The 131,359-nt window shown below is 41.3% G+C and overlaps 1 protein-coding gene across 1 annotated transcript; it reads left to right on the top strand.

Moving 5' to 3' along the window:
- The first annotated feature begins 10,873 nt into the window (after positions 1-10,873).
- MYRFL (myelin regulatory factor like) lies at positions 10,874-124,642 on the top strand. The gene is made up of 26 exons (XM_021678543.1): positions 10,874-10,919; positions 35,809-35,899; positions 54,771-54,838; positions 54,934-55,192; positions 56,038-56,129; positions 62,459-62,609; positions 66,048-66,243; positions 68,277-68,353; positions 69,568-69,678; positions 71,185-71,275; positions 80,667-80,867; positions 89,249-89,357; positions 90,125-90,234; positions 102,775-102,938; positions 103,589-103,650; positions 108,017-108,072; positions 108,395-108,480; positions 111,339-111,413; positions 111,497-111,549; positions 111,679-111,858; positions 118,227-118,289; positions 118,934-119,021; positions 120,976-121,050; positions 123,799-123,919; positions 124,257-124,331; positions 124,494-124,642. The coding sequence occupies exons 1-26, from the start codon at positions 10,874-10,876 to the stop codon at positions 124,578-124,580; spliced, it is 2,787 nt and encodes a 928-aa protein (XP_021534218.1). The 3' UTR covers positions 124,581-124,642.
- Positions 124,643-131,359: the final 6,717 nt, after the last annotated feature.

The following is a 131,359-nucleotide window of genomic DNA, read 5'->3' as shown; positions in this document are numbered from 1 at the left end:
TTAATATAATTTGTTTGGAAATTAGCTTAATTTTTTTTCCTATAATGTTGTGATGAATATCCTTATGCGTACTTCTTTGCACATTGTTGGGTTGTTTACTTCATGTAGACTTGCCTAGAAATAAAATTGTTAGGTCAGGGTATGTGTATCTTAAAATATTTGATCTGCTTTGCCAAATTGTCCTCTACAGAAGTTGAACAAATTTATTTTTACAGCAGCATTGTATGAGAGACCTAGTTTTCTGAAGATGGCATTGTTTTCATTTCTATCCTCAAAGATTTGGTCAGTCTTTCTTGTAGAAGATTCAGTCACCAGGATGGGTGGGAGTCTACAGACAAAAGGATATTTGAGAATGGTATGGTGTGGTAGAAACCATCACTACCAGGCCCAGCTCAGGAATTTGAAATTGAACATGAAAAGAACTTTGAAACTAGAATTTTATGTCCTGATAAATAATTATTCAAATGTGAGGGCATAATAAACATGTTTTCAGACTTCGAAAACTTCAGAAAATTTTCCACACAAAGATGCAAATTAAAAACACTTTTGGAGAAAGTACCTAAGTATGAAGAGAAACAAATCCAAGAGATGCTACAAGAGATTTGGGGGAAAAGAAAAGAGATACATATGGAGTTTGTTGATGACTTTAAAAGAATAAATGAAAGGTAAGGCTAAAAAAAATAAAGTACATAACAATCTAGAATTAAAATTCTCTACAATATCAACACAGTGGCAGTGGGAGGACACCAGAGATTGTGAGGGTAATTAAAGTTCCAGTCTTGTTAGATGGGAGAGAGAGATACCAATTAAATGTGAAGGACCAAAGAAAAAAAGACCCATGTAGAGACATGAATAGTGTGATATGGAGATGATATATTTATACACAAAGCATAAGGACATGGAAAGTTTGAAAGAAAAGCCTGGAAAAAAGATAGGAAAATACCAAAAGAAAGCTAGTGTAGTTACATACACTATTATCTGACAAAACAGACATTAAAACAAAAGCATTATTAGGGATAGAGATGGGTGCTATCTAATGCTAAAAATTGAGTTCACCAGGAAGACTTAGTAAGAAAATAACAGTAATAATTGAAGAAATTTAAAAATACTAGGGCTGACTAATAATACCAAATGTGAAATATATAAGAACTCCTACTACTCAATATTAAAAAACTAATCTCATTAAAAATGGGCAGAGGTCCTGAATAGACACTTTTTTCAAAGAAGACATAGAGATGGTCAACAGACACATGAAAAGATGCTCAAATCACTAATCATCAGGCAAATAGAAAGCAAAACCACAATGAAATGGTACTTTACACCAGTCAGAATGGCTAGTATCAAAAAGACAAAAATTATAATAAGTATTGATGAGGATGTAGAGAAAGGGAACCCTCATGTACTCTTGGTGGGGATGTAAATTGGTGCAGCCACTATGAAAAACAGAATAATTTCTCTACCAGGTATTTACCCAAAATAAATGAAAACGCTACTTCAAAAAGATATATGCACTCCTACACCTCTGTGTTTATTGCCGCATTATTTTACAATACCCAAATTACAGAAGCAGCCCAAGTGTCCATCAATAGATGAATGGATAAGATGTGGCATGTGCGTGCACGTGCACACACGCAGGAATATTACTCAGCCATCAAAAAGAATGAAATCTTGCCACTTGCAGCAACATGGTTGGAGCTAGCAGGTATTATGCTAAGTGAAATAAATCTGAGAAAGACAAATACCATATGATTTCACTTAAATGTGGAATCTAAAAAACAAATGAACAGAAACTGAGTCAAATACAGAGAATAAACTGGTGGTTGCTAGGAGGGGAGTGGGCATCAGACAAAATAGGTGAGGGGGATTATGAGGTACAAACTTCACTTATTAGTCACAGGGATGAAAAGTACAGCATAGAGAATATAGTCAATATTATAACTTTGGTGACAGTGACTATACTTAATATATGGAATTGTCGAATTACTGTGTTGTACATTCATATGTCACCTATACTTCAATTTAAAAAAAAAGCGCAAGTGCTTCAAGGGAAATTTTGTAGCTTTAAGTCTTATTTAAATTCAATTAACCAACATATAGTACATCATTAGTTTCAGATGTAGTGTTCAATAATTTATCAGGTGCATAATTAGGTGATAGGCATTAAGGAGGTCATGTGATGTGATGAGCACTGGGTGTTTTACACAGCTTTAAGTCATATATATATATATTTTAAAGATTTTATTTATTTATTTGAGAGAGAGAATGAGATAGAGCATGAGAGGGGGGAGGGTCAGAGAGAGAGGCAGACTCCCTGCTGAGCAGGGAGCCTGACGTGGGACTCGATCCCGGGACTCCAGGATCATGACCTGAGCCGAAGGCAGTCGCTTAACCAACTGAGCCACCCAGGCGCCCTAAGTCATATATTTTTTAAATGAGCTAAGTGTTCAATTAAGTTACAGAAGGACAAAATAAAAGGAAGAGATTACAGAAGTAGAAAACAAGGATGCAATAGAGGATCAACAAAGTTTTATGTTGACTGAAAAGATGAACAAAGTAGACAAAAATTTCTGTCAATTTTATCATGGAGAAAAAATATACAAATAACCCATACCAGGAGTGAAAAGGGGTATGTCAGTGTAGATACTACAGATATTAAACATGAATATTAAGAACAACATCCCAATATGTTTGAAAATTTAAGGAAAGGGGCAAAATTCCTAGAAAATGTTGTATTTTGATTAAAAAGAAATCAGAAGCCTGAGCAGTACTATTACTATTCAAGGAGAGGAGTAGTTAAAAATCTTCTCACAAATAAAACTCTAGGTGTAGAGTACTTTAACAAACTTTAAAGAATGTGTTATTCTAATCTTATATGTATTCTTCTGGAGAATAGAACTACTATGTTTCATACATCAAAAACCAATATAACCTTGATAGCAAAACCAAATTGGGACAGTTAATACAAGAAAGGAAGATTATAGGTCCATTTTGTCATGAGTAGATATGCAAAAGCAAACAATGTAACACCATAACCAACTAGCATTTATCCCAGGAATGCAAAAATGGTATAATAGAGGGGCATCTTGCTGGCCCATTCAGTAGAGCATGCGATTCTTGCTTGACCTCAGGGTCATGAGTTTGAGCCACAGTGGGTATAGAGATTACTTAAAAATTTTTTAAAATGGTATATTAGAAAATGTATAAATCTAATTCACATTTACAGAATAAAAGTGAAAAACCATCTGATCAATAGATGCAGAAAAAATTCAGTAATCTTTTCAGCTTGATGAAGGGTATCTTTAAAAATCTTACAGTAAACACCATCCTAAGGTGGGAAATGTTAGAAGCATTTTCTTTAAAATCAACAATGGAACAAAGATGATTACTGTACTCGTGTTCAAAATTGTACTGTAAATGTTAGTGCAGCAAGATAAGGAAAATAAAGATACAGTGATTGGGAAGGAAAAAAACTCACAGTATGATTGTCTATATAGAAAATAAAGTATTCCATCAAATTATTAGACATAATTGGAGAGTTTAGTAAGGTGGCTAAATATAGGATCAATATATATTTGTGAATTGTACTTTTTGTATACAGCCACCGTTAGAAAATAAGATTTTTAAAAAGACACCAAACAATTGCAAAAAGAATTCTGAAGTGCGTAGTAATCTAACCAAAGATGTGCCAGATCTGGGGAGAGAAATTTATAAAACTTTACTAAAAAAACATTGAAGAGGACTAGAGTGATCTATGTTCATGAGTAGAAGGACAATAGTTTTTTAAAAAATGAAAGTGTAGATTTAGTGCATCTCCAAACTGAATCCCAAAATTTCTGCTAGAATTGACAAACTGATCAAAATTTATGTGGCAAAGTTAGGGATGAAGAATGACCAAGGCACTTCTGAAGAACAAGAAAGGAGGAAGGGTTCATCCTACCAGAAGGACTTTTTATGAAGCTGAAGTATTTAAGAAAGTGTGACACAATGCAGAAATAGAGAAAATGGCCAATGGATAGAATAGAGAGCTCCAAAGTAGACCCACACATATTTATAAATTTCATGGTGTCAGAGAAGACATGGTAGGTCAATGACAGGACTAATCATTAAATGGAGCTGACAAAGGAATATATGAAACGATCTTTTCCTTACACTATACACAAAAAACAACTCTGTTTAAATGTCCCGAAACTGTAGAACTTCTGATATAGAAAATATAGTTGAAATTATAGGTGAAATATATTTTGAAAATACAGGTGGATACCTTCCTAATCTGCTTCTAAGAACTTCTTAAACTGAAATTGAAAGAAACCATAAAAGGTGACCATGAGAGAAGTAAGTTGTGCTATGTTATAAATTGTTCATTTAGAACTTCTGTCCGTCAAAAGGAATGTTAAAGCCAAACTACAAGCTATGAGAAGATATTTGCAAAACTCAACCAAAGATAGATTAGTATCCATATATACAGAAATTCTACAAATAAAAAGAACAACGGGAAATGGCTGGAACAGGTCTCTACAGAGTTGGAAGTGCATGTGGACTAATAAACTATTAAATGGTCTTCAATTATTAACAGGGAAAGCAAGGACCACAGTGACAGGTTTAAATTCAACTGGCAAAAATTAAGCCCAATGAAGTCAAATGTTGCAGAGAATTTTAATAAGATTACTCATAAATTGCTGGTGGAAGTGTCAATTGGTGACATGTGAAAAAACATTCATTTGAAAAGTTGAACATTCCCCACAGCCTACCAGCTCAGCTTGTAGGTATATACTCAGAGAAATACTTGCACAAAGTGCCCCAGAATGCATCTATAAGAATGTTTTGGAAAAAATCCAAATGTCCAACAGGAGGGTAAAGTGTTGTGTGCTCACATTAGGGACTATCACGTGGTGGGCAAAATGAGTGAACATCAGCTACATGGAGCACAGCACCTTAATATAACATAGATTGGAAAAGCAAAATGCTCAGAAGACTATGACAGAACTTTTCTCGTAAAGTTCAAAAACTAAAACTGAACAATTGTTTAAGCATATATGTGTATATATGTATATAGAACAAAACTATTTTTTAAAAATCCAAATAGTGATAAACCCAAAGTTCAGGATAGGTTACCTCTGGTATGGAGGAGGAAAAGGGAGAGAAGTGGGAGGAACAAATCTAAGAGTAAGTCATTGTTGATGTTCTAGTACCTGGGTTGGATGATGGGTTCACTTGTTATGAAAAGTACATAAATGAATGAGGACAATTATGCACAAACCATTGGTGGTGTGTTATGAACCAAGGATTATGATTAGTCCAGTGCTCCTGCATTCAAAAACAAAAAGTAAAACAAGACCTGCTGATGACTTGGATTTGGGAGAGAGGAAAGGAGAGAAGTTGGGTCTGAATCCTAGGCCTTTGGCTTGAGCTATTACTGCATTTATTGAGATGGGGAAATCTGGGATAGGTTCAAATTATGTATGCATGGAATAAGACAAGAACTCAGTGTTTGACGTGTTAAGTTTGAGATGCCCATTAAGTGTCAAAATGGAGATATTAAGTAGGTATTGATATACAAGTTCAAATTCAATGATAAGGTCAGGCTAGGTGATACATTTGGGAGTAGTTTAGCTGTGGGATCAGATAGGAGTTTAGGGATACTTTAGAGATGGAGAAGTATGGCACTGGGCCCTGCGTTACCATGACAGTGAGAGAAAAAGCCTGCAAAGAAGACTGACTACAGAGGAGCTAGCAGAAATGGCAAAGCAAAGGAGATGGAATAATTAGTGTGCTGATTAATCTCAGCTCAGGAGAGTATTTCTAGACAGAATTTAATTGCCTAGACTACCAATTCTAAAAAAGAAAAGACTTTTTGATGAATTTCTATAAATAAGTTCAGAGCTGAGGAGAGAGCCTGGCCTAATGGAGAGAAGTTGGATTAGGAGTTGCTCAGGAGAACTGCATTCTCCTGGGGTGGTTCCCAAAACTGATCAGTTAGGCAGGTCACCACTCCTCTCCGGCCTCCTCAATGAAGGCCAAATCAAGTGTTCTCTGTCGTCTGTCTCAGCTCTAGAACAATCCACAACCTTTGACTCGGAATTTACACTGGAAGAACAAAGGTTTGGCTTCTGAACATTGGGGCTCAGCCCTTCAGTGGCAGCCCACCTACCCACTTAGCACCAAGACCATGTGAATTCTGTGTGTTTGTGTTTTGTGCAGCCAGAGTCCTACATGGGTCTGCTTTTATTCAGAGACTTGTTTTTAAAGGTTTTCTTTGTTGTGTTTTTCCCTCAGTAATTTTGACACAATGTGTAAGACAAAGAGGTCAAAGAAGAATTTATATTTGTGTCTAACTTTTGTGCTAGAAAAATAGTTCATTTTTTTTTCATGGAATGCAGTACAGTTACCATCTCATCAGACAGCTAAGTTTCTTTGATATAGACACAAATAAGGGCCCAGCAGTGTCTGTTAATTTTTGTACAGAACTTCTAGACAGAATTCCTCATCATTCACACATATTGGGTCTGCTGTAGGTGCTGGAGATACAGCAGTGAGCAAGACAGGTGAGGTCACTTCTCGTGGAGCTCTCAGTTCCGTGAGAAATGGACAAAAGGACTAACATTAAAAGGTAAGTGCTCTAGAGATACTTAAAATGGGGTAATGGGCTAGAAGGGGCACGGATGAATACTCCAGATTGGGTGGTCAGGAAAGGCCACATTAGGAGGTGACATTTGTAAGCTGGGCTCTGACCAGACCCAGGCTTGTGAAGGGAGGCAAGCAGCGAGAGAACTCAAAGCTGGCAGACAGCCCCTAAGGAAGAAACAAACTTGACATATTTGAAAAACAGTAAAAAGACCGAGTGTATAGTTGGTGTTAGGGAGATTGGTAAGAGAAAACTGGAGAAGGAGGCATGAGTCAGACAATGTAGGTCTTAGTAAGCCACGGTGGGGAATTTGAGGTTTTCTGTGACAGCTTTGGTCACAACTCTATCTGGCTCTTTCTTAGCTTTTAAATACTGGAATCCCTAGAGTTTTGCCCTGGGCCCCCTTCTTGTTATCTAAATATTCTTTAGATCATCTCATCTGAGCCCCTGGCTTTGAAAACCACGTATCATTTGCATATAACTCTACATCTCCAACCCTGACATCCCTTGCCTAGCTTTGGGCTCTTGTGTCCATCTACCCATTGGCCCCTCTGCTTGGATTTCTAATGGGCATCTCAAACCCAACATTGACACTTAGCCCAGTTGCTTATGCAATAGTCTAGGGCTTGCTCTTGGTTTCTGTCACCACCACCTCCAATCCAGTCCATCAGAAAGTCACATCAACTCTGCAAAACACCTTGAATCCTTCCACTTCCCTCCATGTCCACTACTACCACTCATCCAAGCCAGCATCTTTTAAAAACTAAAATAAAAAAATTTACAATACCACAAATGAGCAAAGCTGCTGAAATATAGAAGAATAGAAACTCTAAGAGCCGCTCTCCAGGAAGTACAAATCCACATATAATCTAACTTCAAGAGGCGGGACTGTGGTATGGGTACGAGAATTCTGGAGCTATAGATCTCAGGGACAGACTTGAGAGAGACAAAGTCCCCATCATTACATTCCCAATTTGAGACACATCATCAGATTTTACCTATTTATTTTTGGAGTTATCTAGGAAACATCAGTACCCAAATGTCTAAACCACAGCTATATTAGATTACTGCTCAAGAAATGAATCTCCATCAAATCTGTGCAAAATGGGGATGCCCAATAGGATTGGGAGATGTTAGAGATGTAAAGACCATAATCAAGCAAATATGGGTGGTATTTTTTATTCTCTGAGAGGGAGAAACCTTAAACCCCCGTTGCAACCAGCTCATTGTGCCTTCAGCTGTGTGTTCTGGACGCATTAATTAATACAGATATATTTTCCAGCCCTTCCAACAACTTTCTTCTAGATTCTCTTGACCTTCCTCAAACCACGTAGGTGGTCATAGGTTAGACTCTCACCCAGAAGTTGCAAATCTCAGTCCTGCAGGCTGAATCATGTTTTCACCTATGTGCTATTTGTCCTTGACAATGTTTTGGTTTATTTTTACCTTTGATTTGTTTCTGAACGAATTAGTTACATCATTTAAAAATGAGATTTAAAATTAAAATCTGCATTTCTAGCTTCGCTTTTAAAATTGGCCACTTTGACAACACTGAATCCACATTCTTGGAGGAAGTTGAGTGATTCTACTTGTTGGATGGCTCCACCCTTTAGCAGGGCCTGTAGCCTCTGTTTGCTCTATGCCCCACCACCCCTGTCTTCCTGACACCAAGACTAAAGGGTCACTTGTCAGTTATTGATATGCTTACATGCTTGATTTTTGCTTATGTTGACCCATTGTACTCACTTACCTGCCTGGCCCGGGGAAGTATTGGAGCTTGGGACCCTATTTTAACCTTTGCTTCTCAGCCCATTACCTGGAATCTAATTTCTTCCCCTCTTATGTTTCTGCTCACTCATTACTCTGCTGCTGAGAATGTGAGGTATTTGGGTGAACTGTTGGATAGGATCCTCTGTCGCCATTGGGCAGTGAATACAGTGTGATGACTTACTCCCAACGGCCTCCAGAAAACATGGCTCGGAACTTAGAGTCTAGATTTAGCCCTGGGCTACACGTTTTCGGCATCTTAATTCATATTGTACCTAAAGGCATATATTTAAAAATATCATTTGGCCTCTTCCTTGCTCTGCACATCCAATCAGTAGCTAATTTTGGATTCTATACCATCTTCAGGCTTTAATACTGGTCTAACTTTGTTACTGCCCTAACCAACACCTTCCAACACAGCTCTCTTTCAAGTTAGATTTAATTACATTTGTGCATGACCACTACCTAAATAGAAATCATCGACAGAGAGTATAAATATGCCTGGAATCAGATGTAGCCCAGCATTCAAAATCTACCCACTCTACCCTAAGAGCAGCTCTCCAGGAAGTACAAATCCAACCTGTTTGCCACCTTTTCTCTCCACGAGGCCCATACCGCCACAGCTGTTTCTGTGTACACTTACGTTGTTTCAGTCTCTTCCAATTTCAGCTCTTAGTGACACCCCCTAGATTGAATAAATCTATACTTCCTCTGTTCTCTTGAGATGTTTTCCCCAGGCCTTATCAGCGTCTGCCTTGAGTTATAGTTCCTTGTATTTTTCGCACGCCCTACATTTAAACCTGGGGAGGGCAGGGACCATTATTTACTCATTTTTTCTTTCCTGCACCCAGCAGAGAGTTTAACACAGGTTGAACTGAAAAAAAAAAAAAAACAGAATTCATTAAGCAACTTAATGACTTGTCCTTGAAGGTCTGGGGCCCAATATGACCTTCAAAGTAAGATTTTAAGCCTCTCTCTCTTTTCCCCCACCCCAATATAGAATTACCTTGCTTGTTTTCAAGGATCAGTTTATATGTGTGGAGTTTTAAAATACTTCTTAGGACGCATACCACGTCACCTATACTAATTTTAACAATAATGAAGCAATCAGACAAATCCAGACTGTGGGACATTATAAGACAATGGGCCTGGATTGTTAAAAAAGTGTCAATGTCATAAAAAGCCACACAACTAAAAATGACAAGAGTGTTCTATATCTCTAAAAGACATAACCAAAGGCAATGCATGAACATTCACTAGATCCTTGATCAGAAAACAAAAAGTCATAAAAGATATTTTGGGGACAGTGGGATTAACACTAATGAGATATTAGTATTAGATTTATATTACATTTCTTGGGTATAATAATACTGTGATTATGTGGGAGAATGTCCTAATTTGTTAGGAGACACAGAATTATTTCTGGGTAAAATGTCAAGGTGTCAGCAATTTATTTTCAAATGGCTCAGCCGAAAATGTGTATAGCAAAAGAGAAAAAGCGAAAGTGGGAAAATATTGGTAATTAGTAAATCTGGATGAAGAGTAAGTGGGTATTTATTTCATGGTACTATCCTTGCAGCTTTTCTATATGTTAAAAACTTTTTCAAGATAAAATGTTGGGGGAAAAGAGAAAAGGAAGGGACTAAAAGAGACAATTTAATTTCCTAATTGTATTCTTAGGCTATTATTAAGTAAATTAATAGTTGAGCAGGAAAGCAAAACTTTTATATTTAGGAGTGAAACCAGCTCAAAGTGAACTGTATATACTCAGTTGTAAGAGTTACTGAATCAAATGCAGTTTTGTTGCTCATTAGAGGGGCTTCTCATACTTTATACTTTCAAAGAAAATAAAATCTGGAGGAGATAGACTAGATGTGTATCAAAGGAATTTAAGTTTTCACTGTGATTAAATTTGGAAATACTTCACTAATCCTAACTTTTCATTAGCACAAGCCTGTTTAAATTATCTACTATTCAAGATCTCTATAAAAGCGAATATATTGATTTCTCTAGGTAAAACACACACACAAACTCTATATTTGCCTGGTTATGGCTAAATTGATCTGGTTGATAGAGGGGGAGATATAAATATATATTGTTGTAAAAGGACAAATAAGAGATAAGACTATTTATTGCCCATTTATGTAATTACATGTGTCACTAAGGACAAAGGTCCTTAAAACAAAGACGAAAGGCAGAGTAGAAACAGTTCCCTACAGTAAGATAGATGGATTTGTTACCATTTCCCTCTTCATGAATTTTTTTTTTCCTGCATGGTCACATATTCTGGTTTTATAAACATTTTGAGAACCTAACCATCTTTCTGGACACAGTTTGTTGGCAGAAGATAGGCTTCGCTCCAATAAAAAGAAAATGAAGATTTTTTAAGAGCATTCATAGGCTTCAAGTCGAGAGGACAGCACTTACTTCCTGCGCTCTGAGAAACCGTGTTCTGGGAGGAAGTATTACTAGGACCCCAGCACCATGGATATGTTAGGGGAAAATGAGGCCCTGCAGCAGTTCTTCAAAGGTAAGAGGCCAGTTTCCAACATGCACTTCCTGCTTCTGAGAAATGCCTCTGCTCGTGATCACTGTTTCACCTTTTTGGAATTCACTTAAACTTGGCCTTGGAAGAAATGCTATCATACTAACTGGCCTAAAATTGGAAGTGGAGGTTTATTTGCTGTGTTTGTAGCAACAGTCAATGGTAGTGATTTAAAAGAACACAGGATTTCCATCTTTTAGCTTGGTTGTTAAAAGAATCACAGGGTCAGCATATCTATGTTCCTAGTGTTTAGATTATATTTCTTCTAATCCCCTACGTTTCAAAAATTGCAGGTTTGTCTTGTCTCTACAGTTATTGAATATAGCACAAGAAAGATGTAAGATGTTATTAAGACAGTTTTTCTCTGAGTATAGTTAAATATAAAACAGCAAAGGAACACCTCCTCCCCCTTTACATTTTTGTTTTTCACAACACTTTATTTTTTTTTAAGATTTTTTTTTTTTATTTAAGAGAGAGAGAAAGAGCACAAGCTCAAGCAGGGGGAGGCAGAGGGAGAAGCAGACTCCCTGCTGAGCAGGGAGCCTGTTGCAGGGCTTGATCCCAGGACCCTGGGATCAGGACCTGAACACAAGGCAGACCCTTAACTGACTGAGCCACCCAGGCACCCCTCACAACACTTTAAAAATGTGCAACTGAATAATGATTTGTTTTTGAAGGGACAGGCATATTACAGCAATGAGTACTTTTTCCCCAAAGGAGAGGCATACTATAGGACATGGTTACACAGATTTTCTTCCTTCTAAAAATCTGAACTGGTAGTAAAGCTCCTCATATTTAGTGGGGTTGATGTTCTCATGGTGGGTCTGTTGAAAATGTCAGCAAGGACTTGCCATCAGAGACCTCAGTGCGGCTTTGGTGTTTCATCAGCCATGGTCAGACGTCCACGTGAAGGGAACTGTGACCATAGCTTTTACACATTTGAAAGTTATTTCCCAGGAGGAAATAGGAGAATTGAGGGCAGACCTGTTTATTCACAGAATGCAGAGGGCAGTTTGCAGCATATTGAGAAGTGCTTTTGGCATTTCTTGTGATTAGTAGAGTGCCTGACAAATTCTGGATGTTAAAAAGTTGAATGGAATTGACCCAACACCAAATAGTATCAAATGCAGAGTGATCATACCAAAGAAGTAGTGAGATTCTAGGTCACCATCAGAAGGAATCAATACAATATGGTGGTTTCTGTGGCTTGGATTTTGCCAGAAGTGACAAGAAGAAATGTAAGACCAAGAGAATTATCACATTATCTCTGTCGTGACCCATCCCATTGGGTATTTGGTCTCTGACAGCGGCCAAATCAGTGTGCCAACCTGGGCCAGGTTTTGCACACAGTAGGCACACTAATGTAGTTTGATTGTTATTGCCTAATTTTATAGTCTATGAAACTTTCATTCTAGTAGTGGGTAGCAAGCTCTAAGCTACAGTTACATACGCTTTATTTTATAAATTCATTTTATAAAAGCATAAAGTCCACTTGATTTCCTTCTAGAGCAGGAGAAGACCTAAAAAGTTAATCTGGTCTACCTTCTGGTTTTGGGAAGTTCTGTTATACCTATAGGATTCCTAGACTCTCTTTGTCTTATTTTCAGGGTCTCTAGGGATACAGTTTCCACGAGTCTTCTCTGTAGCTTGCTAAAATATCTGATTATTATTTTAATAGTATTTTTCTTAGCTTAAACCAAACTCTGTTGCTCCATTTGAAGCCTTTTTTTTTTTTTAAGATTTCTTTTTTTTTTTTTTTTGGCAGAGAGAGTGATAGTGAGAAAGAGAGCACAAGCAGGGGGAGCGGCAGGCAGAGGGAGAAGCAGGCTCCCTGCCAAGCAAGGAGCCCAATGCAGGACTCGATCCCAGGACCCCGGGATCATGACCTGAGCTGAAGGCAGACGCTCAACCAACTGAGACACCGAGGCGCCCCTGAAGCCTTTCTTTTCATGAGGGATCAGTCATTTCTCCTCATTTTTAGAAATAAAAAAATAAAGGCAGTAGCTTAAGTGATTCCCTTCCCCCTGAAAACTGCACAGCTAGTTGTCAATTTCTTATTACCTCTGCTATTCAGCAAATATTGAGCACCTATCATGTGCCCAGTCCAACGACCACCTCTTCTAAATGGTAGCTTGTAGGGCTTTGAAGTCCTTCCCTTAGATCCTAGTGATTCCTTTCTCAAACATTCCTTAGAATGAGGACAGCAAAAGTAGATCTCAATGAGGAGAGCCAACTGTTGCATGTCATGCTCCTGTTGATGTATCAGCTCTTCTTTTTTTTTTTTTTTTTCCTTAGGGAGAGGGAGGGCAGGGGCCAAGGGAGAGGGAGAGAGAGAATCTTAAGAAGGCTCCATTCCCAGCATGGAGCCTGTCAAGGAGCTCGATCTCACAACCCTGAGATCATGACCTGAGCTGAAATCAGGAGTTGGCCACTTAACCGACTGCGCCACCCAGGCGCCCCTATCAGTTCTAATTAAATGCAATCTTATATAAAAAAAAATCAAGGTCTGAAAAATCAAGAAAAGTTCTGGCTATTTGTTACCTAGCTGAAAGCTATTTTTCTCTGTTTCCTCAGACCCTTCATTCTAAGAAACTAAGCCTTAAATGCATTTTTCCCTATGAACATGTTGGGTTGGGGTGCCTGGCTGACTCAGTTGGTAGAGCATGTACTTTTGATGTCAGGGTTATGACTTTGAGCCACACATTGGGCATAGAGATTACTTAATAAAAAAAATTTTTTTTTAAGTATCTGGATTGGGGCACCTGGGTGGCTCAGTCGGTTAAGCGTCTGCCTTCGGCTCCAGTCATGATCCTGGAGTCCTGGGATGGAGCCCCACGTTGGGCTCCCTGCTCAGCATGGAGTCTGCTTCTTGCTCTGCCTCTGCCCCTCCCCGCTTGTGTTCTCTTTCTCTCTCACTCTCTCTCTCAAATAAATAAGTAAAATCTTTAAAAAATAATAGAATAAAAAAGATCTGGATTGACAATATCATTTTCAATTAAATGGTCTTGAGTGTCAAAGCTCATGATGATCTTAGTTTTTATTTTAAACTTCAGATGTGCCTAAATCTTTATGATGTGTGTCAGGAAAATGGCAAGAACAAAGGGTGGTTTCAGGTAGCTGGCAATTCTAATTCCCGGTCTTCCACGGATGCAATAGGCAGGCCAATTAAAGCAGAGGAAGATCGGATATTCTAGGGATCCCAACATCCTCTGGAAACTGATACCATGTGACATGTTTGGCTTTTTCAAGAAAGCTGGTACCATTGCAAGAGGAAGGTTGTCAGAAGAGAAGCACATTATTTTATTTATAATAACTAAAACTTGGTTACAAGCTAAATTTCTAATAGTGGTGGATTAATTAAATGAATTATGGTTTTTCCATATAACGGAATATTTTATAACTATAAAAATGATGTAGATAAGGAAAAATGTTCACTATATAAAGGGGGAAAGTAGGTTATAAATTGATATATACAATTGAATGTTATATATACATATCTATATATACATATATATATATAACTTGCCAGAACAAAGTTTGTTAAAACCGATTTGAAAACAGTTAATATATATACATACATGCTGGCACATATATATAGAAACAACTGGATGAATACTCTTCAAGTATTAATAGTTGTTATCTCTTAGTGATAGGAATATGGGGATTTTCATTTTCCTCTTTATACTTTATTATCTAAGCGCTTCATAATTGAAATGTATTATGTTATAATCAGGTTATGTTAACTAGAGGAGAATGAGTTTAATTCAGCAAAACTCTTCTGTTTAAGATCCATGTATAAAGAAAAAATTGTAAAAGACTTTGATACAGACGAAAAAGATTATGGACATCTTCCCTAGAAAACCATGCCTAGATCATGTGGGATTTATACCTTTCATTGTCTTAGAGCTATTTTAAAACTCTACACATTGTAGATAACTGATATTCATGTAAATGATTTTGTCTATAGATATGCAAATGAATTTGATTTTAGGGGGAATCAACAGATCTGGTAAAAGCCAGTTTTGCATTTACTTGTAAATTCATTGCATGGCATAGATAGATACATGTGTTGCAGATCTAGATCTAGGTCTGCTGTCGGAATTCTCCTTGAGCCCAGTTGTAACATCTCCTGCTTCCTTCATTAATTCGGTAGTTAAGTGGCCCCTGAGTGGCACAGTCAGTTCAGTGTCGGACTCTTGATTTCGGCTCAGGCTGTGATCTTGGGGTTGTAGGATTGAGCCCCATGTCAGGCTCCACGCACAGCAGGGAATCTGCTTCTTTCCCTCTCTCTCTCCTCCTCTCCCTCGGCCCCTCCCTCTGCTTGTACTCTCTCTCAAACAAATAAATCTTTTTTAAAAAATTAGGTAGTTAAGTAAAATCTTTGATGTGCATTCATCTTATATTTGTATGAAAGTCATGATTTTATCTTTAAAAATAGATATCCTTTAATACTTGAAAAGTTTTAAGTTGGTTAACTTGAACACTTTATCAATTTCACCTTAAGTTTGAACCAGATTAATAACAATATTTATTATACATTTACCATGTGCCCAGCACCATGCTATTCACTTTACGCTCATTATTTCATTTAATTCTTAAAACAACTCTCTGGGTAAAAAGGAATAAGCAAATGAAATGCAGTAAATCTCATTCTTCTGTTTACTTCATTTTTTTTTTTGAAAGCTGTGACTTCACATTCTTTTTTTTTTTTTTTTTAAGATTTTATTTATTTATTTGCGAGAGAGAATGAGAGACAGAGAGCACGAGAGGGAGGAGGGTCAGAGGGAGAAGCAGACTCCCCGCTGAGCAGGGAGCCCGATGCGGGACTCGATCCCGGGACTCCAGGATCATGACCTGAGCTGAAGGCAGTCGCTTAACCGACTGAGCCACCCAGGCACCCCTGTGACTTCACATTCTTAATTTGTTTCCTTATGGGTATTTTTGGGGGGCTACCTTGATATCAGAGGAACTCATCTTTTATTTCCAGGCTTTTAGAACACTTTATAAAAACTGATTTGAGAAGAATATTTAATTGTTCATTGTATTTAATCTTTAAGAAGGAAGTCTCCTGAATTTAGAACCTATTTAGCTCTTCCTCTTGGTCATGTCCTGAAGTAGGTTCTCAAACACTTGTTGGCTTATCACAAAAGCAAAAGAGGAGATTCTTGCCCTGACTGAGTGGAGTGGGAAAAACCACATAGTAAGAGCAGATAACAATGAGAAGCACAAGAAAGGCACGGTCCACTGAAACTCCAGCACACTCATTGAAGTTTGGGGAGCAGGTGGCTTCTAGAACCCGAAGCGGTGGACAGGCAGGAGCCACCCAATGGCTCCTGAGATCTAAGAGGAAGAATGGTCCATTCAGGAAGCAGCTGTCAACAAACTTCCACATAGTTTTTGCCCCCATCTCTCTGCTTAAGATTTAAATTGCTAGGTAGCTGTTATTAAATGAGAGTTGTAGGGATGCAGGGTAGGCAAAAACATCTGCTGCCCATGAATTGTACAGGGATACCATGGAGGGGCCAAGTGTTCAGGAAAATGGGGAAAATGCTGAACTCTGGAACAGTGACTCAAGTGCCCAGCCCCCATGGGATGGATCTAGAAAAGCTTCCAAGGAAGGTAAGCAGAATTGTTGAGAAGAGTTACGTCGCTCAGAAAAGTGCCTATATGCATATAGTAGACACTCAGTAATATTAATAGAATAAATGAATGAAAGAACAGTGCAAAAGACTATTCTAGTCCACAAAGAGTGACTGAACTCTAGGTTTGGAGAACCCAGCAAGTTCAAATATAGGAAGAAGGAAAACTTGCCCAGTAAGTGGAAAGTTCCAGTGAATAGAATAAACAGAAGCAGAGCAAAGTGTTGCCAGTTGATGGAAAGCCTCAGATGAATGGTAAATGTATTCGGTGGTCCTGGCATATTATTTCTCCAAAAGTGAAACCAACTCTAACTGGTGGATGACTCTGACTTCCTGAGAGGCATCAGAAGCTCCGAACAGCTCCCAGCAGTGGAGAAGGCTGAAGCTGCAGTGTCAGGGCTGACCCGGGACAAGGCTGTCTTGTGCAGAAAGGGTATCTTTGGCATCAGGCCAGTCTCTCAGTTCTTTGTTTTTCTTTCACTTTGGGACCACCACTTTCTCACCCTCCCAGCACCCTATGCCCTCTTCTTTCTGTGCCAATAAAACCTGGGCTTGCACGGAAGGTACAAACAGCAAATGATCTGATGTCATCACACATCTCTATAGAGTCTTGCGCACCATGTGCTTTCATAGGACACGAAGATGTTTTGATCAAATGAGTCAAAAAAGGTTACATATCTAAACGTAGGATTGGTTGCTCTCTAATGGTGGAATTTTAGACGTTGTGTCCTGGCAACATCCTGTGGTTATTATTGTAGGACTGTTTTTTATTGAGCATTTACTATGTGCTGGGTATAGAATTTTAGTTAGGAACATGGATTCTGAGTCAGTCATCTTCGATGTGAATCCTGGCTCTGCCATTTATTGCCTCTCAGTTGATGGAGAAGTAAACCTCTTCAGGTCTTAGTTTCCTTATTTATAAAATGCGGATAACTGTATTATTGCAAAATATGGTTGGAAAGGGCTATGCCTGGCACAGAGAGCTCAATTAATGTTAGCTATTACTATTCTTGTTGTTACCTTGTTATTGTTTTCTCTGTGTAAGGTCAGAGCAGCCCTGTGAGGGATTTTTATCCTCCCAGGAGAATCAGAAGGCTGGTGGATGTTAACTTGCTTGAGGGTCATCCAGGTAGGTAGTATGTGGATACGAGTTCCTCATGTGTCCCTTTCCTTTATTTAATCAGCCACTCAAAGTGAGCCAGGTGCTGCGTTCCTGGCTAGGGATTCAGTGGTGAACAAGCAGAGTCCTTGTCCTGAAACAGCTCCTCTTCTGGCTGAAGAAAGAAGACAATGAAGAGATAAGTAAATAAAATGAGAGAGAGAGAGACTTCAGAGAGTCATTAATTATGAAGAAAATAAAACCAGATAGTTGTGTGGAAAGAGACTGAAGGGAGAGTGGGTTACATAAGCTCAGGTAATCAGGAAATCTTCTGAGGAGGTGGCATTCCGGCAAGTCGTCCACCAGGGGTAGGATTGCTGCTCAGTGCTGTGTCCGTGTGAGACTTGTGTTCAATTACTTTAAGTGAGGTCAGTCACTACGTCTGTATGATTTTCTCAGCAGTATTCAGCCACTTAAGTGCAGGCTTGGGGCACGAGAAGAGTTGTATTTTTACAAAGTTGAGGTTTTCCCAGGTGAGTCCCACAGACGGAGAGAAGGGAAGAGAGTGACTAGTCTTTGCAAGGGAGTAATTGGAGTGACAGGCCCTGACATCTAAGCTGGCTAAGAAGGGAAGGGGGAGTCATAGGGGGTGAGGAGGTGAGGAGGTGTGGAAAAGTGGCAGGAAGGTTCATGAAGGGGGGATTCCAGTGGGTGAAATGATTAGAGTAGAGACATAAGTGTCACTGAGCGATAAGCTGGTCAGAGAATACAGCCCTTGGGACTGAGACTTCAGAGGATGGTGCAGTTACTGGCTTGACGCCAGGTTTTCGCAGCGCACCATGACAGGAGGTGTCTGAGAGGAGGTGAAGGAAAGGTAGTAGGAGGTAAGGAGTTTAAGAACCCGAGAGGCTGGCAGAGCGTCGGGGGGATGTGGAGGCCCCCAGCAGTGATGGCGAGAGTGGTGTTGCAGAGAGGAAGAGAGGGAAGCCCATGCCCAATGTCCAGTGAGACGGGAATAGTGAGTGAGCGAGAGTTTGCTAGACGGGACTACCAGGAGGGGGCCTGGTCATCTGGCATGTGCTTCATTTGAAGAAGGGAGGAGGAAAGCTAGTCTGAAAGTAGCAGAAGAGCAAGGAGGACACCTCCCCTCTCAGCCCCCAGGAACATGTGGGAGAACCTTTATTTGAGATGTTCTGTAATTTAACCAGTTCTTATTGCTGGACATTTGGGCTTGTTCTAGTTTTTTTTTTTTTTTTTTTTTTTTTTTTACCTGTTCTGCATATACTGTGATCAAATTTCCCCCCAAACCCTTAGTTATTTACTTTGTGTGAATCTTCTCAAAATAGAGTTACTGGCATATAGAATTTTTTTTTTTAAATTAGCTCTTTGGTAAGTATTGCCGAATTATCTGCTAGGAAGTTTTTTTAAAAATCAATCTGTAGACTTTAAACAGCTTTAAACTTTAAACAGCTATCAGTCTAGGTCTGGAACTTGGCAGTAGAGTCTGGGATATGCTGATCCATGGGAATGCCCACTCAGGGTAAGCTTTGGTGTTCAAATAAGAGAGTTTCTGAAACGGGACTTGTGGGCAGACAAGGAGGGGGGCGAACTACTGAAAGCACCCAAGAGGACAGAGGCTGAAGGAGAACCAGGAAAGAAGATGCCAGTGGATCAAACAGGATAAAGCTTCCACGAGTGAACAATATTCATTTTCATTTTTTTACTAAAAAAGATACTCTATGCCCAGAGTCCTTAACCTGGGATAAGATTCAGGGGGACTCAAAGCCTCTGACACTGAGTGGAAATAGGTGTTTGTGTAGGCTAATACGTCAGCGGAAGCCTCCTTACTTTTCATCAGATGCCTCGTGAGGTCGGTGACTCGGAAGAGCTGAGGGACCCCTGCTCTGGTCTCAGGCTGTTGGCGGCTTCTCTCACCTGCCCCTCCTGAGGGAGCCCGAGCCTGGAGCCTCCCATGATGGAGAGGATGCCCTTCCAACTAGGGAGAAGATCCTAGACTGCGGCATGTTTCAACAATTAGAGTCTAGAAACTTAGAGATTCTACTTAAAACGTTGTGAAGAGATGGGAAAGGGAGATATGATGACACGATTAAGAGCAGTAATGAAAATAGTTAATGGTTTCACCTCTATACTCTGAGTTGTCACCGTATCAGAAAACACTTAGACCAAAGTGATACTGTAACCAAAAAGGGAGGGAATCCTTAAAAGTCTGCTCTCAGTTTTATTGTTGAGTATAGGAAAATCACCAGAAAAAGGTGATTATTTCCTTTGCCCTGGGCTTGCTGTGCCAGAAGTACTTGAAGAAAGGCTTCCAGGGGCCCAGTCTGCTAGGAGGAAGCTCTTGGCAGTGGATCAACGTTTGTTGATTATTTGTGCCTAGCCTACTTCTAAAAAGATTCAGGGAATACTTTACATTACATAATACCTTAAAAGTTGATGTAATAAAGTCAATACAAGGGAGTGGAGAGGGTAGTAAAACATCCTGGGGGTGTGTGAATAATAGCAAAATTCAGGTATCAGTGGGTCAGCGAGGAGATTTAATTCTCTTTTCTCAACTCTAACCCTCCTTCCAGACATTCACTTCTCTTTCATCACCAAACTCTGAAAAACACCCACTCTATTCTTCACGTCCTATTTGCTTTTCAACCCAATTTAATCTGGCTTCTGCTCTGACTTGCTCTTCTGGAATTTCTCCTAATGGCTAGATTGCATTAAAAAACCTTCGGCCCTCATCCTCCTGGCGGTGTCTCTGGGATTTGTCACCATCGCCCATTGTTCACTCGTGGAAGCTTTATCCTGTTTGATCCACTGGCATCTTCTTTCCTGGTTCTCCTTCAGCCTCTGTCCTCTTGGGTGCTTTCAGTAGTTCGCCCCCCCTCCTTGTCTGCCCACAAGTCCCGTTTCAGAAACTCTCTTATTTGAACACCAAAGCTTACCCTGAGTGGGCATTCCCATGGATCAGCATATCCCAGACTCTATTGCCAAGTTCCAGACCTAGACTGATAGCTATTTAAAGTACATATGTATGTGCCGAAGTGTCCCTCAGTTTTCCCAAATCCACCCATTCGGAGTGGAACACATTAATCTTCTCCTCTCTGATTTATCTTCACTGCCTCCTGGGTTCCCTTCACTCTCCAACAAACCCCCCAAACTAGAAACTGGGGTGCCACTCTTGAAGACTCCTTCTATACTCTATAGCTAATCATTTATCAAATTGTTGCTTCCACCTTAGAAATGTCTTTCAGCTGCAACCTCCCCTCTGTTCAAACATTTCATCTCTTACAAGAGTCTCCTAACTTCTGTCCTTGTGCTGACCACCTTCCACTTTGCTGTTGACTCATGTGGATGCCATTGCTTAAACATTTTCTGTTGGATCTCCTTTGCCTGAGCTTAGCATAATTGTCCCAAGATAACATTCCAGGTGTCCTTATTGCAGGGGACTCCTCCATACTCATATCTATTACAGATGGTTTGATGTAAGTGGTTAAGGGCATACTCCAGGGCCAGAGTTCTAATCTTGACTCTGCCCCTTGCTAGCTGTGTGATCTTCGTCGAGTTACTTCATCTCTCAGTGTCTCAGTTATGTATCTATCAAACTGGAACACTACTAGTACCTGTCTAATAGGCTTTGGGAAGGTTACATGATGCGGTATACATGAGGCTCAGAACAGTCCCTGGATTACCATTATGTTTGCTATTACTATTATTATCTTCAGTATTGTTCTTACTATTATCTATACCCCAGCCTCACAGCTTTTCATGGTTTCTTGAATGCATCCTGCCCTTTCATAACACTGGATCTTTGACTGTGCCCTCTACCCACAATGCACTTTCCTACTTCTTTCTCCAGCAAACTTCCCTGGGCTAAGTTAGAAGCAAAATTCTCCATGCTTCTCCAGCACTTTGTGCACATCTTTGGATGCGCGTCCTTTACATTAAAGTTCAATTTCTTGTTTTGCATGTCTTTCTCCCACAGAGGATACTGTAAGCATCTCCGTGTGAGGATTTGCCTTTGTCTAGTTCATCTCTGCAGGTTCACTGTCTTGCATGTTGCAGTTACGTAGATGTTTGTTGAATGTGTGTTAAGTGAGTGAGATTCTTGACCAGAATTTCTGGTGGGGAAACAGGGGCCTTTTTTGCATTATACATACATTTGCATTTTCTCACAGGTATTTTAATATCCAGACCAACTCTGGAGAGGAAATCACAGCTCCTCATCGAAGTTTGTTATGTGGATTACTCTTGGATCTGTGATCTATAGTAGGGATCTTCCTCTAGTGTGGTAACTCTGTTCTCCTTAAAAGGAACTATTAGTGGGAAGGGAATGAAGGTGGTGTGGTGTTCAGTAGAAAACATGGCAGAGATGCTAACTGGGGATGGAGAGATTCAAAATCCAAGTCTCTTTATGATAGGTTCAGCCTTTAACTCAAACTGGGCCATGAACTGTGAATCAGAATCAATACTTAGAAGTCATCAGGAGACTTCTGGAGTCTAACAGAGGAGTGGACGCTGCAGTCCTGAGCAAAAATAAAGGCCCAGGGGCAAAACTGACGTTTTGTGTCTGACTCTTGATCTCAGCTCAGGTCTTGATCTCAGGGTCATGAGTTCAAGTCCCATGTTGGGGTCCATTCTTGGTGTGGAGCCCACTTTAAAAAAAAAAAAGGTCCAGGCACCAGGAAACACAGTCAAGGTAATGGCCCTGGGAGTTTGCAGGAATGATCTTGGGGGATTGTCTGATTACACGTCTTTCCCACGTTTTACAGGCCACCTGTATCACCTCTGGAAATCAGGCACCATTACAAATCACACACATTGACCTTGAGCTCCTTTCTCCAATCTGCATGTGTGGTGATGAGTGACATAGTGGTTAGAGCACAGGCTTTGCATCCAGATTGCCCACCTCTACCATGGACTTATGTTGCAGCCTTGGCAAATGACTGGGTCTCTCTGAGACTGTGTGCTCAGCTATCAAGCGAAGTAGGTATTTCACAGGAGAGGAGTGAGAATTGAGTAAGATGATAGAGGCAGAGGGCTTTGCATGGTGCCTGACGCACAGTTACTGCCCAGTGAAGTAGTATTATCAGTAACCTCTAATTAAGAAAATGTTTATTCTTTTAAAGGAGCTCCCTGAAGCAGCCTGTGATCAGTCAGAAAACCACTACCCTGTAATGAGCCCTTGACTTTATGGGAGACACTGTACTAAACCCTTAGCTGTATTAATTCTTAATTTGCACAACAAAATGGACAAGAAGGTAATGTCATCACCACTTCATAGATGAGGGAAGAGATTCAGAGGTTTGCATCTTGCGCGCAGTCGCACAGCTGTTACGTCTGAGAGCTTGGAGCTAGACAGAAGCCTGTCTTTCTCTGGAGGCTTGTGCCCCAGTCACTCTGCCCAGTGTTTTCTAAGCAGGTTGCAGAGGAACATCTATAGACTTGAGCTGTGGAACTCACGGCTCCTGTTCAGATGACCAGGACGTGTGTGTGTGTGTGTGTGTGTGTGTGTTGTGTGACAGTTTGCCAATTTGCATGTAATTCCATTCCATAGATGAAATTATTCTGGAGCCTGAGTGGTTGGTACATTAGTGCCATCTGGATTTTTTTTTTTTTTGCCAAGCCCAGCTCCAGTGTCATCAGATGTGGTAGAAAGGCAATAGTTTATGTTTGTAGAGCAGGCAGCTACAGATACTCCAATGATAAGGCTACCAATAAGAATGCAAAGATAGAAGAACAGCAACCCTGGCCTGAGGAACTGCTCGGTGCAAGCCAAACATCTATAGAGGGGATTTAGGCAGCGGGGTTGCTCAGAAGTGTAGTAGAAAATGCTAACTCTCCAACGTGGCTTTTTTGGTAACCAGAGTCAGGACAAAAGGTCCAGTGAGGCGATACTCTGATATCTGATATCCTGATGGTAGCAACGTAGAAACAATTGTCATGTATAGCAATGTGAGGTCATGTGTTCTAAGGAGAACGTGAGATGACTTGCTAGCAGAAAAGAGTGTCCCTCCCCTAGGGTGAAAGTGATCAATAGCCTCAAAGATTAGGAGCCGAGAAATATGCTTCCTGTGAATTTATGGCTGTGGGTGGTGGCCTAGGGCTTGGTGAACCAAGGCAGACCTGGGTTTGAATCCTGGTTCCTCTGCTTCTTAGTTGTGTGACCCTGGGCCAATTACTTAACATTTTAAAATTTCAGTTTTCTCCATCTGTAAAATGGGGATAATAACATCTACTTCTTAGGGTTATGGAGATTAATGATGAAATAAATAATAGTTATTGATTTTATGATAACATTTGCAAGTGTGAAGGAACCAAGTTGCTTGCTTGCTTGCTTCCGAAACAAGAATGAGCACAAGCCACACACACACACACACACACACACACACACACATATTTCTTTTTCAAAGAAACACTCCTGTCTCCAGGGAGTTATTACAACTTTTACATGTTCACATTAATTCCAGAGCCTTTATAATCATAAAATCCATTTATAGCCTGTAGTTGCCAAGCAACATAGGACAAAGTACCGAGTATTTCCTTTTATTGCAAAAGGTTCAGCTTTTCCATATTGGTCTTGAAATCAACATTTTTCAGAAAAGACGGAACCATGAAAGTACTATATTTCCAAGGTTTTGTGAGCATTCCTTGTTTGGGGATAAGATCAAAGCTGAAAGGAATATATTGTTATTATTGTCCTGTCCGTGAATAGTCTCAAGCATTTTGTGCTAATTTTACGGTAAATCTGTAAGAAGGTCCAAAGATGGGACACTGCAAATTTAGTTTAAGGAGAGAACTTGCTTCACATAATCTACATTCTGAGGATGCTCTTGCTGTAGGAGAACTAGTTCTTTGATCTGTCAGTGTCTTTCCGGAAAGGCTGGGGTGATACAAAATTCATGTGAAGAATGTTATCTGCTGACCTTGGTAATTGCTGACCTCAAACACGTCATTCAACAAGGCATTGACAGGGTTTGGGGAAGCTGGCTTTGAGGCACATAACTGAATTAATTCTCTTCTTCTTGAAAGGTATTACTGCTTTTAATTATTTTTGTTGTTTTTGCCTGTGGATAATCAGGATGTAAAGGTTGGAAATCCAAAAAGAACTGAATAAATATATTACTGTATAATATCCTATAAAGTACCCCGGTACAACTTATATTTTTAACAGCTCATAAAAGCATGTATAGAAACAGTTTTTAAAATTTGCACAGCTATTTCTCTATGTGTGTGTATTAAAACAGTACGAAAGCAGATTAGAGTATCTCAACTGGAATTCTACTCTCCTTGTCCCATATGCATTCTACACATGCAGTGAGATTCTATAGATGCAAAGGATGGAAGCAATGATCCTCTTTTCTTCCTTCCCTTGTTGGGATATGCAAGCTTGTTGCTTTGAAACAAATCTGTTAAGTCACACAAGATGTTTTATATGCAGGAAGAGGCAGAAAGGACATCTACAAACTATTTCTTATAAATTTTCCAAGGTAGGAGCTGGTCAAAACTTCTGCTAAGAGTAAATGTACTTTGGGATAACTTCTGTGTGTGAATATAAAAGAGTAAGATCTAGCTATTAACATGACTAGGCTAATTCCGATTGATCGGTAGAAGGGCGCTTTAAAATCTATTATCCATGCATCTCAAGAAGTGTTGTGCCTTAAGAAGTATTTGGAGAACTTTTATTTCTTCTTTTTATCTGCATGGGGATAACCCAAAGACAATAGTCTGCTCCTGGGAGAAGCAGGCTCCTGTGTGAAAATCTAAATTGACCTTTCATATTATCCAGAGCTGGAAACCATGCTCAGGACTGGTCCTCCCTTTGCTGGCTGTTTATGGAAATGTTGGAAAAAATGAAAATCCATACCCAGCCACCAATTCTGACATTGTCTTATTTTGCCAGTTCATTCCTTACCCATCTTCAAAGTTTTCTTCTCACTCTTCTAGTTGTGTTATGCTTATTGATGGGAATTTGACATTTTACAAACTCTTTCATTTCTGTCCCTCATTGGTCCCTCTTGCAATCCTGAGAGGAAGGTGTTTTACAGATGAAAGAAATGGAGGCTTAAAGAAGCTGAAAGACATGTCTAAAACCACCCTGGTGAATGCCAGCAGTTGTGGCAAAATCTTAGTCTTCTCGTTCCAAGACCAATGCTCTTTCCATCTGAATACCACTTTGGTTTCCTAAAAGAAAAAGAGGTAGTACTTGCCTTGGCTCCTTGGCTTCCCTATTCTAGGGTAGATGTCAGACTAATACTTCAGTAAACATAGCTGGCCTTTGGAAAAATCTCCTCCCTTTTGTCCTCCTCTCCCTTACCTATCCCCAGTCACTATGTTAATCTCCCACAAACTGGCCACTTGCTACCTCACTGCAACCACTTTCTAGAGCAGGGCTGGCAAGTTCCTATCATTTGGGCCTTCATTTAACCCCCTGCTTTGATAAAGCTGATCTGCCCTGACTTCAGCGATTGGTTTATTGTTCCGAGTCCTGTGTTTGGGGGTGGGGACGAGGAGCAGAGAAGGAATAAAAAGGGAAAGAAAATGCATTATGTGCTGAGCACTAGTAGTAGTAAAGAAGAAATAAAACCCGTGATATTTGTTAAAGCCTAGTAAGGATGACTTTATTCAAGGGAGAGGCTAGCAAACAGGTATAATGACCACTGTGATGGAATTTTGCAATGGGGGAGAGAGACTGGGCTCAAATCTGGAATATGCATGGGCAAGTGGGAATGTATAGCCCAGGAGCAGGCTAAGGGGGGAGGATTCTGGCTAGACCAGCCTAACAGGATTCTTGCTGAGAGAGGGCTAGTGTGACCAGACATCACCTGGGGCAAGGTGGGGGGATGAGAAACCTGACTAGATATCAAGGGTGATCTGATATGGAGGATGGGGGATTCTGGTTAAACTGATTTGTCAGGATTCTTGCTAAAATTGGACAATGCAGACAGAAACATGAAAGTAGGCCTTGTTGAAAAGTTCAGAGGGGCCTGAGTAGAGTTTGATCTAGGAGTGAATCTGTCAGCAGAAGGATTACACATCACATTTAGTCTGTGAGCAATGCTCTAAGGTGGTAAAACCCCCCTCCCCCCAGATAAGGAAACAGGCCCAGAGAAGTTCAGTAGAACTAGGATTATCTCAAGTTGGCCTGATGGCAGTTCTCCAGATCTCATGCTTTTCCTTCCCTTCACAATACATGAGGCTCCCTGCTTCTGGAACACCCTTCTCTGCCCTGTTCACCTGGCTAATTGCTGTTCACTCTTGAGGTCTCCACTTTGGCATCATTCCCTCAGGGCTTCTGTGTCTTCCACAGTACTTTGCACTTCACCTCGAAAAGCATGTATTGCCTTTTTCTGTGTCAGCCTCCTACCGACAACTGGAAGGAAGGGACTATATCTCATTCATTCCTTTAGCCTCAGCAGCCAGGGACCGGCGCATAGGTATCACTCCAACATATTTATCCAATCAATCAATAAAAACCCCAAGCCTAGTCTCCCTCCAAGTCTGCTGGATTTCCCTCCTTTATTTCTCACATCCGAGAAGACATGAGTCTTTGTCCCACACTTGGCTGATGACTCAGGCCTCAGTCAGTGCCCTGCTGGGCTGCCCCCTCCCCATCTGCCTGGCTTGGCGGGATAGGAAGGCATTGCTGAGGCAGGACGGGCTCTCCTGAAAGCCATAGCGTGGGGCAGCTTCCATGTCACATTTTGCTGAATTTGTGCCATGCGGGGTCCACCCACCCACTGGGGGACATTGATTTATTATTCAACACTGTACATTCCAGAGTATCCAAGCCACCTATAAAGCCTGGGGGTGGATATCCCCACATTAGCTGTCCTTCCTCTGGGACACCTTCCTCTTCATCCTTTCCCTTCTTCCTTCTTCCTCTTCCTCTTTTTTGGCCCTTGGCAAAATTAGAGCTTCTAATAGACCAAAGCAGAACAATAATTCTTCAACATCTTGAACATAAAAGAAATGAGATTCCTTGAGGTGTTCCTATACCACTTAAAAGAAAGGTTGTCAGCTTCTGTTTTCCACATTTCTCTTCCACAGTTAAAAATTAATATTGGTTAACATGCAGTTGATTGTGTTTTGTTCATTCCTGTATATATTACCTTTAGTATATGTTATTGAAGAGAAAGGGCACAAGGCATGAGAGTTTAATCCTCATGTTGAAGGGTTGGGAGGAAGCTCGGCTGTAAGGCTCCAGAACTCCTGGAAAACTGGATTCCCAGACTCCCAGAAAGGCCAGAGGATCTTGCTTAACTTATATTTCAAGTCAGGAAAAGAAGTGTGAATCTGACAACCAACTAATGAGACATTGAACTATTTCCATGAAAATCGAGGTTAAATGGTGCAATAGACTGACCATTTTCCCCTCCTACTTTAAATCCTGTGCAAATGTTTAGATTATTCACTGAGAAGCCATGCAAATTGCCACAACGGCAGCTCTCCAAAGGTGTTGAGCCAATCAGCCACATTGAGTGGCTCCTGAGTCTGTGAAAAAGCAAATTGGACACATTCATCTGGAACTGTCATAACGTTAATGTTGAATGATCATAGATCTACTACATTTTTAAGTTGTATACGGCAGACACCATCAGCTGCCTTCCCAGTAGTGGTCCAACCACTTTCTTTTCTGCTGGCGGAAGCTTTATCTATTCAGAGAGAAGAGGAGAGTCCTTGAGCTCAGGAAGGGTAGGCCCTAATGTAATTGACTTAAATCAGGTATCACAATCAAGTATCAAGTTTCTCCTCTCTCTCCCTTTGTCCTCATAATTCAGCAGCTGTAACTCTTCTTTTGCAACCCCTTCCATCATCCTTTTTATAAAGGGTAAATTCCTCTATTTACCAAAACACCTAACAATATTAATAATAATTTAATATGTCCTTTACATTTTTACCAAGAATGTTATTGTTTTTATTAGTTTTTGAGTGTTTTGCCCCAACCCTACTCTCCTTCATTCTTTTGCATGATTTTGCAGAAAGCAAGGTTGTTCAAGAACACATACATTATGGTATAGTAGAAAACACCTGAGCCCCTGCAAGACCAATTGTGTTATTACAACTTGAATAAGTTATTTAAGCAGGCTAAGGATATTTGCTCTTCTGAAAAATGGGGATAATAATAGCACCCATCTGATAGAATAAAATTATTGTGAGGATCAAATGAGAATGAAATGTAAAATCCTTAGCACAATAAAAAGAGTACATAAAAAGTGCTCAACAGATTTACCAAGTATTATTATTATTATTATTATTATTATTATTATCCATTAACCATCTCTCATGTGGCTTGACTAGTGATTCTTTCCCACTCTGTTGGATCTCCCCTGGACACCATATTTGTCAACATTCCTCTGAAGGTGGGGCCCAGGTCATCAAGGTTGCATCTGTGCATAGAGGAACAGGGACCTCAGCACCCTAGTTCTGTACTCAATGATTAGTATAATTCTACATTAGTTCTTTGTCTTCCTGACACTTCCTCATGATGGCCCAACTAAAAGACCTTTGTCTGTAGCACCTATTCACTTATAAGCCAAGTTTCCCCATCTCCTTTTTACATGATTTAAAAAGTCAATGTAGAGCTGAACGCTTAACCTGCTTGTCATCTTGTCAGAGTTAGCCATCAAGCCAGTCAGCCTGAGATTAGACCTGACTCTTTCAAAACATATAGCTCCCTGCCTCCATCATTCGGGCCATCTGCATACTTGGCCAGTGTGCCTTCTTTATACTTCTGAAAATCACAAATAACATTATTGACAAGGAGGAGAGCAGAGTCATTTTATACTGAATTTTAGAATTTTCTCCAGGTTAGCATTTTGGGGTGTAGTTGTTCTCCCAGGTATAAGTTCTCCTAATCCTAATATAATTTCCTCTGCCTTCCGCCAGCTCAGTGACAAATATAACCATCCTTGACTGCCTCCCTCGAATCAGATGGAAGACCCCCAGGTGTCTCCTTGGGCCTAACTTACCACACTATGTTGGGGCTGCCTGTTCTTTTTCTGTGCCCCTCCCCTCCCTTGAGGGTAAGATCGAGTGTTGCTCACTATTGTATCCCCTGGTGGCTAGCACGTATGCACTTCATCAAATATTTATTAAATGTTGAATGAATTAATTAGCAATTTTGTTAAGTGTCTAGTTGAAGTCAAGAGACACATTTCCATGCAGAGCCTCCTAATCTGCTAGCTGGGAACCAGAACAGGCAAGGAAATGAAGTTCATCCACGCGGCTAGTTCCTGGCCTGGTGGGCCCAGGCAGGCTCTTAGATGTCTTCTGCTGTTCTTAAAGAGTCCAACAGCCAAGTTTTTAGTGATCCTTTCTAGAATTTTGCACCTGTGACAGTTCTGGAAAACATACGTGGGCGTTGTCATCCTGTTACACAATGTGCTTGAACTGTTTCTTTACTCAAGTTGAATAAAGGTTAATTTTCATTTTATCTTTTGATTATCAGGCACATAAATTTCAGGTGATTCATATCATGTTAAAGTCCAGAGACAGTCTTTTAATTTGGTCACGATTTCCAACAATGGATCATGTTCACTATGGTTTAAAGAACTGATTAGATTCTTCCTGGACCGACGTAGGACTACCTGTACAGGGAGAACTGGGGAGACTCCCAGGCTTCCAGGTCATTAGGTGGAGTTCCTCTTGGGAGCATTGCCCTGCTGCTCCCTTTTGTCTCAGTGCAAAAACAGGATGACATGACACCGGCCGGAGCAAATGAAATCCCCAAGCTCCTTCTCTGGCTCCTCACCCGACTGTCTCATTTTTCTAAGGCACCAGCACAACCTCCCACCCAATCACCACGCCAAAACAGGGACTAGTGAATTGCCTAGATTCCTTCCATTCAGTCACAGAGTCTAGTAGGCTTCTCCCCTCAAATACCACTCACATCCAGTGGTGTGCTGGTGAATGTTCAATAACCAACTCTTTGGGGGAAAAAATTCCCAATGTGTAGTGTTTGCCAATTTCCATGGTGTATATCCTCCCTCTATGGCCAATTTCAAGCTGTAACATGAAGACACTAAATACGGAGTTGGGAAGAGATGTGCACAAGCTCGTACGAGCTGGCTCCAGGGCACTGTGCTTTCTTCCACCTTCCTGCCCTAGATCAGAGTTTCATGGCCCTTCACGACCCAAGGATCTGTCCCTGCTGACTATTCTAACCTCATGGACCCCTGTTCCTGGAAGCTTTCCTGGTACCCTTTTGCTCCTGTTGGGTCATTTAAGTGACCCATAATGCCCTGTGTACATCTTCGTCGTCATATCACAATGCAATGGTATGTGTTTATGTCAGTCTTTCTCACTGATCTATGAACTCATTGAGCACAGAAACTGGCAGTAATGGTGAAGGGTAGTAGTTATTGAGCTGGGAACTATGCTCAGTATCTTAAATGCATTATCTCATTTCATCTTCACTCTCACTCTATAAGGTTGATGCTCTTATTATACTCATTTTACAGATAAGGAAATTGAGGCACGGAGAGGCTAGATAATCCACCCAAGGTTGCATAGCTGGCGGCACAAATCTAGAGCCAGATTTGATCCCAGGCCTGATTGTAGAACCAAGACCCTTGACTACTAAGGCTTCTTTGTCTTTGTGTGTCTAGCACTTGGCACTCTGCCTGGTCCATAGCAGGTGCCTTTTGCTTGTGTGTTGAGTAATAAGGGAAGGCTAATGTTGGCAGTATCCTTGACTAGTTTCTTTGCTCTTGCTTAGCTTCAGTCTAATCTCTCAACAGCAGGCAGTATGACCTTTCAAAACTATAAACCTGGTCATGTAATCCATCTGATGAAAATGTTTCAATGTCTCCATAACTTTCAAGATGAATTCCTTACCCTGATACCTATGAACCTTCATGATCTGATGTCTGCTTGTTTCTTTAGATACACCGTCCACTATTCATAATCACATTTTTTCATTCAAATTTTATTACTTATCCAACAGATGCAATATTTATTAAATAATTAGACCTAACAAGGTTCCAGGCCTTGTTCTAGGATGTGTACAAAAAGAAGCAATCTCTTCCCTAGAGAAGCTTAGAGTTCAGTGGAGAGAGACAGACACACTTCACATAGCTGCTCAGTAGGTTGAAACAGAATTGCATCCAGCTCTCACTGGGGACCACAACAGGTCTTGCTCTCAGTCTCATGTGTTCTTCACGTGGCTCTTGCCACGCTATTGGCACATTTCCAAAGGAGTCCTGCGGCTGAGTTTTTAAATTCATTTGCACATGCTCTTTTCTGTTCTTAGAAATTTTTCTTGGGTGCCTGGATGGTTCAGTCGTTGAGCGTCTGCCTTCGGCTCAGGTCATGATCCCAGGGTCCTGGGATCGAGCCCTGCATCGGGCTTCCTGCTCCACGGGCAGCGTGCTTCTCCCTCTGCCACTACCCCCTGCTTGTGTTCCCTCTCTCGCTGTGTCTCTCTCTGTTAAATAAATAAAATCTTAAAAAAAGATTTTTTTTCTTAATGACCATCTACTTATCCTTGAAAATTCCTTCTCAAGTGTCGCCTGCAAGGAGTCCTTGCCACCACCACCTAACTGAAAAGTCCCACAGTATTCCTATCTACAACCATCCTAATGCTTAACACCATATACTGCTCTAGCTGATTTTCTTGTCCCTCTCACTGGGTTGTGAACTCATCTCAGATTTTATTCCTGAACACATAGTGGATACTAAGTGCATGTTGAATGAATGAATGAAACAGTCAGTGAAGTAATGATTGGAAATGTCGTCTTTACTCATCTAACTCTGACTTGGTAGTGGCTCTAAACACCACCATTAGATTTAAAATCCAGCTTTATAGAAGTTGGACAGAATATCCTTAGCAAATGAGAAAAGGAGAGCGTTTGGCTTCTCCTCCTCTCCTCTCCCTTCTCTTCTTCTACCCCTCTGTCTCCTTCTTTGGGATATTTATGAACATTTCTGCTCGAATTTCTCATGAACACTGGTGTTTCAGAGGGAAAGTATTTTAATGTTTAAATCCAAACGGCAACCATTGGGGATCCTCACTGCTGCTTTTTAGAATCTTTTAAAAACCTACAGTTATTGAAACAGACAAATTTTGTCATCTTGGCTGTTGTCTGAATACTCTGGGCAGTGATGCTGTGTGACAAAAGATGAGAGTTGATAAAGGAAGGAACAGGGGGCATCTGGGTTGGGGAAAGTGATACGGGAACAGAGCATATCAGATGGTAACAAAAAAGGACTGGTGGGTGGTGGATGGGCAGGTGGGTGGAGGAAGCAAGAGCAATGAAAGGAAGGTCCTCGTGGTATGTACCCTACTCACACCTTTGGGGAGCACTTTTTCCCCAAAGGTCTGTGTATGTCTATTAGTAGGTCCTGTGGATTCAACTTGGACTTGTCTTTGGTCCTCCCTGGTGGATTGATCCTCTAACTATGTGCTTTTTTCTTGTCTGGCCAAGGGCAGCAGGACAGGTTACCATGTGGCAGCTATCCCTGAGCTTAGAAGGGGAGGCAGAGAACTAGGCTGAAGAAGGGCTTTCTCTCTGAGAGTGATTTAAAGGGGTAGTTCTCTGGCACTCCCAGGAGGCCTGGGCAGCTTCTCCTGTTCTGAGCAGGACTCTGACACCCACAAAAGCCAAATGTAGAACAGGATAGGATCAAAGCTTGAAACCAAGCCTCACTGACAGGGGGTGGGATGCTCAACAATGCCATCTCTGCAGGTTTCTGTGTAATAAGTGTTTAAGACATTTATAGCAAAGTGATTATTTTTAAAAGCATGAGATTTATTTTAACAGTCGTTTAAGAGTTTCCCTGTGTGTGCAAAGCCTCCTGAAAACAATTTTATCTGACACTATGGATTTATCTTGTTGAGTAATTTCCTTTGAGTCTGAAAGGCACAGATGTGATTTTGGAGTCCCTGAGAAAGCTGGCTACTGCGGGGATCATCTCTCCTTGTTCATTAAGGTGTTTGGACATGCCACATGGGGCAGGTCCTGAGAGCTGGGGATGGTGGTGGGGGAGGGTGGGTGATGTAAAGCAAGTGATACATTGGTCAGGTTAGCATCTGTGGGCCACCTCCAGGTTTGCCTGGAGCAGTGTGTGTGTGTGTGTGTGTGTGTGTGTGTATGCGCACACACACATGCTGTATAAAGCAGATGGGACACCAGCAGGGGCTTCAGTGGGAAATTAAACAGATTCTTCCCTCCACCTGCTTCTCTTAGCAGTCAGCTTGACCAAAGCCCAAAGAAGCAGTAGAAGCAAGTCAGTCTTGCCTGTTGTTGGAGCATGAAATGGGGCGGTGATGGTGGGGAGGGGAGTGAACACATGCTCAAGAATCAGGGCAGCCTGCTTGGTTTTCCTGCGTATCACTTACTAGCTGTGAGACCCTGGGCAAGCTAGTTAACCTGAGTAATCACTTTGCCTTCTCTGTAAACTGGGGATATTAGTGTCTACTTCCTAGGGCTGTTATGAGGATTAATGAGTCAGGTAAAGTGCCTCTCCTTTGGCTTAGCTCAGAGTAAGAAATCCAAACCACCTCGAATGTCCCTGAACAATTGTTGTGGCGTTCAAAGTCATCTCCCTTCTGTTCTTATCCCACCAAGCAACCAGAACAAACTTCTTCATTTTTTTCTTTTTGTTTGTTTATTCATTTGGGTTATTTTAGGTTCCACACGTGGTGAAACCATATGGTATTTGTCTTTCTCAGTGTGACTTATTTCACTTAGCATAATACCCTCTAGGTCCATCCATGTTGTCACCAGTGGCACGACTGCATCCTTTCTGATGGCTGAGTAATATTCCCTTGTAGATGTATATACCACATCTTCTTTATCCATTCATCTACTGATGGACACTTAGTGGCTTCCGTATCTTGGATATTGTAAATGTTTCTCCTGAGTTTGCTAGGTATAGAATCATGTTATCTACAAACAAATATTGTTTTGTCCTCTTTATTATATATTCCTATGTTTTATATTCTTTTTAAATTTTTTTTTTTTAAAGATTTTATTTATTTATTTGACAGAGAGAGAGAGAGCGAGAGCAGGAACACAAGCAGGGGGAGTGGGAGAGCGAGAAGCAGGCTTCCTGCCGAGCAGGGAGCCCGATGTGGGACTTGATCCCAGGACCCTGGGATCATGACCTGAGCCGAAGGCAGACGCTTAACGACTGAGCTACCCAGGCGCCCTATTCTTTTTAAATTTTAACATCTTTATTATGATCAGAAAGAAACCAGTAAGTGTATTTTCATTTTTTTAAACCAATAAAAAGGACAAAAATATTGTGTTACATTTTGGGAAGTCTAACAAAAACGTGAAGCAAGATACTTCTTGATGAACTTAACTGGAAATAATCTGTCCAACCAACAAACCAACCAACCAAACATCCAGCCAACCGTCCATGCATCCATGCATCCATGCATCCATCCACAAATGTTTATTGCCGCCTTTTTTATACCATAGATTCTTGTGGCTACTATAAGAAGTACATGGTCCCTGCTCTTTAAAGACTTTAGATGGAGAAACAAGCACAAGGGAAAGCAATTATAATAGTGCATAAAGTAAAGCACAGGGTGTTAATGGAAGCACATAAAAAAGGGCACCTAAATCAGCCTTAGACAGTCAGGGAAGGTTGCTGGAGGAGAGTAACCTCTAAGGAGAGTTCTTTTTTTTTAAATTTAAATTCAATTAATTAACATATAATGTATTATTAGTTTCAGAGGTAGAGGTCAGTGATTCATCAGTGTTATATAATACCCAGTGCTCATTACATCATGATCTAAAGAGATTTCTTTTTTTTTTTTTTAATTTTATTTATTTATTTGACAGAGAGAGACATAGTGAGAGAGGGAACACAAGCAGGGGGAGTGGTAGAAGGAGAAGCAGGCTTCCCGCTGAGCAGGGAGCCCGATGTGGGGCTCGATCCCAGGACCCTGGGATCACGACCTGAGCCGAAGGCAGACGCTTAACGACTGAGCCACCCAGGCACCCATCTAAAGAGATTTCTAAAGGAATATTTGAATGGAAGAAAGATCACACTCTCAATAAATGTATACTATTTAGTTGCTTTAAAATTCTTGGGTGCAGGCCTGTCAATGTTTTTAGATGCTAGCCATTCTGAAATCTTCATGAATCTCAAGACTTTTAATTTGCCTTTGCAGCTCAGGGGCCCAGTGACACTCTGGAGAACCCGGTGCTGGATACAAGTCTGCTGGAGGAATTCTTGGGCAGTGATTTCGATCTGGGGGCCTTGTAAGTAATGAAAGCACTGCTCTCCATTTGATGTTTTAAAAGTTATGAAATAATTAAATGAGCTGGAAAGTGTTCCCTCCTCTTCTATTTTCCAAAAGGGCATGGATGGAGTTGGTATTGTTTCTTCTGGCAGTTTTCCTGAGTGAAGTCTGCTGGGCCTGGAATTTTCTTTATAGGAAGGTCCTCCCCTTCCAATTCAATATCTTTAATAGATATTGGGCTATTGAGGTTATCTGTTGGTAGTTATCAGCTTAGGCTGTTAATGTCTTCCGGTGAATTTATTCATCTAAGTTGTCAAATTCACTGGCATGAAGTTGCTCATCATATTCCCTTATTTTATTTTTAATGTCTGTAGAATCTATAGTGATAATCCTTTTGTTGTTCTTGATATCAGTAATTTGTGTCTTTTTATTCTTGATCCATCTGGCAAGAGGTTTATCAGTTTTCTTAACCCTTTGGAAATCCAGCTTTTGGTTAAATGTATATTCCTAATTGTTTTTCTGTTTTGTATTTCATTGATTTCTGCTCTCATATTCTGATATTAACATAGCCACTCCAACTTTCTTTTATTTTTAATTTACATACAGTAACATTCAATTTTTATCCCGTATATAGTTTTGTGAGTTTTGACAAGTTCATAGACTTGTACAACTACCATCATGATCAGCACAAACAATAGTTCCCTCACCTGAAACACTTCCTTTATGCTTCCCCTTTGTGGTCAAACACCCACCCCAGCCCCTAGTGACCACTGGTCTGTTCTCTGTCCCTATGGTTTTGCTTTTCTTGAATGTCACATAAATGAAATCTATGAGATAAAACATTTTTAGTATGGCTTCTTTTACTAAGCATAAAGTCTTTGATCAATAGTTCATTCCTTTTTATTGCTGAGAAAGACTCTGTTGAATGTTTATAATTCAGTTTGTTTATCTAGTTACCCATTCAAGGACATTTGGATTATTTCCAGTTTTTGGCCATTATGAATAGTTTCTATAAATATTAATGCCCAGGTTTTTATGTGATCAAGAGTTTTAATTTCCGAGGGTAATATTTATTTATTTATTCAAATTTTTATTTAAATTCTAGTTGCTTAACATATGGTGTAATATTGGTTTCAGGAGTAGAATTTAGTGATTCATCACTTACATCATAACAAGTGTTCATCATAGGAAGTCCCCTCCTTAATACTTATTACCCATTTAGCTCATCCCTCACCCACCTCCCTCCATCAACGTTCAGCTTTTTTTCTATCTTTTAGAGTCTCTTATGGTTTGCTTCCCTCGCTCTTTTTTCCCCCTTCCCATATGTTCATCTGTTTTGTTTCCTAAATTCCATATATGAGTGAAATCATATGGTATTTGTCTTTCTCTGACTGACTTATTTCACTTAGCATAATATACTCTAGCTTCATCCACATCATTGCAAATGGCAAGATTTCATTCTTTTTGATGGCTGAGTAATATTCCATTATATGTGTCTGTTTTTGTGCCATTACCATACTGTCTTGATGACTACAGCTTTGTCATATAGCTTGAAGTCTAGAATCATGATGTCTCCAGCTTCGCTTTTCTTTTTCAGGATTATATATATATATATGTATTCTTTATCCATTCATCAGTTGATGGACATTTGGGCTCTTTCCATAGTTTGGCTATTGTTGTTAATGCTGCTATAAACATTGGGGTGCATGTGCCCCTTCAAATGTGTATTTTTGTATCCTTTGGGTAAATACCTTGTAGTGCAATTGTTGGGTCGTAGGGTAGTTCTATTTTTAACTTTTTGAGGAACATCCATACTGTTTTCCAGGGTGGCTGCACCAGTTTGCATTCCCACCAACAATGTAAGAGGGTTCCCCTTTCTCTGCATCCTCGCCAACATCTGTTGTTTCCTGTGCTGTTGATTTTAGCCATTCTGACAGGTGTGAGATGGTAACTCATTGTGATTTTGATTTGCATTTCCCCAGTGGTGAGTGATGTTGAGCATCTTTTCATGTGTCTGTTAGCCATCTGGATGTCTTCTTTGGAAGAATGTCTATTCATATCTTTTGCCCATTTCTTCCTTCCTTCCTTCCTTCCTTCCTTTTCTTTCATTCTTTTTTAAAGACTTATTTATTTATTTGAGAGAGAGAGCACATGCATGAGTTGGGGGAGGGGCAGAGGGACAGAATCTTCAAGTAGACTTCCTGGTAAGTGCAGAGCCCCATGCAGGGCTCAGTTCCATGACCCATGAGATCATGACCTGAGCTGAAACCAACAGCCAGAAGCTCAACTGACTGAACCACCCAGACACTCCTCTTCTGCCTATTTTTTAACTGTATTATTTATTTTTGGGGTGCTAAGTTTGATAAGTTCTTTATAGATTTTGGATACCCACCCTTTATCAAATAATGTCATTTGTAAATATCTTCTCCTATTTCATAGGCTGCCTTTAGTTTTGTTGATTGTTTCCTTCACTGTGCAGAAGTTTTTTATCTTGATGAAGTCCCAATGGTTCATTTTTGCTTTTGTTTCCCTTGTCTCCTGAGACATGTCTAGTAAGAAGTTGCTACAGCCGAGGTCAAAGAGGTTGCTGCCTGTGTTCTCTTCTAGGAGTTGGTGGTTTCCTGTCTCACATTTAGGTCTTTCATCCATTTTGAATTTATTTTTGTGTATGGTGTAAGAAAGTGGTCCAGTTTCATTCTTCTGCATGTTGCTGTCCCATTTTCCCAACACCATTTGTTGAAGAGACTGTCTTTTTTCCACTGGGTATTCTTTCCTGCTTTGTTGAAGATTAGTTAATCATATAGTTATGGGTCAATTTCTGGGCTTTTCTCTTCTGTTTCATTAATCTATGTGTCTGTTTTTGTGTCAGTACCATACTGTCTTGATGACTACAGCTTTGTAATAGAGCTTGTAGTCCGGAATCATGATGTCTCCAGCTTTGCTTTTCTTTTTCAGGATTGCTTTGGCTATTTAGGGTCTCTTGTGGTTCCATACAAATTTTAGTATTGTTTGTTCTAGCTCTGTGAAAAATGCTGGTGTTATTTTGATAGGGTTTGCATTAAATGTGTAGATTGTTTTGGGTAGTATAGACATTTTAACAACGTTTGTTTTTCTAATCCATGAGCATGGAATGTTTTTCCATTTCTTTGCGTCCTCTTCAATTTCTTTCATAAGTGGTCTGTAGTTTTCAGAGTACAGATCTTTTACCTCTTTGGTTAGGTTTATTCCTAGGTATCTTATTGTTTCTGGTGAGATTGTAAATGGGATCGATTTCTTGATTTCTTTTTCTGCTGCTTCATTATTTGTATATAGAAATGCAACAGATTTCTCTATGTTGATTTTATATCCTACAACTTTGCTGAATTCATGTATTAGTCCTAGCAATTTTTTGTTGGAGTCTTTCAGGTTTTCTGCATAGAGTATCATATCATCTGCAAATATTGACAGTTTGGCTTCTTCCTTGCCGATTTGGATGCCTTTTATTTCTTTTTGTTGTCTGATTGCTGAGGTTAAGACTTCTAATACTATGTTAAATAGTAATGGTGAGAGTGGGCTTTCCTGTCTTGTTCCTGACCGTAGAGGAAAAGCTCTGTTTTTCCCCATGAGGATCTGAGGGTAATATTTAGAATGAAGTCTGCTGGGTGATATTTTGAGTATAAGCTTAACTTTATAGAAATTGCCAAATTTTCTAGAGCAGCCATACCATTTTCCATTACCATTAGCAGTGTGTAAGACATCCAGTTGCTTCTCTTCATTGCCGGTTCTTGGTATTATTAGTTTAGAAAATTTTTATTATAGCCATTCTATAATAAAAAGCCATTGTATCTCATTATGTTTTAACTTGCATTTTCCTAATGACTAATGATGTTGAGTATCATTTTGTGTGCTTGTTTGCTATTTATACATTTTCTTTGGTATAGGTTCTGTTCAAATTTTTTGCCCATTGTGGAGTTTTCTTACCTTTGAGTTTAGAGAATTGTTTAATATTCTGGATATAAGAACTTTGTTAGATATGTGATTTGTGAATATTTTCTCCCAGTCTGTAACTTAAGTTTTCATTCTTTTAACACTATCTTTCCCAGAACAAAAGTTTAAAATTTTGATGATGTCCAACTTATCTTTTTCCTACATGGTTTATGCTTTATATCTAAGAAATATAGATATTGCCCAATCTAAGCTTCCCAAAATTTTCTTCTGTTTTCTTCTAAAAGTTTTGGAGTCTTGCACTTTACATTTAGGCCTATGATCCATTTTGAATTAATTTTTTTATAAAGTTTGAGATATAGGTTGAGATTAATTTCTTTGTGTATGGATGTCCAATTATTCTGGATTTATTTGTTGAATAGCCTAGAAAGATTATTAAATTAAATTACTTTTACGCTGTAGTAAAAAATCAGTTGACCATATTTGTGTAGATCTATATCTAGACTCTAGACTGTTCCATTGATCTATGTGCCTATCATTTTGCCAATACTACACTATCTTGATTATTGTGCTTTTATTATAAGTCTTGAAATCATATAGTGTAAGTGCTCCAAATTTGTCTTTTTCAAAACTGTTTTGGCTATTCTAGTTCCTTTGATTTCCCATATAAATATTAGAATTAGCTTGTTGATACCTATACAATCATGCTGGGATTTTGATTAGGATTGTGTTAAGTCCAGAGATCTATATGTGGAGAACTGATATCTTAACAAAATTGAATCTTCCAATCCATCAACGTGGTATATCTCTCCATTTGTTTAGGCCTTCTTTGATTTCTTTCATCAGTGTTATATAGATTTCAGCATGTAAATGCTGCACAAATTTTGTTAGACTTATATCTAAATATTTCATGTTTCTCTTTGAGCTATTGTAAATAATAATTTCCCCCCCGAAGTTTTAGGTTCCAATTATTCATTGCCAACATATAAAAACAGTATGATGTTTATAAATTAAGCTTGGGTCCTACAATCTTAATGAAGTCATTTATTAGTTCTGAGAGCTTTTAAAATAGATTTTTGGGGATTTTCTATGTTTACAATGATGTCATCTGCAAATTGAGACTGTTGTATGTCCCAAACTCTATGCCTTTTTTTTTTTTTTAAGATTTTATATGTTTATTTGAGAGAGAGAGATGCATCAGCCAGGGGGCGGGGCAGAGGGGGTGGAAGAGGGACAAGCGGACTCTGCCCTGAGCATGGTGCCCAACTTGGGGCTTGACCCCATGACCCCGAGATCATGACCTGCGCCAAAATCAAGAGTCAGACACCCAACCAACTGAGCCACCCAGGCACCGCTAAGCATAGTTTTCTTTGAGATTATATTGTTTGGGATTATATTGTTTTTGAATTTGTAAATTAAAAATTTTCAGTACATGTGGAAAGTTTTCAGCTATTATTTCTTCACATTTATTTTTCTGTACTAATGTCTTTCTTACCTCTTTTTAGGACTCCAGTGATACAAATGCTAGACCTTTGATACTGTACATGGGTTCCTGAGTCTCAGCTGATTTTTTTCAATTTTTTTTCTCTCTGTTGTTCACATTGGATAATTTCTATTGATCTGTCTTCAAGTTCACTGACCTTTCTCTGTCATCTCCATTTTGTTATTGAGCCTATTTTGGTATACCTGTAAATGCCCTCCCCCCTCCCCCCTCCATGAAAGAGTGAAACCGGACCTGAATCTCAGTAATGAGGAAACCTATCTGTGGATATCTCTGGTATCCTTGCTGCTCTTTGCTGACAAGAACATCCTTGCTGAATGACCACAGGATGAAGGGAAGCTCAACATTTTGAAAGTTAGTTAAACACAAACACACACACAGCTAGTGGGTGGCCAAATGTGTGAGGCCACACTCTGAGCTGGCTCTTCTGCTCTAGGCACTGTGTGGGCTGAACTCAGACACTAATTGCCCCATGCCTTCCCTCACATTCCCCTTCACTCCATCCAAACCATGGGTGTGAATGCCTGAGGAAAGAGTGGGCGGTATGTATCCTTACCATCTCTGGCCTGAAAACAATCTGCCAGAAATTGTCTAGTCTCTCTTCTATGTAACTACTCCTTAAGAGAAGGTATAGCGGATTGTACCAGGGTTCTGCTTAATCATATGGATCACTTTTATAAGTAGAAGAAAGAACTTTAGTTGTTTGGTGGGGAGAAGTGAACAAAAGCCTTATTCAAAGAACTTGTCTTCTTATCTGGGAAGTCTGAAATCTGCCATATGATCGTAGTTTCCATGATAATAATGGTCTTTCCTATAGGACCAGAATTATCTCTTACAGGCTATCACTGTTGGTTTGCCCAACTGGATTCATTCTCTACCTTTAGGGGTGGTTGGGTGTAAGAGAGGTAGAGGAGGGAGTTAATATTGTTGAGCACTTACCAAGGGTTGGGCAATGTTCTTTGCATTTTTTACACGTTCATTTATTTAATTACAGATTTGATTTTACACATTTCATTCTCTGAACAAATTTGCCAAGCAGACACAATATTATCTATATTTTGTAAATATGGAGGTGCAAAGAGAGTAAGTAACTCTCCACAGGTCAATAAGTGGCAAAGCTGGGATCCAAATGTGCCTGGCTCTACACATGACCTTTCTTCTCTATGCAGCTTTTAGATTAATTAGGTGATATTTGGGAGCAATGTGAACCTCAGGGAAATACATTAACTCATCTAAAATTATCTGACAAAAGATGTGACTCAGGATGGGTCTGAGCCATAGTTTGCAAAGATTGTCAGTATTCATGCCCATTCAAGAACAGTCCGGTAATCAGATAACCTGTCATTGCTTGATAAAAACCGCTCAGGTGCATGCAGTTAAGTGAGGCTGAAATAAAAGTCTGGGCAAGAACAAGTGGAAAGAGCTCCGGTCCATCCCCGACCATGAGGCTGTTCAGCTGGTTCAGTGATCATTACATCTGTACAACCTATTCAAAGACTCCAAGTGTTGACTATTTCTAAACACCTGGCTCTTTTTGCAGGTTAGTTGCATTCCTCTTAACAGCACTGAGAAGTAGGTTTTCTTGCCTGGGCTCACAGCTAATAAGTAGCAGAGCTAGGATTCAAACCTAAGTTTATGACCAATCTTGAGTCACTTCCCATCTACTGTATTGCCTATGAATTATGCTTTTTTTTTTTTTTTTTAAAGATTTTATTGATTTATTTGACCGAGAGAGACAGAGCGAGAGAGGGAACACAAGCAGGGGGAGTGGGAGAGGGAGAAGCAGGCTTCCCGCCGAGCAGGGAGCCCGATGCGGGGCTCGATCCCAGGACCCCGGGATCACGACCTGAGCCGAAGGCAGACGCTTAACGACTGAGCCACCCAGGCGCCCCCTTATGAATTATGCTTTTAAAAAATGTCCCTCCTCTACCTCTCTTACACCCAACCACCCCTAAAGGTAGAGAATGAATCCAGTTGGGCAAACCAACAGTGATAGCCTGTAAGAGATAATTCTGGTCCTATAGGAAAGACCATTATTATCATGGAAACTACGATCATATGGCAGATTTCAGACTTCCCAGATAAGAAGACAAGTTTTGAATAAGGCTTTTGTTCACTTCTCCCCACCAAACAACTAAAGTTCTTTCTTCTACTTATAAAAGTGATCCATATGATTAAGCAGAACCCTGGTACAATCCGCTATACCTTCTCTTTGCCAAAACGATCTAAGAGACCACGAGGCTGCAAAAATGATGAGACCCAGTTTGAATCTCATAGGGAGATTTTCAAACATATTAAAAAATGGAATTATTGGCCCTGTAAAACAGATGCCCCTAGATGTTCAATGGAAAATTGGTCCCATGAGATGCCATGGGGGAAAAGAAAAGTTCCATGATGAGTAAATAAGCTTATGAGTCACTGGCTTCAACAAAGCTAAATGAACTTTACTGCAGGACTTTTCAGAGCCTTTGTTATGCTAATATGCAACTGGAGAAGAGAAATGGTATACAGTGTTTCTCAAATTTATTTGGCTTTTGACCCCTTTTGGGAGGCAGGTACCCATGCATGAGCATTGGGATACGCCCCTCAGGACTTTCTCATCTTTCTGTGTGAATCTAATTGGTATGTTGAGCTAAGGGCAGTCGTGTCAGCACGTGAAAATTTCTGAATATTGCCCTTAACCCTTTGTTTCCTTGTGTGGCAGAGTCCAGGGCAGCTGTCTGCCCAGGAGAAGCAGGCTGAAGTCTTCTGATTTCCCTAGGTTAGCCAGCCAGTTACCTACTAGGTACACAGGTAAGCTCTGGTGGACACACTGGGAAATGTCTAGGTATGGAGAGCTGCTTGAAGGGAGGGGCGCTAGATATTTAGGGGATAGCATAGAACCCTGGAGGTTGCAGGGAAAAAGGACAAGAAGAGTGTGTGTGTGTGTGTGTGTGTGTGTGTGTGCGTGTCTATAAAAGGAAGACTCCAGAAAAGAGACTAGTGAATCTTTCTTTTTTTTGAGTACTTCATTTCATTTTTAAAAAAAATTTTTATTGTTATGTTAATCACCATACATTACATCGTTAGTTTTTGATGTAGTGTTCCATGATTCATTGTTTGTGCATAACACCCAGTGTTCCATGCAGAACTTGCCCTCTTTAATACCCATCACCAGGCTAACCCATCCCCCCACCCCCCTCCCCTCTAGAACCCTCAGTTTGTTTTTCAGAGTCCATCGTCTCTCATGGTTCTTCTCCCCCTCCGACTCTCCCCCTTCATTCTTCCCCTCCTGCTATCTTCTTCTTTTTTTTTTCTCTTAACATATATTGCATTACTTGTTTCAGAGGTACAGGTCTGTGATTCAACAGTCTTACACAATTCACAGTGCTCACCATAGCACATACCCTCCCCAATGTCTATCACCCAGCCACCCCATCCCTCCTACCCGCCCCCACTCCAGCAACCCTCAGTTTGTTTCCTGAGATTAAGAATTCCTCATATCAGTGAGGTCATATGATACATATCTTTCTATGATTGACTTATTTCGCTCAGCATAACACCCTCCAGTTCCATCCACGTCATTGCAAATGGCAAGATCTCATTCCTTTTGATGGCTGCATAATATTCCATTGTATATATATACACCACATCTTCTTTATCCACTCATCTGTCGTTGGACATCTTGGCTCTTTCCACAGTTTGGCTATTGTGGACATTGCTGCTATAAACATCGGGGTGCACGTACCCCTTCGGATCCCTACATTTGTATCTTTGGGGTAAATACCCAGTACTGCAATTGCTGGATAGTATGGTAGCTCTATTTTCAACTTTTTGAGGAACCTCCATACTGTTTTCCAGAGTGGTTGCACCAGCTTGCATTCCCACCAACAGTGTAGGAAGGTTCCCCTTTCTCCGCATCCCCGCCAACATCTGTGGTTTCCTGACTTGTTAATTTTAGCCATTCTGACTGGTGTGAGGTGGTATCTCATTGAGGTTTTGATTTGGATTTCCCTGATGCTGAGTGATGTTGAGCACTTTTTCATGTGTCTGTTGGCCATTTGGATGTCTTCTTTGGAAAAATGTCTGTTCATGTCTTCTGCCCATTTCTTGATTGGATTATTTGTTCTTTGGGTGTTGAGTTTGATAAGTTCTTTATAGATTTTGGATACTAGCCCTTTATCTGATATGTCATTTGCAAATATCTTCTCCCATTCTGTCGGTTGTCTTTTGGTTTTGTTGACTGTTTCTTTTGCTGTGCAAAAGCTTTTTATCTTGATGAAGTCCCAATAGTTCATTTTTGCCCTTGCTTCCCTTGCCTTTGGCGATGTTTCTAGGAAGAAGTTGCTGCAGCTGAGGTCAAAGAGGTTGCTGCCTGTGTTCTCCTTTAGGATTTTGATGGACTCCTGTCTCACATTTAGGTCTCTCAACCATTTTGAGTCTATTTTTGTGTGTGGTGTAAGGAAATGGTCCAGTTTCATTCTACTGCATGTGGCTGTCCAATTTGTTGAAGAGACTGTCTTGTTTCCATTGGACATTCTTTCCTGCTTTGTCAAAGATTAGTTGACCATAGAGTTGAGGGTCCATTTCTGGGCTCTCTCTTCTGTTCCATTGATCTATGTGTCTGTTTTTGTGCCAGTACCATACTGTCTTGATGATGACAGCTTTGTAATAGAGCTGGAAGTCCGGAATTGTGATACCACCAGCTTTGCTTTTCTTTTTCAACATTCCTCTGGCTATTCGGGGTCTTTTCTGGTTCCCTACAAATTTTAGGATTATTTGTTCCATTTCTGTGAAAAAAGTTGATGGTATTTTGATGGGGATTGCATTGAATGTGTAGATTGCTCTAGGTAGCATTAACATCTTCACAATATTTGTTCTTCCAATCCATGAGCATGGAACATTTTTCCGTTTCTTTGTGAGACTAGTGAATCTTAAAAACAGGCTTTGTTTCCTTCAAAAATGCCCAGAGGTTCACCTCCTTCCTATTTTTACTCTAAATGTGTGTCAGGGAGCAGCACTCACCTGACTTGGGAGCTAGAAATGTAGCATCTCAGACCTTCCCCCAGAAAAGCTGAATTAGACTCTGCATTTTTAATAAGATCTCCATGGAATGCTCTTGCGCATTATAGATTGAGAAGCCCTGCGTTAGGTCTCACAAACATGCCTCCTTCCCCATCACCTCCTACGTTCCAAACCAAATAATTTGGTTTGGTTTGAGTAAGTGTTCTCAGTGGAGGTCATATCATATTGAGTTTTAGGCTGGCCTTGGGGTCCTACCTATGGAGTAAGAGGGAACTAGATGAGGGCACTGAGGTGACACCTATTCACAGGTCTGAATGGGTGACTTCACAGGAGGCAGACCTTAAAGACACATTAGGTCCATGAGGAATCAACTGCAGGTTTTATTTTATTTCTTTCTAATAGTGGAGCTTATTCTGGGTTTTACTTAGGACTTGGCTTATTGGGGTTGGACATCAAAATGGGCTAGGAGTCAATGACCAGCTGCACGCTTTAGTTCTGCCATCAATGGGGTGGGGCTGATAAGCTCTTTACTGTGGTGTTGTGAAAGGGGTGAGGTAACATGCGTAGTTCTGCGAGAAGAGCTTGTTAAAGGCTGTGTGAGTTCATTGACCAGTTTGGCTTCTGGGTTCAAACTGATGCAGTAGGAGGAAGGCTAAACAGAATCCTGGGCTGAAACATTATCGGCGACATCTTGGTTCTAAAGATATTTGTGGAAAATTACCTATAGTAATTAATTTGATTAGGAGAGTCTGTTTAAATCATCATGTGTTTTAGAGCATTAACTCTGGTGGTAGACCACTTGATTTCAGCTTAACTAGTTGCCAGATGAATAATCTTGGTTAAGTTATATAACCTCCTCAAGCCTTAGTTCCATTGCCTGTGGAATAGGGACAATAGTAGTACCTTTCCCCATGATGGTGGTTGAGATTAGATGAGATAACACATGAAAAGGGTGAGCTCGGTGCTTGGACCAGGGTGGGTTCAAAGGTTTATCTATTTCTAAAGCAACAGAGAGGAGTGGTGGTGGGAAGCTCAGGGTCCTTGCAGTTTGCCAATAAAGGACTGGAGGGGTGGGGTGGCATCTTGCTTCCTCTGCCCTGTCATGAAATTGTTTTCTTGGGCTATGTTATCCACTGACAACGTTTCTGCCAAGGCCCTTTCTCACCCCAACTTCCAGGTGGTGGGTACAAACCCTAACCAAGCTTGATCAAGTATTTATTGTGTGTCTACAACATGCTCACCACTGGGACACTGTGCAGGACACACACAACACAGTATTAAGATATGTTCTTAATGTAAATGTCCATGCAGGAGGGATAAATCACTTACATGAAAAATTGGAGAAATTATTTTCAATAACAACTATGTCTATAATTGGGAGAGGGAGTAAAACAGTGAACAAAACAGATTAAATCCCTGCTATTAGTTTACCAAGGGCAGTGTGGTGGGAAGCAGCCTGCCCTGACCCAAGCATTTTTCTCTGAGTTGGTGGTGCATGGTGAGAATAAAAGCACACTGACTTTTTGTAGGTGTAAGTATTGTTTTTAAATTCCCAACGGACAATGCATTTCCTTATTGCCTGCTGCTGGGGTGAGACGCTCCCATCCCTCTACTCTTGGTACTCCATTGCTGTCATGCCGCTCTAGTGGGAAGAAAAAGACAATGGCATATAGTATAAAGTCATTCAGTAAGATGAAGAAAAATAAAGTAAGGGAGTAGGAAGAGGGGTGGGGGAAGGCTATTATTTTAGATTGGATGGTCAGAAAGCCATCTTTTAATATATGAATTTATATATATAACATACTTATGGCCATATGTAGTATAAAAAAAAGCAGTAATTCATATTTATTAAGTACCAACTCTATACCAAGCACTGTGCTAAGTTGAGCTCACTGTGCAATAGAGCTTTAGAGAAGGCACAATTGGTGTATGAAGGCACTGGGGGAGTCATCAAAGAAAACTCGGGATTGGACTGTTGAATTGTGAGTAGTCGCAGTTGGGTATTCACATGAAGTCCATGTCTTAATACTGTATGTCCTACACAGTGCCTAGTATAGTCATAAGCATGTAGTAGGCACTCAACTACAACTTGGTCAAGCCTGAATACTATCTGAAAGAAATATTGGCTGCTTTGGGCATAGCATGCAGCTGTCATGGATATACATATAACTTAACCAGCTGGAAAGAAGAGTCTATTTGGCATTCCCTCTTTTGGTTGCATGGCATTCAACCCCCAGGAGACCATATTTATCCGTTTATCCTCCCAAACACAGTAACAAGTTATATATCTGAGAGGAGGAGGTTTAGAAGGCAAATTATTCATTTTTTATCAGTAGCTAAGACTCTGTTGATTATTACAACTATTTCCTACAGAAGGGAGAGACAGATGGCCACTCAAGGAGTGACCCATGGTTCTGTTACTTTCCAGGTCTACTTCATGGAAATCCCTTTGGCATAATAGGCAAATTCAGAGCACGAAGACCAAAAACAGTCTAATATGCATGACTGGGATTCCTGATGTGATTGTGAGTAATGAGGAGATTAGCTGCTCATAAACCGTCCCAAACAACAGTGTTTTTCTTAAAGTTAATTATTGCCTTTGTTTTAACAATTTGCTCAGTTTCAAAGGTAGCTCTCACTTATTCTTCCTTCAAATTCTCTGAAAAGAACTGCAAAATTTTTCTCAATACTAGAAAATGCAGTGAGCATGGAATTCAATAAAATAAAGGAATAGGTGTGGTGAGTTTTGCAAAGGAGAGTAAACTGCAAGGAAAGCATTAAAAATTTCAAAATCTTGGGATGCCTGGGTGGTTCAGTCACTTTAGCATCTGACTCCTGATTTTGGCTCAGGTCATGATCTCAGGTCCTGGGATCAAGCCCTGCATTGGGTTCTGTGCTCAGCAGGAAGTGTGCTTGAGGATTTCTCTTCCCCTCCCTTTGCCCTTCCCCCTGCTCATGCACTTTCTCTAAAATAAATAAATCTTTAAAAAAGTTTTCAAAATCGTCATTTTTAAACCATCACTACATGTTGCTGCCACTCCACAAAGGGACCTTTGATTCTCCATGCATGCATTCCTGTATACAATATGCCATGCCATATTTCTCGAGTGAGTTGATAATTTACTTGTGATTTTTAGATTTTAACATTACTGTATTCCAGTGGTGCCACTAATGTAAAGGTAAATAACTGCCTAGAATCTTGAATGTGGAATTGTAAGATCACAGAGTCAATCACAAAATTTAATTTGTAGATCTATAGAAGTGATACTTGTGCAGAATTTAAGAAGTCAAATGGTACTGTGTGTGTATGGCTTATAATGAAAACCAGCAATCCTCTGCCTCAGTCTTCCCCATGTTCCTCAGTTTGCCTCTTCCAGAGGCAGATACTTTTCAACTATTTTAGATATTTCTACCACTTTATATCTAAATGGTGTTTTATGCTCTTCCTACTTTATCTATTTTAAGAACTTAATATCATCTTTAGGGAGGATTTAACTTTCTTAAACTACATCTGACACCCACTTCTAGCACCAGCCTCCCAATATCATAAAGTTCTAGAAAAATTTTTGCTTAGGTCAGTATCCAGGGCTTACATTATTATCATTATGTATTCTCATACAATTTATTATGATTATATTTTCTTTCTTGATCTTACTGTTTTTCTTGAACCATAGCCTTCTTTTCATGATTTTCTTGGCTTTGAATGTAACTGTCATTAATTCTTCCCTCAAATTCTCTGAAGGGAACTGCAAAATTCTTCTCAGTATTAAAACACATCAGTTCCTTTTCTTCTTAATTTCTCAGGTGATCTTTGTCGTTACTGACTTTTTTATTCTGTCAATTTGTACTACCTATTTTGTTCTATCAATTGATGAAAGAGGGATGTTAAAATCTCCAACTAGGACCATACAATTATTTATTTCTCCTTTTAATTCTGTCAGTTCTGCTTCATGTATTTTGAAGTTCTGTTATTTGATATATAAACAATCATGATTGCTATGCCTTCTTAATGAAAGGACTATTACTATGGAATGAGCCTCTTTATTTTTAGTAATACTCTTTATTTTGAAGTCTATTTTACCTATTTTTTTTTTTAAGATTTTATTTATTTATTTGACAGAGAGAGAGAGTGAGAGAGGGAACACAAGCAGGGGGAGTAGGAGAGGGAGAAGCAGGCCTCCCGTGGAGCAGGGAGCCCTATGCGGGGTTCGATCCCAGGACCCTGGGATCATGACCCGAGCCGAAGGCAGACGCTTGATGACTGAGCCACCCAGGCGCCCTATTTTACCTATTATTCATGAAATCACTTCTGCCTGCTAATACCTTTTTTCTCCATTAGTTTTCAACTTATCTGAGTCTTTATATATAAAGTGTTTCTTGCAGGCAATGTATAGTTGGTCTTATTTTTAAAAATCCATTCTTACAATCTCTGCCTTTTATTGGAGTTTTAGTCCATTAACATTTAATGTAATCATTGATAATGTATTTAATTCTGCCATTATATTATTTGTCTTCTTTTTATCCTATTTCTTCTTTGTAACTCCTTTTTACTTTATTTTGAATTATTTGAATAATTTTAGAATTCCATTTTATCTACTGACTTTAGCTGTACCTCTTTGCATCATTTAACTTTTTACAGTCTACTTAGATTTAATGAATTAATATTGTATACTTTATGTAAAATGTAGAAACCTTCAGTTGTATAATTCTATTTTATCCCCCACTCCCTCTGTTCTATAGCTGTCATAAATATTACACCTTCATACATTATAAATGCTACGAGATAATTTCACATTTTTTGCTTTAAACAGTCCTATGTATTTTAAAGAAATTAAGAAAAAAACCCAATTTGCATTCACATATATACAATTTTTTATTCTCTACATTCCTTCCTAAAGTTTCAAGTTTTCCTCTGATATCATTTCCATTTAGCCTAAATAATGTCTTTTAGGCTAAATAATGTCTTTAATATTTCTTATTGTGCATGTCTATTTATGGTTTCACTTAAAATTTTTTTAAATCTGACAATGTCTTTATTTTGCTTTTATTCTTAAAGATATCTTCATCAGATATGAAATTATAAATTGTCAGTTTTGATTTTCACTAGCACTTTAAAGATATTGTTGCACTGTCTTCTTACCTCTGGAGATTTTGATGAGAAGTCATTGGTCATTTGAACCACTATTATCTTACATGCAATATGTTGTTTTTCTTTGGTTAGTTTGAAAATTTTTCTTTATTTTTGCTGATTTGACTCTAATGACTTAGGTGTGATTTTCTCTATATTTATCTTACTTAGGATTTGCTGAGCTTCTTGAACCTATAAATTTATGTCTTTTACTAAATTTGGGAAGGTTTTGGTCATTATATCTTTAATTATTTTTCTGTTACATCCTCTCCACGGTTCACAAATCTCTCTTTCTCTCCCTCTTTTTATATTCATTTTTCCCTCTCTGTTCTTTAGACTGGATTATACCTATTGATTTGTCTTCAAGTTCTGTTACACCACCCAGTGGTTTTTTCATTTTCTATTTTTATTTTCATTTCTAATTTTTTTTTCAGTTCTAGAATTTCCATTAAGTTCTTTTCTAGTTTCTATTTTTTGCTGAGATTTTGTATTTTTTATTCTTTCCAAACACATTATCCTCTACTCCATTAGACTTAGTTACAGCAGCTGTTTTTATAATAGCTGCAGCTAAAATCTAGATTTATCTACTAACCCAATATCTGGATCATCTCTGGGTTGGTGTCCACTAATTGTTCTTTTCCTCAAGGGTAGGCCATATTTTTCTGCTTCTTCATTTGTTGAGTAATCCTTAGTTGTATTCTGGACATTGTGAATGTCTGGATTTTTTTTTACTTTTCTCTGAAGAATATATATACTTCTGTTTTACCAGGCAGTTACTTTCCTTAAACTCAAATTATAAACTCTGTCTCTTGGGCAGTAGCTCAAATTTTATTTCAGTTCTGTTTGTTTGTTCATCTTGCTTTTTTGTTTTTTGGGTTTTGTTTTTTTGGGTTTTTTTTTTGGTTGGACTGTGTGCTGTCAGCCCCATATACATTGATGGCTTGGGAGTCAGACTCTTGGCCCCGAGTTTTTACACAGAATCTAGGGTTCCCCTCTCTGAATATCTTTTTCCCAAGATTCCCCTTTCACTTTAAGCAGCTGTTTGTCCCAAACTCTGTTCTCTGGTTCTTCAGGTCAGAAAGTTAGTGTGTTTCTATTGGAGTTTTAGCTGTTTTGTGGTTCTGCTTTCAACTGGCCCTGAGGCTAAAAGTTGTAAACAGGTAACTCACCTTATGCTAATACCTTCATCCAAGTTTCAGTGTCCCCCCAGAACCTTCTTGCTTTTGTCCACTTTCCAGTATTTTTAGGCAGATTTTATTTTTTTTTAATTTTGCAGAGTTCACAGTATGAAAATGTCAAATCTGGTAGGAGCTTACCAGTGATATCAGAAGCAGAGGAGCTCTTTGTGGGGTTTTTTGGCATCCCTTCTTTATCTAGTTGTTTGTTCTTTGTCTTTAATGTTCAAGGTTTCTGGAAATATCTGGTCCTTCATCTTTTGTTCCTGTTTAAGATGTTCTGTATGCAAACCATTATTCTCAGAGGATGAGTCTCATCATAGAGTGGTTAAGCAAGGATTGGCCATTTTGGGGGGTAACTTCAAAATCTTATTTTTCCCCTTGAGGACATTCAATTTTTCTGGGGAACAATCTTCCAATTTCTTACTGTAGGAAATCTGCTTGGATGCCTGCAAAGTCAAATTGAGGAAGGGCCTCGAGGTTCAGCATTTGGACTTCTAATGAATCCTTCCATTTTTAGCTCAGTAGCTTTACATCTCCCTGGAATCTGTTTCTCCAGAGAGTAAACCTTTCTAACTTCCGTTGGAGTGATGGAGGTAGTTGTAGGGTTGTACAGGTTGAAGAAGCTAATCTAAAGGTCTAACTGTTCCTTAATCAGACTTTCTTTCTTTCTTTTTTTTTTTTTTAAGATTTTATTTATTTATTTGACAGAGAGCATGAGAGGGAACACAAGCAGGGGGAGTGGGAAAGGGAGAAGCGGGCTTCCTGCAGAGCAGGGAGCCCTATGCGGGACTCGATCCCAGGCCCCTGGGATCATGACCTGAGCTGAAGGCAGAAGCTTAACTGACTGAGCCACCCAGGCGCCCCTCCTTAATCAAATCAGTTGAGTCTTTTGTTTTCAGCTCCACCTTACTCCTGGATTCAGAGGTTCCTGGTGACTCCAATGTCTTGGGCTTTTCGGGAGTTGTATTAAAATTGGATAGTTTCTTATTGGCTGTGTCGCTTCTGCCATCTCCAGGCAGTCTTGTTTTTGCTTTTTCCATTCTGTTAATTCAGTTACCATCCATCCTACTTCTGTCTGCCACAGTGTTATTAAAATATAGTCTGTTGTGTGCTCTGCACATGTACTCTATGTCCTTTTATGCCTCTTTATTCCTTTACTTTCATTTTTGGTGGTGTTTTTGGAGGAAGGTGGCATTGTTGGAGGAAGGTTTTCTCTTCCTTTATTCATAAAGAGTGAATGAATTATAAAGGGCCAATTTGAGGAGAAAACCTAACTTTTCTAGTAAACAACAAAAAAAGACTTTTCATTGTATGAGGTTAAAATCATAATCAATCAAGAAAAACATGATCGCTTACTCTCCAGCAGGAGAATCAAGTAGAGGGTGGTAGTGCTAATGAATGCCTTAGAATCATGGAGTTTCCGAGCCATAAGGAGCAGATTTTTTGGAACAGAAAATTTCACACTTTTTTAGTGGTACTCATTTTTTCTTAAATGAAATTTTACTTGCACCTCAATATATAAAACAGGAAAGTTATGAATTTTTTCCCCCAGGCATTTAAATTTTTTCTTTTGTAAAACCACTGAGCTCATTCCAAGAGCTTTGGGATTTCCCAGTGTACAGATGGAAAACCATTGCTTTGGTGGTGACATTTTATAAGGCTTTAGCCCAAACAGTGTGCACAACCATCTCTCTGGTGTAAGTGCTTTGAAAACGTTAAGAAGCAACAATGCTTTTAATTAAACTATAATAAACTATATACATGTTTATGTGTATGTATATAAACTATAACTGAGCTTGCACTCTGCGGGCATTATTTTATGGGTTTTATACACAGTATCTCATTTAATTCTCACAATGATGCTAGGAGGAAGGCATGATGGTTACTCCCATGTTGTAGGTGAGGAAGCGGAGGCCTGGAGAGAGTGAAGTCTTGTTCATGGATACACATCTAGGAAGTGGAAGAGCCAGGCCCCAAACCCAGTTTGGTCTGCCTCAAAGCCTATTTACTTGACACACAACACTAGGCTTGATCTGGTGGTCTTGGCCCCCATGGTGCACTGTGTGTGTTGTACCCACAGCAGTCTCCCATTTGTGACAAAGCTATAATGACGGAACAGGTCACACCAAAAGCAATGTATGTCTCTAATCCTCAGGCAGCAGCAGCTCCCAGATACTCCACCCTACTCGGCATCAGACTCCTGTTCTCCTCCACAGACCAAAGGTGAGTGCACTCTGCCTGCCGCACACCCTGCCGTGCCCCTCTTCTTGGACACTGGCTGGTCAGAAAGAGCCCTTCTCACCTGTGTGTTCCCCCAGGTGCATGCTGCCCGGCCGTGAGACCCGCAGCCGGGAGGACTCCTGCTACTTTTCTCCACTCGGCAGCTGCTCCTGGGACGCTCCCTGCACACCTGCCACAGAGCTCGTGTGAAATGAGGGGCTCTGCCCACAGCCACGGCAGCTTTCGCAACTGCTACCCAGACACCAGGCATCTTACGACCCCCCCGGACCGATGCGTGTCCTCCCATCTGGGGATAAGCCGTCCTTACCAGCAGCAGCCTCTGTGCCACAGCCCTGGGTAAAGGGCAAGATATTTAGTTACGAAAGACCCCAGAGCAGCCAGCACCCCCCGTGGTGCCAGTAAAGCATGAACAGTGGCGTTCTGTCCAGGAGATGGCGGTGTTGAGACATATATCCAACACGGCAAGGCCCCAGTGCTCTCGGCTCTGGACGGTCTTTGAATTAAAAGCTCACTAAACCCAAAGTCCTCATTCAATGGAAAGTTAAAATGTCAGAAATATATGGGGACATTCTGAGTGATGGAGAAAGCACTGTTTGCATTTGCAGCCTCAGCTAGAATACGCAAGTAATTTGTGAATGAGCTCTCAGAAGAATACTTGTTGATTAAGCATTAATATTCTTCTTTTTTTCTGTTTTCCTTCCTCTTCTCCTCTTCTCTTTCATTCCTCCTTCTGAATCTAAAGAATGGCAGAAAGATTAAAGGTCCTCAAAAATTGTGGTAAAATTCCATGTGAAAAAAATTTCAGGGGTAAAATGTATACGTATTTTACATACTTCTATTTTATATATGTATATACTATATTTTAAGTTCGTATCTTCTCTGTCTCAGTGAGTCTTCTGCCTTTGGAAATATTGTCAGTTTATTTTTCAAGTAGGTGAATCTCAGGTCTATTGGATATTGGAAAGCTAAGTTTCAGACCAGTAGGGCTCATGGAATAGGAGCTTGTCCTGTCCGCTCATGTACAACCTAGTAGTATTGCAGACTAGTAGGCCTCAAGGAGTCTCAACCAACAGCAATAAGTCTTAAGAAGGCCGAGAGCAGAGACCTGGGAAACTGAATCTGATTTAATGTAACATGGAGAGCAAAAACATCTAACCTTCATTTTGGGTTCTTGATTCTAGAGCCTCATTGCCACCAACCAAGAAGAGAAAGTGCACACAGACGCTGGAGGACTCTGTGGACTGCCACATGTGGGCCCATCACTCCAGACCAAGTGAGCCAACCTGGGGCCAGTCACTGCTTTCACCATTAAGTCAGGGATTTTGACCAGCCTTGTAGTAGCCCTGCAAAATTATTTTCACTTTCATAGATGGGCAAGGGTAAGCCCTGGGAGTTTATTTCTTTCCTCTTGACATATTGTTTCATGCAGTCTTAGGGAGTCATGCAGATGCTCCTAGGAAGAGACACCATTCTCTCTCTCTCTCTCTCTCTCTCGCTGGTGGAGGTGAAATGCTGGTCCTTTCGATTTTAGGGGCAATGTGTCTCAGAGGACACAGGCTCCAGGCCAGTGGAAGCTTGCAACGTGGCAGCACGTTCAAGAGCCTGCTGTTGTGCTATTGCTTTGTCTGTTGCAATCCTTCTCAACTTGAGGGTGCACACAGATAAAATAGGGATCTAGGTAAAATGCAGGTTCTGATTCAGTAAGCCTGAGATGGGGCCTGCGGTTCTGCGCTGCTAACAAACTCCCAGTGCTACTCAGGCTGCCGGCTCATGGAAGCAGACTTTGGAGGATTTCTCCAGTGGAACAGAAAGGTAGAGAGTTGAGCTCCCCTAGCAGTCGCTTCAAGTTAGCAGGTTCCAAGTAGATCTTTAAGACTTTGTAAGATCAGGGGCGCCTGGGTGGCTCAGTTGGTTAAGCGACTGCCTTCGGCTCGGGTCATGATCCTGGAGTCCCGGGATCGAGTCCCGCATCGGGCTCCCTGCTCGGCGAGGAGCCTGCTTCTCTCTCTGACCCTCCCCCCTCTCATGTACTCTCTCTCATTCTCGCTCTCTCAAATAAATAAATAAAAAATCTTAAAAAAAAAAAAAAAAAAAAAAAAAAAAAAAAAAAGACTTTGTAAGATCATTTTAGAAGTCTTTCAGCAGAATCATATAATGCCCAAGGGGTCAGACTACCTTATTTTTGGTCTTATGTAACAGGTGACACATCATGTTTTGAGCTTAGAGACCTCTTCAAGTTGTGAACAAATTGGGGTTTTGGAGTCTGCAGCCTTGAACTTTCAGAATAAATGCTATGGCACTTACTAGGCAAAAGGATAATACTCCATGCCTCCTCTATTAGCTGCTGTAAATAATCAGATGTAGGCAGTGTGAATAGCAGCCCAGATTCAGGGTACATCTCATTTATTACCCTGCATCAGCTGGCAGGGCGTTCAAGATTTCTGTTTTGGAGCTCCCTTCCCACTATTGTCCCCAAACTCCAGGGCTTTCTACTGCCCTGAAAGGATGCTGGTGGCTTCCTCGCCTGCTTGAGTTGCTGCCTTTGTCTTTCACAGCCTCACGATTAGAGCTGGTCCTCTGTGCTTGCCTGTGGAGCCTGCTGGTCCTTTCAGGGATGTCTGGCCTCAGCTCCAGCATAGGCTGGAAGGTCCTTCAGCCAAGGCCCACACGTGCCGCCCCCTGGGAGTGCTGAGGTGGAACTGCATCCAGGCATCCAGCCCTCGCATGAACCAAACCTCTCACTGCCTCCTTTTCTTTTGCATGGATCCACCCTGGCCAACAGTTGCTTGGTTTTTTTCTTATTCAACCCTTGAAACAGAAAATGCTAATTAAAGTCTCCTTTCTGGATAATGTAGAGCTCACCATCCAGCTTCCTATGTGAGCGTACTCTAATTTCTTCAGGAATCCTTACATCTAGCCCACAGCTTCTATGTGATTCTCAAACACAAAAGGCTGAGTAAATTCCTAGCCAGATGAGGGAACCATCTGTTCCCTCTCCCACAGATGCACCAGCCCACTGAGAGAACTGGGCAAGCCACCCAAACCTTCCAAGCATTTCCTCATCAAACCAGATTGCTGCTCAAATCGTCTTGGCCATTTCAGGGTTAAGCTCCATCCTGTGATGATTTTCTGCTGCCTGTCTCTGGAGAGGACATTGATTTTTCACCATCTCCAGAGAAAGTCATGGTAGAGTAACTGAAATGTCTCAACAGATAGGAAATCTTGAATCCCTTGCTTAAGTCCTATTCGGACAAAGGTCACTAAAAAGCTGACTAAAAATAATTGGCTCCAGACAATGGTTCCAGAATGTAAATGAACACCTTCCCAGGGCTGGGGGGGTGGGGGTGGGGGGTTGGGGAGGCAAAAATCCAAATGCTATGTTTTCATTACAGTTTATATTTTCAGCAGTTTTCTAGTAGAGAAGTCATATTTGATGTGGCAGAGGCCAAGGGTTTTTACAAAGGTCCTGGGGAAATGGTACATGGGAGGAGGAAGGAGCAGCTTATGCTAGTCTTATTGGGCAGGGATTTTGATGGGAGGAGAGGTTCTACATCAATCAGGAAGGCTTTTCTGGTGACCTTCTCCCAAGCAGTTCACTTTGTCCACAGGTTCCAAGATTCCCATTTATAGGCTCACAATGTAGAATCACTGGGTTGCTGTGGGCAGATGTAAAATCTTGCTTAGAGAGAAAATAGCTGGTGGGCAGACTCCTGCTGGCTGTTTCCAGCCCCACATGGTCTAGACCCCATGTATGAGAGCGTTCCTGCTTCCATCTGATCTGAACCCCAAATATAAGAGGGTTCATGGACTCATATGGTTTGAACCTCAAAAATAAAAGGGTTTTTTCAACCCCAGAGTTGTGGTCTTTGGCCCCCGGGAGAGGTGCACTGGCTGAGTTCACACTGTAAAGTCAGAAAAAGTATTTGTCTCATCTCCTCAGCAACTAGGGACTTTCTGGGATTGGCTTTTTTTTTTAAGATTTATTTATTTATATGAGAGAAATTGAGAGAGAGAGAGAGAGAGAGCACGGAGTGGGTGGTGCGCAGAAGGGGAGGGAGGGGGACAAGCAGAAACCATGCTGAGTGGCTGGATCTCAGGACCCTGAGGTCACCACCTGAGCTGAAACCGAGAGTCAGATGCTTAACCAACTGCGTCACCGAGGCACCCCGAGAGTGACTTTTCTTGATTATCAAATGAGAATCATAATTTCTACTTCACCCATTTCTAAGATTTTTTTTAAAAGTAATGTATAAAAGAATATTTTTAAAGACATTAAAATGCAAGCTATGAGTTTTTCCAAAAGGTGGGAACTTGGTCAGTTTCCTGCCTTCACACTTCTATTCCTCTTTTGCTACATGTTCTCAAGACATCCTCAGTGTAGCATGAAGGGAAGAGGATGGTTTGAACCCCGTCTCTTCCACTTAATAGCTATGACACTGGGCAAGTTATTTCAGGTGGTTGAGCCCCAATTTCCACATTTGTTAAATGACATTAGGAATCCTGACCTCATAACCTCTCTATAATCAGTCTGGTTGCATCGACTAATGCATATCCTATAACCCAGTAATTCCACTGCTGGGATTATGCCTAGCAGAAATGTGTACATACACCCACTAAAAGACACACACAGAAATATCCATAGCAGTGTTACTTATAATAACCACAAACTGAAAATAACCCAAATGACCATCAAAGGCAGGATAAATTGTATATTCCTACAGTAATGGAAATGAGGAAATGACTGCCATTTGCAACAGTAATGAGGGAATCCCATAAACATAATGTTGGGGAAAAGAAGCTAACACATAAGAATACATATCATATAATTCCACTTCTATAAACTCCTCTATGGTATTAGATTTTAGAATAGTGATTTGTCTTGGGCAGGAGAAAGTAGTAGCTGGAAGAGGGCATGAGGGTGTCTTCTAGAGTGGTGGACATGTCCTATTTCTTGGCCCAGTGATAGTTACCCAGTATAATTCATTTTATTAGAAAGTATCAAATTGTGTACCAATGAAATGTGTATTCTTCTTTATGTATATTATACTTCAGTAAAGAAAGTTTATTGAAAAAAAAAAAAAGGCATCCTTACCTTGAAGAGTTGATGAGAAACTATGTCAAGTGTCTTGGCGCACTTGGGGAGGTCCACACAGGAGGGTGCCTGGGTGACTCATTTGGTAAAGAGTCTGCTTTTGGATGATCCTAGGGTCCTGGGATCAAGTCCCTATCAGGCTCTCTGCTCAGTGGGGAGTCTGCTTCTCCTTCTCACTCTCCGTCTATGCTCTCCCGATCTCTTTCTCTCTCAAATAAATAAATAAATAAAATCTTTTAAAAAAATAAAATAAGGAAGTACACAGGAGTAGTAGACATTATTAGTGTGACTAGTAATAGGTCCCAGTATTGGGCTCAGGCTTTTGCCTGGAATTTCAGCGTGGACCTGTGGTCTCTGGATCTCACCAGCTGATCTCCAGCTCCCAGGGAGGCCATGGCTATGTCAGTCCCGTTGGAGTGGCTGCCCCACCCCTTTGCTGCTATAATGGGAAAAAGCAGGACTTGCTCTTATCCTTGACCTTGCCACCATGCATGAGTGGGAAAGGGCCCAAGTGAGCTGACATTCACTCAGGCACTTGGTGTTAGTTATTTCACATCAGAGAGCGTTACCATGGAGGCCAAGCACAGAAGTATTCGCAAGGCTTCTTAGACAAAACTGCGTCACCTGAGCTGACACTAGTCCATGTGATGACAGTGCCACCAATGTTAATGAAACATGCCATTGTTTAAACCCTTCCTGGTGACAGACACTGTGCCAAGCACTTATAGATGTAACTTGTTGAATCCCTTCACCATCCCCGGGAGGTTTCATACTGTTACTCCCATTGTGTAGATGAAGAAACTGAAGCCCCGAGACCGGAAACCATTTCCCTAGATGGTATAGCTAGTAAGCATCGAGCTGGGACTCAAGCCCAGGCCCATTGATTCCAAACCCCAAGCTCTTGAGCTTCCTTTACCCTCTCTCCACGGGAGGACAGAGGAAGGAAAAATGGGAGAACTGGTTTCTTCCTTTCTCTGAATTTGGTATAAGCGGGAGAACCGTGGAAGGTGTTTGTTTGTTTGTTTTGAGAAGTTTCTAGGTCTGGTAACTTCTGGAGGAGTGACAGCATGGAGAGGCCCTTGCATTGCTGACCTCCTGTATTCTAAGCTGGGAAAAAGCTTTTCATGATTTTGAGAAATCTTTTCAAAATGGTTGTTTACAAAAACTGGAAAAATCGATGTTTTGCTTAGGTGACATGTAATAGGGATACCCCAAGGTAAACACATTTTCTTTGACATTTGAGATCAAAGACAATCCGAAGCAGCTCCGTTATTTATTCGTTTGAGGAAGTCCTCAGTGGAAGTATAGAGAAAGGAAGTTAGACGAGTGAAAGAAAACCCTGCAGTTTCCAAGCTGTGAGCTAAGTGCACGCTCTCCAGGAGCTCACCTCATATCTCTGTGTTGCTGCTCTCTGCCCGCTCCTGATCTTGTGAACACCCACCATTTCCCTTTCACTCCTGACGTCAGGGAGTTAAAAGAAAAGAGAAACAGAAAACGTACCAATAGAATTTACATAAAGATTATCCAAGGTTGAATCATAGGGTTTGGAGGCCTACTCAAATTAAGATAATTTGCAAGGATTATGCAAAAATAGTAGCTTGCGCATGTGAAATTGCTGTTATTTTAACACAGAAAAGTAGCAATTTCATATAGTCAGTACCACATACTTACGACATTTTCTGCTGCTTTATCTTGGCGTTAGCTTCGGAAAGTGCTTTCACTTGTACTATGATAATCTCTCTGCTTGTATAACATTGCAAGATGGGCAAGACATCTGTTTTAATTTCTATTTTGCAGTTGAGGGAAGTAACACTAAGTGAATAAATAGCTCATCTAAGTTCAGAAAGCTAGTGCCACGAGGGACCTGTAACAGATTAGAATGTATTGGTTGCAATTAAACAAAAACAAAGAAACAAAGGACAAAACCCCCCCAACCCCCAAAACCTCAAACTGCCTTAAGCAAAAAGCAAGCAAACAAACAAACAAAAAAACAAAATTGGAGGATTTATTGGCTCCTGTCACCCAAGAGTTTAGAACTGGATCCCAGAACTCAAATCATGCCATCAGAATGGGGTGCCCTTCATCCTCAACTCTGCCTTCTGCTGTGCGGGCTTCATTTCCAGACAGGCTTTTCCTTCATGTCCCCAAGTGGTGCCAGCAACCCTTGGGGATGTATCTCACGGGTTTAAAGCTCGTGGCAGAGAGTCAGCATCTTTGAACCTGTGTCCCCTGAAGTGCTGAGATTCACTCTGCTTGGATTGGATTGGGCCATGAGTCAACCTGATGCAATTGTTGATGCGAGTAGCGAATGCTGTGCTTGAACTGATCCAGCCTGGGTCCCCGTGCCCTCCTCTGGCTGGAGTGGACTTCACTGGAAACACATTGACTGGAAGTGGGGAGACGCTACTGAGGACGTCATACGTGGCCAGTTCAATTGCTCCATGCAACTGTCTGTGAGTCTAGGAAAAACAGCCTTGGAGGAAGGATCTAACACACCGATTTCTTTGCAGTGACAAGTAGGAGTTTCAGCAGCGAAGTGCAAGACTACGACAGTGAGGGACAGAACATGACGCCTGTCGACCAGTGTTCTCCTTCTCTGAAGTGGCAGCCATACCAAAGCGTACCTTGGCACAGTTTATTCACTGGTCATTATGAGAAACTGTAAGTGTCCCAGGGCCCCCTGGTGGTGTACTGGGGAGTGAGGGAAGAAAGGCCAGGTTAACTCCCAAGACTAAATCCGAGGATTTGGGCTTTGAAGCCACCCCTGATCAAATAGGATGGGTCCACGAGGAAGTGTGTCTTACTCCTTATGTTTCGCATTCCAACTAATGAATAGTTGGGACATGGGTTTCTGGCCTTCTGGAATCCAGACTGTAATTCTGACTCATTACAATTTACCCACTAAATGATAGAGGGGAGAGTGAATCTTTCTGAGACCATAGACCCAGTTCAAACTACGAGCTGGAAAATGGGGATTTCCCAAATCAGTAACATTTAATCCTGCAGTTAATTTAAAATTCCACAGGATACTATTTTGGGGACCACATTAAATTGCTAGCTGGTGACATCCCCCCTCCTCTAATATCTATGCTGTGAATCAGTATTGTCAAGCTCATTGTCAACACATACTGCAACCATCCTAGCTGGTGGTGGCTTTGAATTTAGAGACTGAAATGAAACCACTCAAAATATCTTTAAACTGGAAAATTTTCATCCTAATCTTATGATATTATAGTTTCAAGAAATCAATGTGGACTTACGTATTATTGCTCAGAGCCTTCTCTTTATTCCTTAGAGTATAATTTACCTACCTAAGTCTTCTAGAATTTTCAAGATTATAAATACCTTCTTGAAAAATCTAAAAAATGTTAATGGTTAAAGAATAGGACTTTCAAGCAATAAATATAATATGAAATGAGAAATGTTGATCCACAAACTTGAGGGCCTTCCATGGTATTTTCCAAATTCAAATATAGCTTCTTTAAGAGCAAAACTTATCACTAGGACTTTCGTGTTGGTTGAACTAGAAGGAAGAAATCTTTTCCTTAAAACAAATTCTAAGGACTTAAACAGACTTTGGGAGTTGGTGTGTTGAATGGGAACCAGAATGAAGCAAATTACTAATTGTCTCATTGAAATGTGACAACTTTGTGTATTTGCCACTGTGTTCAATTAGAAAAAGAAAGGAAGGGTCCACTGGTCTTGGTTTTGAGTCTTAGCCTTCATTTGATTATCTTTTGGGGAGTAGTCCATATATGCTATCTTTAATATGAGTACCCAGGTATGAAACCCTTGATCAAGTTTTTGAGGCAACTTATCCTTCTTCTTACTTGAGTAGATTTTTTTTATTTTTATTTATTTATTTATTTATTATTATTTTTAAAGATTTTATTTATTTATTTGAGAGAGAGAATGAGATAGAGAGAGCATGAGAGTGGGGAGGGTCGGGGGAGAAGCAGACTCCCTGCTGAGCAGGGAGCCCGATGTGGGACTCGATCCCGGGACTCCAGGATCATGACCTGAGCCGAAGGCAGTCGCTTAACCAACTGAGCCACCCAGGCGCCCTTGAGTAGATTTTTTTAAAGTTTATGTGAACAGCCAATCTAAGCTCCACTGATCTGGAAAAAAAGGAGAACATGGATGGTATCAGCTTAAAGGTATAGAGGCAGATTTATTTTGAATGCTTAGACATAATTCACTTTTCTTAAGTGCAAGAAAAAGACAATATTAATCTACATTAGACTTTAGGTTGTCTTGATTTCACTATTCATATCATTGAGACAGAAAATCACTTGTCTCAGATTATTATGTCTAATTTGTCACAAAAATATTGTTTCCTTAAATTACCTAAAAGCAATAAAGTTAGGGGGTTGAAAATTTATCAAAAACTTTTTTTTTCTGAGTGATACTGAAAACTTGTGTTAAAAGAGCTTTTAAAAAGCCAGTTTAGTTGACTTTATGTATAACTTTTGATATAAAAAAACAGAATCACTATTTTTAGGTAAACAGATTTCTATAACCAGAGATTGGTGTTTAAGATTCAGAATAATCTTCAACTGCATAATAATTGTTCGTTGATTCTGTTTCTGCTTCTAACTCTCTAAATTGCAGGCTAATGCTCATATCTGATCTGTAAACCTTACCTCCTTCCTTCAGAGTTTTTGATAGTGAAACATGAAGATCACAAAAAGATATTTCCTTTTTTCTCCACCAAGACAGTTCTTATTACCCTCTGCAGTAAAATCTATACAATTCCATTCATCTAGACTTTAAATGAGTAAATTAAAAGATTAGTTCTAGAAACGTGAGTCAATATGAAGTTTCCAGGTGACATAAGACATGTGGTCTTTATCAAATCCTTCATTCAGTGAATGGTCTTGACTTTGGTGCTGGCAGGCACCATGATTGTGGAGGCTTTGACAAGTCAGCTACTTGGGAGTAATCAATGACCCAGTGACTTGATCCACTGGGAATGTGCTTAAATTGCAAAGAACATGAACACTCTTTTCTCCAAGAGACTCATTCATATTTTCTGTCTCTGGAATTAGAGGAAAATTTAGAAACTTAAGTGTTGTTCATTATAATGGCAGCCATCCAAATTGAGATCCCAGGAAGCACAGAACCACACACAGTAAGTCCTGCCCTCCTCTGCTTCCGGTCCTGAGGAGAAGCTTCTTTCCTGAGGAAAAATCCACATTTAGGAATCTTGGTGAATTAAAAATCATGTTCCATATCTACAACATGTATGGGAAAAACTCACTAAAAAAGTTTCACCTTCTATATTCTCTTCTCTACTCAGTAATGTTACACATGTAAGGTGTTTTAGTTTTATTAACATTTAAAGGTATTTAATTAAATATGTGATACACAAAGCCTTGATATTGAACGAATTTGATAGGATAAATAAAGCAAGGGTCTGATTAGCCACCCCACTACTTTTGTTCTCAGCAGAAGTAACCAGCATAGTAGGTTTTCAGTGCTATTATCAGATCAGGAGGATAAAAAGGAAATGACCAAACTCTGGTGAAAATGGGTTTTCAATCAGTATTCTGACTGGCTCTAGTTAATCTGGTTTAAAGCTATTCCTGGTAATTTTGACCAGCCTGCTTTTTTCTTCTAACCACCAGTAGGCTGAATATTCACTCATCTGAGGGACTATTTGAATGTGCTGTTGCTGATGACATTTAGAGCCTTTTTTTTTTTTTTTAAAGGAAGAAAAAGACGATTTTTATCCCAGCTATTTCATAGGTCTGAGTAATGCAGTGACTTCTCAACTTCTAGACTACATCTTTCTGTTGTATGGTGGAGTCAAATTAGAATTCTAGAAAGCACAAAGGGAAAGGGAAGCCGAAGAGACAATGCTTCCATTTGACAAGAATTGTGCTTCTTCCTTGTGAGAAGATAAAATGCTGTGAGAGAGCCATCTGTGTTTTGAAATAGCACACTTCCTCAGCAAAAATCCACAAAATTGATTAAATATAGCAAAAGTCACTTTCCACAGTGTATTTTCTTGAAATGTTTATACTATTAGTATTGTTAATGGAAGAAAATGTGTAGAAAATGTTTGTTAAATTGGTTTCTTGATTCCTCTTTTTATAGACCTGATATAGGCTATCGAGTTATCACAGACAAAGGATTTAATTTTTCACCAGCAGATGAAGCTTTTGTTTGCCAAAAGAAGAACCATTTTCAGATAACCATCCATATCCAAGTTCGGGGAAATCCAAAATTTGTCAAAACCCAAATGGGCCTAAAGCCAATAGAAATGTTTTACTTGAAAGCTTTTGGGGTTAAGGTAAGTCTTTTATTGAGCTCAATTTAATTAAGCCAACATTTATTAAGTGTTCCAGGTATCTGTTGCTGCATAACAAACTACCCCCCAAACTTAGCAACTTAAAATAATGACAGTCATCTATTTGGGTCACAAATGTGCAGGTTGGTTAGGGGTTGGCTCTCACAGTTCATGTCTCTTCAGGAGTCATCATCTGGGGCAGCTCAGCAGGGCCTGGATCCAGTTTCCAAGATGGCTCATGTATATGCCTGTCAAGTTTGGTCTGGCCATTGGCCAGGAGCTCAAATGAGACTATGGCTGGGAGGCCTTGGCTCTTCTTCATGAGAAGTCCCTCTCTGTGGGATAGGTTGTGCTTCCTCATGGCATGGTGGATAGGTTCTAAGAATAAATGTTCCAAGGCATAGGAAGCGGGAGCTGCCAATTTCTTAAGCCTGAAACTGGCTCAGAAACTGGTACAGCATCACTTCAAACTACATTTTGATAGTTTTCGCTATATAAATCTTGCACTTCTTTTACTAACTGTAATATTTTATTCTTTTTGATGCTGGTGCATTTTCATATGCAGTAGATTCGTAGCTTTTGCCAAATTCTCAAATAGGTCTCTGACCTAAAAAAGCCAAGGAGCCATTAAACAGAGGGGAGACTGAGTCACGGTAAAGTTAGACAGTTCATCCAAGATACGTACATGAGAGAGCTGAGTTTAGAATGCAGGTAGGATGAATTCTGAGTGGTCAACAAGGATTTGTTAACTTATTATCTCAGATCCAGCATTTAGGGGGAGGAGCATCCATATTTTATTCTGATTATTAACCTGAGCTTAGGCAGTGAGTCTCCCAAAATAGGGCTTGATACCTTGACACCTCAGCTGCTCTTGCTCCAAACTGAGCTCTTAAACCAAACCAAAACAAAACAAAACAAAAGCAAACACAGATAACAAACAAACAAACAACAAAACATATTTTTCTGATTATGGAAGTAATATGAATCCATTGTGAATATTTTGGAATACAGTAGAAAACTATAAAGAAGAGAAAAAATTCATTCATATTTGGGATCCACCTTTTGGTAGTCTAATTTTTTTCTTTTATTAAAATTAATCTCATATTGTTAATAGTATATTATGAAAATAACATGATACTAGTAAAGACCCTATAAAATATTGTTTACAAAGATGACATAGTTTCTATTGGATAAATGTACCATATTCCTGCATTATTTTAAGTTTTGCTTATTTTCAATTTTTTATTGTTAATAAACTTCAGTAAACATCCGTGTACATCTATCTGTCTTTGCATGAGGATACATTCCAGAAGAATTTATATATCAAAGGCATGAACATAATTAAAACTCTTGATGTATGTTGCCCAGCTGCTTTTCAGAAAAATTGTCGTTATGCTATTATCCACAAGCCATATATGACAGGGCAGATCTCACCACACCCTTGCCACTGTTCATTCAGAGCAAGAAGAGTTTTGTAGCAAGTACTGAAAAAAATGCCATTCTCCGTATTTTATTTATTTTCATTGTATATTGTTATTTCTTCTTATTAGAATATTAGCTCTGCAAGGGCTGGGGTTTCTGTTAATTTTGTCCACTTCTCATCTCTAATGCCTTGGGCAGTGCCTGGTGCCGAGTAGGTGCAGGTGCTCAGCACATGTCTATGGAATGAATGAATAAATGGATGGATAGATGCATGTACCCTTGGAGCTGCCTTGCCTCTGTGTTTTGCTCCTGATGCTTTAATCACCTACGAGCTCATGCCATATTCCCTGCTCACCTGCAGTTTTCTGTTGTCTTGTGTTTTCATTGTTTAGTTTTACACGTATTTGTTTCTTTTCTCACCAATAACATACTCCTTAAGGTTGGGGTCATTGTCTTATACATCTTTTCAGTGACTTGTTCCTCCTGCCCAGTGCCTATCATGATGCCTTGGAAAACTTTTAAAGTGCCTGAACGTTATTTAATAATGAACAGTGTTTATTAACAAATTAACTTATGTATTTGGTAACTAACTTACTTTTTGTTGTTCCACACAGGTAGAAGCCACCAATCAAATAATTGCTATTGAGCAATCCCAAGCAGATAGAAGCAAAAAGATTTTCAATCCTGTTAAGTAAGAATTTCTTTTCTGAATTCCTTTGTGAATGTATTAGGAGAAAGACCTGTTGCCTAATTTATTTTATTAAAAATGAATCCCGTTGACCATATGATTTCACTTATATGTGGAATTTAAAAAACAAAACAGATGAACAAATAAATACACACACCAAAAAAGCAGAAACAGACCTATTAATGTAGAGAACAAATTGATGGTTGCCAGAGAGGACGGGTTGGGGCAGGGGTAAAATGGGTACAGGGGAGTGGGAGGTAGAGGCTTCCAGTTATAGAATGAATAAGTCACAGGGATGAAAGGTACAGCATAGGGAACAGAGTCAATGGTATTGTAATGATGCTGTGTGGTGACAGATGGGAGCTGCCCTTGTGGTGAGCGTAGAGTTGATGAATCTCTATGTCATACACCTGAAACTACTGTAACATTATATGTCGACTATACTTCAATTAAAAAATAAATAAAAAATAAAATGAATCCCACTGCAGAAACTACATTAGTAATATGCTAATATTCTGAATGCATGCATATCAGCAAAAACAAAGTAGGTAAAATGCATTGAAATAATTTCAAGCAAATTCTTGTACAAAGCTCATTTTAAGTCATCATTATTATTTTTTTAAAGATTTATTTATTCATGAGAGAGAGAGAGAGAGAGAGAGTGCAGGGGGAGGGGCAGAGGGAGAGAGAATCCCAAACAGACCACATGTACACACAGCACTGAGCTTGCCTGGTGCATCTGGTCCTCCCTGGCCGGGGCGGGCTGGGTGTGGCCTTCCACAGGAGCCAGGCCAGGAGGGGGCAAACATGTGAAGGGGATGCAAAGGAATTCATGCGCAACTTAGAGACATGGCTTGTCAGGAGGCAAGTGCTCTAGCAACATCGGCAGAAGCACAAATGCGAAGTCTTTTCTCCCCGTTGTGGAGTTCAAAAAACCCATATGAGGCGTGGGGAGCACATGCCCTTATGAGGCAGGAAGTCTAGGCTCGAGCTTCTGCTGAAGAGCAGATCTCACCCTTCTGGAGTTATCCCCTGGCAGCCATTCCTGACCATGTTGTGGAGAGTTTATTAAAAATTGGTGCATGGAATAAACTGTCCTCCGCGGGGGGGTGGGGGTGGAGGGGGGCTGAACACACCTGAGAATCTTGGAACGAGTTAGAGTTGATCAGAGTCTGCATTGTCTCACAGTGTCTTGGTATTTCTGCTGTCTGTTTTAGAGTCGACTTGCTGGCCGACCAGGTCACCAAAGTGACCCTGGGTCGGTTGCACTTCACTGAGACAACAGCGAATAACATGAGGAAGAGGGGAAAACCAAATCCTGACCAGAGGTACTGGCAATCCGTGGTGGCCAGGGACTCCATCTGACCAGCTGGTGCCCTCCAGAGACCCCTCAGATTCCTCTTGGTCCCACCAGCCTGCAAACCAGGCCGCCCGCGGCCCCTTTCCCCCTTCTCAGACTCTTCCTGTTTATTAACGCAGCTCATTTCCCCGTAGGCGTCTTTCCTTGTCCATCCTCACCCCCTACAGTGCCTGCTCTCCTGTCCAGCCCCAAATCTGCCTTGATTCCCTCCCTGATTCTCTGGAGTGACCACACGTTTATGCCTCACTGTTTTCCAAAGGCTGAGGACCATCAGACCGTCACACCGCCCTGCTTGAAACTGTGCTCGTCACCAGTACAAAGCCCTGGGTCCTGGAGCTCTGCGATTGCCTTTTTTGGTTAAAAAAGGAAGTGAACTTGCATTAAGGATTTAAACCTGTGGTTCTCATAGTGTGGTCCCAGGCTAGCAGAGATGATGTCACCTGGACACTTGTTAGAGGTGCAATCTCTTAGGCCTCACCAAAGACCTACTGAAGCAAAAACTCTGGGGTGGGGCCCGGTAATTTGTATTTTAACAAATCCTCCAGGTGACTTGGATGCATACTCAAATTTGGGCACACTGGTTTTAGAACATAAGTGCTGGAGTTGGAAAGACTTGAATTTGAAATTTGATACTGCCATATGCTAGCTGGGTGACCTCGAGCATGTAACTTAACCCATTCTGTAAAATGGGGACAATGTCTATATCCTTCTCCAGTAGGGTTGTTCTGGGGTTCTAAATGAGATACTGTAGATAAACTGTTTAGCCCAGTGTATGACACATTCTGAGGACTCAGATGATGGCTAATGATTATAATGAAAATAACAAATATTACTATTACTGTTTTACTTTCAACATGGGGGAGAACTCTTATTCTTTAAGGATTAGAGAATCTGTGGAGTTACAGAGGAAGGTGGCAAGGTTTTTGCCTGCAGTGCTTAAAGACAAAGCTTCTCTATAGAGATAGTTTTATTTTGACTTTCAAGAAATGATCTGATCTTAAAAATGCCTCGTCAGTGTTACATATGAAGAAATAATTGAAGTAACATTGATGAAAATTGCACTGGGAGTAATTAGAGGGGAGGGTCGAGGTCTTTGACTGGAGCAGACAGGGTGGGAAGGATCCAGTGTGGCTGGGCAGGCCCTGCTGGGGTAGGGTACGTAGTTTGGGCGGCTCTGGGCAAAGGGACCTCTTAGGTGGCCGCCTGTTGTGCATCTGCTTGTGAGCAGTGCTGTGCTGTGGGGCTTCCAGAACAGCTCACAAATACCTCCGACCCGGCAGAGGGTGGACCCAGAACAACGTGGAGTGAATCAACTGCTCTTTCATTTCACAGGAGGGGCAACTTAGAACAGAATAGAAAATCTTTAAATACGTAAACCTATCTAGATAAATTCACTGTTAAGTGTTGGGTGGTATTTGATGGCACAAATTATGTCTCTGTTTCGTGATGTGTTGATCTGCTGTTTCTGAATTAGATACTTCATGTTGGTGGTTGGATTGTATGCTGCTCACCAAGACCAGTTCTATATATTGTCTGCCCACATCTCTGAACGGATCATTGTAAGGGTAAGGTTCAGTTCCTTAACGTTTCTGGATCCCACCTGCTTTTCTCCTTTGAAGTAGAATTTGCATTTTTTTTTTAATTAAAAAAATTTTTTTTTGAATTTGCATTTTCAATGGCATGCTGGAAGTGAGCTCTTTCTCAACAGATGATGATAGTAATGGCAGGTATTATTATTTTCATTTTCACATAATGGTTCTCAACCAGGAGAATTTTGTCCCTCAAAGGTCATTTGGTGATGTCTGCAAACATTTTTTGGTTGTCACAATTGGAGGTGCTACCGGCCTCTAGTGGGTCCAGGCCGGGGATGCTGCTCAGTACCTTACAATAAACAAGATAGCCCCCACAGCAAGGATTCCCCCTTCCAAAGTGTCCGTAGTGCTGAAGTTGGGAAACTGGTCCAGGCACTGGGCTGACTAATTTATGTATGACATCATTTTACACTGCGGCACATTTACGTTACCTTCTTCACATGCAGAGGAGCTGAGGCTCAAGAGGGCAGGACAGTTTGTGAATGATGGGGCTCGGGTTCCATCCTAGTTTTCTCTGGTCCTGAAGCCCATGGGGTGGGGAAAGTAGTAAGAAGGCATTTCTTACCCGGAAGTGATTGGTATCCCAGGGAACATCTGGGCCCCTGCCTACCACATAGTAACGGTTCAGCACGTTTTGCTGAATGAATGAGTGGTCACAGCTGTGGACAGGAATCTCGCCAGCCACAGAAACAGAAAGCGGTTGGCAGCTGGAGCTTCAGCTGTGTGTGGCCGGGCTGGCCGCCGCTCAGAATACCAGGGGCCTAAGGTAACAGGTCACCACAGGCCTGGCAGCTGGGGAGGAGCTGGGTCCTGACCCGGGGAGGACATGTGAAGCCCAACAGGAGAAATCATTCAGTACAACAACTTCTGTGGCCTGGGGACCAGATGTGCCTCTTCGGGGAGATGAGTCTTTCCTTTCTTGCGTTGAGCTATTTCAAAACAGAGGGCCCTCTGTCTAATTCTTTTAATCAATTAAAAATAATAAGCCACTTGTAAGTGGAAATCCTAAAACTGTACCTCTAAGTTTCAGTGGAGGTGAAGTAATGATGGAAATGAGGTAAAACACTTGTGTTTAAATGTCCCAGGTGAGGGCTAGCCTGTGTCCTACCGTTTTTGTGGGACCTGATCTAATCTGTAGCAAACAAAGTGCCACAAACAAGGCAGGTGGGGCCCTCTTCCTTGGTAATGGGCCAAGGGCCATGGTTCTCCACCCCAGCAGGGCTCAGGGCGGCTTCGACGCCTCGCCTGATGTCATCTGGGATTGCTGTCCTGCACTAACAAATGTGATTTAAAGTAGAGTCTGGAAGCCTGGGTCGCTTATTGTTTCTGGTTTTTCATAGGGAGGAATAAAGACAGACAATACCATTCTTTTCAGAGTTAGCATAGCTTAGATGTTATGAAAGGGCTGCTTGAAGCTGGGAAACTCATGCCTGAGTCAGGCAGCTTGCTAGTCACCTGCGTACCTTGAATAATTTACCTGGTGTCTGGTTTCTCCATTTCCTGCTGGCAACTCTGTTCTCTGGCTGTTGTGAAGTCCACCCAGCAGCAGTACGAGAGAGTGCTACTATCTAATATTCTATTACCAGAACTCTGTTAATTGGTGCCTCCTCCTATCCAAAACGCGATGATAATTTAACTCATGATCGCTTTGAAAAGTTGAGTGTTCCTGCAACTCATACTACGTATGAATACTAAAAAACATTAAATTATACTTAGTATAGATTGGGTGTCATGTTATTCACCAAATTTTTATTTTAAAAAAGTGATTGTATTCCAGATTTGATTGCTTTCTTCTAGCCATAACTTTTGGTTAAAGAGAATGCCCTATTCTGGAAGTGTGCTGGGTAACACCGGGGTTGTTCTAGCAACAACAAGAAGAAGGAGAATGGTAATAGTGTGAACCATTCTCCCCCTCCCCCAAACTAGAAATATCTTATTGATACTATTTCATTCTAACCCCAAATGCAGAAGTGAAAATGAATGCAGTTTTGAATCTATTTAATTGTTTAACGTTTAAACCAACCAAGAGAAAAAACCGAGCTTCAGAAATAGTGATGTTGTTTGAATCAGTGAGTTTTTGAAATGTTCACACAACACATTTCCCACCCCTAGGATTCTACAGGTGTATGCCTTGGACGTATACCTATGGTTGGACAGAGGGCAGACCAGCTCACATTCTCCAAAAAAGCCAGATGTGCCCTCTTAGGCCATGGCCTGGGTCTGTTAGTTTGAGCTTCAGAATAATGTTATAAGAGCAGACTATATTATATGGAGAACTGCAAATTGCACTGAGCAAATCCAGGTTCATGTTGAGGCCTAAGAATCATTCTTCCCAAGAGCAGAGATTAATGTAAGGGCAAATAATGTAGGAGGCGTGGACTAGACTCAGATGAGTTTCCGGCCTCCAGGAAGGCTTCAGAGACCAAGCTTGTCAGAATTCTTCTTGGAGAGAGGATGGTGGGCAAGACCCAGGAATTGTTCATCTGGGTTGTCAATCAAAACAGCTTTAGAAATATATTATGGTCCTGTCATGTAAATTGACCAATTTCATGGAAATTAATGTTTACTCCAAAGACAGATTTATTTCCCAGGTCTTTTGTTTTTGGAGCATTCTGCCGTGGAGTTCCTTCAGATTCTCCTTGTTAATGACTAGGTTTTCATTCAGCTCCACTTTCCTTCTAAAACACATAATTAAACCTGGTTTGGAGTGCTGTGTTATAAGCAGGAGGGATGATTACTTTTGTCTGCCTTTCAAAGATGTGCCAGGGTTTCCTAGTTTTTGTTTTTGTTTTTAAAGATTTTATTTATTTATTTGGCAGAGAGAGAGACACCGAGAGAGGGAACACAAGCAAGGGGAGTGGGAGAGGGAGAAGCAGGCTTCCCGCTGAGCAGGGAGCCCGATGCGGGACTCGATCCCAGGACCCTGGGATCATGACCTGAGCTGAAGGCAGATGCTTAACGACTGAGCCAACCAGGCACCCCAGGGTTTCCTAGTTTTGAAAATGAATACATTATTCCAGTTTCTTTTCCAGGAGAATAAAAATACGCACGTCCCCAGGAAATGCCCCCTTATTGCTCTGCAAACTGCACTGTCCTAAGATGAGAAACCAACAAACAGGGGCAGGGAAAACAAAAGAAATAATGCGACTGCAAGGAATGGTGAGGGATGGGTGCAGAACAGAGCCGTCCCAGGGCCTGGCTCTGTTGTTACCAGCTCTTGCCCTTTTCTACAAAAGTCCCTTCCTCCCCTAACACACACACACACACACACACACACACACACACACACACACACCACACCACACCACACCCCCCCTTCTGGAGTTCAGATGAATTTTTATTTACCCACAGGAATCAGTATGTGGAGCAATGTCCGTTTCACCCCGTGGTTGGGATTCAACTTTGGTTAACTCTGGAAGGGGTAACCGACCAGGACTGTATGGGACAAAGAATCCCCCGAAGAGTAAAACAGATACCTGGGTCCCCCACTCCACAATTTCTGATTCAATAGGTTGAAGATACATTTCTAACAAGTTTCCAGGAGAGGGTGCTGACCTTCAGACCACACTTCGAGTAGCACTGATAGGGAGCATTTCTGGTCCCATTTTCCACAGCCCTTTCAAAAGGAACAAAAATTTATTTGTTATGATGTGACTTCTTCAACTCAAGCTTTCCTAATATGCTCTTTGGCTGTTGCCTTAAAAGCCCAAACAATGGTAAAGCAAAGAAATTCCAGCTTTCCATTCCGACCTTAGAACGGCCTCAAGTGACCATTAATTGCTGTTTCCTATTCCAAGCACCTGCAGAGGGCGCCATTTACACTTTACTCAGGGAGTGGCGCGCCCTCACAGAATTTTGCAGCTCTGCAGGTGTGTTGCTGAGGAGAGCAGATTAAAGCATTACAGGCAGGTTCGGTTCCAGACCACGGCAATAAAGCGAGTCAAATGAAGGTTTTTGTTTCCCAGTGCACATGAAAGTTACGTTTACACTATGCTATAGTCTATTAAGTGAATAATAGCATTATGTCTTAAAAAACAATGTACATACTTTAATCAAACCATATTGCTAAAGAATGCTAACTATAATCTGAACTTTCAGAGAGTAATGCAATCTTTTAGAGATGGTGGAGGGTCCTGCCTCAGTGTTGATGGATCGAGGGGGTGGCTGCTGAAGGTTGGGGTGGCTGTGGCCGTTTCTTAAAGTAAGACAACAGTGAGGGGCACCTGAGTGGCTCAGTCAGTTAAGCGTCTGCCTTCGGCTCAGGTCATGATCCCAGCGTACTGGGATTGAGCCCCGTGTGGGGCTCCCTGCTCAGCGGAGAGCCTGTTTCTCCCTCTCCCTCTGCTGCTCCCCCTGCTTATGTTCTCTCTCTGTCAAATAAATAAGTAAAATCTTAAAAAAAAAAAAAAAAAAAAGACAACAGTGAAGTTTGCCACATCAGTTGACTCTTCCTTTTAGGAATTTTTTTTATTTTTATTTTTTTTTATAGCATGGGATGCTGTTTTATAGCATTTTACCCACAGTAGAACTTCTTCCAAAATTGGAGTCAGTCCTCTGAAACCCTGACAGTGTTTCATCAACTAAGTTGATGTCATATTCTAAATCCTTTGCTGTCACTGCAACAGTCTTCACAGTAGCTTTAACAGGAATACATTCCATTTCAAGAAACCACTTCTTTGCTCATCTGTAAGAAGCAACTCCTCATCCATGAAAGTTTGAATATAAGATGGCAGCAATTCAGTCCCATCTTCAGGCTCCACTTCTGATTCTAGTTCTCTTCCTATTTCCACCACATCTGCAGTTTCCTCTCTCTGCTAAAGACTTGAACCCCTCAAAGACCTCCATGAGGGTTGGAATCAACTTCTTCCAAACTCCTGTTAATGTGGACATTTCCACCTTTTCCCATGAATCAGGAATGTTCTTGATGACATCTAGAATGGTGAATCCCTTACAGGTTTTCAACTTACTTTGCCCAGATCCATCAGAGAAATCACTATCTATGACAGTATAGCCTTATGAAATATATTTCTTAAATAATAAGGCTTGAAAGTCAAAATGACTCCTTGGTCCACAGGCTGTAGAACAGATGTTGTGTGAGCAGGCATGAAAACAACACTAATCGCATTGTACAGCTCCATCAGAGCTCTTGGGTGACCAGGTGCGTTATCGATGAGCAGTCATATATATATTTTAAGATGTAGGATGCTTTTTTATTTTAAGATTTATTTGAGAGAGACAGAGCGGGGGGAGGAGGGGCAGAGGGAGAGGGACAGAGAGAATCTCGAGCAGACTCTCCTCTGAGCATGGAGCTCAATCTCATGACCCTGAGATCATGTCCTGACCCAAATCAAGAGTCGGACGCTTAACTGACTGAGCCACCCAGGCGCTCTGAGCAGTCATATTTTGAAAGAAATCTTTTCTGAGTGGCAAGTCTCAACAGTGGGCTTTAAATATTGAGTAAACCATGTTGTAAACGGTTATGCTGTCATCTAGGTTTTGTTGCATTTATTGAGCACAGGCAGAGTAGATTTAGCATAAATTCTTAAGGGCCTGAGGCTTTTCAGAATGGTCCATGAACACAGGCTTCAACTTAGAGTCAGCCTGTCCTTTGAAGCTTTGGAGCCAGGCATTGACTTCTCTCTAGGTATGAAAGTTCTAGATGGCCTCTTCTTCCAATAGAGGGCTGTTTCATCTACATTGAAAATCTGTCATTTAGGGCGCCTGGGTGGCTCAGTTAAGCATCCAACTCTTGATTTTGGCTCAGGTCATGATATCTCTCTCTCTTGCTCTCTCAAATAAATAAATAAAATCATTTTTAAAAAAATCTGTTGTTTAGTGCAGCCATGAATGATCTAGAGCTTCTGGATCACTTGCTGCAACTTCTACACCAGCCCTTGTTGCTTCACCTTGCACTTTTGTGTTATACATATGACTTCTTTCCTTAAAGCTCATGAACCAGCCTCTGCTAGCTTCAGACTTTTCTTCTGCAGCTCCCTCACCTCTCAGCCTTCATGGAATCGAAGAGAGTGAGGGCCCTGCTCTGGATAAGGCTCTGGCTTAAGGCAATGTTCTGGTTGGTTTGATCTATCCAGGCCACTCAAACGTTCTCCACATCAGCAGGAAGGCTGTGTCACTTTCCTATCATTTGTGTGTTTGCTGGAGCAGCACTTTTAATGTCCTTTGCATTCACAACTTGGCTGTCTGGCACAAGAGGCCCAGCTTCCGGCCTATCTCGGCTTTCAACATGCCTTTCTCACTAAGCTTAATCATTTCTAGCCCTTGATTTAAAGTGAGAAGCATGAGTCTTTTCCTTTCACTTCAATACTTAGATGCCACTTGTAAGGTTGTTAATTGGCTTAATTTTAATAATGTTGATCTCAAGGAATAGTGAGGCCCGAGGAGAGGGAGAGAGGTGGGGAAATGGCTCGGTGGTGGAACAGTGAGAATAATACACAGACCATTTATTGATGAAGTTTTGCCGTCTCATATGAGCATGGTTTGTGGCTCTGCAAATTACGATAGTAGCATCAAAGATCACTGATCACAGATTACCACAACAAATGTAATAATAATGAAAAAGTTTGAAATACTGCAAGAATTACCAAATTGTGGCAGAGACATGAAATGAGCAGATGCTATGGCGATGGTGCAGACAGACTTGCTCGATGAAGGCTTGCTACAGACCTGCAATTTGTAAAAAAAAAAAAAAAAAAAAAAACATCATCTGTGAAGTGCAGTAAAGCAAAGCTCAATAAAAGGATGTATGCCCGTATAGGCTGGACAGTTGTTGCTGTGCACAGCAATGTGTTAACGATAACTTGAGACTATTCGTCCTCATTTTTGCCAAGTATTCATATACACGTGATTTCAACAAATTCCCACAACACTGTGAGATAGGTAAAGAAGTCATTATTATCTTTAAGCTTCAAAGAAAAAGAGCTGGCACAGAAAGGTTAAGTGACTGGCCCAAGATCACAGAGCCAGCTTGCGTCGTAACACAGATTAAAACGTTCAGGTCTTCCCTAAATATATGGGGCTGTGGGATAAATAATGAAAGTATTTTATTCATTTTGGGATTTGATATCATTGAACCACTCTTGAACCACATGGGAACACAGCTTCATAATTCCAGAAAGAGGTAGTACATTACAGTTTGCTTTGACCCATTAAGATTGTGGATACCAGAGAAGGGAAAAAAATTCACAGACTTTATAACATTTCCCATTACTGATGAGGAGGACTCCTCCGTAGGTCTATATATTTAGAAAATTGCAGATCTGTGGCCCTTCCCAAAATGACTTGAACATATTTTAGGGATCTGAGTTTTCATCTGATGAAAGCTAAGTGAGATTGTTACAATTGTTCTAAAAAATTAAGTCTGCTTATATCCGCTGTTCCAACATGATATCAAGTTTATGGTAATAATTATCCCAAAACTCATTAAGAAAAAATAAATCCATCACTGTCTATTTGTTTCCTTGAAGTGGCTCATTATGTTCAGAGTAGAGCAAAATGCATCAACATTTATATGATATACCTTTGGATTTAGTTGATTCCTCGCAATAAAAGGATTTGAATCAAAACCAATTTGCCATTCACGACCAAGGGGGCTCTGGGGACCTTGTAGCAAGCACTTTGTTTAAGTGCATTCACACAAAATAATGTTCAAAGTTGTTATTTTCTATTCGTTTACTGCTTTTGTCTATCAAATGTCAATGGTTGAGTCTTCCAAGCAGCTCAGGGTTCAAACAGGCGAGAATGAAAAAGTTGAAGACAGCTAAAAGTTCTTTCACTGAACCCAAGCTAAGAACTAAATTTTGCGGGTTTTTTTAAATTATTATTTTTAACTGGGTAGCACATACTTATGGTAAAAAACATTCAAACAATACCAAGAGCGTGTATGTTGAGCAGTGAATCTCCTTCCCAGACCAGTTTCTGCATCTCTCAGTTCCTGTCCTTGAAGAAGCCATTGTTATTGGTGTCTTGAATATTCTCCAGAGATAATCTATGCATATTCAGGTCCTGAGTTTGCAATGTCTCCTGCACTGCCCAGAAAGGCAGAGAGCGAAGACACTGCATTATGTGTTGACTTTTTGGATGATCAGGGTCTAAACTGTTTGTCTGAATTTGTGACAACTTGCCTCAAACACACAAAAATCCGATTTAGAACAATAGGTCATAATTTTAAAAACAAATTAATTTTGTTGTGAGGATTTGGAGGGATTCAGAGATCCTTACTTAAAGATATTTGGAAATATATTCAGCCACAGGAGGTGGGGAGGAGGGAAGACAGTAGAGTGAAAAATTCTTCAGCAAAGAATTTTATTTAAGAGTAAAATCTCCAGAACTTTGTCTGGTTCTCATAATTTCACTTGGGTTATGTTTGAAGACTGCATTTGGCCAGGGTTCCTTTTTTTTTTTTTTTAATTTTATTTATTTATTTGAGAGAGAGCAAGCATAAGCAGGGGGAGGGACAGATGGAGAGAGAGAGAAGCAGACTCCCTGTTGAGCAGGGAGCCAGACTTGGGGCTCAATATGAGGACCCTGGGATCATGATCTGAGCTGAAGGCAGACGCTTAACCGACTGAGCCACCCAGGCACCCCCGGCCAGGGTTACTTTTAATAGGAAAAGTTAGAATCATTATTTGATCATTAAAGGAAGTGTAAGTCCAGCTCCAGAATTTACTAGTTTGTGGCCTTGGGCAATTTGTTTATCCTTTTGGAGGCTTCTGGATATCTATAAAATGAGGCTAATAGTACATATCTCATAGAATGGGGGAGTGGACTAGCTCACAACAAATGTAGCTGTTGTTATTCTTCCTTCAGTGTCATCTGTGTTTAGGGAATAGTTGAGGTGTATTAAATATATTTGTGCTGTCGTTTGCTTGTCAATTGCATGTGAAATCATAAACACTAAAGTGTTTTGAAACTCTAAAAGGGCCAGCTAAATGCAAAGCATTTTTATGTATCTGGGCTTTCGTAAGCTTAGAATGTCTTCTGATGTAAGGTTCTGGTTTTAAATCATTACTCTTATCCCTGAAAAAAAGGTCCTTTTGATTTTCCTTCTTCCTTATCATCCACCCAGTGTAACTGACACATTCTCATTTCCAGATAATTGCAATAGAGCCCGGACGTCCCAAACCATTGCACACTGAGCTCCTGCTCATGGGGAGCAGAGCAGTTAGGGGAGCCCTCCTGGCTCAGCCTGGGGCCACAGTTATTTGGATATGTCAGAATGTCCCATCTGATTCTCAGGTGAAAGACTTAGATGACATTCTGTCTTCCTTTGCTCTGAGGAATAAAGCAATCATCTATTCCTGCTACTACAACTTTAATTGTGCCATATTTATGTATTTTTTTCCAGGCCTCTAACCCTGGGCAGTTTGAAAATGACAGTGATGCATTATGGCAGCGAGGGCAAGTTCCAGAATCCGTTGTTTGTCATAGTCGAGTGGGAATAAATACAGATGCCCCGGATGAAGCCCTGGTCGTCTGTGGCAACATGAAAGTGATGGGGACCATTATGCATCCCTCTGACAGCCGGGCAAAGCAGAACATCCAGGAGGTGAGCATGGGGCAGGCCTTGGGCACCTCCTCTGACACCTGAGTCAGGTGTGCTGGGCGCTCCTGGACGCTGACACGCCTTGCAAAGGGCATCTCTACATGTCTCCTGTTGGTGGAAGACGAACCCAATGCTTAACAGTTGTGAGTGTGGGAGCCGACAGACATCTCTGCTGAGATTGTAATGTGTTTCCTACCCAGGAGAGTGGATTTACCTGACAGGAACGGTGGGCAATGACAGCACGGCGCTGGCTTCACAAGCAGAAAATCTCTGAGTTACCGGCCACGGGCCACTGCCCTTCCTTGCACGCATCGTCAGCTGCTGGAGCTTGCCTTTTCCTTCGCCATCTCCAGACATCCCTCTCCCTGTTCATCTTCCAGGCGCTGTCTCAGTCCAGGTCCTGCCCGTATTTCTCCTGAGCCTCCCAGCCTCTTCCTCCCAGACTCCCTGCCAGCCGTCGTCTTCCCACTCATCATCTTTCTCTGAGGAGCAGTTAGAGGAGCACCTCCTCTCCCTCTTCCCTCCAGCTAGGTCAATCCCATCGCCTAAGGCTCCAGGCCAAGGCCTTCTCCTATCTGTGGAGAGTTAGTCACCGAGTGGAAATCAGAAATCAGGCCTGGAAATCAGGAGGTGCTTCTCCACTTTGGGCTCATCCCAGCAACATGGCCCTAGATAAGACAACTCCGCCCAAACCCACTGCCTTCATCTAGAAGGTGGAAAAGGTGCCTCTCTGCTCGATCCTACCAAGTCTTTTATAGTTTGTAACCCATTGAGATAAGAATCATCTTGGAAAGTCACAACTGCTGTGAAGACCTAAGAGATTAGGATTAAGATGCTTATCCCTTAGCCAGACCACGCTCAGTTCTAGCTCCTCCACCATTTAATTCTGTTTCTCATTCACTGCTTCTACCGTTTCCCCACCTTCTCATGCACCGTGCTTCTCCTGTAAGCATGTTTGAGGCTGTGGCAGAATTGTGTTTTTGAACCTCCTTTACTTAGTCTTTGTTAGTTAATAGGAGACGTAATCTGTAAATCATTGGCCATTCTTCCGGACTGCATTCCTTACCCAGTGCAAATGTGCACTGGTTTTTCTAAACCGGCCAAAGAATGTCCTCCTTTGCTGAGTGGATTCCAAAGAATGGTTGTAATTGTAGACTTTTATGCTGATTGCAAAGCTGTGGTTCGTGTTAGAAGAGCTGTGACCTACTGCCAGATGGGAACTCTTAGGGCTAGAAAGTTCTCACATACATTTCCCAATCCCAGTCCTAGATATTGTGCTTTTGACTTTTAGAGAGAGATAAACTGTCTGCGTGTCAGATCACACCAACTCAAACTTATTTTTGCAATGGGCTGTACAATTCCCTACCAGATCTTATCTAAATGCAAATGGAAGGCGACAAGTCGGAAGAGTCCTCTACAACCCCTCCCGCTACCACCAGGCTACCGCCCAGAATTCACTTACCAAATGTCTTGGTTTGAAGAAAACTTACTGTCTTAAAATAACAAGCTTCCCTAGAACTTCTCAAACCTCTTCTAGGCAGCCTTCTCAGATACATCAAATGTCACCCCAATCCAGGCCCTAAATGTGGAATTCCCGTATCCCCATCCTGCTTTGTGGCAACATGATGGGATAAAGAGAAGCCCAATTTCTGGTGGAAGGCCAGGATTTCAGTCTGATATCGGCAACCGCTGGCCCAGGAACCTTGGCACAGACATGTTCCATGCCTCTGTTTATTCTCCTGTGAACAGGGAAAGCTCATATTCAACTCACTTGTGTTAAGCATGTCTTCTCAGCTTACATACATGAAACGCTCTTCAGCTGTACAAATACATATTATCATTATTTACTTGTATAAGATGCAAATTATATGTAATTCATTTATTAAATTATTTCATATTAATAAATTTGCTCTTAATAGGTCTATCCACATTTATGAAATGTAGGTTTCTAGAAATCTTATCCTAGAGGCCATTTTTAGGCACACAGGCTTGAATGATGGAATGCAGCGAGGGCCCAGAGCGCCCCCCTGGCTGAGTACAGACAGGCCCCTCAGGCGACCCTCCTCAAAATACCCACAGGCTCTCACTGACCAATGGGCTACTTACAACCAGGCACAGTTACCAGAGAAGGGAAGATTCCAGACGTTGCCATACCTCCTCACCTTGCCCTTTAAATACGGCCCCCACCCACTGCCTCGTGGCAGATGGCCTCTCCCTCCCGGTCCTGCCCACAGCTCCCTTGTGGTGTATTCGGTAAACTTCTACCTCCTTTGTTCTGCTTTGGAGGAACGCTTTCACTGTCCATGCTGCTAGCTTCCACTCAGTTGGGTCGCCCCACCTTTGGGGGCCCCCGTCCGATCAGGAGAGACACCACACCTGTCAGTCCTATTCACCATTGCAGACAAGAGAGATGATGGTAGTGATGATGGGGCTGACAGATCTGTGAACTTCATCTTCACCTCCCCCTGACTCAGTTTTTCCAACTTTTAAAAATAGCCCTTCCACTCTGAGACGTGGCCCCTTGGTTGATCTGATTACAAGCGTGGGACGGGAGGCTATTTCTCATTCTTTAAGGAGGCATGGTAACCAGAGCTGGCTTCCGGATGAGCTGTTGCAAAACCCAGCAGCCAAACAGTTGCCCAGGGCAGCCATGGGGGAAAATGCATGTAAGTTACTGCCTTGCCCTGGCTCTGGGCCTCCTCACTCAGGGCAACGGAGGTTGTTTTGTTGGGAGTAAGCACAGAGCACTCTGGTGGAGCTCTCTGTGCTCATCTGGACACGTATCCAAGCCACAGACGATAGAGGAGATGGATGGAAACCTGTGAGGCCGAAGCACAGGGGAAACGAAGTCGGCCTAAGTGAGGGCCAGCCTCACTGCCCCAGACATTGTGTTTACTGATGGACTGTAGACGGTAGAAGAAAATGCAGCTCTTGCAATGGAAATAGCGAAATTGGGGTCGAACTGATAGGCTGAAAAACAAAAGAGTGTGAAAAACGTCAAGGTCAATGCAAAACAAGTGAGGAAGTTGAGAGTTGAGCACCATCAGTTAGATTCTGTGATGAGGGCTGAAAACAAGGCTACAAAAGATTCAAAAATAAAAGCCGGGAAAGAAATCAGTTAGGATGAAATGCTCAAAGATCGTTTTCCCCAACTGCATCCACAGTGTGGTAAAGACAAAAGTGTAGAGTTCAAGAAAGTCAAACATGCAAAGTCTCCCCTCGAGGCCATGAGCCAAATGCAGACGTTCTTGAGCTTGAGGTGGTGAGCCAGTGTTACTCAGGCTGCTCCTGATGGGAGCCTGCTAGTCGAGGCTGTGGCCGGATGATGGATAACGAGATCTCCCTCCCTGAACAAACTGGAGTCCCAGAGACAAGAATGCCTTTTCTGTGGTGCAGTTCTTGAAGTAATGTTAGAGAAGCCTTGGGTATGAAGCCACTAGACAATGACGGCCGTTTGCATCAGGGTCAAAACTTTCCAAAACTGCCATGCACAAGATCAGATCAGACACCTGAATTCAGCTTTAGCTTCTTGCTCAATGCACATTGATGAGCAAGGTGTGGTGTTAAGTGCTGACCAGTGTTTGGTTCCTGGGGGAGGATTCGGAGAAGGCACAGCCCTTGCCTCGAGGGCTTTCCCTAGGCCAAGGGTACATATTGGGAACGCGCAGTACAGGCCACTGATATTTAGCTTGGGAAAGTCTACAACCCTGCATTAGAAACCGAAGAGCATTTTCTTACAGAAACATTGTTATAGAAGGTGTTTCGATCCCCAAACCAACCCTCAAAGTTTTCTTCAGCCAAAAATCTATCTGAAGCACAATGATAATAATACTGTAGAACTCCATCACTCTGTCCAGCAATATGTCTTCAGGGAAGATGTGTTAAAGGAGTCAGCTTAGTCACCCGGGGTCAAGTTCCCTCTATGTGGCCTGGACAGCCTGAGTGAGGGCACAGCCTCGTCTGCTTTCTGTTGGCAGCAAAGGTCCCCCGTGAAGGCTCATGCAGGAACCAAGGGGAGAATGAAGAGTAGGCGAAGCAGGCACAGGACTCCCTGGGTGCAGGGAGTGGGGAACTGAGTAGGGCCTGGCTGGTGCAAGGCCAGTCCAGGCTGGCTCCTGACTGACCCCCCTGTCTCCCTTTTGTTAGTGTCAGGAACTGTCGGGCCATTTTACTACCTTCATTCTCTCATTCCAGCTTCTTCCATTGAAGGGTTTGGGTGCAGTTACAGATCAGGCACACGGCTAGGCACTGCAGAGGTCCTGAGATGAACTGGCTGTGGGTCTTACCCTCAAAAATAGAACTTTTTAAAAAATTAAAACTCCAAGTCGGAAATACTCATTGAATCTCCAATGCCTGGGATAACACATCTGGCACACAGTAGCTGTTCGTTAAGTATTTGTTGAATGACTTGTCCCTCTCCCAGGCCCCTCTGGCCCTCCCCCTGCACACACACACTCTCTCATTCAAATAAATAAATAAATAAGATCTTTAAAAAAAAATAAATATTTGTTGAATGGATGAAGGAGCTCACAGTGTTAGATGTGTGACTGCTCCTTCCTAGCATGGCCTGCAAGGCCCTCCCTGCTCTGACCTTAATCTTTACAGTGTAGTAATGCCCACCTCTGCCCTGGTTGTGCAGACATCATTCAGGGGACTTAGTCCCTTGGGACTCCACTCATGGTATTCTTTCTGCCCAGCATCCCTGTCTTGGTCTCACCCTTTCCATCCCTTCTCCCTACCTTGCCTCTTTCCCTGGCTAACTCCTATCTTAAATTCATTTTTATTAGATTTATTTATCAAATTATTAGTTTATTTAACAAATGGTAGTTGAGCATCAACTACATGCAAGGAATTATACTGGAAACTGGTAATATGGTGGTGAACAGAAAACCATGGCCTTAAATATGTCTCCGCCCTCATGGGGTAGTATCCTATAGGGAAGACGGGTAATAAAGGTGACACAACTAGTAGCCTGGTGATAACTTTGATGGTCGCTATGGAGGAAAATAACAGCTCCCATTAGCACATAAGGCAAAGGGACCCTTCCTAGTGTTGGAAATCAGGAAGTGCTTCCCTGGTGAAGGGATGTTTACGTTGCGGCAGGAGAAGGTAGGAGTGGGAAGGAAGAGCTTTTGAGGCAGGGAAAATGCCCTGAGCCAAAGGCCAGGGTGAAAAGAGCCAGAGTTTGTTTGAGAATCAAAATAAGCCAAGATCTCCATGGGGCTTCACCATTTCTAGGAAGCCTTCCTTTATGCTCCCCTAGGAATATTTTAGGGACCTCCTTGGAGCTGCCATAATTCTCTATTCATAATTCCGTTATCACTCTGCATTTCTCACATTGTAACGGAATCATATGTGATGAGTCTGCCTTCCTATCTAGACGACAAACATTTTTTTAATGTTCATTTAATAAGTCTAAATTTTAGGAAACTTGGAATGTGTAATCCCATAGAAAAAGTATGACACAAGGTCAAGACAATCAGAAAACCTATGAATTTATTTATTTTCATTTTATTTTTAAAATTTCTTAATTTTTATTTTGCTTATTTATTTCTTATTTGAGTACAGTTAACACACAATGTTACATTAGTTTCAGGTGCACAACATAGTGATTCAGTAACTCTCTAGGTTATGCTGTGTCCATCACAAGGGTAGTCACTGTACAATGCTGTTGCAACTCCACTGACTATATTTCCTATGCCGCACCTTTTCTTCCCATGACTTCATTTCATAACTGGAAGCCTGTATCTCCCACTTCCCTTCACCCATTTTGCCCATCCCCCACCTCCTCCCCTCTGGCCACCATCAGTTTGTTCTCTGTATTTATAGGCTTGACTCTGCTTTTTGTTTGTTTATTCATTTGTTTTGTTTTTTGGATTCCACATATAAGTAAAATCATATGGTATTTATCTTTCTCTGTCTGACTTATTTCATTTAGCCTGATACCCTCTAGGTCCATCCATGTTGTCACAAAAAGCAACGTCTCACCATTTTTAATGGCTGAGTAATATTCCATTGTATGAATATACTACATCTTCTTTATCCCTTCATCTATGTGGTTGAACACTTGGTTGCTTCTATATCTTGGCTTTTGTAAATAATGCTACAATAAGTATAGGGTGCATATATCTTTTTGAATTAGTGTTTTCATTTTCTTTGAGTACCCAGTAGTGGAATTATTGGATCATATGGTATTTCTATTTTTAACTTCTTGAGGAAACTCCATATTGTTTTTCACGATGGCTGTACCAATTTATAGTCCCACAAACAGTGCATGAGGATTCCTTTTTCTCCACATTTTCACCGACACTTGCTATTTCTTGTCTTCTTGATTCTAGCCATTCAGTAAGGTGATATGTCACTGTGGTTTTGATTTCCATTTCCCTGTTGATTAGTGACATTGAGCATCTTTTCATGTGTCTGTTGGCTATCCAGATATCTTCTTCGGGAAAATGTCTATTCAGGTCCTCTGCCCATTTTTAATCAGATTATTTGTTTTTTGGTGTTCATTTGTATAACTTCTCCATATATTTTGGATATTAATCCCTTATCAGATATATCATTTGCAAATATCTTCTCCCATTTAGTAGGTTGCCTTTTTGTTTTGTTGATGGTTTCCTTTGCTGTCCTAAAGCTTTATATTTTGATATAGTCCCAATAGTTTATTTTTGCTTTTGTTTCCCTTGCCGTAGGAGACATATCTAGGAAAATGTTGCTATGGCTGATGTCAGAGAAATTACTACCTATGTTCTCTTCTAGGAGCTTTATGGTTTCAGGTCTCACAATTAGTAGAGCACAAACTTTTAAAAGGTCATCATTTTTTAAAGTGACAACACTTAGTGTAGTGCATTGTATGTTGAAGGTGATTGGTAGGTGTTAGTTGAATAAAATAATGAATGGATGAATTGAACCAAGCTTTTGATAATAGCAGGTATCAAAATAACAGTGAGCTCAAAATCATACTTCCCAAGAAGAACCTAAAGTAAATTTTTCCCATTTAGCCAGTTAAGTGTCAAGCCACCACCTTTTATAATCAGCCAAACTAGTGAAGGACAGGGAGCTTTTAATGATGGAGGAGCTTTCCCACTCACCCAACAGAGTGGGTCAAGGGAGGAGTTGAGGGCCATGTCAGGGGTTTTCATATAACAAGAAAAACGAAGCACTTTTGGTTACTCTAACACATGGATGAATGTCCAGGCAGTATAATTTTAATTGCCAAGAGACTACTGGTTTTGTAATCGTTATATCCTAAAAGAAAATTATATCCTAAAAGAAAAAGGGCTGCTAGCATTTTACTTATAGAATAAGGTCATTTAAAAAATAGGTTCTGGGGCGCCTGGGTGGCTCAGTTGGTTAAGCGACTGCCTTCGGCTCAGGTCATGATCCTGGAGTCCCGGGATCGAGTCCCGCATCGGGCTCCCTGCTCGGCAGGGAGTCTGCTTCTCCCTCTGACCCTCCTCCCTCTCATGCTCTCTGTCTCTCATTCTCTCTGTCTCAAATAAATAAATAAAATCTTTAAAAAAAAATAAAAAATAAATAAAAAATAGGTTCTGCTAGTACCATGAATTCATTAAAAAAAAACCAAAACAACAACAACAAAAAACCTCAAAAGAGAATTCTTTGAATCATACACATTTGGCTTTAGGAAGAATTCACTCTATTGTCTTTGTTGTCATTTTGCTGGGACCTGGTGACATTATTTTGAGGAATTTGCAGTGAGAGCTGGGAATACCTTTAGTAACCTATGAGAGCAGTGAACTCAGAGAAGCATACCATCACTGACCAGAGTGGTTTGGGGGAGAAGCCATCTGTAGGAGAGGAAAGTCTGGATCCTAGGAGGCCTTTGCTACCTGCCACTTGAGGAAATTTTCTCCAGCAAGGTGTCCAAAAGGAATTCAATGATATAGGATATTTCCATTCTTTGAAGGTTTTTTTGCTTTTACTAAACCTTTTCAATTTGTAAATACAAGGTTGGCCTATATTTATTTGGTGTTTATACCGTATGTTCATTTGGAAATGATCCCTTGCACTCATGAATAGCAATTGTTTCTCTCCAAAGCGATCAGTCTCCATTCTCAGAAGGAGAGTTTGCCTCTCAGAGGAGAGAAAAAAAGGGCAAGAGTAGTGAATGAGGGAGCTTTCACTCTGTAATTTAGATATAAAAACTCTGTCTCAATTTGTCCGTGAATGGAAGTCACTGATATGGACCTTGAAGCTTGGGTTTCTCTGAGGAGAAAAACATAAATTTCTCTTAAAATAGTTTGGGCAAGAGGAAAGAACAGTCCCATTGTCAACACTCCTAATTTCTCTAGGTCCCTTTGGGCATTGATTTGAATAGGAAATCATCTAAGTGGCTGAAATCTGCTCTTCTTTCATTAAATTAGGTTGACACAAATGAACAGCTAAGACGAATAGCCCAAATGAGGATCGTTGAGTATGACTACAAACCTGAATTCGCATCTTCAATGGGAATAAACACTTCCCATCAAACAGGTATGCACACAAATTCCCTTTTTAATTTTGTGTTGTCAACTCTTAAAAGTTTAACTCCCTCTTTATCTGGAGGTTGTGTGCTATGGCATTGATTTTCTCTGTGAAATCCACACTCACTCGAGTGGGAAAGGTCAGAGAAATGTCTGTGTCATCTTTACTCGACACCCTCCTCCCCACTCCTGCACCCCCATGGTACTGGTGGAATATTTTGAATACGTAGTTTCTTTTCATGGGAACCATCTTGCTCATGCAATGCGGGCTCAGGGGTAGATGGCAGCTCCAACTGTAAGAGGGGCAGCACTGGGCCGACCTGGGAGAGGGGAGGTGGCAGAGTAGGTGGGTCTAGGTCAGAGAAGGGGCAAAGAGGTGTTGATACCCCCACCCAGGAATCCTAAAGAAACAGGGGCCATTTAGGTGGCAAATCCTCCTGCAGGAAAAGAGGAAATCAAGCTAATGTCCCACTCTTACTTCTATACACAGGGATTTTAAGGTATTTGCCCACTCCTCCCAACATTCGGCCCAGAGTCTCAAGGAAAAGTGAGGAAAATGACACCCCTGCTTTTAATCCTATAGTGATTATGGGCTCAAAATTCCTTCTTTGCTTCAAACGTATCATAGATCAAAGCAAAAGCTGAAAAGGGGTAATAAGCATCTATTTGCAAAGATGTCCCGGGAGGCTGTCAGCAGTCCATTTTGATGTAGGCCTGGGAGGATTTTCTCCAGAAAGCTGTTTTCCTGACTAAACGAGTTGGAGTGTTTGGGTCTAGGGATGATTGCCCAGGAGGTACGAGAGATCCTGCCTCGAGCTGTCAGAGAGGTTGGTGATGTCACCTGTGAAAATGGAGAGACGCTGCCCAACTTCCTCATGGTCGATAAGGTAACTACAGAATCAATCTGCCTCTGGAGTGACAACCCCACAGGGGACCCCTCTTCTGTGGCCTTGAAATGCACTGAAACATCCAACCAGGAAACAAGAAAGCTTCGCTGAACTGTGTGGTAATTGGTATCAGCCATGGCACCTTGGGCATAAGTACCAAGAAGAAGCCCCCTATGGGAAAAAGAAAAAGGAGTATGTAACGGTGACAGGAGAGGTCAGCGGGCCTCAATGTTGGAGGGAGACTGGCCCGGGTAAAGTCCACGTACCAGGAGTGAACCTAAAACGAGGCCCTGGCGTCATGTGAAATAGTGACAACAAGCTGTGATCTGATTTGTCTTAAAAAATGGAACTAGACCTTCTGAGAGTGTAGTTTATCTCACAGAATACAATTCAGGTTAGCATGAAAATAGAATGATGGAATTCGTAGAATGACTGAAGGTGGAATGAAGTGTTGATTTTTTTGGCGAGCACAGTTTCTCAACAAAGTTGTATGTTCTACTTTCATAGCACAATCATAAAGTGGGTCAGTTTTGCAAAGGTATTCATGAGCCTCGTCCTTTTTCCCAAGGGCCTGTCCTAATTCTCTGATATTCAAATCATTCTCTTTTGAAGGAATGTCCCTGTCTTTGTAGCTGAGCTCCCCTTTGCAAGGTAAAGGGGTCTCAGTGTGCCATTCCCTTGCTTGCTTTGTGTGTGTGACTTGAGTCGGTCTCCGAGATCGTGTTTATTAATTCTGTGAAAGCCTGCGTCGTGGCAAGGTTTGCAGACTCACCCCGCTGCTGATCTGTTGTACATTGCCCTGCTCTGTTTGATGCTGGCGGGAAAACTGATTGACATGGGGATATTGTAGTCGTAGGGACAGATGTCTGAGAGGAGACTAATTTGTAATTTGTCAGTTCACGGGGGCAGTGCTTCTCCAACTTCAAGGTGTACATGAATCAGTGGAGGAACTTGCTAAAATACAGGCGGATTCAGCAGGAACGGGGTGAGACCCAAGAGCGTGCATTTTTAACCAGCCTCCAGGTGGTGCCAATTTTGCTGATCTTGCTGGTCAGCAAGCCACACGGAGCAGCAAGGTGGAGGGTCCCTTTCCCTGTTGGGCCCTTCCTCAGTCTTCTTCCTCTGGGCTCTTGGGCAACAAATACTTAGCTGATGGGGTGTGGATGGCCTGCTCTGCCCTGGGCCGCAGGGGTAGAGTGGCAGACGTGTGGTTACTTCCTCCTGCTTCCCACACCCGTCTTGAGTAGAAGCAGCTCTTTGGTCTCAGACCTGGGCTAGCACTTCCCGTGAGAGGTGTATCATGAGAAATCTATTTTTAATAATAAAGTAGTGAAGTTTTCCCATTATTTACTCAAAATATAAGATAAGAGATACTCCGAGGTATTCGTGTCATAAGGTCACCCCCACTCTCTCGCATTTTCAGAAGCTTCCTGGGTGAGAGAAAACTGTGAAGGCACAGCTGTCTGGCTCAGGGTGCAGCCCTGGGAGTTTGCCATTAGGCTGCCAAGGTGGGGCTCTTGGGGTTACTCATTTGGTGGCAGCCATGTCACTTCTGACTGTGGCCCTCCCCTAGAACACCCCAGAAAGAGATGTCTGCGATTTCTGTGTAGGTAACATCTGCCCAGGGCCTTACGATTATCACTCTGTAGGAGAATAATTAGTTTTCCCCTGGCCCACTATCAAACTTAAGTTGAATGAGGATAGTCAGGATTATTAGCAGCCGCGGTTCTGAGGGCTACCCACCCCCTGGAGAGGCTACAGCCCAAATTCATTCCTAAGAAGGCCAGAGCCTTGGGAAGATAAGGGGTGGTCTTCCTAGTCTAAGCAGCCAGGTTTGTTTGTCCTCTGAGCGGCGGTCTACGCCAAGGCAGCATTCGGTTTATAGGTAAATACAACTGACAGGAGTCCAGAAGAGACAAGTTTTGATTCTCTTAATAACAGGATCTTGCAGTGATTCAATCTATGGAGCCATCACCAAGGCCACACTCATTCACCGAACATGTAACACTATGAGCAGGTGAACATCCCCATGCTCTGAGGCCTGGCTTTCCACTTTGGCTCACTCCCTAGGAGAGACTTCAATTACTGGTGTAATCCTCAACACTGTGGAATATCTCTCCACTACATTATAAATACTTCACAGAATAGCCCCTTTGTTATTTCTTATTAAGAACACAGGTAATGTGACTCTTGTCCCATGCTCTCTGTTAATTGTACAATAAGCAAGATGTACAGAAAGCCTCTTGCTTTCTGGTCTCCTACCCATTTGTGTGGGCACCATGTTGGCCTTGCTTGCCACATTCAGGACTGCTTGTTATTCTTTTTTTTAAAACATTTTATTTATTTATTTGAGAGATAGAGAAAGAGAGCATGGCAGAGGGAGAGGGAGAAGCAGACTCCCCACTGAGCAGAGAGCCCGATGTGGGACTCGATTCCAGGACCCTGGGATCATGACCTGAGCCACCCCGGTGCCCCAGGACTGCTTGTTTTAAGGAACGTCTCTAGGACGTCCTGGCCACATGTGCTATAGCAATGGGTGGCGATCAGGTTCAGTTACAGTGTCTCCCTCTGCACTCCGTTTCTCTTCCACCCAATGATCCTTTTGTATAAAGAAATTTTTATTGAAGCTAAAGCGCAAACTAGAAATGCACATGAAAATGTTGAAATGTTGTACTTCATGATTGCTATATCTTTTCCACATGTACTTTGCAGTTTTGTGTCCAAGTAAGAAACAGAATGGTTGGAACTTTACAGACTGTCCATGTAACCAACCATAGCTGGAGATGAGTGGTGTTGGCCAAAGGAGGTAGAAATTATTTTTCTTTCAGAAGAGATGACTGTGTAAGATAAGCTTCTCTTCTCTGGGGTAATTTGCTTCTTCTCATAAATCCCTCATGATTTGTGTGCCCCAGTGAAAGCTCAGTGATGGGACGTGACATGAGAGGGCTCCAGGCTGGTCCTGAGAGCCAGGGAGCCAAGGGGGGTGAATGCCATAGTCTAACCCTGCATGAGACCCCGAGAACTTTGCCCTTCGGCTTGTTCATCTATCTCTTTACTTGGCCACTTCATTTATTTCTGTGATTATTTGGGAGTAGGTTTTTATATTTCTTGAGCATTATTACTAGGTGTACTTGGTGTAAGAAAAATGTACCCAATAAATGTCAGAGTGGCCTTACATGTATTTACAGCTAAGTGTGTATGAAGATGAGGTGCAGTTTGTGAGTAAGTAGGCCTTGAATAATGTGTGTGTGTGTGTGAATGTTTTATGAAATGATGTTATAAGCCACCCTACTATACCTTAGTATGTGGTTCCTTTTTACACATTGATTCTCATTGATTCTCTTTTTCCTTCAACTGGGAGGAATTGTCTGTTCAATTCATGCAAAGATAAGTAGGACAGGGTGCCTGTCTTCAAGCAGCTGACAGTCTAAGTGGAGTGCTGAGACAGGATGCAAGAACGGAGCTCTGAGTGACGGCATGACGAGTATCGTGGAATGCACAGCGCTCCTGTCTGTGGACACCAGGCAGGGGCTCGCAGATGGAAAGGAAGCGGGGGACTGAGAGACAAGTGAAAGAAGACAGTGGCAGACCTGGGGGACGGAAGGTGTGACTGACGGACGGGAGCATCACTGGTAGTCTTTCCATTTTTCCTTTTTCTCACACACGATATCCAATTAGTCACCCAGTGCTGCAGTTCTAACTTCAGCCACCTCTCTTGTCTATTATCTTCCCTCCTTATTCTCTTTATGCTTCCCAGTTTCCTCCCTAAAACAAAAACAAAACAAACATCTCTGATCGTACAATCTCCTTTTCCCCCTTTGGTCTTCATTGGCTTATTATCACCCCTCCACCATCTAGATGGAATCGTCTCTTTCTAATTCGTTTCCTAACACTCACACCCACCCCGCCAACCCCCAGACACCTTCAGAATGCGATGTCTCTGCACACACCCGCACCTCTGGTTTGCCAGGCCCTCTGCCACCAGCTTCGTTCTCTGTTCTCACGCTCACCAAGTTTGTTTCTGCCTCAGAGCTGTTCCGTTGAGTGTTTTCTGCTCTGAAGACTCTCCCTATAGATGATCTTGTCATTTGGATCTCCGTGCCAAGACCTTCCCTGACCACCTCATCTAGAATAGTCTCCACATCACTTGGTTTCACCTTCTTGTAAGATTCAGAGCCACTGAGAGGGTGTGTAGTGCCTTTGCTGTAATTAGAGAGAAGTGCCTCCTCTCTTTGGTGCAGACCCCAACGGGCCCCTCAGCCGGATCTCTGTGCAGGGGACACACTGCAGACTTCTTCATGACGGCCTGGAGAGTTCTGTCCCTAGCCGGAATGATCTTATTTGCCTACTTATTCTTCACCAGCCTCCCCGGCTCATTGCGTGACCCCAAAAATCTTCTATATTTTTCAAAGCTGTATCTCCAATACTTTATTTGTGGCTTCAACCCCAGGGCTTAGAGTCCTTAGGAATCCAACAAATATTGGCTGAATGAATTAATGAACTAATGAATTCTGTGATGCCTTGATTGATCTTGTCTCTGTATTGGCTCAGGCCTCCGAATATACATCTTCTAGAGTATTTATCACATTGTGTTGTCATTCTCTTTCTATTCCATATCTCTTCCGCTAGACTGTGAGCTTCTCAAGGTCAGAGAACGTGCCTTGTCAATCCTGTGTTGTTTAGCACAGTATCTGGTACATTATGGGTTCTCAGTAAGCATGTGTTTAAGTTAATGGCTGAGTTTCTGAATCTCACTGAAAGGAAGAGAAGTGGTTCCATTAAAATAAGGAAGTCTGACAGAAGAGTGGTTTCCTAGTGGGAAAATGAATTCAATTTTGAGTTTGAGGAGTCAGCTGAGTATTCAGGTGAAAATGTCCAGAGGTGACAGGGAGTGTGGAAGTTGGGAGTGCAGCTGGGGCCCGAGGGGAAGCTGCAGCATGCATGGGTGAAGATGTTCATTAATAAGGGAAAGGTTATGGATGCAGGTCCCAGATCAGAAGCCTGTGGCCAAGACTGGCCTGAAGACACTTTTTTTTTCCTCATGGTGTTTTAAAAATTTTCAAATTTGTTGCCTATTTTTAAATAATGAGGAGATCCTCACACAAATTCTAGATTTCTGGCTCCCTGGAAGCATCAGATCTGTTGACCTGAGGCTGAGGAGTGGCTGCCCTGGAAGGGCTTCATGGGCCCTCCCATCACTGCTTCCTGTTACCTGCCTGGCCTGGAGGCTTTCAGTTCTTAGGGAATGAGAAGCAAGTAGACTAAAAGCTGCAGATGCCTTCCAGTTAGGGCCAGGAGAGGCCTGGAAAAAGGCCTGGGAAGGCCCAGAAGGTTGGGCTAAAGCAGAATGCGGAGCAAGCACAGTGTCAAAACGTCAGGTCAGTAGAGAGGATGGATACGGACATGGGGAGGAAAGAGATGAGATGGGGAGAAAATGAATGTTAACAAAATGCTGTTGATTTTAACGATTGAAGAATCACCCGTAGTATGTGGCAAAGTGGTTAAGAGCATGAAAAAGCTTGGCTCAGCAAGTTTTGTGGATGATGAGGTCACTTTCAAATTATTTTATTCTTTACAGTTCTCAGTAGAATGTTATTCTTGTCTTCATGATTTCTGCCTTATTTTTATTAAAACAAATTTAAAAGTAAGGGAACATTGGTACCCAAATTAGAAAATTTTAAAGAGCTTTTGTCAGGAGATTTTTGGTTTTTGTGTTCTGATTTATTTATTTATTAACATTTTTAATAAAAAATTTCAAATATACGCAAACTTAGAATAATAGTGAAATCCATGTATATACTTCACCCAGATTTGACAGTTTTCAATTTGTGTCCTATCTTATTTTATTTTATTTATTTATTTTTTTAAGATTTATTTATTTATTTATTTGACACAGAGAGACACAGCGAGAGAGGGAACACGAGCAGGGGGAGTGGGAGAGGGAGAAGCAGACTTCCTGCTGAGCAGGGAGCCCGATGTGGGACTCGATCCCAGGACCCTGGGATCATGACCTGAGCTGAAGGCAGACGCTCAACAACTAAGCCACCCAGGCACCCCTGTCCTATCTTATTTTATTCAAATCTCCCACCAACTATCCTTCTTTACCAACTGAATTTTTTTGGCTTTATTGAGATATAAGTTTAAGGGATACAACACAATGATTTGATACACATACATATTGCAAAATGATTACTACAGTAGGTTAGTTAGCACAGCCATCAGCCACATAATTAACTTTTGTGTGTGTGATGAGAACATTTAAGATCTACTCTCTTAGCAACTTCCAGGTGTATAATACAATATTGTTAACGGTAGTCATCATGCAGTACATTAGATCCCCAGAACTTAATCATTTTAAACTGAGTTTGTACCTTTCGATGAACATCTTCTCGTTCCCCCCATCTCTCAGTCTCTGGCAACCACCATTCTGCTCTCTGTTTCTCTGAGTTTGGCTTTTTTAGTTTCCACACATAAGTGATATCACACAGTTTTTCTGTGTCTCACTTACTTCACTTAGCATAATGCCCTCAATTCCATCCATGTTGTCACAAATGGCAGGCTTTCTTTCTTTATTATATAATATATATAATAATAATATATATAATACTCCATTTGTGTGTGTGTGTGTGTGTGTATCCCATTTTCTTTATCCATTTGTCTACAGAATTCATTAGTTCATTAATTCATTCAGCCAATATTTGTTGGATTCCTAAGGACTCTAAGCCCTGGGGTTGAAGCCACAAATAAAGTATTGGAAATACAGCTTTGAAAAATATAGAAGATTTTTGGGGTCACGCAATGAGCCGGGGAGGCTGGTGAAGAATAAGTAGGCAAATAAGATCATTCCGGCTAGGAACAGAACTCTCCAGGCCGTCATGAAGAAGTCTGCAGTGTGTCCCCTGCGCAGAGATCCGGCTGAGGGGCCCGTTGGGGTCTGCACCAAAGAGAGGAGGCACTTCTCTCTAATTACAGCAATGGATACTTAGATTGTTTACATATTTTGGCTATTGTGCATAATGCTGCAATGAGCATAGGGGTGCAGATATCTCTTAGAGACAGTGATTTCATGTCCTTCATGTCCTTCAGACATACACCCAGAAATTTTAGGGATCTCCATACTGTTTTTCATAGTGCCTGTATCAATTGGCACTTCTACCAACAGTGTACAAGGGTTCCCTTTTTCCTACACCCTCATCAACACTTGTTATCTCTTTCCTGCCTTTTAAAAAATAGCCATCCTGGGCACCTGGGTGGCTCAGTCCTTAAGCATCTGCCTTCGGCTCAGGTCATGATCCCAGGGTCCTGGGATCGAGTCCCACATCGGGCTCCCTGCTCTGAGGGAAGCCTGCTTCCTCTCCCACTCCCCCTGCTTGTGTTCCTGCTCTCGCTAACTCTGTCTCTGTCAAATAAATGAATAAAATCTTAAAAAAATAAAATAAAAAATAGCCATCCTAACACAAGTATGTGATGATATCTCACGTAGTTTTGATTTGCATTGCCCTGATGATTAGTGATATTAAGCATCCTTTCATGTACCTTTTGGCCATTTGTATAACTTCTTTGGAAAAATGTTTATTCATGTCCTCTGCCCATTTTAGTTAGATTATTTGTGTTTTGCTATTGAGTTGTGTGAGTTCCTTTTATATTTTGAATATTAGCCCCTTATCAGATATATGGTTTGCAAATATTTTCTTCTGTTCTTTAGGTTGCCTTTTAATTTTGTTGATTGTTTCTTTTGCTGAAAAAACTCTTTAGTTTGATGTAGTCCCACTTGTTTATTTTTGCTTTTGTTGCTTGGCTTTTGGTGTCATATCCAAAAAAAATGGTTCCCAATACCGATGTCAAGAAATTTTTTCCCTGTGTTTTCTTCTAGGAGTTTTATGGTCTTAGGTCTACATTTAAGCCTTTAATCTACTTAGAGTTAATTTTTGTGAGTGGTGTAAAGCAGAGGTCTAATTTCATACTTTTGTCTGTGACTATCCAATTTTCCCAACACTGTTAAAGAAACTGTCTTTTTCTCATTAAGTACTCTTAGTTCCCATGTCAAATTTTAGTTGGCCATATATGTGTGGGTTTATTTCTGGGCTCTCAGTTCTATTCCATTGGTCTATATGTCTATTCTTATACTAGTACTGTTTTGATTACTATAGCTTTATAATATAATTTGAAATCAGGAAGTGTGATGCCTCCAGCTTTGTTCTTTCTCAGTGTTGCTTTGGGTATTGGGGATCTTTTGTGGTTCCATACAAATTTTAGGATTTTTTTTTTCTGTTTCTGTGAAAGTTGCCATTGGAATTTTGATAGGGATTACATTGGATCTATAGATGGCTTTGAATAGTATGGACATTTTAACAATATTAATTCCTCTGATATAGGAGAGGACATGGGATATCTTTCCATGTATTTGTGTCTTCAATTTCTTTCATCAATGTCTTGTAATTTTCAACGTGCAGATCTTTCACCTCCTGAATAAATTTATTCCTAAGTATTGATTTTGATCACATTGTAAATGGGATTCTTTATTTCTTTTTCAAATAGTTTGTTGTTAGTGTATAGAAATGCAACTAACTTTTGCATACTGATTTTGTGTCCTGCAACTTTACTAAATTTATTAATTCTAACCGTTTTTGGTGGAATCTTTAGGACTTTCTGTATATAAGATCATATCATCTGCAACAGATACAGTTTACTTTTTCCTTTCCAATTTGGATAACTTTTATTTCTTTTTCTTGTCTGATTGCTTTGTCTTGTATTATGGTGCATAGAAATGGGGTGCAGTGAGCTTCCTTGTCTTGTTCTTGATCTTAGAAGAAAAACTTTCAGCTTTTCATCTTTGAGTGTAATGTTAGGTATGGACTTATCATATAGGGCTTTTTTATGTTGAGTTATAGTCCATCTATACTTTGTTGAGAGGTTTTTTCATGAAGAGATGCTGAATTTTGTCCAGTGCTTTTTCTACATCTATTGAGATGATCACATGATTTTATTAATGTAGTGTATCACATTGATTGATTTGCATATGTTGAACCATTTTTGCATCCCAGGAATAAATCTCACTTGATCATGGTGTATGAACCTTTTAATGTATTGTTGAATATCCATGTTTATCAGAGATAACTGCCTGTAATTATTTATTTTTTTTGTAGTGTTTTTATCTGACCTTGGTATCAGGGTAATGCTGGCCTTTTAAAATGAGTTTGGAAGTGTTCCCTTCTCTTCAATTTTTTTGGGAGAGTTTGAAAAGGATTTATATAGATTCTTCTTTAAGCATTTGGTAGAATTCCCCAGGGAAGCTGTCTGGTACTGGACTTTAGTTTGTTGGGATGTTTTTGATTATTGATTCAATCTCTTTTTCTTAATTGGCCTGTTAGATTTTCTATTTCTTCATAATTCAGTCTTAGTAGGTTGTACGTTTCTAGGAATAGCCATTTCTTCTAACTTGTCCAATTTGTTGGAGTCTAATTGTTCATAGTAGTTTCTTAGATCTTCAGTATTTTTGTGGTATCAGTTGTAATGTCACCTGTCCTTTCTGATTTTATTTATTTGAGTCTTCTCTCTTTTTGTTCCTTGATCTAGCTAAAGGTTTGTCAATTTTGTTTATCTTTTCAAAAAACTAGCTCTTAGTTTTGTTGATCTTTTCCATAGTGTTTCTGATATTTGTTATTTCTTTCTTTCTACTATCTTTCATTTCAGTTTGTTCTTCCTTTTATAGTTCCTTGAGGTGTAAAGTTAGGTTGTTTATTTGAGATCTTTCTTTTTTCTTCTTAATGTGGGTGTTTATTGCTATAAAATTCCCTTAGAATTACTTTTGCAGGGCCTGCCTGGGTAGCTCAGTTGCTTAAGTGTCTGCCTTCAGCTGAGGTCATGATCCCATGGTCCTGGGATCAAGTCCCACATCGGGCTACTTGGTCAGTGGGGAGTCTGCTTCTCTCTCTGCCTGCTTCTCCCTCTGCCTACCTTTCTCTCTCCCTCTCTCTCTCTGACAAATAATAAATAAAATCTTTAAAGAAAAAAAAATAGAACTACTTATGCTATATCCCATAAGTTTTATTACGTTGCATTTCCATTTTTATTTGTTTCAAGATATTTTTTTTATTTCCCTTTTGATTTCCTCTTTAACCCATTAGTTTTGCAAGCATGTATTGTTTAATTTCCACTACTTGTGAATTTTCAAGTTTTCTTCCTGTTATGAATTTCTAGTTTCATACCATTGTGGTGAGAAAAGATACTTGGTATGATTTTAATCTTCTTAAATTTGTAAGGCTTGTTTTGTGACCTAATATATAATCTAGCCTTGAGAATGTTCTGTATGCATTTGAGAAGACTGTGTGTTCTGCTCTGTTGGGTGGGATTTCTGATATGTCTTTCAGGTCCATTTGGTCTAAAGCATAGTTCAAGTTCAGTGTATCCTTGCTGATTTCCTGTCTGGATAAGTTATCCATTGTTGAAAGTAGAATACTGAAGTTCCCTACTATTATTAAATTGCTTCTATTTCTTCATTCAGATCTGTTAGTATTTGCTTAATATTAGGTTCTCTGATATTGGATCTCTCTCTCTCTCTCTCTCTCTCTAGAGAGAGATAGATATAGAGACATAGAGTATAGAGGTATGTATTTACAATTGTTATAGTCTGATGAATATCCCCCTTTATCAGTGATGAATTGACCCTTTTATCAGTATATGACTTTCTTTGTCTCTTGTTACAGTTTTTGACTTAAATTTTATTTTATCTGATATAATTATAGCTAACTCTGTTCTCTTTTGGTTTCCATTTGCATGGAGTATCTTTTTCCATTCCTTAAGATGTATGTGTCCTTAAAGCTGGTGTGAATCTCTTGTAGGGAGCAGTGTGTAGCAGCATTTTTTTTTTTTAATTCATTCCCTCTATGCCTTTTGATTGGAGAATTTAATCCATTTATATTTAAAGTAATTATTGATAGGTAAGGACTTACTAATGCCATCTTATTAATTGTTTTTTGGCTGTTCCCTTGTTCCTTTCTTCCTCTTTTGCTATGTTCCTTTGTGAATTGATTTTCTATAGTGGTATGCTTTGAATTCCTTCTCTTTATCTTTTGTGGATTTTTGCTTTGTGGTTACATGAGGCTTACATAAAATATCTTATTGCTTATTTTAGGCTGATAACAACTGAATTTTGATCATATACAAAAACTCTACCCTTTTACTTACATCTCCATGTTTTATGTTTTTGGTGTCATAATAGACCTCCTTCTATGTGTGTATCATTAACCAATTATTGCAGCTAAAGTTATTTTTAGTACTTCTGTCCTTTAACTTTTCTATTCGAGTTAAGTGATTTATACACCATTATATTCCAGTAGTAGAGTATCTTGAAATTGACTATATATTTACCTTTATTGGTGTGTTTTATACCAGTGTACATGTGCTTAAACTTCATAAACTAAGCCTTAAATTTGTAATGTTCAGTTTCTGATTCCTGTCTGAGTGGTTGCTTTACAGTGTTTGAAACCCTTAAAGCTTCAGTTTGCATCATGAGAATCCCAAAGACACACAGTCCCGACTTTGATCCCCCAACTACAGAACAATCCTTTTTCTTTTGGCCTTGAGCTCATCATTTTACAACAGTGGACAGGCCTCTGTGAGCCCCAAAGAATTCTGAGGCATTCAGAACTTGTAAACAGAGAGGGGGCTAGGAGGGGAGGTCACAGGATCAGGATGTGAGTTGATGAGAGCTTTCCAGTGTTTCTGTTATGGCTGAGAGAGACACACGTTTCCATGACAACTGAAGTGTGTGGGTGGGAGAAGGGATGGCTGACACACTCTGGCTGTAGTTGGTTTCCCTTTCTTGCTCTTTCTGGTGTGTCAGTGGCCTTCTCTGAACAGATAGAATTAAGTGTTGTTGTTTTCAATTTTGTTTGGGACTTAGGCTAAAACAGAAATTGTACATGATAGCTCATGGGATGTTAAAGCAGAAATTAACACCTCAAGAATTATCTTCTCATTCATAGATGAAGACACTGAAGCTCAGAGAGGTGGTTCTGTTCTGTTCGATGTGGGGTCTACCATCTAGTGGCAGAACTCAGAGAAAAGCCCAGGTCTTCATTCCTTTCTCCTTCACCTGAGCAATTTGATGCACATTTTACCAGGAAGAACTAGAATCATTTCTTACGAGGATTTAGTGCTGTACACACAAATCAACATTTCGAAGCTTGTTCTGACTTTCTTTTTATGAGTTTTAAATATGGTATAATGGCCATACAACATAAATCTTCAGATTCCAAACTTGACAGTGTCCTTGAGCTCCATTCTCTCTTGGGTTACAAGGACATATTTCTATTTTATTGCAAATTGAACATAAGCAGCTTTACTACACAGCCAGGAGTTTAACAAGATCATTTTAAGTTGCAACCCTCTCCAGTTTTATCTTGAATGAACTTGAGGTTGTGCGTGTGTATAATCATTTTCAGTGGTATATTTCACCTGTCTTTGAAAGGACTGTGGACAGTTCCCTGGTGGTCTCACACTGTAGATTTATGCCCTCTGTACTGTTTTCATTTCTAGGACCAGATCTTTATGGAAAATGTGGGTGCAGTGAAGCAGCTCTGCAAACTAACCAACAACCTTGAAGAAAGGATAGAAGAGTTAGAAATATGGAACAGAAAGCTGGCCAGGCTGAAGCGGCTCAGTATTTGCAAGTCCTCAGCCAGCGAAACAAGCTCCATCAGGTACATCCCCAAGTGCCATAGGAGTCGGGAGGAAGGAGAGAATGGGGCCTTTCCATAACTAGATGCAACGAAATGGTCTTTCCGATCCAGCAGCAACCATCACTCTCCGATGATGCCATCCCTCCTCTCTTTTTAGAATGTTTTGGAACACAATTGCCTTATGTGGTAATTTTCTTATTTTTTTCTGTTGTTGCTTTAAAAAGGAAACAAAACACGGAGTATCTGTTTAAGAGCAAGGTATTATAGGAAATGTTACATTTTAGCAAAGGATGACTTCTCCTTTAAGGAGGAGAAGTGGTCTTTTCTAAATTTAGAAAATCATGTTTGGTTCTCAGGGAAAAAATTTCTAGTTTTTTTTTTTTTGTTTTGTTTTGTTTTTTTCATTACTTAAGGAGGGAAATGCACATTTCCTGGGGTCTAATTATGAGAAAAAGAAAAATATAAGGTTTAATGCATTCATTTATGCTTACTAAGGTTCTTTTCCACAAAAGGAACTCTCAATTGCCTTGACTTTCCCTTTTTTAAATTAGCACTGTATTACAAAAAAAAAGTCATACTGCTTGCTGTGTTAGTGGCAGCCAGGGCTTTTGTCTTATAACTCCTGGAGAGGCATTTGAATAGTAATTAACATTCTCTCTCTTTTTTTAAAGCAAATTTAGCAGAGCTGTTAGTGCATCTTCTCCAAGAAGGGCCCTTCCCAAAAAAAAACAAGGTAAATAGACTTAAATTTGTAATGAACAGTGATGATGTTTTCTATACACCACCACCCCCAAAGTCTTTAGAGAAATTGATCAAGAATGCTTTTCTTTATTTATTTGCTGATAGACTCCCTAGTTTGCATCCTTATACACTTAAGGTTTTTTTTTTAAGATTTTATTTATTTATTTGAGAGAAAGAAAGACAGAGCATGAGCGGTGGATAGAGGGAGAGGGAGAAGCAGATTGCCTGGGGAGCGTGATGCAGGGCTTGATTCCAGGACCCTGAGATCATGACCTGAGCTGAAGGCAGATGCTTAACCGACTGAGCCACCCAAGTGCCCCAACACTTTAGGTATTTAAATACTACCCCTTTATTAGAAACTAACTGTTTTTTCAAAAAGATGTTTAGAGAAATGAGTACAAAACATGTTCATTTCAGAAATACTATTCTGCCAGTTTTTGTTTATACTGCCCCACCCCCAAGTGAAATTCATCAGCCTCCACTTGCATATGGCCCTTGGCTATAAGGTCTATGTGGATGCCTTAACTGAACTAACTCCTTACCTATGGCTTCAGAAGATCCCAGAGGGACTTCCATTAATCCCCAAATCCCTCTTTTCCCTTTGATATTTAGTACTGTTCATGCAAATGGGGAAATAGGTATTCACTTTCTTGCAAAGGTAAAGTGTAATGGCTTTATTAATGAATAAAGAGAGCTTTTATCAAACAGGGTGACATTTACAGTAAATGTACAGTAAAAGGTGGAGGTTAATCATTTAATAATTTAAAGTACACCCTCTCCAATGCAGAGAAGTGTCAGTGAGGGAGAAGCTACAATATTCCCTTCCTAGCTGCAATTCATAGACAGATAGCTGTGAGACTCAGCTTGCTCCCTCCGACCCACCAGTGTTGCACAGGTGGCCCTTCCCAGGAGAAGATATTCATGACCTTAATCTATATCCTGGTAAGGGCTGACCTGGTGTGTGGGCCATTGCCCCCTTTTATCTCTACTCATGTTATACTGCACTGACCTATTCTAAAAGGATTCAGAGAGAGTTTAATATTCTACTAAAAACTGCTAAAATGTTATGTTGCTGACAAGCTACTTGGTATACCAATAAACATAAATACTTGGATAAATATATATGTAGGAGTGTCCTTGGGCAAGTTACTTAATTGCATTGAGAAATATAATAATAGTATCTATCTTGCAAAGATTAGTGATAGGATTAAATAAGGTGAAGCCCTTAGCCACAGTGCCCAGCACATAGCAGTTTGCTCAATAAACACAAACTATTAAAAATATTGTGTAAGAAAGGTGCCCTTTGTACTAACCAGTTTGCAGTGGGATGGAGGGAATGGTACCTACATCCATGGTGGCCCTGATTGGTACGATTTGGTCACATGCAACCTCTGTAGCTCTCACTTTGCACCCAGGGAATCTCTTTATTTTGCAGTTATCCCAGAATATTAACTAGAATGTGTCATTCATGAGAACAGGCCCCATGTCTGCCTTCCTCACTCTGCATCCCCAGGGACTGGCATATAGTAGGTACTCAAGAAATATTTGTTAAATGAATGCATGAATGGAAAGCCCAGTCTGATAATCTTTCCTGAAGATTAAAAACATTAAGTGGTTCAGTGTCTTGGGTATGGTGGGCGTGGGGTGGGGGTGGGAAGGGGGTTGGATTGTAGACACAGTAGAGGATTTATGTAGGTATTAAAGGGCACTCATTCAACTCAGAGGCCTCTTATAGTCCCTGTTGTAAGCTTGTGGGAGGCAGACAAAGGTGAGTAAGACATGGCCCCTTCTGAGGAATTTCTAGGTAGCCAGGGAAGATCAGAGGACAATACAAAGAACAGTTGTATCTGGATGTGGTAAATATTGCAAAGGCTCAGAGTGCTGCATTATGGGGGCCGGGCCTTCCAGGAGGAGTAAGCTCTGGCTAGGTAGAGGAGAGGTTCCAGAGGAGACGGAATAAGCAAAGATCTGGGGGCTGGCACTGGCTTCATTGCAGGATTAGGTGAGAGTTGGTTAGGGAGGAGAGTAGAAGATACGGCTGAGAATCTAGGTAGGGCTCAGATATCCTGGACCACCTGGTAAGGAGTTCACTTGGTAAGCCGTGAAAACCTTCTGAGTAATAACAATAATATCTAAGCTGTAGAGTGTTCTCTTGCTTTACAGGCAGAAAAAGGGAGGCAGCATTGCACGGTGGTTAGGAGCACAGATTCTGGAGCCAACCATCCCACCTCCCATTGATGGTTTAATCCTGGCTCGGTGACTTACTAGCCGTGTGATCTTACATAAGGAACTTAGCCTTCATTTTTTCCCTTCTCCATAAATTGGGGATGATAACATTACCTGCCTCATAAGATTGTTAAGGATTATCATGAGGGCTAAATAAATTAGTATATATAGTGGGAAAAAGAAAAATAAATAAATTAGTAGATATAAAGCACTCAGAAGAGAATATGGCACGTAATAAGTGCTATATAAGTGTTCACTCTTTTTTTTTTTAATTTAGTAGGCTCCATGTCCAGCATTAAGCCCAATGCAGGGCTTGAACTCACGACCTTGAGATTGAGACCTGAGCTGAGATCAAGAGTCAGATGCTTAACTGACTGAGCCACCCAAGCACCCCAAGTGTTCACTCTTATTAGCATTTTCAAACCCACTATTTGAGTGGTTCTCATACTTTGGCATGTTATCAGAGTCTTCCAGGGAGCTTGATGAAGTATAAGTAATGGGGATGTTTTGCTTCCCCTGTGCTGTCTTTGCAGGAGGTCTTGGCTATTTCCCTGAGGTTCACTTTCCCTTCCATGACACCAACCCCTAGGTATTCTCTGTTCTCCAGAGCCTCCGTGATCATTGGGTCATTGAAACATATGTGTGTAGGGGGAGTGTGCTACTCTTGGGTTGGGTGGGTACATTCATTAGCAAAGTGCTGGCTGTGAGCAGTCTGTGGGCCTTACCAGATGGTAAGAAACCTGGCTGGGCCTTGCCTCAACTTCTGCACAACTGCCGATGGTGGTGCTTGTTCTGGAGGAAGATTGAGGTCTCCTGAGTAGCTCTCATCCAATCTAGTGTTCCTTTTCCTTCCTTCTTTCTCTACTTCCAAGAGATAGATGGGTGATCCCCGCTGTGTGTTGGTGGTTGGGGTGAGGTGGGAAGGCCTTCAGGCTTTTGCGCAGAATTTTCTAGGGCATTTTGGTTTTTAATAAATTCCAAAGTAATTCTCATGTGGACCTGAATTTGAGAACCATTGCAGGATTAGTTGGACCCACCCAATAACTCTGAAAATGTTGGCAGGTATTATTTTATCATTCCTGTCTTTTTGAGGAGGGAAATGAGGATCAATGACATTTAGATGACTTGTTCAACACCTGGCCCTAAGCCTGACTCCAGGTCTTAGGTCATTTCCCTACACTAGGTCAAAGGATTTGAAGCAAAAGCATGGAGATTGAAAATAATCCAGCAGCTGTGGGGAGTAGGTTGGAGGGGGGAGCTCTTACCTGAGATGAATGCTATTTAACGCCAGTCGATTTAACAAATTTCACTGAGTCCCTTCTCTGCCCAGCACATTATTAGACTCTCCTCTGAACAGTTCCAGTGAGATGTAAGAATGGTATAAGCTGTTCACTTCTTGGTATTCAGAGTGGCTTCCAGCTGCCCTATGGGTGACTCAGTTATAGGAGCCCTATGGGTTTGTATATTTGTTAAAAGCTTATATGATTAATCCCACCCCAATATAACACTGAGGAACACTTTATTTACTCAGATAGCCAGCCCAAGAAATTCAAATAAAGACCAATTTTAAACTATTTCTTAACGACCACCAACCTCCCATTCTCTTCCAGCCAAAAGCATGACTCTACCCTGTACCCCGCAGAAGGAAGCAAACATAACACTCCCTATTGCATTAGGAGTGAAGCTCCCATTTCAGGGGCACCTTATTCAAGTGGGCAGAAAACCTCTCCTATCTTTTCAGCCAGATTCACCACCAATTGCACAGCTGTCTGTTCTGTAGTTCCTGGCCCATTCCTCATATGCAAGTTTTTATGGCATAAAAAGCAAGTTTTTATGCCAATATGTATCCGTCTTAGAGGTTTGCCTCATTGGCTTCCTAGAGACTATAACCTACTTATTTTTAGATTCCCTATAGTGTTATACAGAATAGTGCTTAATAAATGTTTGTTGAATGGGTATAAGGATCAATAAGACTCAGGCTCAGAACTGTCCTTAAAAATAGGTAGCAGTATTGAATACCGATGTGTATGATTTAAAGAGTACTTTTTATTTCGGACCATAAAAGTCTATTCCATGATGTGTCAGGATGCCTGAAACTCTTCTGTTGGAATTTATTCCATCATGTCTTGAAGACTTTTTGGTTTTCCGAAGTGTTGTAGTAAAGGAGATGAACATCTGGGTTCTGACAGTATCTTGTCTGATATGTCCTCTGCTCTCATAAAACTTCAAGAAGAAGCACCAAATGAATGGCTCAGACACGGGTCCTGCAGTATGCTAGCAAAAAGACAAATGACTATAAGCTGGAGTGTCAAGGAAAGGGAGCGGCTTGAGCTAGGCTTTGGAAGAACTTCCTTTTCAGGGGGCAGACCGCAGGAAGATGTAGGCTGGAGAGAGTGCACTGGCCAGCCCACTGGGAGGCAAAGATCCCTGCTGGGAGCGAGTCTTCAGGGGTCCTTCTCCCAACTGGCATTGCTGGTTTATCGCGGCTCCTGACTGAATCTTTTTTACAGGTTTATTTTTCAGGAAAAAAACAGTTGTGTCCTAACTGGGTTTTCCAGACCTTGGTTATAACTCTCATTGCTGTGATGGCATTTTGGTAAGAAAAATTTCAGTGTTGTGCTCTGTCAAGCTCTTTTTTTTTCTTCCCATCTTCCTTTTCTCATCTATCAACTGGGGACTGACCTATGTACTTTGAAGACAGGGAGCCCTTTAACTGGGCATTGACCTTGGATTTAGCTTAGAGATAAGGGAGCCCTTTTTTAAAAAAAAGATTTTATTTATTTACTTGAGAGAGAGACAGAGAGAGGACAAGCAGCAGAGGGAGGAAGCAGGCTCCCGGCTGAGCAGGGAGCCCGATGCAGGACTCGATCCCAGGACCCTGGGATCATGACCTGAGCTGAAGGCAAATGCTTAACTGACTGAGCCACCCAGGTGCCCTGAGGGGGCCCTTTTTAAACTCCTATTCTGAAAAAAAAAAAAAAAAAAAAAGGGCTTTCTGTACTTAAATGTGAGATGAAGGATGATTCTTTTTTCAATCAATTGATAATTTTTAGTATCTCACTATGCTGTGTGTGTGTGTGTGTGTGTGTGTGTGCGTGCGTGTTTCAGTCTTACAAATAATTGTCTGAAGTTGTTAGTTCTCTTTCCTGTCTACTTGGGGGAACAGAGCGAGAGGGCAATCAGGGACAATCTGTTCTCCCCTGGACACTCCCATTTGTTAGGCTTCTTCTAGATTCTTCAGTGAAGACGTCACATGAAAGGGACTATGAGGTAACCCCAAGATCTACAATATATGCATCTGTAGCCAAATGTACTCAGCAGCGGAAGCAAGCAAACACAGTGAGGATGAAGGATTTGCTGCAAGCAGTGGGGGACTTGCGTGCCATCGGACCTCTGCAGGGCGCTGGGAGGCATCCCTTACTGAGATGCAGGGCTCTTCCCCTGGGCTCTGGTCTGCAGGCACCTGCGGCTGGGATGGCCCCTCAGGCTTTGGGCCTTGGTCATCTTGCCTGTGTCCTCTGGGCCTTCTTGTTCTCAGTCTATTTGCATGGTCGCAGGGCTATTTTCACAGGGGTATTTATCTATCTCTCAAAAAATGCTTTATGAGTGTTAGAAAGGACTGCCTTGGAGTCCTTTCTAACCTTTCCAGACCTTGGTTATAACTCTCATTGCTGTGATGGCATTTTGGTAAGGGAGACAGTCGTTCTCAGAGGCAAAGTAAGGGGCAGTGCCAAGGTGCTGGTAGTTCCGTGCTCTAACGCAGCTTCCTAGCTATAGAGGATAGTGTGAGTCTCTCTCTGTACCCTTCCCTCCCCTCAGCATTTCAGCTTTTCACTTGCTACTGCCCACTGTACACAACATCCGCAAGGATCTGACACCACGACACAGAATTCCCATTTGAAGCCGTTGTCTTTCTCTCACTCTCCTACATGAGCTGTCCTCTGCTGGGATTCCCAGCTCAGGAGAGTGTGAGCATCCACTTTAGCAGACATACGTAGTAGCATTCTCTAGAGAGGCAGAGTCCCATGAAAACCCAATGGCAGGGTGATAGGAAGTCTAATTCGGATGCACAGAGACTGCTTTTTAAACACACTTATCAGAATTATCTTACGAATTCCAATATTGTTGTCCACTAAGATCATAAGTGGGAGGTTATTGAGCTCGTTATTTTGTTTCTGGCCTGTGGTGGCAAGAAGAGTCAAAACCAGAATTTGCCCCCAAAGAAAGGAACAGATGTCCATGTCATTCCACAATTCTAGAAGTTCTCTGGGTCATGCACTGAAGTAGATGCCAGAGACAAATTAGAAAGAGCTCTTCAGGATTAGTTATAGGGAAATAGCGGGGGAGAACAAAGAGAGGGAGACTGGATCACAGCAAGCAGTTGCCAGGGCGACACAACGGATTCTGTCTGATAGCATCTTTGGGGCTCAGCACCACTTTCCCCAGACAGGGTTGTGCCTGCTGGGCAGTAACCAGCTGCTGCTGAGAACACTCTGGAAATTTTTTCTTTATGAGTGGAATTCAAACGCATGGCACATTTCCTCGTGTATATTTAATAATATAATATATAATATAATAATAACCTTTGAATGGGAGCAATATAACGAGGAGTCGAGTCTAGGGAGCCAGGTGTACAGTCAAGCTAGCAGCAAGTCAAGTCAGGTCACCCTGTGTCAGACCCAGCGCACAGTGGGATTGTAATGTGGTCGGCGGACTCTCCTGTGTGGCTCACGAGAGAGTTCCAGAGACACACACCCCTGTGAGAAGAAAATGCTAGGTGTTTGGATGCATGAGCATTGGGAGAATAGCTTCCCTGGGCTCCGAACCTTTCAGAAAAGCTTCTGTTTGAATATGTAAGTTCTGATAATTGGAGGAAAAAGAGTCATTATTTTGAAGTCACACAGTGTGGAAATGGATACTACATTGCATTTCTTCTTCCTCTCTCCTCCAATTTGGCGCTTTGTGCTCTGAAAAGACAGGCAGCCGGAAGATGTCAGAGAAGCAGCCAAGGGGTTGGCATCTACAGCTGACTAAACCCGGGTGGCCTTTCGGGGCCACAGGGCGGACGCCCCCCGCCAGTGGGATGTGAACTCTGTTCTGACTTTTTCCTGCAAGGAGCAGGGGCTGCCTCCAGCGATTTACAGCTTCCGCTCATAATCTTCCACCTGTGACAGATGCTTCTGAGGCAGCTTGCAGGGCCAGGGGGCTGCTCTCAGGAAAAATCCATCAGTGAGGAGTACCCCAGAGCCTCTTTGCTCTAGGAAGGTGAGGGCCTTCTGCCCTGAAGCAGAACGGTGCTGGTTTCCATGGTGCGACTCTCGGAGCCGAGGCCGCACCCCTCCCATCTTGTGGCCTGTGACAGTGTAATCTCTGACCGGCTGGTTGTGTGAGATGGAGATGAACTCAAATCTGGCACATAATGCTTCCTTCTTCTTCTTCTTCTTTTTTTAACAGTGCCTTGACGATAGTCTCCCTGTACATACTTAGCTTAAAAGATCAAAACCAACGTGCCCCAAGTCTCCCTCCGAGGTGAGAGTTTTGGTCTTGTTTTCCTTTGGAGAGAAGGATTCTTGAAGGCCTCCTTCGGTAATCACTTTGTTTTCTTCCTCCAGCAATATCACAAGCTCTCAGGAGCCCGCCCGGCCGCCCACAGCCTCTCCCACAGGTAAGATTTAAGATTTTCACATTCCTCACTCTCAAATCCAGCCCCATGTTTCCTGTGAATTGTCAACAAAAGAACCAGCCTTTCAGGTTAACCTTCTCACTTCCCTCCTCTCTGCCCAATGCTCTGCAGCACCCAATACGTCCCTGGTGACCACACAGTCCTCCTTCCAAGTACCAGAAATCACTTTCTGTGAGATCCTGCCCTGTCAGGAGACTTACTGCTGCCCCATCCAGGGAAAGAGAAGAGTCCCCTCTAGTCCTGCGCGAAGGTGGTCTCAGGAGGAGGAAACCCATCAGAGGCTGTGGGCAGGTAAAGGATATTCAAAGAGAAGCCTCTGGGACTCTGAAACCTGACATGTTTTTCTTTGCAAATATCTACTTGCCTAATCTGTTAATGGTTCCAGACAATGGTTCTGCTCTTCTCTTTAGGGTGGCAAGCTCTTTAAAAACACAAGTGCACAAACTTGCAGTCCCCTTATAATATTGAGTTCCCTGCCCAGGGATGAAATTATGGCTGAGTAAGTGAAAAGATCTCATTTGTCTCATTTGTCCATTGCCAACAACATTAGTAGTAGTAGAACATGTAAAGTAATCCTGGGTGGTTGGGTAGATTTTCTGGCTCACTTAGAACTTATAAAATGATGTCAAATCTGGGCTTTCTGCCCAAACCAAGTAGGGCAAAATGTAAAAGGCTTTGGAACTCTAATGAGTTCAGGATAAGCTGCAAGTCTGAAAATCACAACCACTGTCAGAATATCTACTTCTTCCTCCTAGGGACACACACACACAGAATTTTTTTTAAGAAGCAGATTTTTCATGTTAAAAAAATTATGGAGGCTTGATCAAGGGTTAAAACTATAATTATCTCTGTAATGGAATCCAAATGTATAATTATCTCGGTAATGGAATCCAAATGTATACTAATTCATTATTGTTTTTGCGAACCTTCTGCACATCCCCAAGTCTATAGAATAATGATGACAGTAATAGCAATAGATACATATTAGCATGGCTTATCTATCAGGATGCTGTGGCGACAGCAGCCTCCAAATTACAGTGGCATAATGTGGCAAAAATTCATTTCTGACTCTCTATGTCAGATGTGGATCAAAAGAGGGCTCTCACTCATCACATCCTTTAGAACCTCACTAATGGAGACTCCATCTCAATCTGTATTTCTGCAATCTCTGTAGCAGTGGTAAGAGAACACGGCTCTTAAAGCTCCCACCTAGGTGTAGCACATGTCACTTCTGCTTACATTTTATTGGCTAAAGTGAGTGACATTGGTCATGTCTCATTTAAAAACAGTTGATAAAGTGCAGACCTAACGTATGCCTAGAAGAAGATGAACTAGAATATTTTTGAGCAGTCCAAATGACTGACATGTACAATATGGTCATTGGTTGAAGTTTGGGGGCAACAATGTGATTTCTTTTTCCTTTTGATATTATTGCATAACCTAGAGTTGAATAACTTTTACGAATCATCATCATCATCATCATCATCACCATCGCCACCGCCATCATCATCATCATCATATAATGAGCTATTACTGTATGCAAATGCACAGCCGTAAGGAATCTACATGAATAAACCATTCCATCCCCACAAGCCTAAAAGATAGGCACTGTTACCTCCTTTCTTTCCAATGAGGAGGTGAGGCATAGAGAGTTTTTCCCTGAGCCTGTAGGAAGCAGTGCTCGCACTCTTTTTCTCATGAAAACAACTTTTGATTGAACTTGGGAACAGATGCATCACTATAGGGCAAAGATAAAGCTTCACCGTGAAGAAATGAATGTGTTTCTGTCATCATATTCTCCGTAGTTTCAAATATGGAAAAGTCCAGTGCTGTTTAAAAAAAAGTCCCCCAAAGCCTTCATCTCTTGCAAAAGCACATGAACCCTTGTGGCTGTAAACCCTTCTCCTACCTTGGGAGTCCACCTTGGGTGTACTCTGTGGCCTTTTCTGAGAGCAGTCCTCAGAAGAGACCATCTCACCTATGAGAGATGTGTAACCATGGATCCTGCACAGGAAGAGGTCATGGACTGATCCAATCTTCATTTTCAAAAATGTTCTTGACCCTTGAGCAAACTCCTTCCTGTAGCAACCAGCTCTCCACATGGAGGGCAGAGCAGCCTTATCAAACTGGATGAAGGTTTATTGCTCTCCTCTCTGGGACACTGGGTGCCTGCGTGTCTTACATTGCCTAAGTATGGGGGACACTGAACAGACTCCTAGAGAAAGAAGGGCTGCTCCACAGTGCCTGGCTGTGTCCTCCTAGGCACAGTCACCAGCTTCTCTGGCTAAAAGTGAAATGTAAGTCCTGCCTTACCGGGCTCCCCGATACACAGGCAGAATTGTTCCCTCTTCCCTCTTTCAGCTGGAGAAAGAGAGGATTTACGTGTTCTCTTCACTGCACCTTCTAGAAACCTGCAAACTTTTGGGGATTTAGAGTCTTGTAGAAAGTCAGAGAGCAGGACACCAGTGGTACCTAACTTTTTGACCTGTAGAATCTACTATTAATTCATTATTCTTTTACAGTTATTTGGCTGAGAAAATACATAAAAGGAGAATGTTACTTTAAACTCAGTTAAGCTTTAGTCAAATAATTTTTGTTAGTCCTACAGCAACATTTGAAGAATAGTACAAATCCGTGGGAGAGTTGTTACTTCTCAAGTGCGCAAACACCACTGACCACTTTATGCAATCACCTGGGTTTCCAAGGACTGGGTCAGGAAAACCTCTGATTGATACCAGCTCACCCATTTTCCAGCTGATGAAATGGAGGCCCAGGACCTTGCTTAAGGTTCTGCAGTAAGTTACTAGCAAAGTTGGAACAGGAACCTGAGTCCCCTGTCTCCCTGTCCTGGGTTTCTGCCCATCTACCATTGTGCCTCCATTTATTTGGCACTGTGTGCACATGTACCAGGGATCAACTCTAGAGGAAGCTGAAAGTAGTCACTCTGTGGTTCTAGAAAGTCCCTTCGGCATCCCCCTCCCCCAAGTTTGCCTATAGCTACTGAGATGTCCCTGATGTGGTGTGTTTCTGGGGGTATAAAGAAGGCCTCTTCTCTTCTGCTGCTGGTCCATCCTTCCCCTCTGTCCTGGGCACTGTATGACCCTGGGGTTCCTAAATCTGAAAGTGGAGAAAGCCAGGCAAACTCTTTCAACAGATGTTTCTGAGGCATTGACAACTAATTAAAAATTAAAGAATAGGGATGCCTGGGTGGCTCAGTCTGTTGAGCGTCTGCCTTCGGCTCAGGTCATGATCCCAGGGTTCTGGGATTGAGTCACACGCATCAGGCTCCCTGCTCAGCGGGGAGCCTGCTTCTCCCTCTGCCTGCCATCCCCCTGCTTGTGTTCGCTATCTTTCTCTGACAAATAAATAGAATCTTTAAAAAAAAAATTAAAGGATAAAAATTTAAAAAAGAAATTCAAGGGTTAAGAAAAAAAAAAAGTTGGAATAACTCTCTAGGATGAAGAGTAATATCTAGCAGTTTACCAAGCCCCAGAACACACTTATGAGCTTCTTTCCTAAGGAGTAAGACCACTAGTGAAATAAGGGAAGGGAAATCAGTATTTTTATGATATGCTGAGGGCAAGCCATTATTCTTCTTTTGGGCCCAAGCTGATTGTGTAAAACGTCTTTCAGAAAGGTTATCCCCTCTCCCCACTTAATATAAAAGGTTTGGGTAAGACTAATCAAGAGGTGGAGAGTGGGTATTCTGGAATATTGAACTTCCACTCTGAGGAGCCAACTGAGTGTGATGGATTAGATTTTAATCTATGGAACCAATAAAGACTTAAATAGACAGAGTTAGATATGAAAAAGTAAAGAGCTTGTGAGGAGAATATCTATGGAATTCTACAGATGTTAAGAATTTTGGTGAAGATTTGAAAATCTCATAAAACTAAAAGGCTGTGAGAATTCATGCTTATTTTGTTTTGGAGATCAGAACTCTGAGAAGAGCAAAGGGTGGAAAGAAACTGGTTCCCTGTGTTAAAGGACACCAGTCATCAACTGGTTGGGCTCATTGACTTTTTCTTGGCATGAGTCTGGTTCAATCAGGAAAGAAAAACGTATCCAAGATGCTGTTTTGGAAATCAGCCATACAGCACAATTTTATAAGTAATGCTATATACACATTCTACCACAACAGGATATGCTTTGGTTGGACACCATCTTAAATCTCTCCTCTCCAGAAGTTTCTAATTTAGTTTATTGGGAGATCTTTTCCGCTGATTGTGAAATCTATCTCCAGCTTCACAGTGAAAAACCACTGGGAGTGTATATTAAGTTTATAGTGAATATTACTGGAAGGCATTTATAAAATGAGAGCCACCCCTGTTTGACTACAGGAGAGTTACTGGTTTTCCAATAATTAGCCTTTCGGAATTGAATAGTCTTGCCTCAGAGAAGTGACAAATTGGAGATGTTCTATAGGAGATTTAAAATTTATTTCCAATCCTGAGTCTGAAAAGCCATTTTCATAATTCTAATCTGCAAGATTATCTCTCAAATTTACCTTTTTATTACTGTTTTTAAAACTACCGTTATCCCATCAGATACTAAATTCTATCATAGGATTCTATGTCTCCAGGAACCTGGAAACATGCTTCTGTGAAAATGAGGCAACTTTGTAATTCTGTTGCCAAAATTTATAATGAGCCCTGTTCCTGCAAATTCAGTGGAAAAGTAGGGGAAAAAAGGTAAAGGATGAAAACAGACAGGATGGAGAAATTCTGGTTTCCCCTTCTTTTTATGTTTCATTTGCCGTATAAATTCACATCCTTCTGTGGGAGCAATCATAAGCAAAACTCATAGCAGGGGACATATGCTTGACAGTTATTACTGGAATAGCTTGAATCCAAGAAATCTAGAGGCCTTTTGGACAGCACATATATTTATATCTAAAGGGAAATATATATTCAATTTTCTAGAAAATCCTCATGTATCAAGATCCATTTCTTTTTAATGAAAAGGCTCATGTTAGGCAAGATGCTCAGGAAACCTGCCTCTCCTTCAAATTCTGTCTCACTCCCCTTTGCCAACAGGATGAAGGAGCTCAGGCTCCCATGTCCATTCCCAGCATCCCCTCTGCACCCATCTGCTGGCAATTTCCCCTTTGAGTGTGTAAGAGGAAACATTTTTCTGGAGGGTATATGATTGACTCTCCTTCTTCCTTCCCTGCCCCTCTTCATTCCATCCTCCCACAAATATTTGTTGAGCGCCTGCAGAGAGCCCAGGATTGCCTTGCCTGGGGCTACGGCAAGGTGCACAAGATGCTGGCAGGCTTCTAGAAGCTCACAGTCAGTTTTGTGGACAGGTAAACAAGCCCGTGTGCCTAGTGTAAGAAGTACTAACCAGGGCAGATTTACTTAGGAGTGATGGCGCCCAAGTAACATGCACTCTAGCCTTTGCTTTCCTGAAATTCCACACAGAAACTTGAATAGAAACTTGTTTTAGATCTCGCCTCTCTTTGCTTCCTATGCAAGCAGCACACCTTGTATTAACTTATGTCTCTTGTTAAATGAGGTTACTGTCTTTGTGTTTTGCCCCAAACTATGTTGAAAAATATAAACATTATTTAATGCAAACGAAGGAATACAATGAACAGTACATATACTTGAGAAAAAATCAGCAAATTAAAAAAAATTCAAAATTCTTTTTAAAGACTTGTTTAGCAACCCACTAAATAATTGCCTTCACCATTCACTTTAAGAAGATGTTTTTCCCCCCAAAACCTTACCAACAATCCTCTGAATAGTTACCTTTCCAAAACTGCTTTTAAACTGCCTTTTCGGCTATGACAGGGCAAAACCACTCCCCCGCTTCCTTCTGCACAAGCCAGCTCCGCTACCTCCCCCTCCCCCCGTCCCCCGCATCTCTCTTTTTTCCTGTGTGGATCACATTATGCTAGGAGTTACAGAGGAATCAGAGAATTTTAATAGAGGTTCCCTATTCTGGAGTTGTCAAGAAAGGGCAAAATACATACAAGTTAAGTAATAAAACAGATGACATGCTTCTGATGTGGTGACAGATGACTAACTGATCACCCCCTGGATGGTTAAGGCAGTAATGCCATGACATCAGAACGGAGGGGCCGTGCGATCTGCAAGGGCCGCTATAACACAGTACCACAGGCTGGGCAACTCCAGAAACAAAATTTATTTTCTCACAGTTCTGGAGGCAGGAAGTCCAAAATCAGGGTGTTAGCAGGTCTGGTTTCTGGACTCACAGATAGCCACCTTTGCGCTGTGTCCTTGCAAGTTCTTTCCTCTCTGCCCGTCCTGTCCTTGGTGTCTCGAGTGTCCTAATCTCTTCTTATAGGGAGGGACACCAGCCAGATTGGATTAGAGTCCAGCGTAACAGCTTCATTTTAACTTAATTGCCTCTGGAAAGGCCCTGTCTCGAAGTACAGTCATATTCTGAGAGGTTAGGCTTCAACGCAAGAGTTTGGGGAACACAATTCAGCCCAAAACAGATGGCTTCTTGGAGGAAGGTGAGAACATACTAGATCCGTAAGAAATGCGGGTAGGCATTGGATGGGTCGAAAGGTAGGAGAGAGAAAGGGTGTGGAAACATTCAACTGACAGAGACAAAGGGGCACATACTGGGTTTCTTCTCATCCTGACCAAGCCTTAATTAAAGTTTGACAGACTTTTTTTCCTCTTCAGAAGACAGAAGCTTGTCATTCCTGGCAAGAGATGCGCTAACCAGCCCTGACTGGGGGAGTGACTGTAAGTTTACATCTAAGTGACTATTCTTTGACTTCGGGGAGCTGGGCAGAGTAGCAACAGGCTGTAAAAGCATTACAGGAGTGAAGACCAGGGACAAAGGATGCAGCCTGCCCTTGAACACTCATGGGGATTACTTTTATTTATAATCAATGCCAGTCTAACCATTAAGGAGGCGTTAGAGATGGTCACTCACTACTAGACAAGTGGAGGTTGATCTCCACGGACTTGAATAATTTTTTTGAACTTCCTACCTTCTTGGATTCTGACTGTACTTTTAGCTTGTTTTCTGTTTTCTAAGTTTTTTAAAGCTTTCTTTCTTGGCCAGATAGCATTTCACATTGCACCCTCCATTTTCAATAAATGTCAATTTAGTAGGACTTCCAGGGTCCAGAAATTTTTTTGGATGTTATGGGGCTGCCTTTTGGAATCTGGATTTTTATGAGTTTTCTTAAAATTTACTGTAACAACAACAACAAAAACCTTCTCCCTTTCCCTCCCCTTCTTTTTCCGTTTGAATGCAAATGGAACCCATTTATCTAGGAAACTCTTCTTTCACTTTTGGTAAATTGGAGACATTGCTGAAGCACAATATTCTTCCTCTGCAGAAGAGTTTACTTTCTTTTCTCTATTTCTTCTCAATTCAGGGATTGATACAACCATTAGTTCTATTCAGATCATGGAAATCCAGCAAGTAATAGATCATCGGTATTGTGGCGGAGGCCTGCAGTGCAGGTGGGTAAGCCTCCCCATTCTACCCCGAGTGTTTCTGGAATTTACTCAGGGCTCTGGGTTTCTGAGGCTGGAATGAAAGCTAAAACTGCATGGTAAAAATCAGTGTGTGCTTACAATGCTCCTTAAGTGAAAACACATTTGTTACATGGTAGACGAGGGAATCATAAAATGGTTGGTATTAGCAAATGTCAATAAACCACGGCTCCAATGATTCCAGCCTCCCGTTTTAATGGGTAAGTCCAAAGCAAAAAGCTTAGGGGGCAGCTCTGTGGCTGACTCTCTGAGGACACATACCATAGGCACAGGGCTGCTGGTTAATTGTATCGACAAGAAAGACATTGTTACTGATGGCTCCAAGTAATGAATGAGCTGACATTTATACATTTTAATAACAAGGAATAGCATTATTTTAATTGCTAAATAATAAAGCTTATCTTGGCTTTTTCAATTAGAAGGGGAAAAATCCAGATATTGCAAAAGTTATCAGCAACCTCCATGTCTATTATGTGCCATCAGGTAACGATGCATTTAGAATCTAAGCACAGACTACAAGTAGCTTCAGCTAGCACAATATGCAAGTTGAAGGCGTTAAGAATGGGGACTTATTTTTCTTTCTCCAATAAATATTTATGGGGTGACTGCTAAGTGAAAGGCAAGACCCTGTACTTTGAACTGATGTCACAAATCCTTGGGATTCTCAGCCTGATTTCTTTTGCAACCTGATGTAACTTAGACTTCAAGTTGATGACCCTGAGCTTTAAAAATAAACTATGGTGCTTTATGACTTGTTTATGGCTTTGACATTCATTATCGAATGGAATTCTCCCCAAATCCCTGAGGTTGGTTGATCCCCATTCTGCCGTTACGGAACCTGAGCTTCAGTGAGCTTAAACAAGTTGGAGACAGACATTAATTACTCTGCTAGGGTGACATAATGAAGAAGAGTGGGATGATTCGGTTTCAAATTCCAGAACTTCAACAAGGTGTTTATTTCCCCTGAGTGTCCATTTCTCATCTCTGCGATGAGGCTGCTGAGTTGGGTTGCTGTGAAGCATGCAGATGCCAGGAGGCACATGGTAGGAAGTGAATTCCATTTATCCTCAGCTTCTTCCTGTAGAACAAGGCTCTCCTGATCCCAGTTCAGATCAGTACCTTTTACTTCTGCTTTCTTATTTTTAACAACTTACTTTAGGATTGATTAAAGAGAATCTAAAGTGACGAGCTCTTCTTCCAATGTATCTGGTTTTAAGTTGTTTCTCCATATAATTCAAGGTGTGGCCAGGTCATAAGAATCTGTGTTAGATACACTCTGCTTTTCTGCTGGAGTGTTCATTACAGGAGGAATCCCAGGAAGCCCCCCGTTTGCCCCAAGTAGTTCCCTTCCAGGGGGTATGGGGGAGGAGCGTCTGTGGATGCACTTCTGTGCTATTGTTTTCTCCATCACAGAATGGGGATTAGGACCATCATAATGTTAGTTGATTCAAGTTCAGAAAGTGTGTGGTACTTCCTGCTAATGTTGCCTAAAAGGGAGTGATTCAGGGTAGAGAAGCTATTATTCATTATTTTCAGTCCTCCTTTCCAGAGGGATTGTTGGTTTGAGGTCTTTGCCTCAGTTGTCTCCTGAAATGTGTGTCTCCTTAATGGGGAGTCGTTTCCTGCGCACTCGGTTTTATGCATTTGGCCTGGGATTTGGCTTTCCATCATTTTGTCTGTGTGTTCTAACACACCATAAATCTTTGTGGTATAGTTTGTATATTAAGACTTAAAAGAGATCACTTTGAAATTTGACAGGTACGTCTCTGAAAAACATAGAGCTCTACCGTGCTAAATTTGATTCTCTGTGTTTGCTATGGAATATTTCACAGCTTACATAGTATATAATGAGTAACAAAAGCCTTTTGAAGCCTTTCCTGTGTATTTTGATTTGTGGTTTTATTTTTTTCCCCATAATCAGCGCTGGAAATTACAATTACAATATTCCTGTTAATAAGCACACACCTACCAATGTCAAATTCTCTCTGGAAATCAAGTAAGTGCATAACTGTAGAAAACAATTCTGCTTCTGTCACTATTTGAATAACAAGTCTGAACTTACTTCACAATTTGATCAGTAAGTTAGAGGGTGGGAAGTTATCAGTCCGTGTCGACTGATGCTGTTTGGGTTGAGAGGTGGACCAGCTTGGGGAAGAATCTTCAAAATGAAGGTTGGAGTCTTCCAGCCTCCCTAAGTGGAATGGAAAGACTCTCGGCTTCACACTCACACCTGTAAAATGGGAGTGACCTTGGGTTTGATGCTCACAAGCTACAGACTACCCCTGTGTCCCTTTGAATTGGGGTGGGAGCAAGAGGAATAGCATAGCCCCCTGGGTAGGGAGCTGCCCATTTTTGTGAGCTCCTGTTAGCAGTGCTAACGCAGATACCACCCCCTTCCCCAGGGGAGTTCAAGGAGTCAGAGTTCAGAGTCGGGCCGACCAGGGTTCAAATTTTGTCTCTGCCACTTACTAATTCTATAACCTTTTGGAGAAACCATTTATCCTCTCTGAGCTGTTTTTATCTATAAAATGAGTTTGAAATAATACCATAAGAAGTAGAGCTGCTGTGGGAATCACTGTTAATAGTAGTGAAATTAATAACTACCATTTGCTGAGCACAGAGCATATCCAGACACTCTCCACTTTAATAGTGGGTCATATAATCTTCACAATAACCCTCGAGTTCGGTTTTTCTTTTCTAGTTTATATTTTTCAGATGGGAACACTTAGGTTTGGAGAGGTCAAACACACCTGTCCTGAAACTCACAGCTAGTAAGCCGTGGAGCTGGGTTTCAAACTCAGCCCATCCTTTAAACCATCACTTTCCTGCCTTCCTGATGAAATGAGAGATGTAAGAATATTGCCCCTTCCTGGCACGTAGTAGGCGCTTCATAAATGGTAGCTTTTATTATGACTACCTTTCCTTCAAAATCACAAAGCTCTAATTTAATCTATTCTTACCAAGTATTTAAAATAATTACGGTACTTTAAGACTTCAACCCACTTCACTCAAATTATGCAGTGAGCTACTCACCAGGAAGATAGATGGTTTTTATTTTGTGTCTCTCTGGATTGTAGTCTCTCCTTTTCTGCCCCCTCCACATTTCCTCTCACCTTCCCTTTCCTCTGTCCTCCGCTCTCATCCTCTGCTTCCCCAGCTCTCTCCTTCCTCCTCCATCCATTTCCCACTGCTCTGCCCCGTCCTCTGTTTCACTCAGGCTTCAGACTCTTTCTCTCATCAACTTTGCTTCTACAGTGAGTTGATGACACTGGACCCAACTGCTTGCCTGGGAAAGGTTTGTTTCAAGCAGCAAGTATTTTGTGACTCAGAACTCATCACATTTCACACAGAGCAAGAGCTAAATGGACTATCTTCTACACTCCCTGAGTAGCCTGGAATAGCCTTTCCTCATTCATTCCTAGCTTCGATGGAAGGAAATAAGCCAAAATGGTGTATCCCCTGAAGTGGCAGAAGACCATCTTGAGCCACTAAATCAGGCTTTTTAGTTTAAGAACCATTTTCCTAATATGGGTAACTTAAAAATAACACACATACTCAACTGAGATTGTAGGTTGTCCCACTTGTGCAAAAAGATCACTTCCAAAAACAGATGGATCTCATCCTCTTGGTGATAATTAATGGGCTAACCTCCAGAGGAGAATATTCTTTCTGGCAGGCCTTCTGCTCTGAAAGCTGTGACGGTAGGTAAATTCTAATGGGACTCAGCCCCACATCCCTTCCTATTTGTTTACCTTGTTGCTTCAAACAGTATGTACTCAGATCAGCGGTTTGTAGAATCCGAAATCCTGGAAACTTGAGGTAGATGCAAATTCAGTTGCCAGTGAAAAGAGAAGGGATATCTCCAAAACTGATTTTATTTATTTATTTATTTATTTATTTATAAAGATTTTATTTATTTATTTAGAGAGCACAAGCAGGGGGAGGAGCAGAGGGAGAGGGAGGGAGAGAATCTCAAGCAGTCTCCTTGCTGAGCATGGAGCCTGATCTCATGACCCTGAGACCATGACCTAAGCCGAAACCAAGAGTTGGACACTTAATTGCCTGAACCACCCAGGTGCCCCCAAAAGTTATTTTAAGATCTATGGTGATAAGAACTTCTGCTGCTGGGGTGATTTCAGTGATGAGATTAGGTCTTAGAGACTGTCATATGCACCCTCAGGTTGTTTTGATGGGTTCAGGCTGCCGTAACAAAAACACCATAGCCTGAGTGCCTTAACAAACATTTACTTTCCCCCGTTCTGGGGGTTGGGAAGCCCCGTATGGAGGCTCCGGCAGATTTGGTGTCTGGTGAGGGTCTGCCTCCTGTTTCACAGAAGGCCGGTCACTGTGTCTACCTGGCAAAGGAACAAGAGAGTGCTCTGAGGTCCTTTTGGAAGAGCAGTGATCGCACTCATGAGGGCTCCACGCTCAAGACCTAATCACTTTCCGTAGGCTCTACGTCCGAACACATCACACTGGAGGTTAGGATTTTAGCATATGAATTTGGGGGAGGGGAGCACGAACATTGTCTATCACAGTAATCATCTGAGACTGAGTTTCTTTCTGTAATAAGGAGATGTGAACAGGCACATTGGCATTGATGAGCTTTGTGTAATAAGATGCCTACATGAAACCAAACGGGTGTCCCAGTTACGTTCCCACAGGTACCCCTTTCTATCAAGGTGTAGTCTAGCGTAGCTGGTAACTGCTTTCCCTTTGCCCTTTCTTTCTTTGTCTCTCGAAGCACAACAGAGCCATTGATAGTCTTCCAGTGCAAATTCACCCTTGGAAATATATGTTTCCATGGCAAAAGGGGAGCCAAAGGGATACAAAGCCGCCAAGAAGTCTCCCAAGAGATGACACAGGTAATGGTTTCCAGCCCCTGGGCATTCCGTCCCCGTCCCCGTCCCCAAAGAAGTGTGTCTAGAATTGTGGCACGGCCTCTGTTCCCCACATGAGAGGGGAGCCATGAGCTGCCCATCGGGGTTTCTCCTCGCTGGCTGACCCGAGTCACAGGGCTCTGCTCAGCATCTTCCAGGTGTCCTTCAGAGGCTGCAGACTGTTTTAGGGACTCCTCTCAAAAGCTGTCGCCACAGATACTTTTCCTAGAGGAGTCAAAGAAATGCTTTCTCAGACTATAGTCTTTCCCACAGAGTGTAACATGTGGTTATGAAATGGATCTCTCTTTCATTCATTATTTAGGGCTATCAGCACATTTGGAGCCTCCCTGTGGCCCCATTCTTTGACAGCACGTACCATTTCCGTGTAGCTGCGCCGGTAAGCTTGCTTGCTTGCTTTCCTTTCCTTTTTTTTTTTTTTTTTTTTGCCTTTTTATTTCCAGGGAGAAAGAAAGAAACAGACCATTAAATCGATCAATCCATCAATTACTTTAACTAATTCTCACATTAATCATTCCTTTTTTCTTCTCTGTTCTGACAGGATTTAGCGGACTGTTCAACGGATCCTTATTTTGCGGGGATATTCTTTACAGATTACTTCTTTTACTTCTATCGGCACTGTGTCTAATTTATTCGAGTTTGGTTGAGGACTTTGCCAAAGAAACATACTCAGAAATACGGTCAACAGAAACATAGCCTCTTGCAATTTCTTTCTTCTCTTTGAAAAACATTCACATTTATTGCCATAGGACTTTTTCAGGCTTTGGCTTCCAACAGTTTTGAGCCATTAATGAGGAGAATAAAGTGTTGGCTGCAACTTGAGATAATGTGGTCTTTGATTTTACCGGGACTATGAAGAAAACATTTCTTGAGGGAGACAGCACGGTTGGGCTTGAAAATACTGCTTCTGGTATTAAGGAATCTTATGAGGTCAAAGAGGCAGGTCTAACTTTACTTTGTCCGATGTGTTTCTTTTCTTTTCTTTTTTTTTTTTAGAAAGACAGCGAGAGAGGGAACACAAGCAGGGGGAGTGGGAGAGGGAGAAGCAGGCTTCCCGCTAAGCAGGGAGCCCGATGCAGGGCTCGATGCGGGCCTCAATGCGGGGCTCAATGCGGGGCTCAATGTGGGGCTCGATGCGGGGCTCGATGCAGGGCTCGATCCCAGAACCCTGGGATCCTGACCTGAGCCCAAGGCAGACGCTTAACGACTGAGCCACCCAGGCGTCCCTGTCCGATGTATTTCTTACTGTAGCTTTTGAGAAAAATAAAAAGGCCCATTTCAGCCATTTCAACTTGGACCCACTAAGCAGACTCTTAGGAATGTGTGATACGGTGTGTGTTAGGGGGATGGGTGGGTGTTGTCTGCTAGCTGAGCTCACATTTATGCAAACTATTGCTATGTGTTTGTGGGAGAGAAGGAGTGGGAGGGAGGGAGGGAGGGAGAGAGAGAGAGAACTGTATACACTAGAGTACAGTACATAGCTTGCTAATGAATTGGATTTAAGAGAAAAAGTTGCAATTTTACCCTATAATGCTTGATGGACACTAAGTTTTCTGTTCTCTCTTGTGAAGCACTAACTTGTGACAAGTCTTTTAAGATAACCCAGATAATGTAGGCCCAGAGAGTTACATTTAATCTTCCAGTTGTCATTGTTTTTGGTTTTTGTTTTGTTTTTCCTCCACATACGAGGGTTCCTCTTACAGGGCATTCGTAACCATCGCCATTGTTTACAGCTGAATTAGCTTTTGGATACTTCTGTCTGGCTTATGGGTACATTTGTATGCCTTCCCCAACTCAGAATGGCCAGAAATCCTCTAGCTGGAGACTATCAACCATGTCTTTTATTTTCTGTATTCTGATGTTTTGACATTTGGGGATCTGGTCTCTAGTGGGACTCTACCTCCTAGGGTCAGACAGTTCCTAGAGATAGTAAACAACTTGCCCATGAGTGCTTTTCAAATAACAAACCAACCAATCCAGAGTCCACACTGCAACCCACCTCCTGTGTCAGGCTCTCACACTCCACCTGCCCTAACCACATCAGGGCCAGGTACCAGACAACTAGGCACAGCCCCTGTATCCCAGAGCCTGCTAAAATTATTCAAACAAGCCAATCCCCAGCCTGTTCACCCTGCCTCACCTGTTCCTTCCCATAGAAACCACAATAAAGGCCCTTGCCCATAGCTTCCTCAGCCTCCTGACTGACCCTGGTGCTTCGTTAGTGTGCCCGCCCCTCAACATGTGACATATCCCCTTCTCTTGGGAACTGTAACAAACTCTCTTTCTATCTTGTCAATGGCAACCATTAGCCATTCCAATACCTCAAATTTTCTATGAATACACTATATCTTAGGACATGGAGATTTGAGCCCGTCTAGCTCTAGTTCCAGGTGACAAGGCTGCTGAGTGGCTGGCCTTTCCCTCTCTTACTGTTGGCCTGGGAGTCAATTAGGAGATGAGAGTATTTGATTTTTTTCTTTACCTTAACAGTGATGATCAGTAGTAGTAACACATCCTCCTCTTCCTTATTTTCAAATATTACTAAACTTGTGCCACGTGAATGGAAATTAATTGTGAGACCCCCATCTATTAAGAAAAGAAGAGATATGGTCCTTGCTCTCCCAGAAGGCATTTTGAAATGAACTCAATGACACGGAGGTAGTTTAGCCCAATAGGACCCGACACTTTGGATCCCAGCAGTCCATGCCTTGAGTTCAAATCCTGACCTTATCTTTGTACCCTTGGGCAGGATACCTAACTTCTCAAAGCTTCAACTTCCTCTTTTAAGGAAGAGGAGAGTGAGTATCTAGACAGGATTACATGAGATAAAATATGTCAAGCACAGATAGGCTGTAAATAAATATTAGCTATTATTGTTATAACTGCACATAACAGAATCATTATAAAGATTACAATGGGATTAGAAGGGGATTGAGTCACTGACCACTCACACATACATCAAGGCATGTTTGTCAACTGTCAAAACCAAACTTCAGCTAGAGCATACGCATATGTGTTACATAATATTTGTATTTTTTCTATATTTGGAAAATTGTTCCCCCTTTTACTAACTGCATAGCCTTTGTGGAAAATTAAATAAGGTAGTTAATTCTTGGGAGGAGGATTTCAGGATTCCTGCAGTTGCCTGGACTCAAATTCAGACTTGGTTGTCCTCAGTTGTCATACTAGTCTATCCAGCATGCCCTGCATCTAGAGTCTTCATTTTTCCATTTCATTTTTTAATAGCATCCCAGGTGTTTGGTGTGGGAGAGACTCCATTAATTTGACTCTTCCACTAGGAAAGGAATCTGGTCAGCAGCAGGATTACAGAGTTCTTTCCAGCACACAGACGCTATGCTCTTATTCACGCACTTACATTCCTGATAACATGGGGGTTTCAGATACTTAATGTAGCTCAGTAACATTTCCAAAAGAGGATTTCTCTCAAAAAAGTACTGTTTTCAAATTAAATTCTATTACAAAACCAAAAGTCTTTTCCCCACCACAACAAAACAAAACAAAACAAAACAAAACAAAAGGATGTACGACAGGAGACTGTGTTGAAAGTCTTCAGAAAGGAAGGATTTAACATAGTGAACAGACCTGTGGCAATCTGTGGCATCCCGAGATTTGTTAAGCTTACTAGGCGAATAAACTTTGCTGGAAGATTCTCTTTGTATTTAGAAGTACTTCTCCAGTTGTGAGATGTCCACTGTGGACCATGCTGCTTCAGGTCAAAAGATTTTTCCTTATGCCCAAGAATTGCCTGACTCTCAATATCCCCCAATTTAAGTAATGTCTATAAATCTTTCTCCCCAAAGCTCATAACCTCACTCTAATCATGAGCAAAACCTCAGACAAATCCAAACAGAGTGACATTCTATGAAATACCCGACCAATACTCCTTAAAATCCTCAAGGTTATCAAAAACAAGGGAAGTCTGGGAAACTGTCAAAGCCATGAGGAGCTTAAAGAGGCATGAATTCACTGTGGTACCCTGGATGGGAGCCTGGCACCAAAAAGGGGCAGCAGATAAAAACCAAGGACATTTCAATAATGTATGGACTTTTGTTAATAAAAATGTATCAATGTTGGTTCATTTATTGTGAAAGATGTTAATAATAGGGGGAACGAGGTGTGGAGTTTATGGGAACTCTGTGTACTGGCCTCACAGTTTTTCTATAAATCTCAATTTCTAAAATTAAAAAAATTATTTTAAAAAAGTCAGAAAAGAAGTCTATATAAGAGCTGGGCTGAAGTATCACATGCTGCCACTCTGTCATTTGTGATAACATAGGATAAATTCAATCCTGAAAAACAGGTACAATTTAACCTCAGGTCACTTATATCTTAGTTACAGTATATGAAATACAGTAACTACTTTGCCAATTATTTGTCAGATTCTGCATATCAATTTAATTAGCTGCCCCCAATGTCATAGAAAATGCTATATAATATAAAATATAAACACTATAAAATATAACACAATCACATAATCTAACCAAGTAGAATTATGATAATTTTATGAGTTCTAATAAAGAAACTCTACAAGATTTTGAAAATTCTATCAGATTTTTAGACAACCAAATCATAAAAATTCACTTAAAAATTTGCATGCATGAGTTCAACCCTGCAGCATTTAAAAGAAAAAAAAATGTAGAGCTCTTAACCTACCTCTTTTCCCATTTTTATTTTTACTTCTTTTGCCTAAACAATTTTGGGATTTCAACTGTAGTGGCAGATTCCCAGCAACACATTATTAAAGATCTCCAACAGAAGACCAAAAAAGCCATTCTGTTGGCAGTTTACAAAGCCCTTCCCAAACCTCCTCTGGCTGGATTCTCACAACGACCTCGTGATGTTGGCCATGAGGGGACTTCTATTCCCCCATTCTGCAGATAAAGAAACTGAGGCACAAAGAGGTTAAGTAAGAACAAGAGATGAGCCAGGTTTTCTGGTGCTACATTTCATCCCTTTCCCCTATATGACCTATCTTCTTCAGTGCGGACACCACACAAGACTTAAGCCTGGGTGGCCCCAACACCGGGAATATATTTCTCACAGTGCTGGAGACTGGACGTCCAGCAGGCTCAGCATCTGGCAAGGGCTCGGTCTTTGTGTTGCACACAGTTGCCTTCTTGCCGTGTCTCCGTGCAGGCAGGTGGAGAGAGAGAAAGAGGGAGGAATCATGCTCTTTGGTGTCTCTTTTTCGAAGGGCACTAATCCCACCATGAGGGTTCTCTCCTCATGATGTCACCTAAACCTAATTACGTCCCAGATGCCCCGTCTCCACAGACCTGGATACTGGGGCTTCAACATATTCCAAAGGGAGACGACTCAGTCAGTAGCATTATATCACTTACCCTTAGGAAATGTTTTCCTTTCTTCATGACTCTTTGGAGTTTGCAAGAGATCGCCAACTCAGATATGGACCCACACAAAAGGCATTAATAGGCGAATGGCTCCGGTAAGTGATGTTTACACTCACCAGGTCTTGTAAACTGAGAGGATTTATTTGAGGCCATTGAGTTCCGGCCCCAGAGTTGAGAGAAGGCAGAGAGACAGAGAGGAGGGGACTCTCCGGTGGCCACTCAGTTCTGTCCGTTGATATTGCACTGGGGCTGAAGGGCTCACTTAAGAAGGCTAAATACCAGCTGCAGGCTGAGGAACACTTGAGGAAAATCTTAACTCGGCAAAGCTAAAAGCATGTGGGCTTTCATTTCTTCAAGGACACGTGTCATTGATTTTTGTGTCTGATTCTGAAGAGCCAGATGAGCTCTTAAGCAGTATCCAAGGATTCCAGAACCTAGTGCATTTTTCATGGTGGTTGTCGGAAGCTTGCAGCATCGGGGACCCCCGATTTACCCGCGGTGCTCTGCATCCAACCCCATCTTTCCTTGGCTGGGTTCCGTGAATGGGGAAAGTCTTCGTCACGTAACTGGAGGGAAGGATGGGTGCCAAAGATCACAGTCTCAATCCTTCAATGTCTCCATGGCCCCACCCGCATATAAATGAGATCACATTTGAGAAAGACTCCCGATAACACGTCTTGGCCAGAGCTGAGTTCTCAAGCCGTTTTTAGCCGCACCAGTCTGACCTCCTGTTTAACTGCAGAGGAACTGGAAAAAGAACCGGAGTCAGGGCCAGGAAGCTTGGTCTGGGGCCTGGCTCAATAATTGGCCTGTGGTGTCATCTCAGATACTTCGCTCTCCCGGGTGCAAAATCAGACCCAGAATCGCCTGCCACATTAAGAGTTATTGAGAACACAAGGCCAAACTGACGTGACGTGGCAAGTCTCGTGAGGCGGCAGGTGCTGTGGGAACACCACAAGATTAAGAAGGGTCTTTGGGAAGACATTATTTTGAACAAGTAAATAAGCTGGAAATCCTCACTTCTTTTGATGAGCTTCAGCCCATTATGCTCAGGGGAAGTGACTTAACCTTTCCATTCACCATCTTCTTCACGTGGAAACCATATTGCCTCGCACACAGTAGATGCTCAATTAACATTTATGAAGTGAAAGGTGGGTAAATAAAAAATTTCCTCATATTTCCCAGGGTATATGGCAAGATGGCACAGTAAGCCAGATTTGAATTGTTCTCTCTTTCACTGTGGGTTTTTTTTTTTTTTATTGTTATGATTTGGAATAATACGATGTTATTACTCTTCTCCAAACACCTTTAAATCACTTCTAAATGACTTCCAATAGAAACGAGGAAATCACACAGCCCATTGCATGTTAGATTTCAGACCCTGATAGTCAGCTACTGCCTATTATTCATCGTTTATATTTATACTGCTGAATTTTTTTTCATAAAGCACAACTGCATAAGAATCTAAATTAATTGCAGATTAATTATAAAGCACTTAGTGAATGTTTCATATTAGATCCAAACATGGAGCATTACGACAGCAATTAGGCTGCTGTGGTTTTCCCCCTGAAGTGTCGTAAGACTTCAGGCCTATCATCCTATACGATTACCGAAATACATTTCCTTCTAGTGCGGATATTCTTGGCTCTCAAGAGCAGTCCCTGGAATTATCTGCAGTAGAGAAGCTACTCAGGATTATGTTAAGAAGCAAAAGGCTTCATTACTTCACGAGGGGCCCACTGACCTCTGGGAAGACACTCCACTGTAGATCATCTTTCACACATTGGGCCCCGAGCACTGGTAACCATTGGCTCATTCTCGCTCTTTCACTGAGACATTTGGGGAGGACTTTCTATGTGCCAGACTCTAGGGAACGAGAAGAGCAGGGCATCATTCCGGACCCTCCTGAGGCATCCCGCATCCGGTGCACCAGCCAGGCGGCCGCCCAGTTAGCCACCCAACAACACGAGAAGCGATGTAACTGGCGTCAAAGTTGTGCTGGGAGTGGACAGGGCAGGGGCGCTAAGGCTGCCTC

Source organism: Neomonachus schauinslandi, chromosome 5, assembly GCF_002201575.2.
Source record: "Neomonachus schauinslandi chromosome 5, ASM220157v2, whole genome shotgun sequence".
Lineage (NCBI taxonomy): Eukaryota > Metazoa > Chordata > Mammalia > Carnivora > Phocidae > Neomonachus > Neomonachus schauinslandi.
Note: the sequence above shows the minus strand (reverse complement) of the source record. Positions and strands in the feature narration are given on the sequence as shown.

Excerpts from the sequence above, each read along its gene's own strand:
- MYRFL (XM_021678543.1), top strand. The coding sequence starts at position 10,874 with ATGGATATGTTAGGGGAAAATGAGGCCCTGCAGCAGTTCTTCAAAG. Across the intron at positions 66,244-68,276 it reads TGAAAGCTTTTGGGGTTAAG|GTAGAAGCCACCAATCAAAT; the intron begins GTAAGTCTTTTA and ends TGTTCCACACAG. Across the intron at positions 68,354-69,567 it reads AAGATTTTCAATCCTGTTAA|AGTCGACTTGCTGGCCGACC; the intron begins GTAAGAATTTCT and ends TGTCTGTTTTAG.